Genomic DNA, 137,125 nt, shown 5'->3' with positions numbered 1-137,125 from the left:
GAATTATGGTCTTGAACACTTATTTATAATTTTCTTACAAATTATTCTACTATGAAACCTGGGCATGTCGTTGGTAATATCAGTAATATAAAGGTAATAATTTTACATATTCATAACGATTAAAGGAATTATTTATATTTAACTATGTATGGAAATTATGTTCTATTTTCAAAACCCTGTTGTTTTTAATTAATCCAGCAATATAATGTTATAAATTATTACATACAAGATTTTATTACTAAAGGCCAACAAACCCGTATTACTGATTCGCAGTGTCCCAGTTAGAGTAAGATTATTTGCAATTCTGATGTGTCCCAAAACATTAACATTTCAAACACGACACTTTGATAACGGCTATGTTGTGATGTCGACCGCAATTCAGAAGAAAAATACACATACAAATATAATTTACCTTTTCTCCAAAAAATATGCATATAGTTAACAATCTCAAATTGTAGTTGGAACAATGATAATTCTATTTGTTAATTTATATCTCTGACAGATGTGGTATTAATCGATTGAATTTGCATGGCAACAAATGAAGGGGACGCCGAATTAAGTATAGATGAATTACGTGCAAGAGGATAAGACGACACATAGAGATTATTCGATATACGATTTTTGATATGTATTAAGGGGCTAGACAAAGTAACATTCGATAAGCGAAGTCTCTAATTTAAAAGTCAAAAATGTATAGACATGACAATTACATACTTTCGATATGTCACGTCTTTTTTTATACATTTTTTCGATTTACGAGCGATAGTGATAATCGAATATAACATTTTCTAGACCCGAAGACTATAAAAATTAAACAGGTAAGACATTTTATTGTAGAGAGGGTTTTAAAGGATGGGTTCTAAATAATCTCAACAATATAATGCGACCCGCAGATAATTTTACGGAGATAGGGTTCTATTGTACTGTTCTGTGTGAGCTGACTGTAGTAAGATTTAGTTTGTGAATAATTTAACGCTGCTTGACATTTGCTCTGACTTAAGATTTTATTATTACACAACAATAAAATGGAATTGAAATAAAATTCATAGTACATGTAATAGTACAACATATCTTAACTAAGTAACAAAGTTAATAAAAGGTATCTTAATAGCAGCAAGCTACGATTACTACTTATTTTCTTGTTTATGTAGGACAACAGTTATCTAAGATACTCTATAAAGGCAAGCTATAACTAGAAACGAGATCATACGATCAAATAATGTCATTTCGACCATTCCATTAACTGGTTTTAAGTATCGTTCATAAGGATTAAATCTCAAATACGAATGAGAGATATGTATATATAGTATATATATTATATAATAAGTCTGCATTAACAAAATTTAATTTCAATATAATAAATTATCTTTGCCCTAAAACCAAATTCGATTACAACACATTGAAGATTCTCAAACCTTTTTGATGAATAAATGCAGTCGATCGTAAATCTGAAGGGAAAGGTAATCAAACACTCGGATTACTAATTGGGATAATGGTTCACTAAATGAAAGCGTCGATCCTTTGTACTGTGATTAAGTTGTTACCTGACCGTTTAATCTCATTGTTTTTCTTTTCATCGAATTGCAAATGTTAAATAAAAATACGCATCAATAGTCGTATAGCTAATCGGTTTAAGGTCTGCATAACTAGAGATGTATTTGAATCTACCATTGCAATATCAAAATCATCAAGCACAAACGAAAGCTTGACGGAACATGTATTTTAATTATTTAATAGCAACGTATCAAATAAGTATTAATAAAAAACTAAGTTGTTACTTATTGGATTTGATATTGTATAGTACACGTAAACCCTTTGTTCACATAATATCTTTGGAGAAAAACAAGTCTATTTATTTGGACTATTTTTTTGCCGCGGAGGGAAAAATACGAATGCGACGCTTGTTTTTTTGGTTGCCTCCATAAAAAACATAAATAACAGAACACAGAATTAGACAAATACAATACTTGCTGATTTTTAGAAAGACTATAAATCTATAAAATATACAATATGGTTACCAGAATCATATTAATAAATCAAGTAATGTACAATACAAACCCAATTAAAAATGTATAAAGTAATCATTGAAGGTAAACCTAATCTTGTAGTAGCTTTTGTTGTAAAATGTTACGCGGTTACATGTTCATTGTAGCGCTATTATAGCTACCATTATATAAATACAATTGTTAGAAATACAAAGATTAGTACTATATTTAGTAGCACTTAAAATTAACGTAAAGTATTTGATTATATTAACCGACAAGTAAATTAAATTACTAAATTTTGTTATATAAAAGGATAGGTACATTATAGAGAGCTGAGAAAACAGTGAAAAACACCAGAAAAGCATTAAGGAAGTGGCTGATGAAAATGCGCAACACTACTTAGTTTTTATATTAAAAAAGTGAATAAATTTTAGTTCGTCATTAGTTGAAATTATGTTAGAGAAAGGTATTTTTCCCGAGGAAAACCAAGTGGAAACGCCACACAATGCACGTAGGTGTTTTTTCAGTTCGCTGGGCTCGGTGAAAGAGTTCGCTGCAGCGGCTGTGCACGCCTCAACGCTCGCCCATCCGAATACGCTTCCGACAATTTCCTGCCAAAGTACCAGTTCACGGAACTTCCTAATTTTTACGAGATTTTTACGTAGACATTTTGGTATAGTTAATTGGAAAATGATATTAAGATAAGCATAATCAAATAATATTAGGAAGAAAAATGAAATAATGACCAAAATTTTTAACTGAAAAATACAGATACATTATTATAATATTATGCAATTAGGTATGAATAAATTTAAATAGGTAAAAAAGTTGGAAAAACTAAAAAAAGTTAAACATCAATAAATATTATACATTTTGTAGATAAATAAAGAATTTGTATTCTATTTTAAAAATAGATAATACGTACTTGTAGTCTAAATGTAGCCTTGTAGAAAGCAGATTAGTTCGCCCAAGTAATCCATAATACGATCGTTGTTCCTGCATTACTGCTCTTGGCTGTTTGTTAGCGCGTAAGCTCGGACGTTAATCGAATTTTGCATGTAAATGGGTTCAATTCATCAGACAATGCACAGATGAACCTAAACATGAATTCGGTTTCATATAATAAGACTGAAGAAATCCTCATTGAATTTTTTAACTGATAATAGATAAAAGCATAATACGTAGGAAATGATGACAGGTAATCCTAATAAGGATACATTTTAGTTTTCCCGATGTTTAGCTTTTTAATCCAGAAAGAGCAAAAACAAAAAAGTTGGGTGTGTCGTTAAAAAATAGCCGTCTGCAGGGCAGAAGTAGGTAACTTAGAAAAACGAAAATAGGTTAAGAAAAAGTACACTCTAAGGCGAGAAGAACTAAACAAATCTGAAGATACGCAAATATGTAAAAAAGGTAAGAAGCAACTAAACACCAAAAGCTTTTTATATACAGATATAACACAATATACCTAAAAAGATTTGTATACATAAATAAAATTTAGTACAACACACTCCCGGTAATTAATATGGTAGGGCCTGTCTGCTTCTGACAGAAAATGTAAAGGCTAACAAGACCAAATTAATTATTTCAACGCGAATATATACACAGTTTTATACTACATAATAAAATTAAGTTACATAACGGATAAATTAAATTGTAGTGACGTAGAAAATAATTCTTATTCCATCTATTCCCTTATTAATTAAAAATACTAGCTATTGCTTGCAACTCCTCGCAGCAATAAAATTAACTCTCCTCTACATCTAAGCCGAGATCCGTAGCGCTGTTTTGAAGCTACCTTCTAACAAACATCAATCCAAACCTCCAATGTTTCAAGTTTATAACATTACTAGCTGTCGCCCGCGACTCCGTCCGCGCGGCAAAAAAACAATAGGCATCCTATGTGTTCTACATCTGTGCCAAATTTCATCAAGATCCGATGAGCCGTTCCGAAGATACCTCCAAACAAACATCCGTCCATACATCTAGACATTCGCATTTACAATATAATATTAGCAAGATAGTAAACTAAGATTAAAGTGGAATATAATACAGCAACACTTTTAAATTTATAATTGCATCTGTAAAATTGAAAATTTTACATGTTTGTCAAATTATTTGATAGCAAGCGGTTTTATTTGTCGCTTTTATTAACAATCTTAATCAAACAAAGTCATAAAAAGATCTTACACCTTTATATGTGTATATACGTTGTATTATGAATGAATATTAAATAACTTTTAATATACGAGTGAACGAATGTTAACTATTCGATATTTATGTCTGGTATGTTATATGTATATTAGAATAAAAGATCAAAGGTATTCAATTCCGCGGATCAGCGGAGAGATATGTCAAAGAAAATTGATATTTAATTTCCGAACGTCGTAACGTCGTTACCTATCTTTTATAGCATCTCTGTATTGAGTGTGGTAAAAATAAATGACGTTAGAAATATATTTCAAGACTGGGCTCATACACAATTTTACTTATGACAGCGTAATATTGGACAAAAACTTTCTATGACTATACTATTTATCATACTACCAACTTTAAAAAATAACCTATATTTGTCACCATGAGCTTCAACTACCGAAACACTCATAACATTGCCATATCTTTTATCTTCTTTGGAAAAAAGAGAAAGAGTGAGAGCAATATGATTTTGTACACGTTTTAGTTACATAAATGGTATCGTTAGATGTTTTAAACGTTATTCACAAGCTGTCAAGTGCAGCGAGAAGTTATGAGCATACCTATTCAAATAGAGAAAATTTGCCTCCATGCACATTGCACACGTTTTCACTGACAAAGGCTACGAAATTATTTGTTTAACGGATCAACCAAAGTAATTCACACTAAAATGTCTGAAGCTTAAGCAAAGATTATTTATATTAAAAATATTATAGTTAACTACTTAATTGTTCATTAAATACATGCTTTGAATTAAGATACATTGCTTAGTGGCAATTTAACTACATGTATATGACGGATTAGGTAATGCGGATAAATATATTTGAAACCTTACCTTTCTCAGGCTTCTCCCTCTTTCTATGGTTTAAATCTGGTCTCTTAGTTAATGTTTGAACTGCTGGAACCTCGTATTTACATAACTCATACCCGTCAAAGCGAGTAGAATGCTTAATTATTTAATAAATTCACCGAAAATTTTGCCATGTACGTGACATTTCCGCTACCCGCGCATTACTGCGTCCGTCCAAACTAAGTTGTTTTCACGATAGCCACTTGTGAGAGAAAAAACTTATTAACTAATTTAACTATAGATGTAAAACAATACATCTATACACTAGGTACATTTATGCCATAGAAAATAAATGTACGTAACCTACATAATTAAATGTAATATGAAAAATAACTAAACCTAGGTAATTTTTTGAAAAAAATATTTTACAATAACTTTGATAATTAAATTAAAAAGTTGAAAATTGTAAAACAACGATTAAACGCCTTTACAGAAGGCCAAAGTAATTGTATTAATTAATGTCGATATTAAGATTCTCTTTGAGAACAAGTTTTTTAAATGTTTTTTTTAAATTCTATGTTATTTTAATCTTGCCTTTGACCTCTGCCATGATTGAATGTTGCATATTATAACATGGTTTTTTTATAAAAAAAAAAGGAGAATAAATGAAATTTGTTTTAACATCTTGTATAAATTAGCCGCGACGGAAGGTATTAGAGCGCTTAATTAAAAACGCCACAACCGCTACGAGCGTAGCCCGTAGAGCGTAGTCCGTAGCGAGCGGACCCATTTATTAAATTACAAACGTTCTACGTGTATATTGTATATTTGCGAAGAAATTTATTATAATAATTTTTATCATCCGTAGCATAAGTCTTATTACAACAAACATATAAGATCTGCGTACTCAAACTACACTCCATGTGAATATACTCGTATGTACACAAGTTATTTTAAAATTAGATGTATAAAATAAATGTCAATATTACAATCGAAATTATGTTGCTCATTAAATTTTAAATTATAGTTACTATATCCCCTGTGATCTGGTATGATCACGGGCTGTGTCAATTATGAAACAATATGAAATGTAATAATAAAAATAACAGCCGAGTGGCATCGAATCCCGACTATCCTTAGGATAGCCACTGAATTAATGGCGCACCACTTAAAGTTAGATAACATTAAAATAGATGTTGTTGAATCGCGAGACATATTAGCGCCGTTAGAGATCACTCTACTTAGCTACGTAATTACAGCGCCAAGTAATTGATTTAGCTCACTGATTAGTTTATCGTAAATACTTTACGCGATGCATGCAATTAACGTACCTAGTTTCAGCGGAATTAGGTGCAATATTAGTACTAATATATATTTTTTTTTAAATATGTAAAGGTTACAAATAAGCAAATCATTATAAAGAACAATTTATATGACTTTTAAAAATTATTTGTTACTTATTTATTTAAAAAAAAATCACTATAAAATATTTCGTAATTTGATTATTAGACCTCAGACACATGATTTACTTTTTATAAATCCTGATTAATATAATTGAAACGACTTATTACATATCATCTATAGCTATAGATACTGTGTAGTACTCGTAGATGGTTTTGTAACAAATTGTAAGTTTGTTCGTGAAGTGCTAACAAATAGCAACACTAGATACTCACCGATCACCAATAACTTTTATAGCTCAATATTTCAAAAGATGGTTGTTTGAGCGGCGCGCGTCATTTGTCTCCGTTATATTTAAGTGCTCAATTTATTCCCGTCCCCGGTAAGAACATACAATATAAAAGGATTCTACGATTAGGGTATAAATTACGTCTACCAATAGTAATTAATTAACTTTAATTTGAGGCTCACAAACATAATTGACGAGCCTTATAAAAGTAAGTAAGTACATAAAACTTATAAAAAAACAACTACTGATTACAATTAAATATTCAAATATAAAATATATTTTATTACTTCAAGTAATGTTCAATTCAAATTAAGGTTTATACAAAATTGTTTCGTTTCGATGAAATCATTTTCATTTAATGTAATGAACATTTCGTAAATGTTTTTTAAGAAATGCCAGACTTTAAGCATTGTTCTTTATTTTACAATTACAAATAAGCTCAACAATTTACTTGTGTCAACTTAATAGGCCTAATTTGGCTGCCGCACTTGTGTTGAGTACTTACTCGTGCTCAAATTAAGGTCAACTGCTTAAGGCTACTCTTTTGATTATTTTTTCTAAGACGGAATTCAAATTAAGATCATCACCAACTATGAATAAGATTATTTATATGTAAGCTAAATAGAAAACGGCTACACTTAAGTATAGTTAACTCAGTGTCGAAACTGACTAGGTGAAAATTTACCAGGGTTTCTTTTCACCTTGAAATAAATCGTGTCAGTAACCGGACTACATGAGTGTAGACGTAATTTTTGACGTAGTTAATTGATTCATATTTGTACAGTCAGCTGCATAAATATGTGTACATTTACAGAGCTTCAGAATCTTTTATACGCTTTCGGTTTCAAAAATAAGTGTACACGTATCCGTTTGTATGTTTCGGATCGTAAATACAAGTAATTGACGATATGTACGAAGTAATACGTGCATACGTATTTATTAAACCGAAGGCTTATCAAAGTTTTGTAAATGTATACATATATATGCAGATGACTGTACTTTATTAGTAAGTGTAGATTAAATAATTTGTATAATATACTAGAATAATGCTTCCCTTGATCCGTATGGAAACAAAAGGAATGCCCTTAGGTTGTAAAGCCAACATTGTGCATAGCAGATGCAAGGTAAATGTTGTGTGTCCCGAGGCTTTTTCATATAAATAATTATGAAATGAGCAATGCCATATTAAAAAGAAAAGTTAAAATAAATGAAACGGTAACTAATATTTTATAAATACTACTAAGCTTAAGACAGAAAAAGTTTCCCTTTGTTTTAAAAATACCAGATTTTCATTTTACACAATTAACTTTCAATACTTTCAAAGCTATTTTGACTATTTCTGCGTCTACGTGTATACGTCTAGAAACTGTAGAACTGTCATAAGTAATTTTTTTGCCTGAATGCCTTTTTTATAACTTGAAGATTTGTTTCTAAAATTTGGATAATTTAAATTAAATTCTTTAGAAAAATAAAACGCCCAACAATAACATTAAACCGATAATGGAACATATTTTTTACAAACGTATTTATGTGGTAAATTTACTCCTTCAGCTATTAGATTCACTAAACAAACAAAAAAGGGAGCTTTAACAAATGCCGGGATGCGTGTGAAACATTAAAGAGACCCTGAAATTACTCCGCCCGCATAAAATGATGAGAATACGTCTCTTTTGATCTAACAACGAACCAACTTCATTAAAATCAACTCCACTCTTTACCGAGAACATCTAAGAGTATTTACGGTTCGTAACAATTTAACTTTCATTAAAAGATAAAAAAGAAAAAAAAAACATTTGAAAATCATAAATTGCACTTGTTTCTATAATTTTTGTTAACAGTAGATAACTAAAACTATAAATTAAGGTTTGAGTTGTCGATTTTGATAGAGAATTAATTATTACCATAAAAAAAATCCTTAACAAAGTGTAACTTACACAGCATAAAAAAACACAATAAGAATCCGCATCGCTATAAAAGTGTATGAGGGGAAAAACGGCAAGTTTTCAACAGCGATTCTTGCTATAGAGATGTAGAGTGACAGCGACGCTTTGCATGATCGGAATACCTTCAAAGAATCTACAGCTACACTATGACGCGACACTCGAACACTTTTATGTGATACGGGAAACGTTATATCCCTACATTTTCCTTTTCCATGAATAGCAAATATTTTTCTTGTTTATTTTTTTATGTAACCTAGTTATATTTGTACGAAGTATTAAGTTTTGTAGGTTAACAATGTGCGGAAGCCGTATCCATTTTCGATATTCAATGATATAATCGAAGTTATGAGTCACATTGAAATCGTTGCGTTTATGTGTCCAGAAAGTTGGTCGATTTGTTGATCAATCTATTGGTCAGTCAAGTAACCAGAACGTAGGCCTTGGTACTTGACTAAGAACTTCCTTTCTAATGCGCTTTTATTATTAAGCATTGAAGTTAGAATACTGCTTTCACGCTTACAGCAATCATTCCATGGTAAAGTTTAAAACTAAAACTCAGCGCTGGTAATTCCATATTAATGTTGTTAGTCGTAAGCTGGTAAACTTGAGGGCTTAAGTTCGACAGTTAGAGTAAACTTTGCATATAATCGTAGCACAGTATGCAAACGGTGCATATTGCTAAACCAAAGCGACCCTGTTTGAATCCAAGCTCTACAGCTAAACAGTGTATATACCACATCCTTAATACCTAGTTAAAAATAGTTTCCTATTTTTTCCTTGGACTTCAAAAACAGAGAGCATTCGCACGGGCGCTTTATAGCGCCAAATGCATAGTCTGTTCATAAGGAAACCCTTTAAAAACGCGACCATATTTAATTGTTCAGTATTGCATTTTGAACAATGTGCTAAGGAAACAAGAGTGATTTTAAAACATTCATCGTTCAATGCCTAGTTTTAATGCGGCGTAAAAAAGCGCCCGTTCGTATGTGGGCTTAGTTTTTATATCGCCAATTAAGCTAGTTCGAATTTCTCGCAAAAGTGCACTCGTCTTTTTAGTAAACAAAAATGCTTTAACTAACAGCGTACGGCACATGTTCTTGACTACTTAAACTTTTCTTAGACATTTCTATAAAAGAACTAATGGTATCGCACTTAATTTCTATGATTATTTAATAACAAATTATTAATTTACAAATTGATATTTCGGTCAGATAATCTATTCCCTAGGTTGGCATGACTGACAGGCAAACTCTAATTAAAAAGTTTTCTTCAATACCTTCGTCAATTTGAAGTCGCGCCCGAATAAATACAAAAGATTCACCAATTGAAATAAACTTTACGAGACTTCGTTTCAAATCTCGAAAGTGAAAAAGAGAAATTGTAAAATTTAATTACGTTAATTATTTTCTTATGGTCAGACAAGGAACGTTTTCTGATTTATATATTCATTTATGATTATGTCTAATGTTAAACTTACTATCATCTACTGCCACACATGTACGAATGTATAACACATCGAATTAAAAATAGAAATAACAATTTATTTTTGGACAGGACACAATTTAGTAATTACGCACAATTAATTGAGATAACATTTTTTCAGTCTAAATTAAATAAATTCTACCGCGATACATGGCTCCAAGCGCCATCTTTTTTATAAATGACGTATTTAATATGTGGGCTAGGAAGACTAATGATAATCACCTTGACATTAATATCATTGCGGTCCGCACAATGACAGGGATTTTGGGGTTCTGTGACAAAGCAAAGGAAATTCTGCTGGGTTTAATATTTCTTATAAAGTCCTGAAATTACAGATGTTATTATGAAATAAATCAACACACGTAAAAAGTACGGAATAGAAAATTAAACAGAATATAAATATTTTAGCGTCAAAACTATACAATACATACCAGAACTTGGGTAATAATAATAGAAACATTATCATATCATGTTGACTCTCTTATTTTCATTGAGAAAACTGACATATCAGTTGGTTTTTTGTACGGGTTTTTTGAAAGTAGATACTCACGATACCCCTAAAATAGTTCCACTCCTTTCGTTTATTCATATGTTATTAATGTGAACTCTACTGAAGCAGAGATACTTACGGAACTGTAAAATTAAATGAATGTTTTCAATGAAGTGGAATTTTACGAACCTATTGAGTACAGTGAGGCGAAAAAGAGAGGCTTCGTTGCCTTAACTGACAGAGATATAATACGTATATATGTTGTAATATTAAGAATCAAGGGTGAGCTAAGACATTGCTTTATGTAACTTATATACTTACAAAATTATCTGACTCGGTTGCCATAAGACAAACTAAATTATGGCAGCTCAATAGCGCACCCATGTCAAAAAAGCGTCACATGATCTTTGTCTAGTCATATTTTTATTTTAGGTCTTTTTCTATGTCTACGTAAAATAAGTAAAATATTTTCTGACAGAACTAACGACGGCAGCAGTGTCTCTTCTACCGACCCAGATAAACTTGTCACACTATTTTTATTACATATCGACATAAAGACTTGATTAAACCGTCATGGATATCTATCCCGGTGGGCATAAGTCAAACTAAATTATCAAAGCTCACAAGCGCTCTCATGCTAACGTCAAAACAGTGCCACAAGATATTTTCCATACTGTCATGTCATGTGTTTCGAATTTTCTAATAGAAGTAACTAATAGAGGCAGCACCACTAATAATTAGCTGAAGAATTTGACCAATATTGATTGAGTTTTAAATACAAATTATGCAAATGATTGTCAAAGCTCGGAAATATAACGAGGGTCCGCGTTAATTGCTCTTCACCTAGTTCCATTAACGTTTTAATTCAATTAAATAACTACATCACGTTTAGTAACATCCTGTCCAATAATTATATTATAATTACGTTTTAATTGCGGAAAATTTGTTTATTGGATGGAAAGCATAAACATTACTAAAGGTATGAATGAAATAATATATTTTCTAGCAAATCTTTTCATACCAATGAAGTTTTCAAATCAATGTAATTTAGCTTTTTATACCTATTCTGATAATGGAATTTGACTCAAAGTAGTTTTTAACACTAATTTACTTACTTTTAGTAATTTCAATAAACACAATTTTAATGTAAAAAAGTATGAAGAAATGTACATTGTATTATGAAAAAATCTACTGTCATCAAAATTTATTCCACGGAAAATTTCCAGCTGTTTCTTTTTAAAACGTGCCAAGAGCCTCAAGTCCTCTTCTCTTAACCTTTTAATAAAATCTATTGTGATATTGCAATAAATTTGACTCTTCACAGTCATCCCTTTCATTAAGGGTAATTTAAAAATTGCTTTTAGCGAAAATTCTTTCACGAAATCAGCGTTATCTTAAAATTTCCTTGATCTAATACATGATATTAAAATAATTTTGTACTTTATACTTTTTCAATTTATTTGTAAAGTTATGTGTTCTAAACTATTTTTCATAACTTATTTATTTTTAGTAACGTTTTAAGGTAAAAAAAATCTCTGTATTTTGTCATTGATATAGATCAAAATATTTGAATAAGTCCATTTTCTTCGTCATTCATGTAACAAGCAATCGAAGTCAGTAAAGTACTTTGGGCCTAGCAGGAATATTTGTGACAATTGCCTTCGTATCGTCATCATCAATGATGTCAAAATTAATATGAGATTTTAGGAGTATTTTACACCTGATAGGGGGCGCTGAATACAAATTTTGTCAATAGCGATTATTACAAATATTCGTACTAGGACCACTCAAACTGTCCGTCACGTTCCACAGTAATGAACCACTCTCCGCACGAACAGACCCGCGTATTGACAAACTATAAACTGATTTATGTCGCAGGGAACAGATTGAATGCTTTTTGGATGTCATTAAATTATAAAAGGATAGCTAACCTAACATAACGTGGAACACCATTTACTGAATTAATTTTGGAATGATTTAAATTAATTTATAAAAGCACACTTCCACATTTCTATCTTTCTACGCTAATTGTCATCATAAATCGTTTACGTTTACGTGCTGATTCTTTTCTCAATAAGAAAAGTCCAGGTTTAGACATTTTAATACAACAACAAATTCAAAAAAGTTAAGTTAAGAAAAGTTAATCAAGCTGTTGGTCTTCCAACAAACAAAGAATACAGTACGATCAAGATGTTGTAGAATATTTATGTTATTTAATTTTAGAAGTCACAAATTTTGTAATTGATAAAACACAGAGTTTTATTATTATAGAATTCTAAACAAGTTACAAAGTTAGGTAAAAGGGAACACACCTCTCACGATCAATGTGTATTTTGTAGAAGTTTGTTTAGGTTAAAGTATACTTATCTTAGATTGAACCCGTTCTGAGAAGTTAACTGGTTAATTAGAACACGGGCTATTTACTTTATTAACAACTTTGATCGTCTTATTAGAGAAGATCAATAATGCATTAAAATAATTATTCATCTTATTTCTTTCAATGAAAATAGATTTCAGGATAAATATATTTCTTTTGTTTTTATGGTAAAGAAAATATTGTTAAAATAGTATTTATAAATCGAACTTATTGCTTCCGTCAATTGACAATTTATTTAAAAAAAAACTATATTACTCGTACAAGTCGTCGCCTAAGACTGAAAGGACACGTCGCCGTTGCGTTACTTTCTCGTATGTAATACGAAATGAATGATTTATCAAATTCATTCAATCTCCAGCAATCTCGGTCAGAATGATATAGATCAGTAAAAGAAATGAAAACATCCTCTGTAAAGATGAATGGAATGCTTCTTATTGACCGCACTCAATGTAATGAGGACAGACAGAAAATGGAACGATGAGATTGTTAGAAAAAACTAGGATCATGGTCTGTGTTCGTTGGAACGCGACATTATATGTACATGATGTTTTTATGTGAAGTACAAAGTAAAACTTTGCTTATTTCATAGTTATTTTAAACTAATATTTTGGTTTATCTATTAATTTACCATTAGTTAAAAAATAATGAGGTTATATATAGAAAATGTTAGTGCCTAGACATGCATAGAAGTTAAAAAAATAACCTTGAATAACTTCACCGTACTTTGTCATACAAGTCTGCTTAAAGAAACGTGGCAAGAAAGTAAATGAAAAGGTTTTGAAGTAATAAAATACACAGTGTTGTAAACTTGATTATGTAAACTGAGCGTGGTCTCTACTGTACTCTACAAAGGCCAACTGAAAATGGAGTGCAGGTCAGTGGCGAGCCTCCACGATAGTCAAACACAAAGCACTTGTAAATTTTGTAACAAAGCTTACGGACGCCGCGCCGGCGTAAAACTGTGTCCGCAACGCTTGCATTGCCTTTGCCTTTCTCGCTTTATAAGTTCTTTCACAGGTCAAAATTAATGAAAAAAATGAAACAAAAAAAGATTATTCGATAAAGTATGATACTCTTAGCACTTTATCCTGTAATTTTTTACGATTTTGAAAAGGGAGAAAATTCGATACGTATTTCAAAAGGAGGAGGTTCTCAATTCGTCTGTATATTTTTTTACTACTTTCGTACGAAACTATCGTATTTTTTAAGTAATTGTAGGTTAAATCTTAAATATTCTTCATCCATAAATATTTATTTTAATTACAAATGTATGTTACAATATAAACATAATTTTAATACGGTAATATTCAGGAAGTAACAAGTACTAAGGCAAGCAGAGTGCGGTTGAAGGCATGTAAAGTTCTCATGTCTAGTACGCTCAATGGCGTATGCTTATGTTGCTCTTTGATGGTAACTTAATTGAATCAAGGGCTCTTGTTCTGTGGCTCGCCTTTATAATTTTTGTTAACATATTTCAAAGCCAGTATTTATGAACGTTAAGTATTACTGGAGGAAGTTGTGAATAAGTTAAATATTTTTTTACCCTTTTTTGCCCAATTTTTTGGATTCTGTCGTAAAAAAAATATTTCGAAATTACACCTTTGCTACACTGAGCGAAGGTTCTTTGAGCAATCAACAATGTAAAGTGAATATAGTACCTTTTCTATGTAACCGGTCGAAAGATAATCGAGAAACGATATGTATTTATCAAAAACCTCCACATCAACTCTTCTATAGATGTTACAAAGGTTTTCAATTACGAAGTTCAAGGAAAGGTTCTGTATCATTCTAAAACCCGCATCCTTAGTTATTAATTCACTAAGTTGTCAAATGTAGTTCAAATCCTAGTTTATATCAAAGCGGAATCTGCTTTGAATGTTATTTCAATTTATTTATACTCGTAGATTAATATATATAATATATATATGTATCAAATTACAATTATAAAATACTATTTTTGTAAATTAAATAAATTCAATTTGAAAGGCAAAATCTTTGTAACTTTATTAAGTTATTAACAAACACAATACTTTTTTTACAAATACGTGTGACCTTTGATTTAAAAGCAAGAGTAAGAAAAGTTAAGTTGTAAATTCCACACAAACTCCAAGCAGATCTTTTCAAATCTCTTACAAAACATCTTCGTAGACACGACCCATAAGATTAAAGAATTTATTTTATCAACTAACAGTTGGTTTTGACCGCAACGTCTATTATCTTTGTTTTTTCAAAAATAAATCGAGGTACAACAATGAGTATATGTTTTATATGGGTTTCAATAAAAACTACTATAACTAAAATAAGAATCCATATTATAAGAATTAAAAAAACGTTAATAGTAGCCTATGTGTTCTTCTAGACTATGCTCTACATTAATGCCAAATTTCATCAAGATCTGTTGAGCCGTTCCGGAGATACCTTCAAACAAACATCCATCCATCAATACATCCAAACATTCACAATTATAATATTTAAGTAGTTAACAAATAGTGTCATATCTTTCTTAAATATTGCAACAAGTTTTTCTACGTCATATTATGAAACATATAAACCAACAAACAATTGTCGGAGATTTCGAAGGTTTTCCTTCATAGTCTTATCACTCAACCATTAAAAGCTTTTACGTAGAAAGTAATTACTGATTTATTAAAGCAGACAGACGGCGGATTACGGCAATTCTTTGTCAAAATTATTTTAAATTGCATTTATTAATACGTACTAGCGAAAAGCTCTACTTTGGCAAGACTCTCGGAGCTTTCTACCTTGCCACAATTAAAACCATTATCCACAAAATGACCATCCCTTAGTCTTGTTGACGGCCATAATTTACTAAAATATATTTGAGGTTACTACCGCACTTAAAGCCGTTCAATGATCACTGAGAGAATACTTAGTGTTGAATTAGTATGACAAATCCAACCCTTTACCGAGGAACTCCTCGCATGACCTAAATTCACTACTCAAATTTTATTTTGATATAGTATTTATATAAGAACTTAAATATTTCCTAAATAAATACATGATCAAAATTTGTAAGAAGAGAAATATTACAAACTATATTTATTGTCATTTACGTTTGGTCATAAAATAAAATTGCCCGCCTATTTCTTGATTTACGATCACCATTATCCCAGGAAATAGGCGAGATATCAAACAATAGCCCACAGAGGACAGCATCAATATAATACTCACAACTATCGATTTTCACTAAAATACTTTCGTTTTTATCATTTATTTATTTAATACTATATTATATACTGTGTATATAACTCGAATCTATCGTACACGATTATATATCTTTTTATTTAATGTTTTTTATGCAGCGAAACACTAAGATCAACAACATATGGTAAGTAAACATCCGTTTCTACTTATACTAATATGTTTTGACTTAATAAGATGATCTATTCTAAGTTTAATACATCCATTTTAAGATTAATAGATAAAGTTACAAATACTTAAAAAGTTAATATTACTAAAAGTGTAGTAAGACAAAGACAGGATTTACATTTTATTGTTTCTAAGTCTTGGAAAATAAAAAGCGTAGGGTCGAGGTCAAAGTAAGTGTGGTTTAATTAAGAAACTTCCCTAAGAACATTTATTACGGCGCCCGTACCAAGCTAGATGTCAACGAAACGAGGTTTATTGGCCTATTTCTTTATCAATACGACATTGAACACGATAGTTGTTGAACTCACATCGATTCTTTGATTTCTTGACGCCAAAATATCGCAAACACTTGGCTTTTTAATTTATTAATGTCTATGCTAACAGTAATTTGTAAAGACACATTACAAAACTTTAGTTCTACTTAAATCATAGTTAGGAAAACTAAAGTTAGAATAGTGAATAGTTGATTATAACTTGAAATAATTTCGTTTAATTTAAAAGCTAGAACATATTGAATATTTATTGTAACAATTATTCGTCAGATCTGTAATCAAAAATGAAAATACGTCGTTACCTCTTTATTTGATTTTTAAAGGTGTAATTGTGTCTCCTGGACCTATACAATTTCTTGGAAATCGTTTATGAAAGATTCTTCTTTTGTCAACGCGAAGGATTGAAAGAATCGTTTTATAATGTAACATATTAGACATGTGTATGTTTTTGTACGAAAATTTGGAACATTTGAACCAGTCTAAATCGTTTCAATTTTTTATATATAAATTTCATAGAAAAAAAGAAGACGTGTAAATTTTTCATCAAACCATCCGAAAGTAAAATGGCCGAAATCGTCAGCTCGTATACGTCACCAGGGAGCTCGTGTCTACAGTAACATAGGTGTGACTAGTCCTTACTTACTACGCTGGTCCAATGTGATTTGGAATATTGTATACTTAATATAAATTCTGAACCTAACTATACATGTATTTGATTGGAAACAGACGTCATTTGTTTGGAAATTTTCCGTCGTCGTAATATCGTCGAGATCGCACAGTAAAGCAGTTTATTAGTTTAAGTTACGACTGTTTAATGTCGAGCTTTGCTTCTAATGTGTATACTTAATTTATGTTTGTATTTTATCACAGTAAACAATGAACAGAAAACAGAAGAATAGAATTATAATTAAAATAATATGAATAATGGTTTGCTGGCATCCTACTAAATGTATCCTAATAAAGACGTGTTAAGTTTCAACTTATTTAACCTTACTATATTACTAACTAGCTTTTACCCGCGACTCCGTCCGCGCGGAATAAAAAAATAGAAAACGGGGTAAAATTTATCCTATGTCCGTTTCCTGGTTCTAAGCTACCTGCCCACCAATTTTCAGTCTAATCGATTCAGCCGTTCTTGAGTTATAAATGGTGTAGCTAACACAACTTTCTTTTATATATATAAGATACTAGCTTTTAACCGCGACTCCGTCCGCGCGGAATAAAAATTAGAAAACGGGGTAAAAACTATCCTATGTCCGTTTCCTGGTTCTAAGCTACCTGCCCACCAATTTTCAGTCAAATCGATTCAGCCATTCTTGAGTTATAAATGGTGTAACTAACACGACTTTCTTTTATATATATAGATTATAAATGCAAATGTTTGTATGTATGTATGAATGGATGGATGAATGTTTGTTAGGAAGTATCTCCAGGCTACACACACTCTGGAAAAACATATGGGCTACTAATTAAGTTTTTTTTAACTCCGCGCGGACTTAAACGCGGGCGACAGCTATTAAAATTATAAATGCAAATGTACGGATGTATGAATAGATGTTTCTTAGAAGGTATCTCTAGAACTAATGCATGGATCTTGATGAAATTTGATTTAGATATAGAACACAGTATAGAAGAACACATAGGCTACCTATGATTCCAGAAATGTGCACGATTCCCGTTAGATACGTATGTTTTATATATTTACTCGATTACTCCGGAACGGTTAAATATTGGTTATTGAAATTTAGCAAAGATATAGAACATATGATGAAGTCTCGAGTAATACTTGAGATGTTTTTCTCTTTTTAATTTTGTGCAGACGAAGTCGCGGGCAAAAGGTAGTACAAAATACGTACGAAAATTAATGTTAAAGTAGAAAGTTATACCTGTTTACCCCGTTTCACGGTATTAATTTTAATTTTGTATATACTTGAATATACTGTTTTATAAATCTCACAGCAACTGTGTACTAAGAGTAAGAAGCGCAGGAAGTGTACAGAGTCGTCAGAAACGCGTCGCTAACGAGCCACTCAGTACGCGCGACAGACTCATAAACATAGTCAAAGAAAGTTGTAATCAACAAACTGTAAGACAGACCAAAAAATACATAACCACATATAGTACAAAACTATGCTAAATAATATCTAGTCGTAATTTGTTGTAGTAAAAAAGTCTTGTTTTTCTGTATCATCTGGTCCAAAGTATCACAAGTTATTCTTTTACAAAAAAAAAAAAAAACAAATAATTAAAGTAGAACAAAGTTTAAAAGGGGTCGACAGCTGCCTTCGCAAAGTTCGAAACAACTGGTTCAACGATATGTATACCCTACACCGAATTTTCATGCTTCGAATAATTTTGTTCATTTTAATTTTTTATAGAATTTTTAATCTATAAGTATTTAACGTCAACTTGTAAAACGCGTAGAAAATATTTTTGGATAGCAACAAAAAAGACATTCGTAGAAGTATTTTTTGATATAAAAAGTCAATAAATTTTATTTAATTAGAGAGGAACATATGCGGAGTTGTATGTGCCAGTGTGATACTGACAGCTGTTAGCCGACAGGTAGCCTTTGTGACCCTACAACGACAAAGCCTATTAATATTTTAACAATGCTTCTAGGATGCCGTAAAGTCGACCGCAAAGTTTATTGTACACCCCATGTTTATTTAAACCAGCAGGAACTTTACGATACGCTTGAACCTTTTGAATGTGAAAGTTTTTAAGAATACAAAACACATTATGTATATTATTACTTTAGGTTGATTTCAGCATATATTAAACCACGGAGTATTTACTATCACGAAACAAAAGTATATCGTGATTCACATTTTTGTGACTATACGCACCCTAAAAAATATAATCTCATTAGTTAAATTTCCATCATTGAAACATATATTTTTAAATATATTATTACTATGTAAAATATTATGTAAACGAGCATCCTGACCGCTTCATTTACATATCCTATCCTGAGTCTTTCAAATGTGCTTTTCTTTTAAACTTTGTATTTTCAAACTAAAATATCATATTTGATTGCATTAGGTACCTAAGCTCCAACAAACGACACAGCGTCGTTAACTCAACGTTTGGAAGAAAAACTGTGGTAGTAAATTAAATAAATAGCCGGCGTATATCATTAAATTACTCCGCTTTTTTAACAGCAATTTTTGTATTTAGTTAAATTACTCAAACAATTTTCCTTTATCCATTTTTAACTCCATTTAACTACAAAGAATGGTTGCTAAAAATACAACAGATATTTAAGAAAAACTCGAAATATGCATAAGCTGATATTTAAAAAATCCACTCCACTGTTTAATATAAATTTTAATAAAGTAAAATTTTACATGCTACTAAAAATCTCACTGCGTCCAAAAAGTGCCAGTCTCATTCATTGTTCCTATTATAAAAGAATTTAAAACGTTTTCAAAGCTTTGTATAGATATTTCAATGGCCTAGGAATTGGTTTTATAACTGATCTTGTCACAAAAGACTGATTCAGCTATTCATTTTTTTTTTAAAGAAATGGTTTAATTTGGTAATAGTATGCTAAGATACATGGGTTCTCATTGATTTATTCTAGACTCTAAATAGCATTACTTGTCGGTTTTTATCATTTAATTTTCAACGTAATAAAGGTATAATACATTTAACAAAACTTTTCCACGATAACATATTCGAAAAGAGTTTAGTAAAAAAGTGTCCCTTGATTACTGAACCCATTTTATCCGTACAAGATCAGCATCTTTTTGCTATCGAGATTTAAGAAGGAAATTTATTTTCCGAGTATAATCTAAAGTAAATATTTATGAGCAAAATCTGAAATAATCTGACTGAAATAACCTACATAAATATGACACGCGCGTCTTTCTGTTCTATTTATTTTTGTAAATAATGTTTTTTTTAATTTACACTTCAAAATTACACCCACATAGAAAAAGTTATAAAGAAAATCCTTACATATATTAATTTTATTTATTTATTTATTTAATTTATTTATTTATTTAGATACACCAACAGGTAAATTATAACACATGCACAATAACTTATATAACAAAAGTAAATTAAAACGGAATAATAATTTATCCAAATTATAGGTGTACACATCATACAAGTATAATAAAGCAACAAACGGAAACGCCAAAACTTTATATAAACGAAATTAGTAAGATATATGTGATGAAGTTAATTATGTAATAAAAAAGAGGAACAACTAAAATCAAATCATAACTTCTCGAAGATATTTTTTAAATCTAGACAATTTGTTAGAGAAGATATCAATTTGAGACGCATCATTTATGGATTGTGCGATATTTGGACTACCAGGATCTTGTTTAGGGTCTTCTGTTACACAAGAATTATGCCATACATTGTATGTAGTCATTAGTCTGTTAATTGGTGAATATAAGCCTAAGTTTGTTCGAGCTGCCTTAGTGAGAAACGGCTTATATTTTTTATATCTAGGTAGTCTAGAAGGTACAGAGATGGACAATTTTGATAATAAGTTAGAGGCGTCGTTGTAACCATTAATCAGTTTGTACAGAAACATGGCGTCCAGATATTTTCTTCGCTGGTAAAGCGATTCCATCCCAAAGTGTTTTAAACGGTCGTCATAACTCGAAAGTTTATTACCTAAGTTAGTCCTAAACGATAAATGCGCTAGAAATCTTTTTTGGACTCTCTCTAAGCGCTTGATATATGTATCATAGTGCGGATTCCACACGACGCTGCAATACTCCAGGCGGCTGCGAACTAAAGACGAGTACAGACTTATTTATATTAAAAAAATATATAGTCTGTTCATCAAAATATTAAGTAAATAAACGCATAAATTATAAGAATTAATATTGTAATATTACAATGTACAATAGGACTAAATAGCTTCATGTTCCGTTAAAATACTAAGGTTTCAAATTTTACAATAGCAAAATACAAGCCACGTCCGGACTTAAATAAACAGAAGTCAATGTTGAATAGAAAATGGAAAAGCAGTCGCTTAAGAGCGAGTGAGGCGTGACCCAAGCTTTTGCGAGACCCATTCTCATGAAATACGATGTTTTCGTGCATACAATACTGTTAAACTTTTGCAAAACATGGGGACAATGCATGAATTATTTTTCTTACATACATCAAGAAGTCTGTATATGACAATAAAGAGACTTTATGTCATTGAATGGGTTAAAAAATAGACTTTTCTAAGTTCAGCTAGTTCTTTGTTAGCCATAAAAATAAAAATATATTATGCTTAAAAATATTACTGGAACTTTGGTACAGATGTTTTAATAAAGTTAATATAATTATTTGCAAAATGGACGCTTGTTTCTGAATAAACTTAAATATAAATTTCAAATATAAATTCTAGTTCAAGTTGGCCAATTTTACTTCTATTGTGTAATCTAACATCTGCATAGAAATAATTCTAACAACAAACATGTAACACAAATCGAACGGACACTGCAGCGACGTTTTCTTTTTTAAAATTACAATCGAATATGAACTCTATTACTGTTGAATAAGAATATATTTTGTGTAAATTATAAAGAAATATTCGAGGGACTACAATGCAGTTGAACATTAAACTTCGGTGGAAATCTAAACTTCTAATATATACGTTCAATTTGTTACTGTGTCCAACGTTGTCCAGTAGAACTGCATCTGAATATAAAATGATCAACGGCTTAATGGTTAGAGAATTCATTGAAAATCATAAAGAGTAACGAAGACAGTTTTAAGCAAACTTGCATCAAAATTTCAATAATATCTTAATGATGTCTACTTTAATCGGTCTACACAAAAATGCTCTGCGGGTGCAAAAAAACTTTAGTGCTGAGAGCTTTCTACCCGGATATTATATAATTGTTCAGTTATATATATGTTCATACTCATAAAATCGTATTAATCGACGTCTTTATATTAATCAGTGAAAGATGTTTCGACTCAATTTAGATGAGCAAATATACAATTTTGGATGACTCAACGTGATTAAATGGAAGGCTAATTTCAATTTATTTTAACAGTTAAACGGCGTTTAAAAAATTTGGTTAACGTTATAAAATTGTTAGTTTTTAGGTTAACAATTTCTACGGCGCTTTTAATTAAAAGCGTGCATAGCTGCAGGTTAAGTTTTAATGAACACATCTGTTGCTTTTGACTATTTGCTTTGGGTAGTTAATGTAGTAACATTTACTTTTCGCATTTTCCAAAGAGCGTGCACAGACACAAGATCCAGAAATTAAAAAAACCTAAACCCTTCGATCACATCATCCAATATATCAAACCACAAGAACTTATTGTAAGATGAGACCTGTAAAGAAAGCAAACAGCTGAATTTTTACCTTGAGTCTAAAACAATCCTGGTAGTAATTACCTTTTTAAACATTAATACGAGTATAATATTTTTGATGCCAAATTACGAACTTGTAATGGAATTTTCCCTAATGAAATGTTGGAGATTGATTAAATATTAAACAGTAACAAAGTTTCCAAGTAATCCATTGGCTAACTCTTCAAAACTTTCTCTTGTACACTATTAAAGTAGTCAGACCTTAATTATTAATATGATTTTTTTTGTATAAATACTACTGTTCTGAATTGATAACATTGTGTCGTGGTCAAAAATACAACGAATATGACAGTAATAAGCAGAGCGACAGCGAAAAAAGAAATCCACAAGACATTGAGTCTTTGCAACTTTTTCACGCGTCAAATCGGTTTTTCTTTCATTGACAATCCCCCCAGTACTGCATTCGGTCGTTTGAGATCTTATATTTGGTTTACGATATCTGCTACTTTATTATTTTTGAAGCTGAGCGCAGAAATTAACTACGTCACTTTGAAGTTAATTAAATCGTCTTCAGTTGTGGATTTTGTTGCAAGTTTACACATCGTTGGATATGATACAATGAGTAACTAATAATAGTGTTAACAGAATAAAAATATGTGTAAAAATGGTGTAAATACATTTGCCATTTCTTGTGCATGTTTCGACAAACGTCTTTGTGATATTTTGTAGGGGATTTTTTAACTAATAATCTCTAATTTCGTTAGGGTAGAGCAATCGAGATAATATTTTTTTAACGAATGGACAAAACCAGTAATACTTTATTACTTAATTAAGTATTAATTATATTCTTAGGTTTCGGGAAATTACTGACGATTTGGTACAAAAGAAATGAATTTAGACAATTGGTAAAAGAACTGGCTGACATTTGGCCAATATCCGATGACGACAAAGAAGAAATAAACATAAAACGGAGTCGAACATCCTCCCTGCGTATTGCACAAATTTGTAAGTATTAACTATGTCAAATGTTCGTAGATACTATTTTTTTAAACCAAAGTCTGGGCAATGCTGTATTTCTTGCTCAAAATCAGATGCCTTTTAGTTAAGCAATATTAATTTTCTTCGAAAAATACTAGGCCATTTATTTAGAATTGGAAAAATAAACTTTTCGAACTAAGCTATCAAAATGCCCAATAAAACTAATTTTTTAATTTTAGACTATGCCTTTTGGAACGTTTTAGGAGTTTGGTTATACAATTTAACTCCGATAATTATATTTGTGTATCATAAGTTACAAGGTGAGGCTGCAGATTTGGGATTCATCTGGCACATGGCATATCCATTTGACAAAACCAAACCGATATATCATGAAATAGTGTTTATTTTTGAAGCTTGTGGAGGTAAATGTTTTACTTATGTATTTTAAATTATAGATAGATTGCTAGCTATAATACAAGAAAATGGGAGGATATTAAAAGAGGGAAATACGAGAAGAATCATTATCAACTATGACATATAAGACGACTAGGGGCATGAAATTGTTTTATTTTTTTATTTTTTTTTAGGTGTGATCTCAGTGTGCTCTATGCTTGGATCTGACATATTATTCATGACAATGGCAAATCACATTAGTTTGTTATTACGTTTACTTCAACTGAGGATCCGTAGATTAGGCAGTACAACAATCAGTAGTACAACCAACGCGCAACAAGTCCACGACACTTATCATAAAATTATATCGGCTGTAAAAACTCATCAACGATTGATCACGTAATTTGAATAGAATTCTACTGGTTTTTGTCAAATCTTTAAACAGAATTTTGAATACAAATTTGATTTTGATTACAATTCATAGCTAACTAAATTTCCTTTACCTAAACCCAATATGGCGGACGGCACAAAATGGCGGACGAATTGTTGAAAAAAAAAAAAAATGTTAATAGCGTAAGTTAATACTTACGATATTAACATTTCCCATTAATGGACCGGTTTTAATTTTATAATTATAATTAATTTTATGTAACTTCATAAATAAAACACTTGTGTGTAGTAAATATTTATTGCTTGTTAATAAAATTATGTTATTACTAGTTAAGTTACTATGTTGATATATTTTCAGATACGGGAATGATTTGGAGAGTGCATTTTCACTTGTCAATCTTATCAATGTCTTATTAAGTTCGGTCGATATTTGCTGCGTTGTTTTTAACATTGTAAGTTACATCATAGTTTATTACTTATCACTTACTGAATTTTGTACACCTTATACCGTATACAGATATAGTAACTTTGATATGTTAATTTGTTTGTAATTTGTTATTAGAAGTTACCATTATAAGTATATCATTTACGCAATTAAATTTACATTTTCTCATCGTAGAATAATATAATTATAGAGATAGTGTAAAACTATTTTGTAAAAGCTTTTAGATCCATGGTTGGCAATGAGCAATAAGTTCTTTTTGGGCGCAGCGCTCACCCAAGTCGGTATACTATGTTGGTATGCTAATGAGATTTATACCTCGGTACGTATTCATGTCATATGTTGATACGTTTCTATAATTAAAACTTTGTAAAAGTTAATTAACTTCTAAATTATAAAATATTCAGAGTTCAGGAATAGCTGACGCGGTGTATGAAAGTTCATGGTATATGGAAGATATTCGTTGTCGAAGAGCACTACTTATTATGATGCAAAGGTAGGTTTTATAAATACTATTAAAAACCAATGAAATATCGGGTTTTTATTTCCAAAACATAAAATTGATAATGTATTAAGACTTCAAAATGTGTATATCTCTATATTGCAGGTCTCAAAAGCCGTTGTATTTTACGGCTTTGAAGTTTCACTCCATAACTATGAGTACTTATAGTTCGGTAAGAACATATTTGTAATATATTTATTTTCCTATGAATATCCTATTGTTAAAGATTTATATACATTAAGAAAATATTTATTTATCTAGCTTCCATATAGTCCATACCATGATATTGTATTTACACATTTCTATTGATGTACATAGTATTGGTAAGTGCCAACATTCTAATGGTTAAGTGTACAAACATTCGACCGAGTGGTAGTGGTTTAGAATCTTTCGACTATTGTCATGAACCATATCCTAGCACAAACCTAGAGCTTAAAAAATGGCGCTTTGTTAAATAGAGTTTCGGATAAACATTCAAGTTAATAAATTTTTAAATCATCGTTGAAATATTACTACGGTGTACGCAACAATATTTCGGCTTCTCCCTTGACGCCCATTGCTCAGTATTATGAATAATATTTCAATTATATTTCACACAATATCTTTTTGTAAATAAAATATGTATTATATGTTAAGTTGTTTAGGTACGAAAGCGAACTCTATAATAGTCGTCTGCTCATTTAAGTCCGAGAGGTTTATTATTCTATTTTCATCTAAATATTTAATTCCAAAAGACAGAATCGAGTGGATATTCGAGATACTCGATAAATCCACAAAAATTTTGATGTTATTAATAAAATCACTTTATTTCTTTCAGATTTTAACATCGTCCTATTCGTATTTCACTCTTCTCTACACTACATATCGCAGAGACTAGAAAAAATATCAAGATTAATTCTATGAAACAATATTTACGTGAAATTTATAAGGACGCGCAATCACTGTATCAATAAAACCAAAACAAAACATAAAAATTTAGGAGAATGAATTATAATTAAAACGTATAACGTATGTAATTTACGAACTGTAAAATTATTGTAATTTCCGATTAATTTTACCCTACGCATACGATTTTGTTTTCCATTTAATTTATGCTTAATTCTTACTTATACATTTATAATGTGACAAAAATGTATTCAACAATACCTAATTTCCAGGAGAAATGTCCCCAATAGACACTCCCACAAACTTTGGCATCGTAAATTTTCTCTTCTTTTTGTTTCGACAAAGCTTTTAATATTGCGTAAAATCGGGGCCAATTTGAAAAAAGGCAATTTCGTGAAATGAGGAAGGTTCCTTCTCAAATTCATTATAACGGAACGTGACGGAATGCGCACTCTTCTGCTTTATGTATTAAACCTACTGATCATATTGAATTTAGAAGTTTTGGATTTTATATTTGGCAATTAGTTTACATTTCACTCTACACAACTTTTTATCTTTGCTGTTTTGGAAAAAATGAAAAGATTTTCGCCATTCCATTCCCGCAATTGAAATTTGAACTCAACAAATCAAGTTCTAGAACTTAATATAATTAATGAATCTTTTGTTTACTCAGGCTCTTTACAACATCGGAGCAAAAACTTTTTAATTGGAGTTTGTCTCAGAACTTAATTATCACAGGTAAATTATTGCTCGTATAATAAAATAATTGTCAGAAATAATTTTCAGGATTTCTTTTAATCATAGTAATTCTCTTAAATTTAAGAGAATTACTATGATGGATAACATCGCTTTTATTTTAATTTTATTAATATATTTAATTTTATCGTTTCGTCCTGGAATATTAGGACATATTTTAAAACGGAATCCGCTGTCATCACTGCCCAATGCCAATTTAACAGTGAGTAAAAGAGTGTGCGTGAAACTTTTCACTCGAAATAGAAAGTACACTTATGTTTATTTTTATTACCAGCAAACATATAATTTACTCGCCCATAAATTAAAAAAAGACACTACAACTTAAACTATTTAATACGACCTAGTTTTCTAAGTTTATGTACAAAGACAGAGTGCCATTGGTCCGTTAGAATTAACAGTTTCAGTTTTCAATTGATCTCTCGGACGTTCTTCGGTCCCATTAATTTTAAACGTCATAGCCCTGCTTTGAATACTAATAGCGGATTACTTGTTAGCTCCTCCTTAGGACACGAATACATAATATATTAAATGGTTTAATAGTAAGTACTATAATATTTTCATATAATATATAGTTATTTTTTATAAAATGTATTACATGTTAGAAAATTAATATATAATAGTAATTAATGACATGGACCATACAAACTGCTTACATTTTCCAAAGATTCCATATTGAGCATGAGCATTGAGCATATATAGAAAGCATGATCATATTGTTTGTAAAATAAATGAAAAATAAACTAATTAACAACGACTAACAAAAGGTTTGGGAGCTTAACATAAAAGTTAAGATTAATTAGACTTAATATATAAGATAAATATCTTTTTTGAATATATGCTGTAACATAAATTAGATTAACTACTAAAATTTCTACTAATGCTTTAAACGAAAATTCTTACATGTCATTTTTAATATTTCAGCTCTCTGAGTGAAATTAATTCATCATCTCCCGGGCCTTTTCCCACTCACGTGTTGTCGACACACAAGGTTTTATAAACCTTAAAGTTTTGGCTTAAATTTTTACGGCCGGCCGCCTGCCTACGCCCACCCTACTTTGAAGGAATATCTTAAAATTAAATATAATATAAACTTAATAACTATAGCTAAATTATTCAAAATTACTTCTAAAAATACACCAAAAATAAAAATTAGTAATAAAACATTGTAAATATAACAAAATTCCAAGTTCTTGTCTTGATAATTGTCTGAATGAAATTTATTTGTTCATTTCTTATTATAATTTTATTTTATGTAACATAAAAAATTTATTCATTCTCTCCATGGATATTGTATTATTCTGCTCATAATCCCTGAGGCGTTTTCAATCATAATTAGTTTACCTTCTCTTAATATTATATTAGTCTTCGAGTTGTTATTGATTACACGAACCACTTTGATTTATTGTTTAATCTATACATCTATAAAGAGGTAAATTATATTAAATGTTTAATAGTTTAAATCATAAATGTATCGAATTTAAATCAGCAATTACGACTAATTTATTATTTAAATTTCAAAGTAGATGCAATTAAATAATAGTTTTTATAGGTTAGAACTTCAAGCGTATAAGATTTCAACCCGACCCATAACCACGACAAAGGTTTTCCATTACAGGGATCAACAAAGGGCAAGAAACCCTTTTCGCCCTCCTTTAAAGTTAGGTAAAGCAACTGAATAATTTAATGCCTAATTTTAGTCTTATGAAATGTCAATCCTTATTATAAAAACAATAAAATTCATTACTTAAATAGTACAAATAAAATAAAACGTTGATACTCACTGCCTTAAGATTCATCGAAAACAAAAGATTTATCCATTGTTTTTTGCCTACATTGACCGAAATAGCGAAGTAACCATTGGTCATAGATATCGGCAATTGCAAACGAGTTGTTAACCTTTCATGGAAGGAGCAGGGGACGCACAGAAAGAGAATATTTCCCCTACCTATCCAAATCAGCTTCCTTATAAGAAAAGGGTGTGAAGGGACAGGAGATTAGAACTAAGCCTCCGTCACGCAGACTCATCAGTCGAAACGCGGAATAGGTTCCACTTCTGCCTTGAGTCGAGCCGGCTCATTCGTGAAACAGATGTTTTTCTTGTTAACGTCCACCACTGTTATCATTTATATGCTAGCGTTTTTGATAATTACCAATGAAAACTACGAAGAAACATTCTTTCCAGGGCCCGTTTAATTCCGCAACTTCTTTATCAATTTGAAACTTAATTATAAGGAACAATGAGACACTTTGTGACGACTTCCTTTGCTGCATTCGCTTTCGCAATTCGTCTTTTGTATCGAAAGTTTAATACGTGACAGTATTTGAAAATGCTTAACTTTTAAGCATTTTATGTGAATTAAATTGAACTGTAATACTCTATACACTTTTGATAAAGGCCTCTCTACATTAATAATTATAGTTTTTTAAACATTTATTGATATTACATTATTGACAATGGACGATAATTTGTGAACTCTTTGAGCAATACAATCGTTCTAATCAATAATGCAACTCACCAAAATGCGCTTTGTCAAACAGATTCATATAATTTGAGTCCATAATTTCACATCAATTATTCTATAGTATGATATTGTCCATCATATTAATAATATTCATTAGTTAATTATTTCAAAAATCTTAAGCCCGCTACAGACGTTCAGTTTTAACTCAACTCTTGAGTTCGACTGTTCGATTAAAACTATGCGTGTGAAGGAAAAGATTAACTGTCAGTTGAACTGTACAATTAAAGATTTCACTTCACACGGACAGTTTCAGTTCGACTGTTTAGTTAAAACTGAAGGTGTGTAGCGGGCTTTAGTTAGTTTTTTTTATTTTTAATATATCCGAGCTTCCTTCGCGACTTGCCTTCTATTTTTCTTGTAATAATAGTATTTGTCTGACCGAAAGTAAAAGACAAAGTTTTATTACTCCGTTTTCTCCCCGATCCCCATAAATTTCAAGCCTACTAAGAAAACATTAAAGATTTATCAGTTACAATAAGTTTTACGATGTGATTTCCATTTTAAATTAGATAATAAGTTAACGATATTCTATGACTTTATTGAAATAATTTCGATTCTATAACTATTACATAACCTGCAAACTTAAACCTGCCTATTCTTTCCAGGACTTCAGTTTTTCAAACAGAAAAAGAAACACAATCAGCCGCACTCACAATCATTTTAGATTTTGATAAAAAATATACACCGCATTTAAGCAGACCCTTAGTGCTTAAATGCGGTATGAATTTATGGAATTAATGAATTGATGTTTTAATTCAGCAAACAAAACTTGATTTAATGTTTTGAAATTATGCGTAAGTCTCAAATGTGACGCATGAGATGTTAAAAGCGATTAATGATTTGAAAATCTTCAAAGCTGAGCGTTACTGTAATTTTCCATCAAATCCCCGGCGTTAAATTAATCAAACCATCCCGGAAGGGGAAATATTTCGCTTGAAATTTAATTTATGGACTCGAATGCACAACTCACCGACACACTCGCTGGCAAACGGAATTCACGCCACGATTTACACGAATTTACGTACTGATTTATTGATTTCTAGATTAAAGTTTACATTATGTACATTAAAATAATCACCATGTACTTGTTTAATATTAACATATACTCTCTAATTTCTAATATTATAGCAATGTAAACTTTTATATCTCTTGTTTGTTATTTCTATTTACGGTTTGTTTAAAGGGATCTAGTTCTGAGCGAAACTACTACCAACGTTTCACGTACAGCACCATAAAATCCTAAAAAGGTATTGACGAGTTAAAAAGAGAAGTATTTACTTAGTTATTTCATTTTATTTTGTGGCTTTCAGTATCTTGTTTTAAAATTATTTGATTAATTTCTATTTTATTCTTGTCAAATAAACTGAAAGAAAATAGGTAGAGTAAGAAAATAAAAAATGTCGTGTCGAGGTGAAATTGAGTGCCATTTAATTAAGTAACTTCATCTGGCGCATTTATTAAGAGATTAATCTCGGCGTGACGTCACGGCGCGAGCTTTTGCTAAGCAATTTCTTTATCAAGTTTATATTGAGCGAGATTTGTCCTTCAATCATTTTCAATTGCTTGAAAAAATCATTTTTAATTTAATAGACATGAGTAGAGTTATTACAGGAAATGTATTTTTTTAATTTAACCCAGTCATAAACTTATGTTAATAAAAAACTCGATTATCTCGAAGTTACTCGTAAGCATATTTACTAAAACTATGTTTGCTATATCAACGAGAACGTAACAGTTCAGTATAGGGTCGTGTGGGTATTAATGAATAATCAATAAGCAATTTCCCGAAAGCGATCGAGGATGTGAAAATTATCTTGAGATTAGAAGCGAAGGTTACACCCGCGCTATGAGCATCAATTAACTATTGAGCAATTATCAAGTGTTAATCGAATTATAAACTCAACGTTCTGTGGAGATGTAGGAATGTTTCTATTAAAAACAAACAAGATCTTTGCACCAACCATAACCAACTATACATTGAAGTATAGTTATTACTTAAAGTTTCAACTATTGGAATACATGTTTAAAACAAATGTAAGTTTGCATGCAACAATAAATATTATTTTACCTGTATGAACAAAATAACAACAGTATCTCATTGGAAGATATTCAGTGGTGAAAGTAAATTAACAGAATATATATTTTTTTGTAATAAACATTTCACTAATTAGAAAATATACTATAGAAAATTTTATATCAGATTTTTTTTAATCTATAAAAGAAACTACAAGTATTCTATAAATCAGGCCGAACACACAGGGGGTGAAACGGGTCGTGGATGGAACTTTCTGGAACTTAAGTCCTTGCGCTTTTCCCCTGAGCGCCAATAGACGGCAAACTTTGTATAGTACTAGATCTTACCAGGAGGTGTTTCTGTAACGAAATTAAGTAATGTTCTTAAACAATATGCTTTTTACCTACGAAACACTACCAAGATATTGTTATCTCAGATTTTCAAACGGACTAAGAGAAATGGAAATATGTTTCATAAATGTTTTGGCAGAAACCCACTGTAATGAAAACTTAGAAAACAAATGTATATTTTTTATGACGAATCAATCCTGAAATTAGCTATAAATAAATATATGTTTCCTATAAAATTAATGTCCTCTATTTTTCTCAATACATTGAAAAATTTTTGTTTGATTTATTGACAACATTAAATATTTACTTTCCGATATAAAAGTTTTAAATTAAAAAAAAGAAAAGCGTGCAAGAAGAATTCGCTAAAGTTTAATTTAGACTGCCAAGTCGGTTACGGCCCGCACCTGCGTTTTACGACACAAAAGTTGGCATCGCCGCAAAAAATGCTTTTCTTCCTCTTTTCGTAAATTTTAGATCGATTTTAGTTTGAATATAAAATGTATAACGAAAGCCTACAACAAAAAAATCAAAACAAAGAGTTATAAATAAGTTTAACTTTACATAATTTCATAACGAAAACTTAATTCTACTAAAATCCTTTATTAGCCAATTAATTAGAAGTAAGCTTGCTAAGACATCCACTCTAAAATTAATTAAAATTATTACAGCATGTACTAATAAAAATCTTTTTTTATTTAATTTCAAAATTCTACAGATTATGCGCGCTAATCAAGGTAGTTAAGCTTGAAAATCTATCACGTTTTAAGGTGGTAATCCTCATCCTAATAGAAGCATTTTAGGTTAGGATAGTTAGAAGATGTCAGAGGCGGTTACCTTTGATCAAATTTAATGAGAACATCTGAACGCTCCGCTTCACTGCACTCTAACAGATATTTGCCTTTTAGCTGTTCATTACTTGAGACTCTAAGCACTGCTATTTAATAACACTAAACTATAAGATAAACTTGCTTCGGGTATTAAATAGTGATTTTGTGTACTGAATTTGTCAAATATTTTTTGCAAGTAAAGTTTTGCAACAACAATTATGACGTAATTTAACTTTCAATCAACTATCAGTTCTGTCAACTTGATCGCCATCTCAAAACATTTTTACCTCTTAAATAATTATTGTATATTCATCCCTTAATTTCGCTTAATTTGAGTTATAATTCTGTTACAAGGCAAATGTTAAACAAACCTTTAAAAGAGATTAACAGTAAATTAAATTGACTTACCAATCAGAATTTGAGCGTTAATAACCAAAAAAAAAAGGTTAAATGCTGTCAAAATATAACTCAGTACAGTATATACGTCTTACGTTATTAGCGTTATTTTTCAGGTAAGTTTTTGCACTTGGAGAAATGGAACGCTCCCACTAGAGCAGTCACACAATTTGCACAGTTCTCATAATAAGCTGCTCTTGTGAGGCGCTCGGAGTGCGCGAAACCGTGTCATAGCCGGAGAGGATAATGTACGACAATACAACTGGACCTACATATTACAAATTTACATTTTGTACTGCACAAAGTGTCTTAAAAATATCAAAAATATTTGAATCAAATTAAATACAGCATGTTTTTATAACCCTAAATTCATGCAATATTTATTAGGTAACAATAGTTCCAAGATAATATTGCAGAACTGCTGTATATGACAAAAATGAAACCAGTGGTCAGAATTATCAGACACAAATAATAAGAGCAATTATATCAACAATAGAAGAGAATATTATCTAAATCGCCCCTCTGATCAAAGTGAAAATTGTCATCGTGTTTCAGTACTAAAAATAAACAGATTCTTTTACTTAAAAACATCGTGATAACATCTGCCATTCAATAGCCTCATTTCGTATGTCATGAGCGAATGAAACTTGTTTTGAAGTTGACGGTTATAAATTTCTTAACTTGGAAAAAATCCCAAAGGACCAGAACAGTTTGTGACTGAAATTATTATACAGACGGAATCGATTTTCTCTAGGAAAATGTAAACTTGAGCACATGAAAATTTATTTCGGCAATTAAATAAAAATAAAGCTCTAAATAATATTGACAAAGATTAAACTAATTTAAAAAAAAATCCGTAACTCTTAATTAAAAAGCAAATATTAAGGGTAGCGAAAATTTATTTTACAGTTCAATAGAGTCTGACGAAGACGACATTAATTTTATTATGCCAATTAATAATTCTGAGAATTCGTGTACAACGCGGTAAGAACTAATAATAACGAATTCAGAAATTCAATAAGTAAATTGTTAGTTATAATTTAATTTCGGTAAAATATGAATCGAGGAACATCTTCAAAGTTTTGTTTTATGATAGAAAAGAAACCCACAACAAACACATTTGGTTAAAGGTAGTTATAATAAATTGCAAAAGCTGGTCGAGTTGAAAGTTTTTGGTTCATCATTTATTATAAACCTCTTTTTATTACATATTTCCTTAATACAAAATAAAGAGTAGCAAATAAAAAAACTCCTTTAAATTACTTGATTATTAGCTTAAACATAAACTGATAAATTAAAAAAATGATTAACATGTTTCGTATTTGAATAACTTGACGAAATGAAAGTTAATTGAATTATTATTTAACGGAAAGAATGGAAATGTCTACGAACCCTTTTTTTTGTAACAAAAAAATAAATCGTGCTCTGGTTTTTAAGTCCTCTTCACTAAGCCTTCTGATAAAAACTCATCGCTTCGCTGAAATAAATCAGACTTTTCACAGTCGACCTTTTTATTTACTTTATTTCAAATGAGTATCACTCAAAGTGGCTTTAAATAATCGAATCACAAAATAATAGTCGGAATTTAGTTTCGGAAAAAAATATATTTTTCCATTTTAAAAGATTCTAAACGTATGTTTCAGAATAATTCAGTCGATATAATTTAAAGATTACACGATGCTCCACTGCTATATAGTGATGGTAATTTTACCTAAAGTATAATAATACATACAAAGCCGCTGCTGCAATAAATTACTAAGCACACTAATTTCACCCGGTTGAAATTAAACGAGAAATATACGAACGGTGAGTGAATAGCACAGACATGTATTTTGTAGAATGAGCATTGAAAATTATGAAATTTGTTGAACATTACGTAGAATTACTACGCGTACGTACAAACCCCTTATTTACATCATTCACCCCTAACCCTCAAACCCCTGCGCCATCCAAATTGAATGTTCTGCCTACTTAAACATAATTTCAGAAAATTGAAGGATTATGAGATTTAGACTGATACGTTTAACCTTTTTAGTGAACCTAACCTGAGGGCAAGTTTTACGATAAATTTTTGGACAGCTAAAAGTGGAGACAAATTTGTAAGTTATTGGGTAAAATTGTTACACCTTCGGTAATTTTTTGCTTAACAGCCATTCATAATCTTTGTTTATTTTCCACAAACCAAGAAACAGAATAATCTACGTGATCGGCGAATTTTTTGGTCACAAAATAAAGAACAAATTTGTCTTTGAATAATTGTTATTTCAGTCAACATTTTTATTCATTTTCACAACTTTTTGCACTCACTTACACTCTAAAAATATAGTATATCTATTTTGTTAACTTTTAACCGAATCAATTTTTTTAATTATGTCGCAACTTTCCCAATTTAATAATAATAATATATTATTCTGTTATATTAATGAAATATATAAGTTAACTAAATTTTACATAATAGAAATATATCAGTTTCAATACAGGTTTCACTTCTGTCCTATATCTCATTTAACAGGTTTACAAATTTACACCTAAAGTCAAGCTGAACTTGTCTCCTATATTCATCTTCGGAGATAAAGTTGGCAAGAACCTGACGCGCGTTGGTTTTAATAACTTTCCTCGGAGATTAAAACTTTTAACAAGCTCTTTAACAAACATCTTCACGAGGTATTTGTTAAACAAATGTTTGGGAGACATGTCAAATAATAGACATGTCATGAAAAAATTGAATATACTCGTACTTGCAGATATATTGAAGGTCCTTTGATTTAATGTACTAAGTTTAAATACATCTTTCACTATTATGGATTCACTCTTAAGGGGATACAATACGGCTAAATGTAATAAAAACAGAATACACTACATACAACGCAAGTTGGCTTCGATGTTCATTGAATTAAGAATAAAGTCGAACCTGACAAGGGAAAGTCCAAGGGAATGCAATATTTTTCTCTCTTAGTTTCTGTCTAATCCAAGTTTCTCGCTTAGGGAGTTCGTCCGTCGGAACTATACAATGACTCTCACTTATTGAGGTTTCTCACTCGATGCATATGATTAATTTAACTTATAAAGCAGTTGCCATAATTAAGAAACGCTAGTTAATCGTGATGAAATACTTCTACTCTTTTATTTAATTCGTAACAATTTTCTATGTTTAAAGAACCGTGCATTAGATATGTAGGCGATATTTCACAAACTAAACTGCTTGGTATTACTTTAGACAACGGAAATGGATATTATTTGAGCATTGTCAGCGACTTTTAAAAAAATCTTTAACGTAAGGAATATAAAGGAAAATCTTTCTGTGAAGTAACCAACGCTAACCGAAAACAGGATTCGTATTTTCTTACAATTTCCTTTTTGTCGTATTGTGACGTAATTATTGTAGTTAAATTTTTAAAGTAAGAGAATATCGGAAAAACCTTAATACTATTTAAAATAATCATTGGGACATATTTTACTTGTATATTAGTTCTCATAATAAAAATAAACAATTGTTGGTGAGTTTACATTGCAAAACATGTTGTGATGTCAATTTTTTCGTCAGCCCTTAGTTTGACAATGTTTTACAACACCGCTGCTTACAATCAAACAATCTTACCTTAAAAGAACAAACACAAGTACATTTTGTAGGTTTATACGTATGAAATTCACTTAAAACATCACTTCAGTACTTGTGAAATTTCTCTTCAGTTTTTCTTTGACAAAGGTTTTTAAATCTTTCACAAAGCTAAGCTGAATAAGAAAATCGAAAGCTTTCTGTAAAGAAAAGCATTTGTTTGCTGAAAGTCTTTATGCGGATATTCCCACTTCTGATTGAAAGGGATATAAAATTGAGACGAACTGGAAAAAAATGATTTTTTGTGTAAGTCAAAATAAAAAAAAGCATCCGGTAGATATTTAGCACTAGATTGTCGCATTCTAGGAGTACTTTCTTACATTAGCTTAATTTGTAACAAAAACAAATTCTTCAAATACTTGAAAATTCACAGGAAACTCTCTAGATCATTATCTATCTTACTAATATAATAAATGCGAAAATTTAGATGTATGGATGGATGGATGTTTGTATGTTGGAAGGTATCTAAAGAACAGTTCAAAGGATCTCTCTGACATTTGACACAGATTTAGAACATGATCTGGTAAAACACATAGACTAGTAAGTACTCATTATTAGAAATTCGCGCGGACGGGGTCGCGGGCCACAGCTGATATGCTTATTAACATATTAAATATGAAATCGTAAATAAAATCTTTTTAAAGTTTAGTTTTGGGTATTCCATCTAATGTAAAACCAGTGATATATACATAGGTGGGCACAGTTAATCGAAAAGTTAACTTCGTTAAACGTTAATTCGTTAATTAAAAAATTAACTTCGTTAATCGTTAAAGCGTTAAATTCTCGAAAATTTAACGCAAGTTAAAGTTAATCGTTAACAGTTAACCATACCAAAATTTTACATACTAATTTCACACTTTTGTGGCGACACTTGTTTAATTGATTGACTTTTTAATACTTGAATAGTAATTTGACTATATATTCTATAACACATTAGTATTAGAGACAAGAGACATAGTATTAGAGCATTATAGTATATTTCATTACGAGTGCGGAAAGCCTGTCATTGCAAAGAGTTCCAACAAATGTCTACCCAAGCCGAGGCGCAGCCGAAGGTGAGGGTTGACAGTTGGAACAAGTTCTAATGTCAGTTCCGCACGTTCACTGAACAACTATTTTTAATACAGTTGCGAAAAAATGAAGCAATTTAATAGAATAATAAAAACACAATAAACTCAACTAACTAAAATGTTTGAAAAATGGCGCCAACCGTAAAAGAATACAAACAGAGATTTTTTTTGTTTTATTCACCCATTCTGGGTAGGCAAAGGGAACTATGCCCAAACGGCCAAGTTTTCAGTAGATTATTTTTATTGACTAGCTGTCGCCCGCGACTCCGTCCGCGCGCATTTAATAAGCTTATATGACACGTTCGTAGATTTACCATAGCAGTGCCATCTATTGATTACAACCCAGTCGAAAGGTATCGACATCTGTTAGAATCATTTGGAGTTAACAGATAATTGTGACTGTCAAATAATAACAGACAAATAATTAGCAATAAATTAAAATTGCGACTATAATTTGAGATTTAAACTATCCTATCTCTCAAGTTGGATCGAACTGCACATGGTGTGCGAATTTTATTATAATCGGTTAAGTGGTTTAGGAGTCCATTGAGGACAAACATTGTGACACGAGATTTATAAATATTAAGATATGAAATAAAATGAAACCTAACCTAATTCATTGAATAAAATCATTAAATCTGACATTGTAACAAATTAGGAGCTTCTTTTTAGCAACATTTGCATGAATCATAAAAAAATCAATGATTTATTTTTGTAAAAACTTCGTGGTTGGTTTTTTCTTTTTAATGGACATTATTTTGACAGTTGGGAAAGAGAACGCACGAGTTTGGAAAAGCTAAAGAAAAAGCAGGAGTAAAACCATGTTTTAATACAGTTGCTCAAAAAGGGGTTGGAGGGTATTGTAAGAACGAAGAGCGTTCGGAATGTGGGCTATTACATACTGTTGCTTTTATATACTCGCAATGAAATATACTATTTCGAACCTTCTTTTGATTTTGTCCTGTACGTCACGTCTTTCCCGGACGCTCTGATGCATCACACTTGCACGCGAACTTCACATATATCAATTATCAACTTGTTCGTTCACTATTCGAGTCGCCGACAGTCGCTCAACATAGTTGAACTTACGAGCGTGACGTGGCACGTAATTTAAACAAAATGACAGCACGTCTCCAAGTTTCTAATTTAACGATTAACGGACTTTTATTAACGGAAGTTGAGTTTAACGGAAGTTAACAAAAGCGTTAACACTTTTTGAAGTTAACTTAAAAGTTAATCCGTTAAGCAAAATGTTAACTTCGTTAATTAACGATTAACGGATTAACGAGTTAATGCCCAGCTCTGGATATATATTATATGAATGCACTTTTATAAAATAGATGGATTAAATAAATGAAATTCGTAGTAAAAGTTTCAAAATAACTATAACCGCTAAATTCAATTTATTAACGCTGAGTAGTGTTAACACTGGACCTTTATTAACTTACCGTCATTGATGTACTTTTCGTCTTGAACAACTTGAGTTAAAGGCAGTTGATATTTCATTTTCATAAAATCTTCTTGAATTCCACTTACCATAAAATGTAATAAGAAAATGCCTTATTTAAAAAAAAAGAAATACAAAAATGTTAAAAAATTTTGTCTCTGGAACTCAAATTTTTATTATTATTTTCTATTTATATACTGAAACTAACTATACTTTGTTTATTATTAAATTAAAGAGGATAAATAGTTTCCTTAAATTTCACCGTTCACAGTTTTTTTTTTTCACAACAAAATTGAAGCAAGAATACTTCAACAGATGAAGTTCTCGTAGTTTCGAAATTAAATTACACATCAAAATGTATAATTAACTCAGCCGAGTACTACTTAACTCAACTAAGTTAACGTCAAAGCTTCATAAGATTTAACTCTTAAGAACACTTTACGTAGAAACTTCGTATGCTTTCATAGTAGCTCAATTATGGTCAAAACATTTTCACATTTTTAAACAACTTTTACAGCAGAGAAAGTAGAAAAGGCTTTCGTATACATAAATAAATCTAAGAATCTAACACTACTAAGAGTATTTATGATCTTGTTACATTTTGAATTAGTATTGTGTGATACTATCTATCGTTATCGTCTATTCATGCCGAAATACCTGTGCAAAACACACCATAGTCTATATCTTTGAAAAAACAACATTGTTTTTATTCAGGTGAACAGCCACGTTTAATATTCTTTCACTTCGCTCTACTAACTACAAATCTTCTCTAAAGACCCGAGACCTCGATAACCTTGTGATAAGATAAAATAAACGAAACTTTTATGAATTCTATTTTAAAAATCTCCACTTATTAGATACACCTAAGTAAAGTTTGTACTTTGTAGATTTTCATCTCAATCCGTAGAGAATACACATTTTTTACAAGAGTTCAAGTACTTAAGTCAGCTGGTTAAAACCATTATTACTGGTGAAACTACTTAGTTCTAGTTTCGGACTTTTTTTCAGATCAAAGCCGTGTACTATTCCCAAAAATTTCATAGTAATTAATGTTTACTTAAATTAATATTTAGTATAGACTTAATAAAGGGAGCCCTAAATTACCATTAAACGGTTCAGTATGCCGCACTTAGTATAATAAACCTTAGTTGAAAATTAATTACATCTGTAAAAAAACTTTCATCCAAAGCTTATCTAACTGAAGGGAGAATCCTACTTAAAACTTAGCTCATTTTTAAAATAATGGGGGAACTGTGTTATTTACGACTTTAATTTTAAAACTTAATGGAGACCATTTGTTTGAAAATATCCTGGTTTAAAGGTGCAGAATAATTTTATATCACCGAAATTATCTTGGAATAAAATAAAGTAAATATTAGCCATATTTTCATGTTTTATGAATACTTTATAAATTGTCGTTAACAATTTAAGTCAATGTTTTTTGACGTTTGAACAAACGTTTCATACATTTATAAAAGCTAAGTAGACTCTTTTTTAATCTCATAACGTAATCATTATCAAAGGTTGGACCAGAAGTTTAATTAAACAAAATTAAACTAACGGAAAGACCACTGAGCTTTTTCCATTGAAGTTGGGAATCAAAGGTTAGCTTCCTTTTGAGCGTATTTTTTTACGTGGACTGGCTTAACGAGATTCACTGACACTGTTACTTAAGTTTTTAAAGATAAAAATAATTAGAAAAAGCTGTTATCTTCGTATTTAGCTTGTAAAATTGATGATCTTTTGCATAAAAAAAGGTTTAAAATCTGATAGCCACACAAATGATGACAATAAACGGATTAGATGCACATGTAAGTTTATTTGTCTGCGAGTCTACGTAGTAAGTCTGCATGTATTTTCACTGATTATCACATAAATATTATCATTTTCAATACACAAACCGTACAAAAAAATAAACGCACCAACAATAATGCAGTGTTTATTACTCTTGTGGTTTTTATAATTAAAATAAAGAGTGCATCTCTTTCTAAGGGGTTTAAAAATATTTATACGTTTAACTTTCAAGTAGAGTAAAGTAGGGCGTTGCTACAGTGACTTTTGGACTATTATCCACTCAGGCATTTAATCAGGCCGTATTCTGAATACCTCGTTACTGATGTTTCTTGTTAGCGTTAAGTAAGAAACTAACCAAATTGCAGACGAATATTAATTTGTTATTTGTAACACAAGGTATTCTATGTTATTTAGGACCTGCAAATCTGTACCAAAATTTTTACATAAATCAATACAAGTCACACAAAAGCTATTTAAGATTTAAATATTAAATAATTTTTCATCAATTTATTTATAAAAACTTGATTAAATATTTACATAATTGTCAGGCGTTTTTCAAAAGTTGAAATTTTTTGTTTTAATAAAATATCTTGCTTAGTAAAAAACAGTTTCGTCCGAGTTTATTTCATACGAGGTAAACAGGTAAAGGTAACAGAACAAGTGACTTTATCACATATAGTGCCGTAAGCGACGGGTAGGACCCGTGGCACAACCGCCCTTAAACTACGCGTTGCGAGGGTTGGCGCAATATTGTAAGCATATAAAGCGACACTTACCAACTCAATGCCCCGTTCACCGCCTGCAGGTGACTGGTCACTCAGTCGAGTCAAATAAGTCTCTTTCATACAATCTAAAACTATAAAGAAACGAAAGTTAGAGTATCTTGGGCATATACTGCGAGGACCGAAGTACGATTTACTAAAACTCATTATACAGGGAAAGATACAAGGAAAAAGAAGTCCAGGAAGGAGAAGAACATCTTGGCTGAAAAATCTGCGCCAATGGTACAACAAAAGTACGCGTTCTATATTTCGAGCTGCCGTGTCCAGAGTTCAAGTTGCCATGATGATCGCCAACCTTCGTTAGGAGATGGCACCAAAAGAAGAAGATACAATCTAAAGGAGCCAGCAATGCTGCACTCCTGATGCACCCAATGCACCGCGTCCCGTAAGGGCGCTATAGACGCGTCGTTATCGGACCGAACGCGGAACCGTAAACTTAGCGATCTTGTACGCTAAATAATCAACACGTCCGATGTGCTGTTTTTTTTTACTCACGGCGATTTCCGAGGTTGAAACTCAACTCCTAACGACTGCCGACTCACCGCCTTCCCGCACAAGCCCCCGCGGGCCCCGTGCCTGTCCGTAGCGGAGAGAGATTTCGAAACTACCCACTTGTGCGGAAGAATAAAAATGAGTTGACCTACCTTCTATAAACTTTAAAACCGCCAAATTCAAAAGGCAATTAACATGACGTATTATGTCAAAACTATACCAAACACATATTTTTACAATTGTCAAATATTATTTTAATTAAAATGAATTCACTAATTACCCAATCGAAATCCATTAATTTAAATAGAATTCAGAAATAAATTGGTATGTTGACCTAAACCGAAAGGCGGGGCTAAATCTCCGACTTGATTAATAGTAACGACCATTTATGTTTACATCCTGAGGTTTTCGAACGAATTAACTATCAGAGGTCCGGTTTTAAATTTACATAAAACGTTGGTAGAATTAATTCTTCAGCTACGAGACTAAAAGGAGAATAATATTTTCCATTTTATCTATGCATGATATATACAAAAGGGCATAATGAAATAAGCGCCTGCGAAAAAATTCTGTCTGGCAAAAATACCTGCAGTACAGATAAATTGCTTATAACATTAATTCATAAGTAAGGGACCGAAAAATTCGTATTGTGCAGAAACATCTGGAAAATGTAATGACATCCGCAGTAAATGTGGTGCAGACAGTGTTCCATTGTAACGCCACTTTCAGTCATTTAATTGCATTCGTGAACAACTTTACGCTCGCCCGACATTAATCTCGGCTTGTTTATGCTATTCTAATACAAATCTTTCACAACGTTAGACAGTCTTTTGGTACATCAGAGATTTTTGTGCAAAAACTTAAAATCTTATTAATTACTAAGGTAATTAAGAATTAAGATGCAAATCTGGGTATTTTTCTGCTGATGGAATTTTACACAATAACATATTTTCCATCAAAGATTATTTCAATTTTAAAGCAAAGAATAAGTATTTCATTTGTAACCAAACGTCGTATTATTCTCTCTAAGCCCTCTTCCAAACATTTGCCTTATCGCATTTTCTTATACTTTTACTTCTCATTTACCTGTAAGTACTTACTTCTTTCAAATAATTTTAATTTGCTTTGACTTTATTCGCAAAGAAGTTCTTACTGACTGAAAAATTTTACAAGTATACATTTGCTATTAAAATTGATGAAAGAAAATAATTTCAGAATTTAAGTTATACAATAAATCTTTTCAAAACTTCCAGCAATAAAGCTTAAACGAATTTCCAATTTCGTTTTTAAATTTATATTCAAGACTCTGGTACATTTAAGTGTAAAAAGCCAGTGAGATATGTATCACACGTAGTCATGATTTTTCACGTCCCACTGCGCCACCTAACGTCGCACAAAGAAGTCTGAAACATTCCCTTTTTCGCGATATCGTTGCGGTTTTCGAAACGGACTCTGCTTTACAGGCATACGGGATAGAAAAAAATCCAGCCATTAGCCTCTTTGAACATTCTACTTTATGTAAACGAAGACTGCTTTAATTTGTATTTCACGTTTTCCAACCGGTTCAGATAATGTTGTGGCACTGTAAGAAAAAGCGCTATATGAACTCTTTGCTGCTACAGTCTGACAAGGATCTTGTAGCCTTTTTGGCAAAAGAGGGGCCCATGTGTTATTGTAATTTGGGTTCACTTTTGCACATCGGGCCAGTTAAGTTTGTTGCACTATACATTGTTATAAATCCAGTTTTAGTTTCGAGCAACTCAATTACCTTACCGTGGTACTTTGTAATTAGTTTACTATCTTAGTTGCCCGAGCACATTGCTCTGCTGCAAGCAATTAAAGTTCATAATTCAATAATTTATTTATTAAATTGCAATACCCTTGTTACCCTTATTAATACCTCACTCATAGGAATTTCAATGGACCGATTATTTTACGTATTCTCTTATTATAAAATGTTGGTTTATTTAAATAAGTTACAAATCATAACAGAAAACTTGAAGCACCAAATAAGCTTTGCAAAAACATTATTACATTAGCTTTTATTATATGTCTGAAGAATACTCGTAAAATTATATTTTGAAAAATTATATTGTATTATCCTTAACGATGTGAAACATTTTGTCTATAAATGTAGGATATTGTATAGAATATTGGATATTGATAAATAATTGTTTAAAATATATGGTTCACAAATGTTTTAATTTCTTATGACAACATGTTTTGATGTGACAGACATATTTAATAAAAACATTTTGAAATATAATAATATTAGAGGAGAATTAACACGGAAATTAATAAATCGAAGTTATTTTTCAAATTTATATGTATATATAATATTTTCTAACGTTTATTTTGTATTATTTTTAACGAACGATTAAATGTAAAGGTTTAATCAAAAGCCGAACCCAAGAGGCGAATTCAAAAAAGTAATTGGGTATTCAGAATGATGAGATTTGAGGCCGCCATTTAATTTGTTTTATTGTTCGAATAAGGCACCGTATTTTAAATATATTCTCTTCATTTTATAACAATTACTTGTGAAACTTTATAGATTTTCTCTAATGAAAGACAGAAAACTATTTCTGCCAAGACACATTCAAAGTGACCTCTTACTTACATTTGGACCAATTCTCGGTATTTGCATGCGGGGATAATTTGTGCAAACTTACTTAGACATTGCGGGTACAATGTAAACACGAAACTTTAGACTAGCCATTGCGTAGTTGACTACACCAATTAGGCTAATAAATAAATGACCCAGGACAAACTGAGTACATGCTGATTGATTAGACAAAGTTCTATTTATGTTGTATTTATTACGTTAAAATTTACTTACAAAAACTTCCTCCTGCTTGGAACAAAACAATAGTTTTATTTTTAGTTTAGTAAAATTTGCTAATAATCTTATTGATGTGTTTTAGTACATTCTGAATGTTGAAAGTTTTATTATTTTCATTTCACGACTTTGAATATTTTCTTCAAGTTTATCAGAATCTCATCGTGGCGCATTTCTTTCCGCTGTTTTATTCCGAATGCGGTCAATAAGAGCCTCCATTCATCTTGACGAGTGTTATTTCACATTCGTTCTATTTTCGTCCGCTTTTCGGCATAACCATGACACGATTTTATACACAAAAGGCCGAAATAGAAAAAAAAGATTTGGCTTTAGATTAACTTAGTTGGGGTTTACTTAAAATATTTTGAATGAACAAGTTCATAAAAAAAGAAATATCCTTTTGAAAAATATCTTTTCGGTTGAAAGCTGCAACTGAATGTTGATTTAATTATTAATTTGATTTTTATAGACTTTAATATTACGAGCTTTCAACAAAAATACGTTATGCAAATGTAATATTATACTCGCTTAAAATCACAATCCTGCTATACGATGATAAACTCTCCAACCATTAAAGCTTTTGTGAAATGGATATCCTTTTATAATTGAAAAAGGCATTTCGAATGAAATAAACGAAAGTAATTGATGTATTCACGATTTAAAAAGTTTAAATGTGTTGATACGTTTAAAAAATAGAAGTTAAGGTTAGGTAAAATGAAAGAAGATACGGAGTGCTTATTTGTGTTTATTATTATTAGGTACAATATATTATATATACTCTAATATCAATTGCCTACATAAACTCATAATAGAATAGAATAGAATAGAATAGAATAAGCGTTTATTGCCACACAAAAGAAACTTATGAACTAAAAATTAAACAAAAAGATTAAAAACGTGGCAAAAGGTAGCCAGCTCAGCTGATACAGGGACGACATCGGCCTTCCCTGAGCTGGTTTTCAGCAGGCCCCTTTGCTCTCACAACATATGCACTTAGGTGTAGGGTAACTAAACTAAATAACAAAAAAAGAGAATTATAGTGCAATTTTTTAAACAATGTTTGTGCGAAGTTAATAATAATTTTGACTTTCAATAACAATAACATTATATGGAGAGTAAAAAATTAATAAAGAAATAAACAACAAAAAAGGTTAAGGTGTTTAAAGGATATACATATAAATATAAATACATAAAAAACTGTTTCTCTATAGGTCTTATCTATTTACGTCATTGATTGGTTTGTGACTCCAGTAGAATTTTTTTGTACTTCTTTGCAAAACCTGAATGCGATATTATTTTATTTAGTGGTGGAGGAAGATCGTTCCAAACCTTCGAGGCTGAAAACTTAAAACCACCTCTAAAACCAGTAGTACTGTGCTTTGGAACTATCATTTTTTTTTGTATAGTGCACCTAGTAAGATGGACTGACGTGTCTTTTCTCCATTCTAGCTTCTCGTAGAGGTATTTCGGGCGATTGCAGATGACCACTTTATGGGTAATATTAGCCAGATGCAACAGTCGGCGTCCGGTCATTTTTAATATCTTGTACTTGTTATAGTATGGAGTAATGTGTTCCCGCCTTGGTATGTTAAAACAAAAGCGCATACAAGCATTTTGCACACGTTGTATGGCCCGCTGCGTCTTAATCAACAATCTGGGTCCGTAAACTGCGTCACAGTAGTTGAACCGAGACAGTATCAATGAATCCACCAGCCTTAGCCTGACGCTCTCTGTCAGAAAGCACCTCACACGGTACAGGACTTTTAGCCGATAGAACGCATTTCTAATAGCCGTGTTGACGTGATCCACAAAGCGCAGTTCACTATCCATTTGCAGACCCAGATTTTTTGCTGCATGTACCTTTTCTAAAATTTTGTTACGAAGTTTTATTTGCGGTTTATGACTTTCAATTCTTTCTCGTTGCCTTCTAGTACCTATGATCATATACTTGCACTTTGTTGGATTCAAAGTTAAATTGTTCTTCTTCGCCCATTCTTCGATAGTCTGCAAATCTTCGTTAATGTGGGCCAATGCCATGTCTGTGTCTCTGGGATTAAAAGAGTAATATAATTGTGTATCATCAGCGTACAAATGGAGGTTGCAGTATTTAATTTGCTTCTGTAGGTCTGCTGTATAAATTGCGAATAATATAGGGCTCAATATACACCCCTGAGGGGTTCCTCGTGGCACGTTTTGAGTAGTTGACGCAATCGTCATTCCTTCTTCATTTACACACTCCACAAATTGTTTTCTATTTGAGAGAAAAGAAGAAAACCATTGGCACGTATTTGCGGTAAATCCATAGTACGACAACTTTGCAATTAACAGTTTTTTATTTATACAGTCGAAAGCCCTCGAGAAGTCAAGCAAAATGAGAATACTTCCCTTCCCCTCATCGCTAGCGGATAGGAGATCGTCAGTTACATGACACAGAGCTGTCGCGGTACTGAACCCTTTTCGAAATCCCGACTGTATATCTGGAAGAATATGCTTTTCTTCTATAAATTCCGTTACTTGGCTGCAAACTAACCTTTCTAGGACTTTCGATAAGGTAGGTAGGATGCTAATGGGACGTAAATCTTTATACTCCAGTACTCCGGGTGATTTTGGTAGCGGCTTTACTTTGGCTAATTTCCATAGCTCAGGGAAGGTGAGTGATTCTATTGATTTATTTATTATAATTTTAATTATTTTAAAAGTTACAGGTAAAGTCATACGGATCATTTCCATCGTCAATTTGTCGTGTCCGGCTGCATTGGTCTTGATCATTGATAAAATCTTAAGTATTTGGTTGTCAGTTGGTGCTTTAAGCGTGAAGTTGTTTTCAGGATTAAATTTGTTTGTTTCGAAGTAAGTTAAGGTGTTGATATCACAATCTGCACTTCCCGGTAGGTCAAGGAAAAAACTGTTTATTTTATTTGGGTCATTTAAATTATGAGGGATGTCTGGAAGCACAGTATTGCCCACAATTGATGAGCGTTTCAGATAGCACCACATTCGTTTTGCATCTCTGATATTCTCATTAACGTAATGAGTAAAAAAAGCCTTTTTCTCTCTGTAAATTGCGCTCGACACCAAATTCCTAAGGTTCTTATAGTATGTGCGATGGCATTCTAAGTTGGATTTTTTCGCTCGTCTTAACGCCGTATTTCGAAGTGACATCATCACTTTAATCGTGTCAGTTAGCCAAGGTCGTTGCTTCTCCTTTATTCGTATTTTACGTAGAGGCGCGTGTTTGTCAAAAACATTGATCATTATCGTATTGAATCTATATAACAGTTCATCGATTTCCATTGTGTGTACTTCACCTATGGAACTGATCTCACGTTGGACGTCGGAGCACAATGTATCACAATCAATAGTATGTAACGATCGTCTAATAACACACTTGGTAATTTCTCTATTACGCTTTATTTTCAGTTCTGAGAATATAACCGCATGGTCACTAAGTGAAGGATTATGTATGACTACTGTGTTATCATGTAATGTTGGTGTATCGGTTATGACTAAGTCGATGAGAGTACTAGTAGTTTCGGTTATACGTGTAGGTTCTTGTACTAATTGATGCAGGTTCCGTTGTTTTAAAAAGGTTGAAAATTTGATTGTATTAGCTTTACTAGGTTGTGATATGTCTACATTAAAATCTGTCAGTATAACAATGTGCTCACAATGTGCAAAACTATTCATTGCTTCGCTTAAAGCATCCAAGGAGTTGTCGACTGTAAGTGCCGTTTCTGCTCTGTACACTGTACCTATCGCTACTTTGATTCCGCCTAGTACTGATACCTCGAGCCACATCTGCTCGAGATCCGAACTCGGGTAAGAACAGGTACGCACATTCAAACCAGATCTAACATAGAAACCTACTCCTCCTCCACGACGGCCAGTGCGCCTCGGGGTATGTCTTAAGTGGTAGTTGGGAATGACTGGAATATGTTTTTCTTCACCGTCTTGGATCCAAGTTTCGTTTAAGGCTAGTATATCTGGTTTATGTTCATGCATAAGTATTAATAGTTCGTCAAATCCAGTATTAAGTGATCTAACATTTAGGAGTCCGAGTTTTAAATACTTAAATCTATGGTTAGCCATTTTCGTAACATAGCTCATAAAACACGTTATTAATCAGATTGACATATTGGGTATTAATAAAACAGTTTGATATGCATTGGTACTGAAAAATATTTGACCTAAACCTTATTTTAGAATATAGAAGCGTATATGATACTAAGGAAAAAAATATTAAAAATGCCTCACGTGGCGTCAAAAGGTTACCATTTATAATAAGTTTTATTAAGAATTTTGAGGAAAAACAATAGTAAATTAACACCTTGGCTGCGGCAAGTAAAATCTTAAACCTTCGTCTGGTGCGGCGGCGGGCCAAAGTGTGCCCCCAATGATTTTTCCGCCAGTGCGTGGCAGGCCTTTCTCGACCCACCAGCATAAGGTTAGATTAAATCGCTATAACTTTGCGAAAACATAATATAGGTGTGTACTTTTTGGACCGTTAGAATAACCTTGAACCCACCTTCTTTAGAGTTTATTCGCCCCGGGATCTGCCAAACAGGAAATGAGAAATGAACCAGGGAAAGTGGCGGGTCGATATCGACCAGCACCGCACTAGAAAGTATTTTTAGTAGTGATGGGAAAGACAAAAATAAGGAAATATCGAAAATAAAATAGAATTGTAGAAAAGAAATGAAAAATAGTTTATTTAATTATTTATTTATGCTTGTCTTTAAAACATTTCGCACAAAGATTTTGTGTGCACATCCTATTTTTTTTCTTGAAGGAAAATATCTATTTTTTTCTTGAAGGAAAATATCTATTTTTTTTCTTGAAGAAAAATATTTCCTCACTTTTATCTGCTTCGCGAATTAGTTTATTTTCCAAAATTTGTATTTTTCTTTTGTTTCCTGCCATCATGCGTCGTTAATTTTATCGTCGAAAAGAAAAAACGCGACGCCGACGTACAGTTCAGTTAGATGGCTCAACACTAACTAGCGAAGCGGGGCGCTCCGTGCGGTATCGGGTCGCCAACCGCCTGTTGGGACGGCGGGCCGCGATAGACCCCTGCCGCACCGAGTTGATATTTTTCACCGTCAGTGCGTGGTAGGCCGATAAAGGCCTGCCGTGATTTTTTATGAGATAATCGTGCCGCACCTAGTGAGAGGGACATAGTTTTCTTCGTCCGCACCAGCTGAAATTCCGCGGCAGGTCGATCTGGGCCTGATCCGCAGTGAACGTGTTAATGATTTATCATGACATATTGTACTAGCTATGTATAAACTGTGCAAAAAATAAGGAATATATTTACATAAACACACGTACTTTAGTTTGATACATTCGCCCCTAAAAAAAGTCTAGAAATGTCGCTTTCCCGTCTTATGCGACGCACTGCACCATTGTCTTTCTTCCGTGCAAGAATATGGCCGTTACTTATCCACACAAACTTCCACTTCAACTTCTTTGCTTCTTCCTTTACCCTATATAGGATTTTTCTATTGGTCTTAGTCAGTCTTTCATTTATGTAAATAGGTTTAGGGGGTCCAGAGATATTCATGTCAGTCGTCTTAATAGATCTGCGCGCTCTGGCCGCTCGCAGTAAACGATCCCGAACTGTACGCCGCGTACATTGCACTACGATTGGCCGAATATGGTGCTGGCGGTCATCTTCAGAAGTACCCGAAGGTGCGGTTTGAGTACGGCCAACACGATATGCCGCAACAATGTCTTGCTCGTCCAGCATCTCACCGACTTTTGCTGCTAACATCTTTATAATATGTACAACGTTCTCACCCTTCTGCTCGGGGATTCCGATAATTTCAATATCACTCAATAACGCCTCTTGTTCTTTTTCATTTAATTCTTCCCTTAACTTTATTATCTCCGTGGACATTGCTTGATCATCTTCATGGGCACACTTGGTGTTTTCCAGTGCCAAAACTCGACCTTCGAGTTCTCCCATGCGGTCAGACATTTTTTCCATATTAGCCTTGCAGTATTTAACTTCTTGAAGCAATTCTTTTATATCATGATGGTACTTTGATATTTCATCTTTTATTTCTTTTCGAAGACTCTTCATCTCTATAAACATTAGTTCAACTTTACTAGTTAACTCTAAAATAGTATCGTTCGTACTGGGGGATCCCTCACACTGTTCCGGCGTGGTGCACGAAGATGTGTCGCCCTCAGGCCCGTGGGCGCCCGCGCTATCATCTTGACGGACCGACGTAGGTTTGCAACAGTTACTGCACAACCAGTTTTTAGGCACCGCGCACTTCCCTAATGATACACATTGTTTGTGGTATGCACATTTGCACTTGGCGCACACCGCTCCGCCTCCGCCGGAATGCGACATGAACTTTCCGCACCCGTTGCACTTACTCATTGTCCTTTCTCACAAAAAAAAAAAACCGAATAAGTCTTTTAAACACAGTACCGAATATAGATTATAAACAGTTATTGCGGGTACTTAACATTTTTATGGTAATTTTTGGTGTTTAAAATGTAAATCAGTCACTTTTTGCACTTAAACTTTGATAATTTTACAAGACTTTATTTGTACATGCACAACAACTTTTTTCGAAACTTTTTAACTGTAATTGCTACAAGAATATAACGATTTAATATTTTTTATTCACAAGAAACACGGAGCTGTTGTTATCAGTTAGGGTTACCCTCACTCACTCTCGAATCAATCTAGTCCATACAAACGTTATCTATCCTTTGAAATCCTTCCAATCTAACTTTCTATATTTCTTTTCTAAAATAAATACTGTGGCTGACTGAATATTTTCTCCGTACTTCAATATAAGTCTCCCCTGGGGGAGGGGGGGGGTGAAAGCAAACTGCAGAATTGAGTTAGTGCCGCTGATTGAATAGAAAACATTCTTATAAATAAGTCGCAAGGAAAGAGCAATATTTATTATTATTAAAAAAAAAGTAGCTGTTGCCCGCGACTCTGTCCGCGCCGAATTAAAAAAACGTAATAAGTAGCTAATGTGTTCTTATAGACTATGTTCTAACTCTGTGTTGAGTTTCATCAAGATCCGTTTAGCAGTTCCGAAGTAACCTTTAAACAAACATCCATTTAAATTAAAATATAATTATTCAAGGTTAAAGGGTCCAAAAATGAGTTATATTATCGAAGTTTTACGTAACCAAAATATTAAATAAACTAATTTGGACCCTCTTAAGCAGAAAAGATCCAACCAACAATTTGTCGAAAATCGAGTTATGTATATGTGCGTACATAAAATTCCGCAAATTATAAAATTCACAAAAGACCCAAACAGTCTCATGTCATTCACCAAACAAATATCGCTTCTAAATTTCAAATCATATTTACTCAAAAGTATGATAATGTTAGTTGGATCTTATCTACCATTTAAACTGTTTGAAATCTAAAACACATGTACCGAATGACGATCTCATGCACAAACCTTGTGGCGTTTGGTCAAAATAAATATAATTTCAATGTTTGATGAATAGCAAAGGAAAGTTATAGTAGGATGAAGCTTTCTCCTCCAAAGGGCAAAGGGTCTGGCCTTCAATCATAAAACTTTGAGTTGTTTTTGAATAATTTAACAGAATTTATACGGACTACTTAAATACAATAACTTAAAGTGTAAGCCATGATATTTTTATACTATCATTTCTGAGAGTAATTATATGTAATCAAACCTACTTTAATGGAACAGCTAAATATATAGAGATACAAAAGAAGTATACATGAACGTATTTTAATTTCAATACGAGTATATGTCTTACGGAATAAAGGTTTTAATCCCCTCGCATTTATTTAATATCTCTTTTTTTGTGTTAATCAAAATTTCTGAGAGGCGTGAGTAAAATTACACCAAATAAAATAGGTCGAACATATTCGGGGAAACATATAATTTAGACTGAAGGAAATTGTGTCGTTTTTAAAACTTCTAGGGCGTTAGTATACCAACAAATCTTATACAAAGGACAATGGGCATTTTGGGCCAAGATCTCAACAGTGATGAAAGCCATGCCATTTGAAAGATTATGGGGTGTTATTTAATTCATACTATGGCAGCCATGTCGAAATCGATTGCGAACATGGTGTTTTCGAGCATTCAAAAATATTATAATTACTATGGGAGTTAGTAGCATTAGCGTGTTGTGTTTTATATTTAAGAGAAAAAAAAACAACATGTTTGTTTGTTTATTGCTTTATTATCATTTATTACATAGATTTAAACATTTTTTTCGAACTACAAAAATATTTGTTACATTTAATAAAATCTGTTACATTTTTGTTTTTTTACCGAAACAAAAATGTAACAGATGTTTGTATATTATTAAAATATTATTGTAGTTCGAAAAAAATGTTTAAATCTATGTAATAAATGATAATAGAGCAATAAACAAACAAACATGTTGTTTTTTTTCTCTTAAATATAAAACACAACACGCTAATGCTACTAACTCCCATAGTAATTATTATATTTTTGAATGCTCGAAAACACCATGTTCGCAATCGATTTCGACATGGCTGCCATAGTATGAATTAAATAACACCCCATAATCTTTCAAATGGCATGGGTTTCATCACTGTTGAGCATTTAGCCCAGACTCCATACAAATTTGCCCATTGTCCTTTGCTGGCTAAAATTCGATATGCATTCTCAATACAATGGATTCAACAACTTTATTGAAAATTAATTATAAATATGTTTGAAATATTCATAATTAGCCAGATTAAAATTCAGTTACAACTTTTTTTTATAATGATAACATCAATTTAATCTCAATTAACACGACCCTTGGTTAAATAATAATTGTTAGTGTGAAAACTATAATGTAGTAGTAAAAAGAAAAATTTAAAAGTAGCTTATTTTAACAACGTGTCATTGAACTATTTTTTGATTGAAAAAAATGTTTTATCATATTCTAGTTTTTTTTAATTAATTCTACAAATTGTCATAACTTACCCGTCCGTTATAAGGGATAAAGGTCGGGGTCAAATCTATCGAACTACAACGAATTTTATCCTCAGGGGAATTGGCTGTATGATTATAGTATCCCTTACTCCTGGTATACATATCAAAGCAGAAATACTTATTTTTTCAGAGAAAAACGTATGTCGAATGAATATTCTCAGCTGATACCTATCAGTCAAGGGCTTGAGATTAACATAATGACATACTACTTCGTTCGTACAATTCTCACACATGAATACCTTAAAATAACTCTGTGCCAAATGAAAACCCTAAAGTTATAAAAAGGTACAAACTCGGATTAAAACTTTCCGGGTATACGATCAATTTTACATCGGCCGGGTAAAAACAAAAGACTGACGCAGAGAGACGAATTGTCTATGAGCTTTGATTACACAAATGCAAATCAATAAAATCGAGGCCAATCCACAATCAACTTGTCTTTCATACTGGCGAATTTTTAATTTAAAACTCTCATTTTATTTCATCCAGTATTTTTGGTTTTGTGTGATTTTATTGTTTAAAACTGCTGAAGGTTAAAAACACTTGCACTAAACACGACTTGTATGTGACCTTATGGTTACATACTCCCTTGTTAGGAAAACAAATACATAGTAATAAGAAGCATATACAACAAAACAGAACAATACGTTCACAACAGTTGCAGGTGAAATTTGATTAATATTATCGATCCGAATCCCGAGGGAGCAGGTCGTGGCATTAACAATTCCGACGTGCGTCACTCCGGCGTCACACATCAACATTTCAAATGCACCTCCGTCTGAATCTGGTTAAGATTTGAATGACATGTTTATTATTGAATCTCATCAACATACACAATGAGAAAACAACGGAATTTTCGTCACGAAACAAAGTATAATAAACAGTCAAAGATATAAAGTCGTTGTCGCTTAGAATTGACTATCAAACGACTAAGTGACACTATATGAGCTACAATATATATGTTTTTGAGAAGATGACATTTACTTAAAATGGGCAGGAAATAAATGTCCTCGACTGGACATACTTGTATGATTATGAGAGAACGAATGATATGAGCGAGGTTCGTGTTAAATACAAATTCCCAATTCTTGCTCTGCTTGTCCCTCTGGAATATAAACATGAGATAACAAACCAATTATAAGAAAGTTTATTTTTTTAAAGGAAATAGAGTAGAAAAGAGAAAATAAAACAGAAAATCTTGATAGTAACATTTTCTAACAGATCACTCTGAACATTTTTCTTTCCTTGTTTTCAATTAAAGAAATAAATGTAGCAGTGTGAAAGCTCTCTGTCTTCTTACAACAAGCAATTATCTCAATTAGTAATCCTAGAACCGAATTACACTTTCTATTTAAATTAACAACGTTCTGTGACATTTATTTATTAGGTTTTGTAACGGGAATTAATTATTTCCACTTTGTTTGTTGGTTAAATTATTAAATAACATTTTTGTAATTATTAATTTAATGAAAATGGTTATACTTATTACTAATGATTTGAAATACTTTAAAGCATAATTAAAAATTAATCCTTAGATAAACGAGCAACTTCCAAATTAAACGTCACCTGTTAACCCATATCATTTCAGGTGACAGGCAGTTGCATATATATACACATCCGTATGTATAAATTTCGGTCATGTGAGAACCGCTATATTACGAGTATAATTCATTTATGTTTAATCCCAAGAATCATACCCTGTGTCAAATTTCCCTTTAACTTTATATCACAACACCTTAATTTTCCAAGCCACTAATATTCAAATAATACTCGTAATTGCCATATAAACTAGACTTTAATTAATAGACATCAAAATCAACTTTAAATAAGAAGGAATTGAAAAAATAAGTTCGCAATGTCACTCTTTTGGTCAGTTACTAACTTAGTTATGTTAAGTCAACCTTTTTTCGGATAGTTAGAAGGATGTTCATCGATTAACTTCAAAGATTTCAAAGCCGCAACTTGCGTCATGAACAATAATCCCGATGGATTCTTGTAACATTTGCCCAAAGGCTGTATTGTAACATCTGTAACATAAGAGATTAGCTTGTTTCTTTTCCTCTTTGTTATTTCACGTCCAGAAATTGTATTAAAATACAAAAAAAAATTAACATTGCCTGTGAAAAATAAACAACTATTAAAAGATAAAATTTTTGTAAGATTTTTTTTTCTAAAAATTAATGAACCTAAAAATATTAAACATTATAAACCAATTAAAACGCTTAATTGGGAAAAGATCTTCGATTATCTTGTCGTTACACCATTCTAGAATAATGCCCCATCAAGGGTCTCTTTTACATAATAAGTGCTAATTGGATCGATTGAATAGACCAAATACTTACTGACACCTAAGGCGCAGGAAATTAAATCAATATGACAATGGTTGATCATGGGCCTATAATTATATGACTCCATGTTAGGTTTCCAAATTTGTGCGCATGCAGGTTCATAAGTATCAACACAAAATGTGGGACAAGTATGGTTGCAGGCCTGATGAGCACCAACTATACTAAAATCATTAACCCTTCGCCCGCTGTTATACGAATATTTGACTCTATGCTTAATGTCACAGAATCTGTCAGCAACTTGATGTACATCTGTAATATTATTTTATATTTAAAGTAACCTACATTTTATAAACAAGGTTCTCTTATATAGGTTTCTATTTCTCACTTATAGAAGTTTTAGAGATCAAGACGTCGAAACTTGATTATTACTCATTCACTATGTAACAATTTGTCGCGTTAATATATCAGTCACTGTTTAGTTACCTATGTATGGCTTAAGTTTGCATTTAATCCTTTTCAAATGGCATGCATTATGGAAGAGTCTGACGACGCTGATTCCATTGGTAGTGCGCACCACACCGCAAACCTCGTCAAATACATTGGAACAAGATATTGAAGAACATTCTGGATCACTCATATTTATTCTGATATCTGTAAATCAAGATTTTGCGAGTAAATAATATTGTTTAAATGTGAGTTTCCACTAGTGAAACACTGGATAAAAAACATACTATCATCCCTTTTGTTCTCTTGGAAAAGAACAAAGAACAATATGTTTACGATAGTTGTTTCTTTTTCAAGAATAAACTTCAACTTTCAATGTAAACTTAACCCAATAATTTATCGGGTTTTGTAAAGATATATGCATAAAACATGTTAAAAGATCTTATTTAAACATTTCACCACATAATTGGTTATAACTTACAATGAAAAATAAATAATAACTTTATTGTAACACAAACAAATACATTCATGGTTTTAAAATATGAAATGTCAACGGTTTCACGAATGTAATATCATCATAAATTCAATTAAATTTATCAGATTTACTACGCAGGTGATTGCTTTGATGCAGGTTTCCAGTTTTGTACAATTTATTGATATTAACATAACAGTGATTTATTTTTAAAGTTATGTAAATTTGAAAAAATTGTGGTTTTGTTGTTTAATTTTAACAAACATCACTTAGGAAACGTAAAAAGGAAATAAAATAATGTAACATATTATTTATATAAATCGATACAGCATTTGCATAGATTTGTTCCCCAACAAAATAATTATCATAAGTTTGTCCTTATATTTAGATCGAAAAAATAATAACAACTTTTTATCATTTTTCCAAATTTTGTAACATGTATGTTGCTTATAGTATTAAGCATAAATGTAATTTTAACATGTCATGTGTGAGTAAAAGACAACATTGTGATCCCCTCACCCCGCGAACCTTGCCCCTCCACTCATCTGAGTCGCGCCCCCTCATCCCTCGCCGATCGCCCCCTTGTCGCTAAGCATGTTGCGGATGTGATCACATATCGGAAATTTTTTCCCCTGCAATAAGATTATTGTGAGACGATATTGGTTTCTGTTGCTGAAAAATAAGCTTATTTCATTATCACATTAAACAAGACATATAATATGTATGTAAGTTGAACAAGCATTGGGATAAGGAAGGTGCTGGAAATCACTCGTTTTCATTATTTTACATCCGAATCTTCAAAATAGTTCAACGTTATCTTACTAAATCCTACTACTATTATAAGAAATGCGAATGTTTAGATGGATGGATCGATGAATGGATGTTTGTTAAAAGATACCTCCAGAACTTTTGAAAGAACACATAGGCTACTTATAATATTTTTTAATTCCCCGCGAACGACATCGCGTACGACAGCTAGTATATTATAAATTTTAGATGGATATTTGTTAGAAGCTATCTTCAGAACAGCTGAACAGATCTCGCTGAAAATTTATATTTGTACGTAAATAAATGAAGTTAAATCAGAGTACGAAGGCGTTAACGAAGGAATTGAATTGCACGAAATACACATTTCATTCGTTTACTAAACAAATTCAGGTAACGAAGTATTCATTCTCTCTATACGGCATTTAATTTAGTCAATTTTAGGTTATAAACTAGTTAAAATTTAAAATAAAGAATAATAGTAGTTAATTTAACTTAGTTACTACTGAGAATTGATAAACGGATCGTTCAAAATAAGGAATTCAATCTATTACATGTAATACAATTGTAGTGTCTGTACTCAATATAAAAAAAACATATTTCGTACACATGCTGTATTTGATGTATAACAATAACCAATTTTAAAATTTTTGTCTGTCTGTTAACAAAGTCGGATTCGTAATCTCCAAAACGGCTGAACCGATTTTTAGGCATATTTTAGGCTACTCTTTTGCTGAAATTATCTGTTTATATATTATTATTATTATATCTGAAATTATTTCTCAATTTTAATTAAGTTATCTATACCTTGAGCTTATATCATTCCATGAACTTGTTTGATTTCGTTTGGCTTTCCTTAGCTTATAACGTTTGTTATTTAAAAAACCGCTACACGTTTTCCTGCAAAGAGGCAATAAAACAAAACACTTCCGAGAGCTTACACTAATCCTACATACGCTCGACATGAACTCGTTTTGTGAGAGATTTACCAAAATGTATCTCCGGCCTGTCTTGAATACATAACTTAAAAAATATTTAATACAATTTTGTAGTTTTAATTTAGTTGTTTAAACAATAATCAATAATGCCATGGACAGCACCATGTAACACTTTGATAAAGAATACAAATCGAATATTGATGAATGAGGTTGACTCGTCAATATAGGTTCAATCGCTAGACTTTTTCTGTATTACTCCAAAAAAAAACTGTTACACTGTTTAATTCAATACTTGTTTTAACCCTTTGATAGCCGTTAATTGGTATTTCACATCAATGTGGTTATATATTTCACCATAAATAAGTATCACTACAACGCTTTCGGTATAAGCACTTCATTATTTATTGGTAAAGATCGCATTTCGCAAGCTTGCGCGTAATAATGTTTCAGTAGGTAAACATGATTTGTCAAAAATCCGCGCCGGGCGCTGGATTCACGGTATAATAAGCTTGACGTATATTTAAGTTTAAATGTATTTGAAACACTAAGTTTTTTATGGTAAAGCCCTTGGTGTACAATAGAATAGTGACACGTGAAATGCTTTACACCCAAATAAGTCGAGTAATCAGTCGAGCAAAAAGATCATTTACTCGATATATTGAAAATTCTAATTGTTTTGAGACAATATAGACTTAAATTATACTAAAGTTATTTAATTTATTAATATATTATTTAATTATGGATTAATCCTTTTAAATTATAATTGAATCTTAAATTTGCTTAATTTGTATTATCTTCTTTTCAATCAGCATAGCTAACTCCATCCTATAGTTTATTACATTACCCTCGGGAGAACAATTGCATTATAAATGAGGAAATTATTAAAGTCCGTATTTTAAGGATTTATTTTAATCAAAATTAATATTATAAGAAAAGTTAGAAAAACAATGACACTTGACATAACTAATTAAAATATAATGACATATGACATATCTGTAAATAAAAACTCTATGATGTAGTTAAAAATCTTCAACCAGTGTCTTTAACATCCTCCCTTTTTGACTACATCATTGTGAGTCCAATTTCTTTGGATATCTGAAGAAGCTTTGGTCTGTGGACCGCTTTTGTCAGAATATCCGCCAATTGAAATTCTGTCGGTACATACTCTACAGTAATATCACCATTTTCTACGAGTTCTCTTATGTAGAAATGTCGTATAGCAATATGTTTAATTCTTCTATGCATTTCAGGATTTTTAGCAATCTTTACAGCTGCATCATTATCAACTTTGAGTTTAGGTACCTCTTTGAGAGTTGATATTTCGTTAAATAATCTTTTCAGCCAGATTATCTCTCGAGCTGCTTCGCTAGCAGCAACTAGTTCAGCTTCCGTGCTGGATATGGCAACACAAGTCTGTCTACGACTGCACCATGAAATTGCTGCTCCTGAATATAAACATAAAATTCCAGACGTTGAACGTCCTGTGGTGGCATCACCCGCATGATCTGAATCACTATAGCATTCTAGGATTCCTGTCTTATATTCCTTTTTGTAGACAATACCGTAGTCCAGGGTTCCCTTAATGTATCTTAAGATTCTCTTGACCCTTGAAACATCTGCAGGAGTGGGCTTATCTAATGCTCTAGATACCACACTTATAGCATAAGCTAGGTCTGGTCTACTTCCAACCATAAGATAGGCCAAGGCTCCTACAGCTTCTCTATAAGGAAATGTAATTTCATCTATTGACTCTTTCTCCAAGTCTTCTTTGATAATAGGTGTTGTAACCGCTTTACAATCACTCATTCCAAAACGTATTAAGAGCTTTTCTGTATAATTCTTTTGAGAGAGTTTAATACTAGACTCTGTTTTTTTTATTTCTAGACCAAGGAAGTAAGTTGCTGCTTTGACAGTTATTTTGAAACGTCGTGTCAGCTCCTTCATAACTCTTTTTGATTCAAGTAGGTTGCTTGAAGCAATCAAACCATCATCTACGTATAAAACCAATATGATTTTTGAGTTCCTTGTGTTTCTTATAAATAAACAGTTATCATTATCACATTGCTTGAAGTTAATAGATGTTAGATAATCAACGATGCATTTGTTCCAGCACCGTGGCGCTTGTTTTAAACCATAAAGGCTTCTCATCAGCTTGCATACGTTATTTGAACCATCATTATAACCCTCAGGTTGTTTCATGAAGATTTCCTCAGATAACGATCCATTCAGAAAAGCTGTTGACACGTCGAATTGTGTTAGCGTTAGTCCTTCATTTGCAGCTATGCTTAATACAGAACGTATTGTAGCCATTTTGGCAACTGGGCTAAATGTCTCTTCGTAATCAATGCCTTTTCTTTGTGTATAGCCACGAGCTACTAGCCTTGCTTTAAATTTATCAAGAGATCCATCAGCGTTTGTTTTAGTTTTGTATACCCATTTGCATGAAACTGGCTTTCTGCCTTTAGGTAGTGGCACTAAAATCCAAGTTTTCATCTCTTTAAGTGATTTCATTTCACTATTCATAGCTTGAATCCATTGATTCTTTTCTGGACTTGCAAGGGCTTCTTGATATGTCTTTGGATCTTCACCATTTGATAAAACATTTGCTGCAGACATCAAAACATAATCATCATATCGAACTGGTGGTCGTAGTTGAGATCTATCTCTCAATTGTATTCTCGATTCAACAGGTATCTCATCTTCATGTATATCATGCTCAAAGATTTGTTCGTCATTTGATTCTTCATGTTCATTTTCAGTTTGGTCAGGTAAATCATTAAATGGTTGAGGCACATCACAAGTGGGTTCAATGTGAACTTCGGATTGAGATTCAACTTCAGATATTGGCAGATTAAATTCTGGCTCGCATTGTTTCTCACGTTCTTCCTCCCTTGCTTCATGCATTTTATGATTGTCGTTGTTTGAAGATAGCTCAATTTCAACAGAAGATTCTTCAAAAACTTCAGGTTCCTCGAGACCAATAGATTTAATGACATTTTCATTGAACAAAACATCTCTAGATCTGATCAAAGTGAATTTTCCATTTTGTTCACGTTTTAGAAGACGGTAACCATCATCTCCATCATAGCCAATCAATATACATCTTTCAGCGTTCTTAGACATCTTTTTCCGCTTCTGCTTAGGAACATGTGCATAGCATTCTGAGCCAATTATTCTCAGATGTTTGATTGATGGCTTCTTATTAAACCAGAGTTCATATGGAGATTTATTTGGTACTGGAGTAGGTCCAGTCCTGTTGAGGATGTACGTCGCAGTTGATATTAATTCAGCCCAGGCGGCAACGGGTAATTGTTGAGCGTGCATCATACTTCTGGCGGCCTCGACTAATGTCCGGTTTTCACGCTCGCTGCTTCCATTTTGTTGCGGCGTATATGGCATTGTAAGTCTTTGAGATGTACCTTCCTGTCGAAGTATTTTTCTCACTTTCTCATTGTCAAATTCTCCTCCATTGTCCGAGATGATCTCTTTAACTAAATATCCGGCCACTTTGTATTCTTGTAGTACTTGCTGTAGTTTTAAATGTACTTCAGACTTATGTTTGATACAGAATACGTGACGATATTTGGTAAAATCATCTTTGAATAGTACGAAGTACTTATTTTTGTTGAAGGATTCTGGAAAAGGTCCACAAACGTCAGTATGAATGACCTCTCCTGGTGTCTTGGCTCGTTCTCTAGTCCCAAATTTTCGTCTGTGCATTTTTCCATAAATACAGCCAGTGCATAATTCAGAGTCCAGATTAACTTTGAGTCCAAGCTCGTGTTCAATAACCTTCTTAACATGCCTTTTACTTTGGTGGGCAAACCTTTCATGATAAAGTTGCAGGACGTTATCAGTTGCTTCAACAGTGTTTATGTTAGGAGTGATGTTTGTTAAACATTGAATATTTAACTTGTACAGCCCTCCGTTCTTCACTCGTTTTCCAACTAATTTAACTTTGTCGTTCACTTTCAGATAACAAACTTCTCTCTTTGATATGAATTTGCTTTTATCTAACATGTCTTGTGCAGCAAGAACTGAGAAGAGATTTCTTTTAATTTCAGGAACATACCAGACATCATGAAGTCTAATATTTAACCTTTTGCCGTTTACAGTGGAAATTATATCAACCGCTCCTTTTCCAATAGCTTTAATCGTACCACTTGCTGTTGTCACTGTGTTATCTTGTTTGAAGTATTCAAAAGTGGCAAAAATGTCGTTGCGAAAGGTGACGTGATGAGTGGCACCATTGTCGACATACCAGTTATTTGGATCTTCAACTACAGTATTCATAGCTTGACTAGTAGTGATTTGCATTGCCAAAAGGTTAGTTTGGTTGGTATTTTGAGAGACTGTTGGCTTGGGAGGTCTTCCCGCAGAAATCCATTTTGAGCAGTTCTTTATTTTATGTCCAATTTGCTTACAATATGGGCATTTCAGCTTCTTCCCTTTCCGTTTGACTTCATCTCTATTGCTTGAAGTCACTAAAGCTTCAGCAGCAGTGTCTTCATTTTTGCAAAGTAATGCTTTTTCATGAGCACACAGTTGAGACGTAAGACTTTCTACAGTACGATTCTTCTTCGACAGTAAAATCCAACTCGACTTGAATGAGAAATAGGCTTCCGGTAATGTGTCAAGTATTTTGCATATTAACAATATATCCGGGAGATCAGACTTCTCATCTTTCGCTAGTTCAGTCTTCAATTCAAACCAGAGGTTCTTGATCTTAGACAGATGGGTAGTCATGTCGTGTTCAGGATTCTTTTTGTAACTGAAGAATTGCATACATAAATCATACGATCGGTCTTCGGAAGTTCCATCATAGAGACGGTGAAGCTCGTCCCATACTTCTTGAGCAGTACGAAATCTCATAATTTTCTGTACATTTTCATCAGACATATTTGCTGTGAGTACCAGCTGTGCTACGCAGTCAATTTCATGATACTTCTTAAGAGCTTTTTCATAAGCAGCCCTTGCTTCCTCTGACGCAACATCATTGTCAGATAGCACTGGCTTCTTTAAGGTACCATTTATTGCTCGTTCCAAATCATTTGCCGAACCTCGAAGCAGTAGGGTTACCTTATGTTTCCAGGTTGGCCAGTTTGCAGCACATTCCAACTTTCCAATATTAATTTCAAATTTGTTCATGGTAACGCTAACGCTCTGCTACCATATTAAAGTCCGTATTTTAAGGATTTATTTTAATCAAAATTAATATTATAAGAAAAGTTAGAAAAACAATGACACTTGACATAACTAATTAAAATATAATGACATATGACATATCTGTAAATAAAAACTCTATGATGTAGTTAAAAATCTTCAACCAGTGTCTTTAACAGAAATCAACCAGGGTATTTACTATATGAATCATTACCGATTCCTGACGTCCCAAATTTAAAATCTATGGCATTTAAAACTTATATGTTTGCTTAATTTTATAAGGATATACAAGCACTTAGTATAATTAGAGTGAAAAGATTCTATAGTCTGTTTGTTACGAATAAACTCAAAAAAAAACATTTTTACAAAACCTTTCAGCAATAGAAAGCTTCTTTTTTTAGAAGTGAGTGACTGTTGTTAAAAAAACAAAAAACAAACTTGACTCATGTTCGCAAGAATGAACTAATATTTCGTTTTACTATAATAATTCGTAGAAGAGGTTGTAAGAATATGTAGTACGGTAAGAAAATTTGATGAGATCCCTTTCGGCAAGAAGATAGCATAAAGTTCTCTTAATGTTAACATTATTCAAGATCTGATATCAGAAATGATAACCAAAAAGTCAACATAAAGTTAACATAAAGTTAACATAAAGCTCTCTTATGAGCCATCTAGCGCCATCTTTTAGAGATCATTAAAAAGATATCAGAAAGATAACATTTTCTAGAGATCATAAAGTTAACGTTTTTATGTTAAAATTAAGAGGCTAGTGTAAAATTAAAATTGACATGGAAAATAGGTTTAATTATTGTTTATTTGATAACACAATGAATAATAACGATATGACATACCAATATAAATAATCTTATTATTAAAATTATAAATACTTTTACGGCTCAAGTAATGATATAGGAGTTTTAAATGTTGATGGTGGTTGCTGATCCTTTTGGCTCACGTACGTGGCAGGTGGCATTGGTATATTATTTATTCCGCTATCTGAAAATAAAGTGTTTTATTAATAAGGAACAAAATAATTATGTATAATTGAACAACTTTATTTGTTACATACCCTCATTATCAGAAGAACTTGACGATATTATCCTCTTTCTACTTTTAGTTTCTTACTTTTACATCTTGTGTTGAATCCTAAAAAAAATATCAAATCAAAAAATTGAAAATATTCATTAAATTTTAGCGCATTCTAAATTTTATCAGACACTTTTACAAAGACGATGCTGATAAGTTTTTTTTTAATTATGTATGAATGTATGAAATAAATGAACAAAATTGTATACAAATGTTTAAAGTTAGAAATATTTTAAAAAGTAAAATATTTAAACTGCATTTAATTAAAATAGCGACGAGCATCGTCTTACAACAATTTTAAATAATTTAATTAGTTATAAAATATGAAAAATTGTGTTTATAACCTATATTCATACTTACAAGTTTATATGTTCGGCAATTAAATTCTTGATAACTAACTGAATAATAAGAATCACAAATACTATTAATTATATTTTCAACCAGTATGTTAAGTCAAAAATAATACGTTTATGTTGTAATAATTGAATAAAAACACTTAGCAATGCCGAACGAATTACGATGCAATTCACGCTTGTCAACAATCACTCTTTAATGGATGAGTGAGAGGTCCGTATAGAACAAAATGGCCGCTGTTGTCGCGAAAAGTACTAACAATTTAATTTTTCGTATATTCCAATTTCGAATTATTTTTGAATTGAACACCAAATTTATTTTTGAAAAAGTAACAAATTAGAATTGTTTTTTAAAAATGATTATTAAGGAAATTCAATAAATCTGAAAATAGCAGAAATCTGAAAATTTTTAAAAGTTTTATTAACAAAAAAATATGTTCTCGAAAAGTCATCATTTAGTTATCATTGAGATTGCTTTAAAATGACATCGGCAAAAAGTTATCGAAAAGACAACATTTTGCTGAGCTCTAAAAGTCAACATGTTTCAGACAACATTATGTCATCTTTCTGACTTTTATGCCGAACGGGATACAAAGGAATAGATCAAAAGGAATATGAATATCTTATTGTTCCTTTGATATCAAATAAATCATAATACAAAATTAATTTTCTAAATGTAATAACATTTTGATTCTGGCGATTTTAACAAAAGCTCTTTTGTATGTATTTGAATGGAAGCAAACCAATTGTTAAAAAGCTGCTTTCCATTGATGCAAATTTATTTCTAAAGAAATAACACAATATTTACATAGCTGCCCAATTATTAGTGATTACATGTTTTTATCTTGGAATACCTCAAATGTGTAAACGGTTCACCAGATAATGGCCAACCATTTCTTCTCATCACTAATATTCAATAAAGGAACGGATGTTTAAAGGGGATACAGTTTAACTTGCTTTAAGCGAAGAAGGCGACAAAGTTAACGTGAGGCTACTAGGCAAAAATAAAATGCTATACCCTATATTTTACTTAAGCCGTAACGCAGAAACATAAATACGTCTACATCATCCCAGTATATTGTAAAGACTTTGGTGTCATTAATTCGCTTAATAGGAAGCAAACGTTAAGTGTATTTCAGATTCTAATTTGCACATTACGTCGTCGTTTTATATCAATGGAAACACGGCCTTAACAACGGCTTTTACTTTAAAGTTCTTGAAACAAAAATATAACAGGTTCGGTTGTTAAAATGCATTACCAATTTGAAGGCCTTAATCTTACTACGGGCTATCGTGGTCTATGCGTAGGTATTCTAACGAACATATTTAATTTTTTTGACTCCAGTTCATTGATTATAATTTTTTTATATATCATATGGTGACAAACGAGCAAACGGCCACCTGGATTCGCCACAATAGCGAGACGACCGGTGGCCATAGACATCCGCAAATGCAGATGCGCTGCCTACCTTTAATCAACGGAGAAGAGGACGCACAGAAAGAGGATATTTCTCTTTCCTATGCGTCCTCTCCTCCGCCAAATCCACTTCCCCTTCCCATACTTTCCTAATAAGAAAAGAGTGGGGAGGGAAAGAGGACTAAAATTAGGCCTCCGGTACCACACTCAGACGAAACGCGGAATTGCTTCCACTTCACGCCTGTCTCGACAGTGCAATAACACCGGTCGACCCGGCCAATTCGTGCACCCAACAAATATTGTTGTTGCGGGATCTACCACTGTACATTATAATGAAATGTGATGAATTAAATTACTCTTTTTCATACAATTTTATTTTCCTACGTACTAATATTACTCTTTGATCACATATTTTATTAAACTGTCAAAGAACCATCAAAGTACAGTCATTGTTTGTTTTGATTTATTTAATGTATAATGCTTTTTGAAATTAAATTTATATTTGGTGAAAAATGCCCATTTATATCAACAATATAAATCGATTATGGTATTAGTTTTACAAACAATTGCTAATATATACTTATGGCTAGTCATTGTTCCGAGAATGGTTGCACAAGAAGTGAATCCTAAAGATTGGAGGACAATAGAAATGGTAGCGGAGGAACACCCTTACGTGGTCGCCTTGCTGGACGACGCGCTATTCTACATGTGCACTGGCACTATTATAACTGAACGCACCGTATTAACCTCCGGTAAATGCCTCAAAAACGACTTAAAATACGTAGCGGTAACCATAGCCGCTTTCGACAGAATCTCCGTAAACAATAACGTATTCACAATCGCTTTTAAAAGAAGACACGGCGAATACTCCTTCCAATTAAAACCGAATACCACTAGTGATGCAATCAGAATGCATAACAATATCGGTCTCGTTCTGACCGTGAAACCTCTCCTCGAATCGTTGGTCAGCCGGCCTCGAATCGGTACTTTGAACTATAAGAAGTTAAAGAAAGCCGAATTGGTCGCGGTCGGCTTCGGGAAGATAAATAGACGAGTGATAGCCATACAGAAGCAAGTTTACCAAAAGGTGTCTTGTATAAATTCAAATTGGATTAATTGTGTATGTGGTATAGAGAAGGATTCGAATTTGAGAACTTACGTGGATCAATTCGGTGAGGGAGGGCCGGTACTGTTGGGCTCTGTAGTTATTGGAATAGTATCATTTCCATGTGCCTCGATGTCTGCGTCGTCCGACGCCACGTACAACGTGTTCACTGTTATCGGACCCTATGAATATTGGATTAATAACGCTTACGAGTCGCCCATGAGATTCATATCACAAGAAGCTCAAATATCTAGCTTTCAAGAAAGAATGGAACCGAATTATCTATTTTTATATATACTAATTTTGAATATGTTTCGATGATTTTTTTCTTTTGTCATTTAAAATGTTTAACTTAACGCCTGTTTAACTTAACGTGGTTGTTTAATTATGAAATCAACACTAAATACAATTGGACGCGCCTATATTCGGTCGAAAATTAGCATAAATTACGATGTTGCTTACCATACACTTCCATAAATACGCAACGAATGTGGATTTACAGTTCTATAGTGTGAGAAACGATAAACACAACAAACGGTTTTCCTTTAGACAGCACAACATATGTAAGTTCCAGCAGTTTTTTATTTAATTATTTCTTTAATAGTAAAATAAAATTGATATAAAATATCTTTTTTTATTTAAATATAGTATAGTTTTTTTTCTTTATTATTATCATGTTTTATACAAATTTAAGTTAAAGACCTTGACATTGGTCTTATCAAATGGACAAGGTCATCATGGCGAAAGAATTATCGATTTGTGCGCAAAAGATGCCGATAAAAATTAAAATATTTTTTTAAATCTTAACATATTGACAGATAGGAAAAAGCGATATAAAGAAATTGTTAGATTATGTTTATTTATTTTCATATAATCTAAATTGTGATGTAAATGTTACAAGAATTTAAGTATTTGAGACCCAACCTTTTGACCCAGTAGAAATGATAAAGATAAACTCTACTCCCATTCAGTTTGTTACACATTGTTTAGTAGTAGTTAAGCATTCGTTTAGTACACTATTTGTTTTAAATAAATAATGAATTCCGTAAAATTATTTATCAGAATGATGAGTCAAGCTCAAAAATGGGAGCCTTTGAAGAATGTCGGTATTATCGGAGTGCCATTCGAGAAGGGGCAAAAGAAGTACGGTGTGAGCGTTGCCCCGGCAGCTATGAGATCTGCTGGCTTGATAAACCATCTTCAAACAATAGGTAATTGTATACTATTTTATTCGCCTGTTAAATTTATAAGATTATAGCAAAAAACATCCTCTGGTGTCATCCAAGTTGTGTCTGTATTTTATGTGTTTCGTTCAGATTGCATGTCATGTTTTTAGCTTTACCACCGCTGCTATTATAAGCAACAATCAATCATAAGAGTCGCTTTTACAGAAATATATTGTAGTATTTACATCATTTCGACTCTTGCGATGAATAGTAGTCGCATGGATCAATTTAGAGTATTTTATATTGGCAGTCGCCGACATAAGTCATATAATATTATAAGTTCTTTGTCTTATTAACAAAATTCAAGTTAAAATACAGACGGTCTGGATGTCAAGGATTACGGAGACATTGACACGACGACAACTGAGGCCGAAGTGAAGGTGGACAACATGAGCCATCTCTCTCAGGTATCGGCCTGTAACAAGAAACTGTCGGAGCGCGTGTCACAAGTGCTCAAGGACGGAAGAGTGGCTGTCACCATCGGTGGAGATCATTCTATAGGGGTTGGTGAGTTTTATTACAACTTATATTCGAAGATTTTTTTAATGTTCATCTAAAATTGTATTAGTAAGTAAAACAATATCCTTACGAGTGAAGACATATCGATATCGGAAATAAATAAAGCTTATAACGAAGTCCTCGGCTCCTTTGATCATTTAGAAGTAACCCGACGCGCACTGATTCGCGTCGTTAGCTACGGAACTAGCACAGGAAATAAATCTTTTTTTGACGTACTCAATTATTTGGACACGATTGGCCGGTTCGGGAAATTGCTTAGGGATTAACTTCCACATGTTCACAAGCCCTAATTTTCTCCTCCAATTCGTTGATGACTTTTTCCAGTTAATCGGACATGTAAATCCCAGTAATATCTTTACTTATGTCAAAGCGAACTTGGACTGAATTATCAAATCTCAATTATCGTAATTATATAAAATTCTCTTCATAAAATACCGTCAAATGGATCAGAAAAGTCTGGCTCCGCCCTTTAAAATATTGGATAATTATGTAACTAGGCACAGTAGACGGACACTATAAAGTGAACCAAGACATGATCCTGATCTGGGTGGACGCGCACGCAGACATTAATACCAACAAGACGTCGGGCTCCGGGTCTGTACACGGCATGCCCGTCGCGCTACTCGTAAAAGAGCTGGCAGATTACTGGCCCTACCTACCCACCATGGATTGGCAAGTGCCCAAGTAAGTACATACCAAAATATATACCAACAATTATACCTTTTATAGTAGTTGCGAAAAAGACAAAGTAGCGTCTATTTTGTCAAAAGACTTGTTATCGCGATCTACATTACTAAATTCTCGAGATAGAGACGAAAATCTATTTTACTTCTGTGTTACGTCTAACGAACATGTCTAGCCGACATGAAGACAATCGAGCTGACATGGCTCGAGACCAAACGCAGAGCCCAAGATAGAGCGAGCTGGCGGCGCATTGTGGACGCCCTCTGCCCCACTACGGGGACATAGGACATTAAGTCAAGTTACGTCTAACGAGTGTGGATGCTTTTATTACTTCTTTTTTCCTTTGACTAACTTACATATAGGTTGGAAAAGCATCTACAACGCATCATATCTTTCGCGCTTTCATCATTCTTTGCTTTTTCATCAAAAAATATAAGCTCACTCATTAACATTTTCAGTACTTTCGCCTTTCGTCGAATGAATTAAAAACTTCATTTCAATATAAAGTTTTAAACACATTCTATAGTGGAAGCAAAAAAACGACGGTCAGTACCTCGCGAAAAAAATCCTAGGAGAGTCCGTAGCAACGAATGTGTTAACTCTAGTTTAAATTAGCTTGCAAATTTTATAATCAGGTTTTAAACTTTGGAATCTCTCCATTCTCTATTAAACCCGTAGTATTTCAGATTTGTTTATTGTGATATTTGAAATAAATACTTTAAAACTTTCAGGTTTTCAATTAAGAACCTGGGATACATAGGACTCCGATCCGTAGATGAATATGAAAGATTAGCGATCGAAAAATATAAAGTACCGGCCTTTGCAATGGAAGATATTGAGGAGTAAGTTTATATTAGAAAATATTCTTGTTCTTAGAATATCGTATTACAACTAAAATTTTATGATAGCCAACAATTCTTCTTTATTTAACTTAAGTTAGAAGATCAACCAAAGTTCAAAAATCCCCATTTTAAATATTCAATATAATTTCAGACATGGCATAAGGAAATCTATTCAGCATATATTGAACGTTTTAGATCCTGAAATGAAAAAACCGATTCATGTGAGCTTTGACATCGATTCCTTAGACGCGCTAGAAGCACCCAGCACGGGAACACCAGGTAAAAACCACACAAGAACTAGCGTAACTTATTAATTTTCCCGCCTTGAAAAAGCATGTTATATTGTAATAATAGCTAGACTGGCTGCAGAATAGTGACGTAATGATTCCAAATTATAAAAAAAAAACTACTGAAAATAGCTCATAACCGATCATGCTGGTAAAAAATCGTTATCGATTGACACGGAATATACAAAACAGTACTATTTTAGTTAGTGATAATCTTTGTGTTCCTATTTTTAACAAACACATGTTACTTTATTAGTGAGAGGTGGACTTTCTCTTCGAGAAGCAATTAACTTGATGGAAATAATACATGCGACGGGAAGACTACGAGCTATTGACTTAGTGGAAATAAATCCAGCGCTCGGCAACGATTATGACAGAAAGCGCACAATAGAAGCAGGTCTGTGCGTCCTGAAGGCAGCTTTGGGGTTCTCCAGACGAGGCACTGCGCCTCGAGGCGTCCTAGACTTGCCAGTACAAACGCACCATTAAGTTTTATAGGGACAAATTCAGTTAAACTAAGAAGTGGTGGGAACCAACGACGGCAAAGATTTGTGCAAAAATTTGGGTGCTAGTTTTTTTTTTTATTGTTATAAAAATAACAGCACCAAAACTTTAACATTTAGCATATTAAACATGTATTTAATATTATGTCTTGTTTTATTTTATCTTATAAATAATGAAATGAAAAACTTTAAAGAAGTAAACACTATATATAATAACACAGAGAAAATATATTATTTTATAAAAAAATATATTCGCCTTCATGCAAAGATACTAAAATTTCTAATCTCCTATTACAACAAGACACAAAGTTTGTTTTATAGTCATTCCTAATAACCGTATCGAAATGTGATGGAAGTCTGATTGAATAGTTTCATTGTTTATAATAATTGAATTGAACCTTAACTTCTGAACAATATACTTTAATCAGTTACGTTATGGAATCAAGATGATTTTTAACCTGGTGGTAAGTTTTCTTTTTTGTATCAAAATAATGTTCTGTAGTTCTTATTTTTTTTTTTTATTATGGTAGAGTCAAATCCCTTATTGTTTTTATTTTTATAAAATTTCCAGATGCTAGGACTTATCGCAGTAGGAAGCTGTTTAGAATCAACAACAGAGCATTCAGAAAAAAATCAAACGGAAGAAGAAATGAAAAACATCATACAAAAATATATAGAAAACGTCAAAGATATAGATTCCAAATACGTTATAAACGAAGCTCTTTCGAAATCTATATCACATTATTTAAATGGTAAAGTCAATGTGCTGCCGTTGTACAGAATTAGTTTGAAAATCGACAGAAATCCAATAAAAATACCATGGACTATACTTGAGAAGCCAACAGTAGGTGACAATGGCAGCAAACTGAAATATGAATACGTAAAGGTTGGGACAACTAAAGAAAAATAAAATATTTACGAGCTCTATTTTTGAATCGGTTTTTAATTTCACAACTTAACTCTAACTTATAAAAAACGAATACGTAACGACGGATACGATTTTTTTAATACAAAAACATTTAAGAAAAACACTACAAATGTAGTGTTATTTCTCTCTATCAATTAAGAAAATATGTTTGTTATTTACTCAGTCCTCGATATCCGGAAACTGTATCAGATTTATCCGTTTTTCCGTTCAAGCAAGACCGCTAATATGTTAGCGCCTTTTTGCGTCTGTTTTGACAACTTCCGATTATGTGATTATTGCATTGTACTTATTTTTATAACCTAATTAAATAATTTTAAAAAGGATTAATAAAAGAACAGAAATTATTTAACATTTTTATTTTTGATACCAGCATTGCTTCAACAAATCCCTGTAAGCATTACAAATGGCTATAACAATCGAAAAATATGATTTATTGTTTAGAGGACGCGGACTATTGAATATTTTTTTTACTCAGTTTAAGTCAGTTCTTCAAATAATTTACTGATCGTATATTGATTTCAGGAATCAAATAGCAAAGTTTGGATTAATCCAAAAATAAATGCCACAAATGTCAAATATGAACTTTTTAACTTTAAGATTATCGATCAAATTTAAATTTTAAACCCATAGATTTATTTCATGAAATATTGTAACAAGAAAATGGATCTTTTAATGATTCCTGCCAAAAAAAAATATTTACAATATTATGATTAATATTAATTGCATTACATAAATGGGCAATTAATTAATTAATTTTGCATGAATATATGTGACAATCGTATCGTCATCGACAAAATTTGTATTAAAGTCTGTACAGCGCCTCCTATCGGACTTAAAGTACACACATTTTGACATAATTGACGATACAAAGGTGATTGTCACAAATATTTGTATAGACCCAAAGAAATTCAATGAAACAGATGAGGAAATGTTTTTATTCCTGTGTTTCACTAGTGGAAACTTCAAATAATATTTAGAATGTTAAATGATTGAATAATGTAATTATATTGCTTAACAAAAATTTAGAATATTGTAGAAAGTTCTAGAAGTTAACTTGAGGCCGGTAATGCTTCTGGAACTTGTTGCTTTTCAATGACAGTTTCATCTGCCACTTGGCCTGAACCCTCTTCATGAAATGGATATCACGCGCTTTCCTGTAATAAATGCAACATTTTCAGTACACATATGTTTAGTTGACTTAAAAAACCTGGATTGTAAGTAATCTTACTAATATTATAAATGTGAATGTTTAGATGGATGGTTATTTGTTTGAATGTATCTCCGGAACGGCTCAATGGATCGTGATGAAATTTAGCACAGATGTAGAACATAGTCTGGAAGAATACATAGGATACTTATTATTTTTTTTAATTGCGCGCGGATTATTAGTGTGTTTGCATTGCTTAAGCACTTGTACAAAAATATAGTGTCTTTTTTAATTATGGGAATTACAAAATGTTTTTTTACGGATTTTCTGGTAGTGATAACTCATGTTATTGGTTATTAGTACTTCAGCATATCAACATTAGATCTTACCTAGATCGTTATTATTATTAATTGGCTTTATATAATAAAATTTACAACACTTACTTGGCAGCTAACGCTTGCTCCTTTGGTGCCCATCCTAAGGCTTTATAAACACCTAGCAGCCTGTGTAACTTGCGGTCAGACTTCTTAACTAGGACTTGACTGTTGTGTGTCAAATTCTGCTTGTAATACCTAGAATGTCAACACAATTATGCTTTATACTTTGAAATATCCTTTACAAAATTTGAATACAAGAACTATTAAAAAAATATAACACATTTTAAATGTTCAGTGAACAAAAATACTTGTACTTATGCTTTAAATACCATAAATAAAAAAAAATCTATCCTTCTTTCTACTCTATGTTGAAGTGAAAAAAAAAATGTTAATTTCATCATTTCAATTCTATCAGAAGTTTATGCATGGCATAGACATAATTATTAAAAAAATAAATTACCTCATAAGAGATCTGTGTCCAACAAGAACACCAGAAGGTAGGACAAGTTGGTAATCAGATTCTTCCAAGTTTGCTGGCTCCTCCACTTCATTATCTACATCCATGTTTTCTTCACCCTCTTTGTGGTCAGGATATGAAGAGCTAAAGATTTTTTTTGCATTAATAAAGAGATTTAGGAAAATACATTGAAATATTTGATACATAAAGTAATGATAATAAATTACCGTATTTCTTGTGTTTTATTTTAGCATAATAAAATAAGTAATTTGATAACACTTTTAGTATTTCAAAGAAATTACCTATAGTCATAAAAATCTGCATATTCCGCTAAAGCAAGTCCTTCGTGTAACATTTTACAATGTCCTTTATCAATCATGTGTCCTCGGGCAGCTTCCAATGAATAGAAAGTACGCCCTGTCTCATTGCACCAAAGACACATGTATCCTTGTGAAATCTATATGAAATAAAGTTAATATGAATCTCATTAATTAAACACTAATAATAATAATTTACGTGTCTAATGGTGGGTTTTAAAACTGCAAAAACACCTATACATTTACTATTGACTCATTCATTATCTTTGAAAAAAATAGTGTTTTATTGGATTTTTTCACATTAGGCAAATTGAGTCCAAACACCCAAAAACAGAGCTAACAATGTTTTGTATTGGTATTACAGCAGTTGAAATTCACAGTTACACAATAATAGAACAAGTCAAAAAAAATAAAATCATTAAGTAACTAAATTGATTGTCAAAATTTAAAACACATTTTACCTTTTCACCCAAATATAACAATAGACCTTTGACATCAACACAATACTCCACATCCGGGATAAAGAAAGAATGTACTTCAGACATGTGCTTCAGGTTTTTAACCATATTTTTGCTATGGTGTGAACAAAACAGACAATCCCTCGGCTTGATTAGCGAATCACTTTCTTTTATACGGCATTCATCCCATTCATCTGAATCAAGCTGAAAATTAATATTTTTGTTAAAGATTTTGCATATTTTTTATATAATTCTTAGTTTATTCATATTAAGTTTGTTAATATTTGATTCTATTAGTACCATACGTATAAAATGATATCATAACATTTAATATCATTGCGCAATGTTATTACAATATCTGAATCATTCAAATATTGGATGGCACATATTGACATTTTTATACCTAATACTTAATTCTAATAAAACGTACCTCTTCAATTTCTGAATCAGTTTCAATGTCTTCATCTCCCGAACCAACAGGCTTTACAACAACAAACTTTTCAGGTTCATTCTTGATAGGAAGATTATCTACATTATCAATTTTAACAAAACTTTCAGTATCAGAATGATTACTATGGTCATCGTTTCCCTCTTTTATACTTTTTTCTTCAGCTTGCTTATGCTTTTTACTATTGAGATGATTGTTGTAAGCGTTCTTTGTGTTGAACAATTTTGAACAATATGTGCAATAGGCTGACTCATCTCGTACCGCTTCAGCTGACTCCTTGTGTTCTTTTGCGCGTTTTTCAAATTCTTCTAGTGTAACTGGAAGAATTGATGCAACTTTTCTGTTTAAATTGTATCTATGCCAATCTAATTTATAATGCTCCTTTTGCAAGTCAGCTGTTTTGAACAGAACCTGACAAGTGATGCACGTGTAGAAATCAGGCGTTTTTATCACCACAGTTTTTTTAGTTTCAAAATATTTACACTTCATTATTAATTACTAGATAAAAAACTATTTGTTGAAAAATTTAATGGTTAGATCAAAATATTGTTAGAAAAAGAAACGTCTCCCAACTCGCCAAGACGTATTATTACGCCGCGCTCAAAGAGTAACTGAACGAAAAATGTTCGTTGAGTGTTGCGTCGTACCGTTCGAAAATGTTGTAATCATTCCCCGACCATTGGAATAGAGATGGGTCTAAAATTAATAAGCTGCTAAATTGAAGCTGTTTTTTTAGTGTCTACACCTGTTAAATAAATTCTGAGATAGTTGTTAAATATAGTAGTCACAACAACACAGATAAAAATAATGGCAGCGGAGCAGTGATGAACGGCTATATATTTGTCTCCCTTTATCCCACTACTGCAGGGCGCAGTGCAGGACTACGAAACAAAGGAAAGGAAAGGACGCGATGACAATGATGTTCGTTCCGTCTCTCTCAATTAAATTGTTTTCAACTTAGCAACTGTTAATTTTCTGTTCAGTGTTCACTCTTCAGACAGAGAGATTGTTATATAGTCGAGTTGATTTAACTAACTGTTAACTGTTGAATTTGGAAATGGTATATTTAATTAGTATTAAATAAAGACTGATCTTCATTACTAGATAACTAACACGTAAATATACACAATTTACGTGTGTGTTATACCTATTAGATAACAACAGAAAAGTTGTCCGTCCTAAGCCTGTGAAAAGTATGAAGGAAATGAGAATTAATTATGTAACAATCTGTCCGTGATAAATTTAACAGTAGCTAAAAATAACTGCTAATTTTAAGCGTTAATTATTACTAGCATTTAGCAGTATTATTAATTTTTAACGTTTAAGCCCATCTCTACATTGGAAAAGATTTTTACTCACGTGACCTCCTTTGTAGACAAATAACAATAACCTACCGTTATGCCACCCGCACAGTGTTACCATCTAATACGGCCTCTCCTGACAACGGCTCGTCCTCGCCCGTAAAATTTTGGAAGTACTCAGCTGCGGACGGCGACCCTAGTACTGCTTGATTAGACTCTTCGTAAAGGTCCAGGATTTGGTTGCTTTAAATTTAATTGGATTAACCATATTGATTTTGTATGCAACAGATTTAGGTGTTTTCTAGCAAACATAACTGTTCTAAAAGACCGTATACCATTCAAAGTAAAACTAATGCTCTATCACGCATTGACTGAATCCTATATACAATATGGATTAGGTAGTTAGTAGAAAATGTTCAATCACTGTATTATCTTACCAATCCATACAAAAATAAAATATGTAATATTAAAAGAATATTTTTTTGATGAAAAAATTTTAACTAAAATTGAACATCTTTATGCACGCGGTCGACAACTCTTAAGCAGTTTTGTATTATCGGAGCAAAAAATGTGTACGGCGAGCGCACGGCAAGTTACATCGATTCTAGATTAATGAATGAACTTCCCTCAGGTTTGGTAAAATGCTTAACACAAAAAAACATTAAGCGCAAGCTAAAACATTACTTATGTACGCAAGACGGTCACTTTAGCGCTAGTGACAAACCACTGCGGTTTATATAGCGTTAAAAAAAATAAGAAAATTCCAATATGATGCAGTTTTTGTAACAAAATAATACATATTATAACTACATATATATATATACTGTTGGCAGCAAAGGGAATAACCATGTTCATGTATCTTTTTATGATTCAAAGGCCGTGTTTTCTCAAAGCTTTGTATTAAATGAATCTTGTTCCATTTTTACTGCAGAGGCTTATGCTGTTTATCAGGCCTTACTGCGAATTTCTCTAATTAATAACTGTAAATATTTTTAATAATAACTGATTCTTTAGGCTTGATTCAGAGTCTAAGTAATGTTTCTGTAAATTATAAAACCCAATTACATCTTGTTATAATATAAAAGAACTATTGTATAAATATCATCTTATGAATGTAAATATAGCTTTTATGTGGGTGCCTTCACATAAAGGCATAACCGGCAACGAAAACGCTGACAAAGCTGCGTGTAAAGCTATAAACAATATTGATGCTACGGACTCACTATCCGTTCCTTTTACTGATTAATTTGTAAATATTAAGGAAAACATTTATACTCTGTGGACGGAAATGTGGAAGAAAGACCATGAAAACAAGGGAAAGAGGTATGGAAATATCCAAGATAACCTACCTATTAAACCATGGTATGATTGAAAACTAATGAAAGTCGAGATTTCATTACAACAATAAACAGATGAAGATTTGGCCATAATACTGCGCCGTCACACCTAGCAAGACTAGGTATTGTTACAACAACCAATATATACACTATCAAGCAGAAGAAGGAACGATCCAACACATAATTTTCGGTTGCCAAAGTTTCCTAATTCAAAGACTTGTTACAAACAGTGCACTCGAGGCAGTCTCTTGGGGCTAGGCCAATCTTGTGCGATTCAACGCCGCCAAAAGAGCGAGTTCATCTTATCGTTTTTCCGTCCAAGTACGACGTGGGGGCGTTCAAGAGTGCAGTAAATAGACATTTACAAAGCTAGCGCGTACCATCTTTGGAGTACATCATCACTTCATCGGGTGGGATCGTGGTCAAGCGCTAGCTTTTACAATATAAAAATATATATATTTCATGTTTATGTAAATATGTGCGGTGCTTTATAATTCCTTTTATTAACATTAACAGGTGCAGTTGACGGGAGCGATCCCGGGGGAAAGTCGGTAATCAGTAGGAAGGATTCATGGGATACTGTGGAGAAAACTAGGCAAATCTTGACCACTAACGGGTAGTAATTACCTCTTTTAAAATTGTTATTGTTATTCATAACAGTAGTGTAATAAACAGCAATACGAGGAACAGGATAAAATAGGAAGTTTACTTAATAGGTTTATTATATTTATTTTTCTCAGTTTTAGACAGTTCTTCAAATAATTTTCTGATCATATATTTATTTCAGTGATCAATCAGCGAAGTTTGGATTAATAAAAAAATGACAAATACGGACGTTTTTTAAACTTTAAGATTTTCGGTCAAATTTAAGTTTTAAACCCATATATTTATTTTATGAAATATTGTAACAGAATGGATCTTTTGATGATTACTACCAAAAGAAAATTTTATTTACAATATTATGATTAATATCTATGCAAGTATATTATTTGCATTAGATAAAGTGGGCCTAACATGAATATATGTGACACTTGTATAGTCGTAGACAAAATTTGTATTAAAGTTTGTGCAGCGCCCCCTATCAGACAAAGTACACACATTTTGACATAATTGACGATACAAAGGTGACTATCACAAATATTTGTACTAGACCCCCAGATATTCAATGAAATGTTTTTATTCCTGTGTTTCACTAGTGGAAACTTCAAATAATATTTAGAATGTTAAATGATTGAATAAATGTAATTATATTGCTTAACAAAAATTTAGAATATCGTAGAAAGTTCTAGAAGTTAACTTGAGGCCGGTAATGCTTTTGGAACTTGTTGGTCTTCAATGACAGCTTCATCTGCCACTTGGCCTGAACCCTCTTCATGAAGTGGATATCACGCGCTTTCCTGTAATAAATGCAACATGTTCAGTCCACACATGTTTTACTTGATTTCAATAACCTGGATTGTAGGAAATGGACAAAAAATTCATGGTATGCGTGTATTATCAGTGTGTTTGCATTGCTTAAGTACTTGTACAAGAACATAGTGTATTTTTAACTAGAGGAATTACAAAATGTTTTTTTACGGATGTTCTGGTAGTGACAACTCATGTTATGGTTAGTAGTACTTTAGTATACCAACATTAGATCTCACCTAGATAATGTTAATAACTCTGTATAGCAGTAAAAGTACACTTTTACTAATTATTATTAATTGGCTTTATATAATAAATTTTACAACACTTACTTGGCAGCTATCGCTTGCTCCTTTGGTGCCCATCCTAAGGCTTTATAAACACCAAGCAGCCTGTGTAACTTGCGGTCAGACTTCTTAACTAGGACTTGACTGTTGTGCGTCAAATTCTGCTTGTAATACCTAGAATGTCAACACAATTATGCTTTATACTTTGAAATATCCTTTATATAATAATGATAATGATAATAATAATAATAAATAATATTAAATATTATTAAACTAAACACATAAAATATATATGTATACCTCAGTATAGCTTGGCGACCCGTCGCCATGGCAAGCGTCGCCACGCAAACGATTCGGTTTACAAGTGATCCTATAGATGTTTCACATCAAAATACATTACATTTCAAATGTTCAGTGTCCAAAAATATTTGTACTTATGCCATAAATACCAGATATAGTAAATTTTCCACCCTTCTTTCTTTCTTGAAGAGAAATTTTTTATTGTTAATTTCATCCTTTTGATTCTAGACAATAATAGACATATTATTGAAAAAATAAATTACCTCATAAGAGACCTGTGTCCAACAACAACACCAGAAGGAAGGACCAGTTGGTAATCAGATTCTTCCAAGTTTGCTGGCTCCTCCACTTCATTATCCACATCCATGTTTTCTTCACCCTCTTTGTGGTCAGGATATGAAGAGCTAAAGTTTTTTTTGCATTAATAAAGAGATTTAAGAAAAAACATTGAAATATTTGATACATAAAGTATTGATAATAAATTACTGTATTTTTTGTGTTTTATTTTAGCATAATAAAATAAGTAATTTGATAACACTTTTAGTATTTCAAAGAAATTACCTATAGTCATAAAAATCTGCATATTCTGCTAAAGCAAGTCCTTCATGTAACATTTTACAATGTCCTTTATCAATCATGTGTCCTCGGGCAGCTTCCATTGAATAGAAAGTACGCCCTGTCTCATTGCACCAAAGACACATATATCCTTGTGAAATCTATATCAAATAAAGTTAATATGAATCTCAGTAATTAAACACTCTAATAATAATTTACTTATCTTATGGTGGGTTTTAAAACTGCCAAAACACCTATACATTTACTATTGTCTCATTTATTATCTTTGAAAAAAATAGTGTTTTATTGGATTTTTTCGCATTAGGCCAATTGAGTCCAAACACCTGAAGAAACAGAGCTAACAATGTTTTGTATTGGTATTACAGCAGTTGAAATTCACAGTTAGACACAGTAACAGAACCAACAAAATAAATTTATTAAGTAACTGCTAAAATTGTTGTCGAAATTTAAAACACATTTTACCTTTTCACCCAAATATAACAATAGACCTTTGACATCAACACAATACTCCACATCTGGGATAAAGAAAGAATGTACTTCGGACATGTGCTTCAGGTTTTTAACCATATTTTTGCTATGGTGTGTACAAAACAGACAGTCCCTCGGCTTGATTAGTGAATCACTTTCTTTAATACGGCATTCATCCCATTCATCTGAATCAAGCTGAAAATTAATGTTTTTGTTAACGATTTTGCATATTTTTAACTTAATTCTCGGTTTACTCAAATAAAGTTTGTTTATATTTGATTGTATTAGTACCATACATATAAAATGATATCATAACATTTATTGCCATTGTTATTATGGAATAAATTCAAATATTGGATGGCACATATAGACGTTTTTATACCTAACTAGCTTTTACCCGCGGCTCCGTCCGCGCAGAATAAAAAAAAATAGAAAACGGGGTAAAATTTATCCTATGTCCTTTTCCTGGTTCTAAGCTACCTGCCCACCAGTCAATCACCAATCAGTCAAATCGATTCAGCCGTTCTTGAGTTATAAATGGTGTAACTAACACAACTTTCTTTTATATATATAGATAAGATACTTAATTCTAATTAAACGTACCTCTTCAATTTCTGAATCAGTCTCAATATCTTCATCTCCCGAACCAACAGGCTTTACAACAACAAACTTTTCAGGTTCATTCTTGATCACATTATCAATTTTAACAAAACTATCAGTATCAGAAAGATTACTATGGTCATCATTTCCCTCTTTTATACTTTTTTCTTCAGCTTGCTTATGTTTTTTACTATTGAGATGATTGTTGTAAGCATTCTTTGTATTGAACAATTTTGAACAACATTTGCAATAGGCCGATTCATCTCTTACCGCTTCAGCTGACTCCTTGTGTTCTTTTGCCCGTTGTTCAAATTCTTCTAGTGTAACTGGAGGAATTGATGCAACTTTTCTTTTTAAATTGTATCTATGCCAATCTAATTTATAATGCTCCCTTTGTAAGTCAGCTGTTTTAAACAGAACCTGACAAGTGATGCACGTGTAGGAATCAGGCATTTTATTCAACACAGATTTTTTAGTTTCAAAAATTTTACACTTAATACCGAGTAAATAAAAAACTATTTGTTGAAAAAATCAATGGTTAGGTTAAAACATTTTAATGAAAATCCGTTTTAAAATTGCGTGACACAGTATTGACAATGAATGATAAGAAAATGAAATGACATTTTGAAAAATACAGATTATTAAAGATAGTATAGATGTAAAATATTTAGCTCGACAATTTAAATATCACATTTAGCAATCACAAGTAAGCGGAGTGGAAATAAAGTGAAACAAAAGAAAATAATTTATTATAGTAATGTCGAACAAAGTAACCTCTATTTAAAAAAAAAACTAATTCTAAGAAATAGTATTACATAAAGTATTAAACTGCACGAATGTACAAAGGAAGACAGTAGGGAGGAGTGGCGGCGCCTCGTAAAGCGGATCACCGATACTTGAGCCGATACTTGATGACCACGACCAAGTCTGAAAAGACTGCAGCTACGAAGAAGAAAGTATTTAAATACTTACTTTGTGGACAGTACATTTCAGACGTTACATACTCTTTGAACATTCATAAATGACAGATCGTGAGCTTTTGATATTTTGTTGTCACTTTAATCATCCAAAAAAAATATTTTCGAGTTCAAAAGTCCCTACTATGATTTCTTGTACACTATTTTGCGAGAAAAGCAAACGGTTGTAATTTATAAATAAAAGTAACAAAATGTTGGAAGCTGAGGAAGTTGATGTTGATTTCTTTACACCAGTTTCAAGGTTTGTTAACTTTGCTATTTTGTAACTATTGAATATTTAATTAGATGTTTTCACAATAAATTTTTTTCCAGCACATCTTTATCAAAAATATTTAGTACTGACAAACATATAGAAGACAAAGAAAATGCTTCTTTGGTATATGTACCACAGCCAGTTCAAAATGATGCACTGCAGAAACATGAAGAGTCTAAAGCTTCACATATAATCTACGCTAGCGTTTTTTATGCTTATGAATGGTATATACAATATTTTTTCCTACCAATATCATGCATGCATTTCATACTAGTTTTTTTTGGCGGACCTTGGTCATTTTATTATATTTTATATTTCAGGTCTAATAATGCATATGTTTCTAAAGGGAAAACAGGTGCTGCTATTTTAAAAAATCAAAAAACTGAACGATATAACATTATTTTATATGATTCCAATAAAGTTACTTTGTCATGTACAAACATTTCTCCACAACTGAAGGTAGTTGTTAAGGAAAATGCAAATTTATCATTTTATGATAACACAGGAAAATATTGGAGTTTATATGGCACTGAAGCCGAAATTTCTAAATGTATTGAGAACTTAAAATTGTTTGGTGTTACTATAGATAATTCAAATGAGGATAGTAAAAGTCAGCCTGAAATTATGAAATGTGAAGAAAATAACACATTGACTCAAAATCCTACAGATCATAAGGAGAGCGACACAGATTCATCAATAAATAGGAGAACTAAAGATTCCATTTTAAAAAGAATGGCTACTATGGGACATTCGGTGTTACCAATGCAATCTACAAATTATACTAAGTCTAATTCTTCTGATTCTGATGATAGTGCCGAAAAAGTCATAAGGCATAAGCCTCAAAGAAGTATAGGAAAAACTAAAGCATCTGAAAGAATAGATTGCACCGACAGTTGTACAGAAATTAATTGGAAAAAAACAAGTCCAATTTCACAAAGCCCAGAAAATATCACGGTTACTTCATATGATCATCGGATTGTGCCAATTTCAGGTTCTAATATAATTAATAACCCAATTCTAAACAACTCAAATGAATTGAATTTATTTATGTCTGAACAAAGAATAAGCAATAGTGAAATAAGAATAAATATGAATAGAATGACAGACAAACTGGATAAAATATTGGACAACATCCAAGGGGTGTGCAATAAAGGGAATAATAACATTGGATATGAAAATAATATAATTCAAAAGTTATTAGCTGAATATGAAAATAAAATAAAGTTATATGAAGATTTCATAATGTCAAAAGGATTGGATTGTAGCATTTTAAAATTATCACAAAAGCAAGAAAATGATGACTTAAATATCCACAAAAATAAAATTACCAACCTTCAAAGCATTATTGAAACACAGGAAAAGGAAAATTCTAGATTGTGTAATGAATTAAAGTCTTTGGAAGAAAAGTATAAGATATTATGCAAAGAAAGAGAAGAAGAGTATGATATTAAAATGAAAGAAGTAACATCCTTAAGATATGAACTGAATGTTAAAAATGAGGAATTAAAAACCCAAGCAGTTGAAATGGAAAATAATAAGATGCAGAATAAAGATGATATTAAAAATAAACTTAAATCTATAATGAATAGAACATTTCATGCTCTGTCTGCCAATTTCAATGTCAATGAAAGTTACAGTGGAACTGCCGTTAAATCATTACTCGCGAGTGTTATTAAAAAAGAAACAATAGAAGCATTAAATGATGTGTAAATAATAAATATATCTAATGTATAAAATTCTCGTGTCACAATTTTCGTTGCCATACTCCTCCGAAACGGCTTGTGTCTGAGAATCGGCCAATTTCTATTTTTCATACGAAATACTTAATTATTAATATTTTTCATATGAAAATACTGGTACTAACATTCGAGTCTGCTTACACTACTTTTACTCGAATGTCAATTTGGTATGAACCTAACTTAGATATTTAAAAATAAAAATTAATTAATTAATTTTGATATAAAAATGTAATAAAACTAAATTTTTTAAACTTTCGTGAGACATAATAATAAATTAATTATGAATAGCTTTACTCACGTATGATTGTCCGGTCACGGCACTGACTAGTTTCGAACCCGTCGGGGGTCCATCTTCAGGGCTGGTGTTTATTTTGAGGACTTCGAAGATAGGAAACTAGTCGGTGCCGTCACTGGATTAAGACGTTCTTAATTAATTTAATTTATGTAATAAAACTGATAGAACAATATGCGAAGACGTTAACCATCATAGTCGCGTTGAATCCTAAAGGACACTATGTTTGTTAAGATTCGCGCTTGTCCAGCTATAGTCTGCAATGCCGAATTAAAATAGTCATTTTTTCGCATTAACAAGTTTTAAATATCTAAAGTTAATAAGCTTTTGAAATTACCTATACAAATTTCACAACAACTTCGCTACAGGTTTTTATTAACTTTTATTACAATGTACGTTTTAAAGTGTTTTATTTAATCTACTTTATGATAGCCATAGATTAAGCAAAGATTTTAATTTCAGCTGTCAGTGGATGCGAAGAACTGTCAAATAGCAAAAGCTGGAAAGCCAAATTATGAGCTGAATTTAATTTCTTTACGCTGCTGTTATTATCTTAATATATTACCAATTACGATATATACATAATAATTTTTCATGTACCGACATAATTTGTTGTGATTAATATGATAATAATTAATATTTCTTTTGATCAATATTTTAACACTTATGATGTTAACTTATGATGTTTGCATTCATATTTAATTAATCAAAAAATATTAGTAACAAACAAATATTTTAGCAATAAGAATGGAAGAATTACAAAATTCTTTGGCTCAATACAACGAGCAAGTAAGGCTTAATTTTTTGTCATGAAAATGAATAAATTATGTGCAATCTTAACTATGAAATCTTGCGTGTATAGTTACAGTTTGTTAATGATTCCCTTGCGGAAGCTCAAGGTGATATGCGAGAATCGCTGTTGACTCTAAAGTCACAGATGCAAAAGCTGATCCAAGTTACACAAGAGAGCCTGGATGCACAATCTAAAGAACCTAATAAAGAGCAAAATGTGGAAAGCAATATTTTGGGAACTGAGGGCAGCAAGAATGAGTTGGATGATGAATATGCGTTGTTTATGGTAAATAATTTAAATTTAAAATGTAATGTATATTTTTTTTAAGTTGATCATTTAAATTATTTAATAAAATTGTATCTGTAATGTTATGTCTCATGATCAACTCATTTGTGGCTAAATTAATTTAATTATTTAATTTTACAGCAAGAAATGTCTAAAAGTGGAGCATATAGTACAGAAAACAATCAAGATTCTACAGAAACATCAAAAGAGGATGGTAATAAAAGTGATATAGAGGTAAAAGTATAACATTTATTAAACAGGTTCTTAAATAATAAAAAAGTAATGGAACATAGGCTATATTATTTACGGTTAAAATGTTTTGAAAACTAAATGTCTGCCTACTGAAAATAGGACAAATTGGTGGTAGATACACCTATGCAATGAAAAGAGTTATATCTTTGAAGATATCTCATTAGAAATGTAACTCTTCATCTTAAGGGTCAATGTGTAGCCATACTAAATTAATATTATTTCAAGGATGAGCTAGCAACACTGCTTGGTATGAAATGTGCGGTGTATCATACACACAAGTGGGGTGGACAGCCGAGCCTGCACAATGCCATGGTCAGCAGTGTTGAGCCGCACCAAGATAATGATCAGTTTTCGGATCTGCAGGTGTGTTTTTAAGACTTGTAACAACTCTTTTTCTTTAACTATTACTATCTCTTTGGTAAATTAATTATCTTGTAACCAGAAATTACCTTTCCTTGTTGCATAAATGGTCTGACAAGTAAAATTCACGCAACTAGCTAGTGAAATGTTACTACAATGATACTTTGATTTGTTTAGTTCCAGTTTTAGGATATACCAAGGTGTACTGTCGCCTGCGATTATGTCTGCGAAGTAAAAAAAATAGTAGCCTACAGGTTCTACCAGGCTGTGTTCTACATCTATGCCAAATTTCAGCAAGTTCCATCTAGCCATTCTGGATGTACCATCTAATAAATATCCTTCCATTCAAATATTCGCATTTATAATATTAGTAATATATGTATATTGGATTTTTCTTCAGGTCCGAGTACTGTTTACACATCCAACGCATGCAGAAATGTTACCATGTCCATTTTATCTTGATGGGGAATGCAAGTTCAGTGATGAACAATGTAGGTGAGTTTGTCTGATTATATTGAACATTCTTTTAAAAATGTAATACATTTTGGTAGCTTAAATATTTTTAGGTCTCCAAATTAATATTTATTTTTTATTTTAATAGATATTCTCATGGTGCTTTAGTACAATTGTCCAGTTTAAAGGAAGCTATAGATCCTAATTATGAAACTATAAAACCGGGAAGTAGGATATTGCTAAAATTGAAACCAGCTGATGGTGAGGTATGGAAAAATATTTTTCAACTAATAATTTCCTACACTTTATGTAATTGCCATAAAAAATACTAGCTGTCGCTCGCGACTCCGTCCGCGCGCAGTTAAAAAAAAAACTAAATGGGGGGGGGGGTTATGAAAAATAGATGTTGGCCGATTCTCAAACCTACTGAATATGCTCACAAAATTTTATGAGAATCGGTCAAGCCATTTCGGAGGAGTTCAAGTTCGAACCCCGTGACACGAGAATTTTATATATAAGATAACAACTTCTTTGTTGTCAAGTAAATGTGTGATTTTTTTTTGTATTATAAGATGCAAACTTTATGCATTTATATTTTTACAGGATATCAGTGTAGCAAAGAAATCCACGGAAAAATATCATCTATGGCACATAGCTGTAGTCAAAAGTGTTGACTTTGACACCAAAGAATGTGTAGCAAAATTAGAGAATTGTGTTAAAACTGGCGAGAAGAGGAAAATATCAGCGGACGAATTTCATTTATCATTTGAAGAAATATTTCCATTAAGCAGTAAGTTACTTTTATATAATACTGCGCAATACATACATTTTTCTTTAAGTTGAATTATGTATTTTGTATGGCTATTTTTTAGCTTCAGTAGATATCAAGTTAACAATTCTATTCACATTTTATACCCTTATTTCTATGTAATGAATATAAGACAAAAGTCGGATCAGTGTTTCTGAACATGTTATTTATCTATTTTAAATATGTTTTATAGATGACAATGAAGATGTGGAGTCAGACGACAGTCTCAGTGACACGGAGTACCCGGACAACAAGTCGTGTCGCACGGAGCCCGAGGGTGCAGGACCTGGCCGCCCTGAGCTGCTTGTTGAGAAGAGTCTGCTCACTAATACTCCCGCTATAGGTGAATGGGAGCGATATACAAGAGTGAGTATGTATCTATATCATCATGTAATACATCTTATTTTCATATGCTTGTAGTAAAACAAAATAAGAACTTACAACTAATTTTTGCCGTCTTTGAAGAGGCTTTTAAGTATGTTTATTGTAACATTTTACTAATATTATGTATGTGAATGTTTAGATCAGGGATTCCCAAATTATTTTGGACAAGTGACCCCCCTTTTCAAAAATGAACTGTTACCTCAGACCCCCATGGCCATATTACCTAATTTTAAGATCAATTATTATTATTTTTATTATTCATTCTGACTTAGGTCAATAGAAGAAGACGGAGTGAGAATTAGCAAGGCATTAAGTTCGATATCGACCTCTTTGGGAATCCCTGGTTTAGATGTATGGATGGATATTTGTTTGAAGGTATCTCCAGAACGGCTCAACGGATCTTGATGAAATTTGGCACAGATATAGAACATAGTCTACTTATTATTTTTTAACTACACTCGGACGGAGTCGCGGGCGACAGCTAGTCTGCTATAAAGTTTGAGAATGTATGTGTTTGAGTGTATGTGTCAGGGGATAGGCTCGAAGCTGCTGCTGTCAATGGGGTACGTGCCGGGGTGTGGTCTGGGCGCTGCGGGCGCAGGTCGCCTGCAGCCGGTGGAGGCGCGCGCGCTGCCCGCCGGCCGCACGCTCGACCACTGCATGCAAATATCACAAGCCGCAAACGATCCACTCAAGGTCAAATATTATATTCACATACTATTAGATATTTTTTTGTTAAAAGTATAGACGATTTTGGTTAGTCTACCTATTTATCCTGAAATATCACCCCTAGGTGTCAACTCAATGTTCTCGATGGTACCAATAACCATCAGAAATAATTTGTTTTTTTTTTTATCGAAAAATCTTTTAAACACATAATATTATTTTTTTTTAATTTACAATATTATTATGGTGCTTTGCATTGAAGATTTTTTTCCTCACTTTTTTTAAATCTTATTGAAGTGTTTTATTGATTTGTGCAGGTTGAGCAAAAATTGAAACGATTACAAAAAAGAGAAGAGGAAAGAAATAAGAGAGCGTACGAACGCGAAAAGGAGCGCGAGAGAAGAAATGTCTTCAACTTTCTGAATCGAACACTCGGCGATTCGAGTGACAAGCCTGAAACATCGAAGGATACGTCACTAACTGACATAAAACAATCAACAAACAAAGATCTTAACATTGAACAATTTAAGATCACACAGGACAGCAAGAGAGTTGAATTGGAATTAAATAAATTAAAGAATTCTCTAAATAAATATCCAACCGGTTCTAGTGTATGTCTAAACATTAAAAGTCAGATTGCAGAAAAGAGCAGGGAATTGGACAATCTTAAAAGTAGAGAACAGAATATTGAAAAAGAACAAAGACGACGCAAGGATAAGAAGAATATGACAGTGTTTTAAATATTAAGTACATGATGTATTATTTTATTTAAAAAAACTCTTATCATGAAATTTAATAATAAAAAATTAAGATAACCAATGTGTTTTTTTAATACTTTTTTATCATTGTTCAACTAAGAAGTCACTAATAATTTCCACTGGGAATAACTAATTAAAAAAAAATAAAACAAATTAAGTTAATTATTACAAGTATTTATATTTACATGTGATGTTTTTTTAGTTTTATAATAAGCGTACATGGCATATAATTACAATTAATTATGACATTTTACTATAAATTAGATTTTTGTACTATCAAACAATATTACGAAGTACTAAATGTTAACGCAGAGAGTGACTAGCAAAATGACATTTGCTGCTTTTATTATATTAAAAAAAAATTGTAATAATTTTAGCGACAGTGGGTCAAAATTTATTTAAAACTTACAATTAACTAATATTATCTATGTTATACCTAGTTTAGGTATATACGAGGCTTTTAAGACCTCGGAAATAAAGTTTGAAAGCGTTACCGCATTGTTGTAGCATTTTCTTTTCAGCGACTAAAAAAAAAATTCCGTTACAACTAGAATGAGTATATGAAATAACGATTAAATGTTACATAATTATTATTATTATTCATTGCAATTAATTTTAATCTTAAATTTGCTACGTGAGCAATATATTTGTACTCTTCATGATTTAAAATCAAATTATTCAATTTTTTTTTATTTACCTACATTGCCAATACACTAAAAGATCTTCATTTTCAACATTTAAATACACAAATGAGTCATCATATGTGTCACTTAAATAAGACATTCAGTTATCGAACTATCTTTGTTTTTAATATCAACATAACAAGACGTATACGACATTTACATGGATTTCTACAAATTTTCATCTCTTTTCAACTTACTTTTGCTTTATTTGCCTCATTTATGTTTTTAAATATTTTATATATAAATTGTCTCTGACCCACTAAATGTCTTATTCTCATATACGATAATTTCAATGTATTTATAATATAACGTTCCTTCAACTGATATAAGACAATGGAGTAAAATTTTAATGTACTTTATGCATAGTGTTTTGGACACGTGCATTTGTCATGTTGGATAAACACTAACTGACGCACTCAAAGCGTTCAATAATCACTAAGGGAAGACCCTTATGTGGCGATTAATTATCACTAAGCGAGGACCCTGATGTCACCATTTATTGTTACTAAGAGAGGAAACAAGGAGAGGACTCTTATGTGACCGTTAATCGTCACCAAGAGAAGACCCTTATGAGACCGTTAATTGTCACTAAGCGAGGACTCTTATGTGACCAACAATCTTCTCTAAGGAAGGATTCTTATGTGACTATTAATTGTCTCTGAGTGCGACAGTAATTAACTACATTTGTTACTCTGGTCCACTCAAGTAATACCGTTACACTGTAAATTAAGTATTCAATGATAATTTAAAAGATCTTAGAATTTCGTAATAGAAATTCTTCCGATGTTTATTTACATTTTTAATTTTTTCCCCATCACCATCCACTCTGTCCTCACGCATGCTTAGTTAAAAATTTGTTTAAAATAATTAGTGCCTATATATTATATTTAATATAATACATTAGAGAGTGACGAAATAAAAGAGAGACATTGTATTGTACTAGACTAAAACATTTCATAAAACACGTTAGATATAAGTACATATTATATATGAGACTCCTTGACGCGCGAAATTAACGATGGTTAAAGATTTTAGTTGTCTTTATTGTGTGAATTGTGATTAGATACGAGGAATCTTTACACGCAGGCTGCCTCATCGACATTACACTTCCAAATGAGATTCAATACACAACATTATCACTAGCGATACAAATAAACTAAGCAAATATCATTATAACACTGATGTCTATTAATGGATAGGCTATAAGACCTGGTATTTTGTGCCGATTTGATTTTCTTCATTTTGGCGCTGATTGTAGCGGTGGTGAGAATTTGAACTAGTAATAGAGATAGCATAAACTGTCAGGTTAATTACCTATCGATTTATAGAGTGCATTATAACATTTATTCTATGCTTTCTTTAGTCAATGAGCTATTAATTATTTGGAATGACTGTGAGACTGTCAGTTACATCGCTAGTGATGACGTCACTTCTTGCAACATTTCCCCGGAATGATAACTCACAACTTGTACAGTTTTAAGTTGCGTTTCCATTGAATTGAAGAATTTTACAAAGGTGCGTTTTTACACGGAAACGAAAATTATTTCATGGATGATTAAAAAAGATGAACCAATTGCAAAATTACAATTTGTAATCTAATACGCACGAAATAAATTCGCTTATAAAACCCACAACAAACATTCTTTAACTTTAGACACAACTTTATCTGCTTTTTAAGCAGTACTAAGACTCGACTCTATTTCTCCATTTTTAAATTTTTTACCATTGATGAATTCAACACAACTTTATCGGCGTTTAGCTCGTGTATACATTCAATAGAAAACAACTACATCGCCAGCGGTCTTAGTCTTCCATATTTCACAGTAAACACACCTCTATTGAGTCAGCTTTAAGTGCGACATTCGCGTGCTAGAGTTCGGTGCGCAGACGTCGCACGACGCACATCATGGCGTCGTCCACGTTATCGAAGACAGGTACGGAGGAGCGCCGCGCCAGATCTACGAGATAATGTCTACCGCGATTGTAGTCTTTTACTGCTGCTTCACTGTACTGTTGAAAAAAAAGAAATTATCAGTTATCTTTACGTACTTTTACGTCACTGGAGTGGACTTCTAGGGTTACAATTAGCCGCATATTGTGCGATCTAAAATTGTAAGTGGTTTGACTGTACGTACATTGTGTGCGGCTGCGGGGTCCATTGTCTGTACTATGAGCACAGTGGCGTGAGGGCGCAGGCCCATGTAGTGCGCGGCCAACACCATGGTAGAGAAGCAGGGCGCCTCCGAGCTCAGAGAGAACACCAACATGCGCGACCCCAGCAGCAGCTCCTCGTCGTATGTACCTACAAATGATATAACTAACAATGTGCATCAACATACGCCATATCGGTGACGTCATCGCCTTCCAATAGAATTTTTGACCAGATACTAAAAAAAACAACTTTATTAGTAGCATATGTGTTCTTCCAGACAATGCTCTACATGTATGCCAAATTTCATCTAGATCCATTGAACCGTTCCCAAGATATCTTCAAACAAACATCCATCCAAACCTTTTCATTTACAAATTAGTAAGAATACGGACTCGCAATTACCTTATTGAATTGAATTGCTTCGTTTTTTTTATCTAATTCTAATTTAAGAATTAAGTCATAAAAAATAATGTAACATAACTGACCTTTAAAAGGTTGCGGCGTGACGTCCTCGCTGACAGTGTAGAAGTCGGAGGCGCTGAGCCGGTCTGCTGCCTCCGCACCTCCACCTCCGCCACGCTCCCGAAATTGTACGCCCTCCTCGCTCGGTGATACCGGCTGTGAGGGACAAATGTCATATTAAAAAAAGTTTAAAACATAAACGCATGTCCTTTTTTTTTGAGTGGGGGGAATCTTGATGCCTTCTGGGGGAAAGACAGGGTCATGTCGCCATCCACGGCGGCCATCTTCAAGTACAACTTGTGAGAGTCCGGGGATCTTTAAAGGAACATTCCGGGACAGGGACTCATATCCTAAGGTAGTAATTTTTTATTTAATTAATGTATTTTTGTATGATATAGATACCGAGAGATGTGCGTTGGGGCGTGGTTTCTTGTCGCAGGGGGAGTCAGGCTGCGAGGGGGCGGCGCGGCGCGCGGGCGCGGAGAACATGCGCGTGTAGTCGTTGGCTCGCGGCGACACGTACGTGAACCCCTCACGCCTCAGCACCTCCTCAGGACGACTGCCGCCACACTGTAGAACCATACACTATGACGTCAGCTACACTAATAGTCAATCCAAGGTTACCATGGCAACGCAACATCGTATACGTCGTATACGTATATTACCGGTGTGTGAAATATTGTTTATCTTGTTAATCAAATGTTTACGTTAGTAAACAAACTGTAATTACCGAAAGCGTGTCATTTACAAAGTAACTTGTCGTACTTTATGTCAGCACATGTTTTACAAGTATGTACAAGTTGTTTAACTTGTTCTGAGTAACGTGCGTTACATTTAAAAAAACAAGTTAAAATGCCTAGATATTACCCAACAATGTGACAGAGGAAAGACATGTTTGTTCGGTTTTAAAAAACAACTGGGCTATTTTAAAAATATTCATTCAACAATTTTGAATTTGTCAACAACTATAAAAAAAACTTTAAAAATAATCGAATAGCTTTAAAAATTTATACTGAATGTGTCGACACAAACGTAATACAATATTATATTACGTGAGAACAAAGTAGTAAAGTGTTACTCGTGTGCCGACATACAGTCACGTGATACATAGTGCACTCGCACGCGCCCCTTTATAATAACACTAACTATGAAATACTAACACATTTATCTTAAATTCTGATAATAAATAAAATCTTAATAAAAGATGAATGTCTTATTCTTGGAACATTCTAGATCAGGGATTCCCAAAGGGATCGATATCGCACTTAATGCATTGCTAATTCTCACTCTATCTTCTTCTATTGACATAAGTCAGAATGAAAAATAATAACAATAATTGATCTTAAAATTAGATAATTTGGCTACGGGAGTCTGTAGAAACGGTTCATTTTGGAAAAGGGGTCACTTGTTCAAAATAGTTTGGGGATCCATGTTCTAGATGTAACTATTTGACACGTTGTGATCTTTGTGAATGAAGAAAGAAGAATCCATGGTTAAGTATGTAGTATGACTGACCGGGAATGATCCGCCGAGGTAGACATGATGGTTGTGTGTGGCGAGCATGTCCGGCAGGCGCTCGAGGCGGCGCTCCGTGCGCGGCGTCAGCACGCTGTCCCCGCCCTCCGACACGCCCCCAGCACCCCCCACACCACCCACACCACCCACAACACCCGCACCAGGGCTCATCTCCGACGTACGACTGCCGTTGTTCTGCAATTATTTCATATTTACCAGATTGCTATCTAACTATCTTTATCTCAAAAACTGAATCAATTAAAATAATCAAAATTTGTTTACTATCTATAGATGTTTTGTATGAGCGCCTAAAGTGTATATCCTCATTAACAATCATCAATTACTTCAAAAGGTTGGAAAACAATAATCCAGGAAATTGTCCAAAGAAATTCCCAATGTGAAGCCACATTAAACAATAACACTGAATCAAAATGTACATTGAGTATGATACAACTATTCACAAAAATATTCACTTATTTCCTGCAACAAACACGCAAGTTTCCCTCATACACAATCACGCAATACATACAATGATGAGTGTCCGCCAACACAAAGTACAATAAGAGATGAGTAAACATTACAAAGATGCGGATGAGTAATTTGAAGCCCTAATTACCGTATGGTTTACGACACGGAATGTAAAACATAAAGGTATGGTTCGAATACGCATCTAAAGTACCGTCATTAATTATTTCGTAATTACTAGATTAGTTTGCGAAATGTCGTACTCAGAATTTTTTTTTTCATTAATAAATACCTTAGGAATGAATAATCCAAGCTTCCTCCCGTAGGCCCTGAGCCGTGGATTGTGCACCAGAAGCCCGTTGCCTTCCCGCGGCCTCTCGCCTCCCTCTGCCACGCGACTATCTTCTCCTTCCGTTAGTCTGGGGACCTCTTCCTGGCCATTGCGACTATCTGTATCAATGAAAGTAATCCTCAGTGACATTTGTTGTATTTAAGAGATTGAATATTTGTAACACATAACGAAAAACTTAGTGAAAAAAGTAAAATCAACTCGGCTTATATACAGCTAAAAAAATCATAAAATCTCACACTGAAACCGCTTTTGCTAAATAAAGATATGAAACGACATACTAAACTAAATTGATACAAAACGAAGCATGATCAAGGGCGATGTTTACAAATCTAATAGCTAAGATCTGGAATAACTCGATTAATTCCTATGCACTATTCAATAATGGAATGATAACTGTATCAAGTGCGTAATAAAAACTCGAAGCAATATGAAGTCTAATGAAGACACTTAAAGAACCTATTTATTTCGACATGAATTAGGCAAACATAGAAGCTTCTAAAGTTCTAATCTTAAGTGAATCTTAAGAAGATATTTTTGCATGTAATGATGAATCAATAATGCATATGAAGTATGAAATGTATGACTATGGACGTTAGCGAAATTAGCGTAAGGTCGTGCGTACGTGAACGCACCGGGGTCGGCGAGGCGCGCGCGCAGCGAACGGAACGCGCGCCGCATCTGCGCCACCACCCCGCCACCCCCACCGCCCCCACCACCCCCACCACCCGCGACACCCTCACACCGCGACACTCCTATGCAGACACCTCCTTACATTCCATCACTATATCACTACTACAACTACGGGGCAGGTCTACTACATTCCACTACTGGTATACTAGTGTCAGTCAAGAGATGTTCGCTGCTGAACGTATGTTCCCGTGAATTGCCGCCAACTCATAACAGTAGTAGATGACTAATTTGTATTTCTAGGCTCAGCTTATTTTTATTCTGAATATGTAATGTATTCGTAAGATGCATTTACTAATTCGATAAAACATTCAAGATTGAAGTTAACACTAACCGACGTCAGCGGCGAGTTCGGCGACGGCGGCGCAGAATGTTTCAAAGTCGACGTGGTCGTCCGTCGGCAGCGCGCGGTCGGCGGTCTGCCGGGAGGTCTTGGTGGCTTCCCGCAGCGCGTCGAGTGCCCGGGAGCGGGACAGGGTGCCATTCCTACCACCGGCCGCGTCGAAGGCGCGCTTCAGTCGCAGGATGGTGTGTCCGAGCGAGTGTCGCGGCTGCGTGCGGGCGCCGCGCAGTACCGCGCGCGCGCACCGCAATGCGGCCGGGATGTCCGAGAAGGCGGGCAGTCCGCGCCGCTCTACTGCCTCCTGGAGCGTCGCTCTAGCTCGGGACAGCTCAACGTACTCCCTGCAAACATACGCGTTAACTTCACATTGCTATTCTGGTTAACCTTAATAAATTTAAATAAAACATGCTCATTTATAATTTTAAATATTGGTAAGTTTTGCCTATGTGCTATAAACGAGATCATAATGATCCAGTTTTTGAATCTGCAATAATACAAAGACTAAACCTTGAAAACGTATTGTAATTTCTAAAAATACCACAATATTTTTGCGGAATCACAAGTGTAAATAAATCCCGATTTTAGCACTATCTCGTGTGGTAACCATGTCCATTACGAATCGCTTCTTGGCGACTGACATGATAAAAAGGAAGGATCTATCTTAATTTAAATTGACATAGGCGCGAAATCGAACAAGATAATTCCTAATGGAACATGTGTTCAACAATTAGACGTTATGACAAAGCTTTATCGCAATCTGCCACATCATACTAACGTAAGCTATGTGACCATACTATGCACTAAGTAGAATTCGTAGGTAGTTACTCATTTGTGCTTCTCTATAAGGCTGTATAGAGGAACAATGAGACGTCACCGCTGTCATCAGTGCTCCACATATCGCGACAGGAAAGTATCGTGACGCATACATTAGCCCCCACCCATTTCGCCGCAAGTCATTCTAATATGAACAGGGCGGCGACCTAACAGCCTTGCGGAGTGCCAGTACGAGTGCGGACCAGCACGACTTGTATCGGCCAACGGATATGACGTCGACCTGATGATGCAGAAACACATGTACACGTGACTGTTGCTTTTTGGAACGGAACGACTAATTAAAAGTAGTAACAGTCACTTGTGTTTGTTCTCAATGATTAATACTGACAGTTGTTTTTATTGCCAATATTGAAGCGATTTGAAAACATTGAGTAAATATATTCCTAAGCATTATACTTAAATTACATCTAGTCTTTTATGAGATTTTAGGTTTGTCACATGAGATGTTGAAGTTGTTCCAGGTTACTTGGAGATACTATGCACATAAAGTTGTTACTAACTGGTCAGTGATGGTCTCATTGCCGATGAGCTGGTGTCGCGAGTAAGGGCGCAACACAAGCAGGAGATCGCGTGGCGCAGCGGCAAGGTGTGCGGCCTCCACGCTGGCGGCCACCGCGCGCGTCTCGCTGTCCAACACGAACAGCAGCGCGCGCGCCGCACATTTCGCGCGATGCTCCACCTCCATTAGCTCCGTCGACCAGTCCTCCACTTGCTGGACAATTTCATACATATTAAACTAATATTATAAGTGCGAATGTTTAGATAGATGGATGTTTGTTTGAAAGTATCTCCTAAAAGGCACAACGGATCTCGATGAAATTTGTCATACATGTAAAGCATAGTCTGGAAGAACACATAGGCTACTAATTAAATTATTTTTTTTTATCCGTGCAGACATAGTCGCGGGCGACAGCTAGTTGTACATAAAATTCTTTGCACTGTCAGTACCAAGATAAAAACAACAATAACACATCGTTAGGAGTAATGAATGTACAAACATAATAATGTTGTATTGTTGTTAACTACGTTCTTAGTTGTTATTGACATGTGAAGCGCTGGAATAAAATTTAAAAAACGCGAGCCATTAATTCGATCAATTCATTGATCGTTACAAACGCCTTCGGCAACAAAAACGAATTGCCATTACGACGTTTGTGTATAAGAGAAAACATTGAGGTTTTTAGTACGCAAACCTTTCACTATATCAATAAGGCGTCGATATTTATATCTTGTTACGCGACCTTACTTCCTACTTAAGTATGCAAAAACAACAAGCAGATGCCTGGGTTGAAAATCTTAAATCATTTCTTAATTCTGGCATTTATTATTTTTGACGGTACAAGTGCAGTGCCAAAGAACTATCCTCACCGTCGTAAATTTAAGCTATTCCAAATTAATGAACAGCATACTGGTCATGTTGGTACTATCGGGGAATCTGGCGCTCGTTTGAACCTTTCGTAAGAATTGAGAAGAAGACGCGGAAACAATAAGCAATAGGACGCAGCATTGTGCCTCTACGAAAAAATAAATGTCAGTGGTACACGACTAATAGCTTTTTTTACAATTACGCCGTCGTTTGTGCATCTCACTGTTACCTAATTGATTATTTTATGAGAAGGAGCAGAGTGTCTCGTTGTAAAAAACAAGGCAATTTTAATGTTAGTGGAACACCACGGAGAGCACTGCCTGTACTTAAAATATAAAACAATATTTACAACAATATACGTTACAAGATACAACTATATACGTATACAGCGTATAGATATACAACTGATACACGAGCTAGTATATGTAAACTCTTAAAATAGAGATGACATCAGCGTTTCAAATCGATTTTTCTTATTGAATTGATATTGTTGGTGTTGAATACTATCAAGAGGTACGGATCCCTTATCTTTGATCAATATAAAGACGTGACATATCACACACAACTCAATTGGCAACTCAAATAAATCACGTACTTTACAAAGAAAAGTTTACACAAATTTGTCGATGCCTACATGTCTCGAGAGTTACAATTCACAACACTTTAAACCAGAAGTATCCATAAACTTAGGTTACGCAGTAGATTCTGCATGAGATATCTACACTTAGGCCCGCCTTTAGTGTTGGTTTAAGGCAATCTAAGTGCGGCAATGCCACATTGACTCTACCCGAAATATCCACTAACTGAAAACTACAGAGGCATGTCGTAGCTAGAGTATCTAGTATATAAAATTTAACGCTCGTCACAGCTCCCACATTAAAGAATCAATTTTGGTAATGTAAGTTTTTATAGACCAAAATTATCTATGGAATGTCGTTATTATAATTTATGTGGCGATTATGAATATGAATTACATATAAAAAAATATAAGCACTAAAACCGCCTACTATTCAATCGTACACATTAAAAATTTATGTCTATGTCGCTTCCTTAGCACATTTTGCGTTATCGCAAAACAAACAAACAGCTGCAAACAATATGATATATGATAGACGGCTGACATTGCATACGTTATCAAACAGTTTCCTTGTTGCATTGATAATTTTAGCCTTGTTGTAGAAAGTTCGCTAAACTATCACTAGTATTACTCAGTTTTAAATATACTTACGACAATTCGGAATAAATTTATTTAGCCGTTTAAGGTTGTTAAGTCGTTTATAATGTCTTTAAAAACATATTTAACAAATGATTAAAAATTATAAGGTATATAAAATAGCTGGTTTTCGGTCGACATCCGCCATACATAAACATGACGCATAAATTAAATTAATCGTTACTGTATTACATAGCGCCATGTACGTATAAATGAGGATATAAAATGAGAATGAGAACATATTCTTTTAATTAATTTAAAAAAAAATATTTTTATGAGAGGAAGCTAATTGAGAGTCATAGATATAGAAACACATTGTTTCTGGTTACTGAAAGTAGTGCAGATTTCTCATACTAAATCTACACGCGTAAGTATCTTCGCCTTTATCAAAATTAAAGGTCTCGTGATAGTAAATGAATGCTGAATGAACTCACCGGATTGAAATATGTGATGCCCATCTTCTTGAGCATGGGTATGGCGATGTCCGACCTCCAGGTGGTGGGATTGCACGAGCCTCCCAGGAACACCTCGCACGGTGGCGGCGACGCCTCGCTGCCTGTGCGATATATCAAATTCTATATTCCATTTATATTCACAATCTTGATTACCTTCGCTTTAACAAGAACATATCAAAAGGGATAAAACCTTTCTACTTAAAAATAATTCGTATAACTTTTGTGTAAATTTTCATTTGCCTTGAAACATTTCTTTATCAAATTTGTTTGATCTGACATTTTAAATATTAGGTCCTTACATATGAAATTGGCGTTTTGTATGGGAGGAAAAAAAGTCGAATATTTTTTAATATAATATATTTAATTAATCAATGTATGAACCATTATTTTCTATGCACTTTTGCCATCTCATAGGTAGTTCATTGATCCCTTTACTAAAAAAACCAGTCGGACGGGAATCAATAAAATCTTTGAAGACGATTTGGACTGCCCCATCGGAGTTGAATTTTTTCCCTTGCAAGAAGTTATCCAAATTTCGAAAAAAATGGTAATCTGTTGGAGCAAGGTCCGGGGAGTACGGAGGATGTCTTAGACTTTCCAATTGAAGCTCTTCTAATTTAGTAGCCGTCTGTTACGCAGTGTGTGGTCTAGCGTTGTCGTGAAGCAGCAGTGGCGTGGAGCGATTGACCAGCCTAGGTTGTTTAGCCGATAGCTTTTCCATCATGGTTTGCAATTGCTGACAATAGACATCAGCCGTAATAGTCTGGCCAGATTTGAGAAAACTGTAATGAACAATACCGGCACTAGTCCACCAAACGCTTACAAGTAACTTTTTTGGGGTTAATTTTCGCTTGGGGCAGGATTTGGCTGGCTGGCCAGGATCCAACCATTGCGCTGAGCGCTTCCGATTATCGTAAAGAACCCATTTTTCATCACAGGTAATGATTCGGTTTAAAATACCTTCATTATTGTGCCGGTTTAGTAATGTAACGCAACAGTCGACGCGCGTTTGCCGGTTTGCTTCAGTCAATTCGTGAGGTACCCACCTTTCAAGCTTTTTAATCTTCCCAATTTGCTTCAAGTGAATTAAAACAGTTTTATCACTAACATCGCAGCCTGCAGCTAACTCGGACGTGGTTTGCGATGGATCCGCTTCCAAAATAGCCTTCAACTCTTCATTATCAACTTGAGTCTCAGGCCGTCCACGGGGCTTGTTTTGCAGATCGAAATTTCCAGAACGAAAACGTTGAACCAAAAACGAACTGTGTTTTCTTTTGCAACACGACCGCCATACACATCATTCACCCTTCGAGTCGTTTCCGCAGCACTAGTGCCACCGTGGAACTCGTACTCGTAAATAATGCGATATTTTTAGTTTTCCATTTTGTAAAATGAGTGACGCAAACAGAAAAAAACAGAAGAAAAAAAACAAACGAATGACGGTCATCGAACCACAGATACATGAGTCTATAGCTGTACAAATTTGAATTTGGAATTCCTTACCAAAGAGGAGAAATTCGTGATTAAAGTGGCCAGTACGAAAAACGCCAATTTCATATGTAAGGACCTAATATGTTCAAGATTGTCAAACACAGCAGTAACTATATACGGAAATCATTTATAAAATTGAAAATTTGTAGAAAAATTTATCGTTTACCGAACGAAGACAAATAATTTTTAATGATATACAATCAACACGTTTATTTCTTGCATTTATTTTAATGTTTTTACGATCTTGGATTTTAACTTTAAATTTGATTAAATTTAACCCTTTATGTATTACATATTGAAAGGTGACACATCCGCTTTAATACGAGTTTTTAACATAAACTTAGTTGTTATGTTGAATATTAATTAGTTTAAATTATTTACACATGTGATAGATTACTACAATTTATTTTTAAGCACGACAATCTATTAAATAAATAGTTGACTGCGAAAATTGTAGTTCACAAATGAGTGTTTTAGATATATAAGTTTGTTTTTCAGTGTATATTTTTAAGATTTAAGACAATTAGTTTAAAATACAATGAACAAGAGATCGTTATAAGAGTTAGTGTGGGAACATTTTATTATTAAATCAGAGCCATCCGGTAGTTTAGATATAAAAAGATTTATTTTGTCATTTATATCCCAAAGGTGACATCATTGAGGAGCGAACACATTCGTGGGGTCAGCGACTCTTCCAGTGACATCATCCTTGAATTTCACGACCAAATGTTCAATTTTAATTTGGTATACATCCATCACACGTACACCTCCACTCTTCACAGGCCTGCACATTACGATTCTCGATTTATACTTGTGAATATAAAATCAGATTTGGATCGTGTCAAAACATATCATTATTTAAAAATATACAGCGGTTCATGTAGGAGTGGAATCGACGAATACGTTAAAATCGAATGCTGCTAATCACGTGTTGAACCCACGCATCACTAACATTGAATTTATAATGCGGTCTGCCAGATCTAAAACTATTCTACAGGAATAACAAGATAGATTTTAATTCTGCAAGTATAAACTCAAAACGTCTGCATTGCCCGCCGCCTACGGGCTACGAGTGTAGTTGACCCTATTTCTCAGATGGGATTGAAACACGCAAAAGAAGTACAGTTAATTGTTAACAATTGTAGTGCGCCGCGAGCGCACGCAATAGCGTGAGCTGACCGCAGCCACGACACAACAACGCCGCGGATCGCTTTACCACGCGACAACGTCGTATCTGCCTTACCAATCTACTTTGTTTCTACACTACGGAACTATTTTACATAATATTCGCTTTATTTTGTAATTAATTAGTCTAATGAAGATTGGATGAACCTATTTTAGTTATAAATGGGAAATATCTTCTTGATTAATTAATGATGTTTTTAATACTTTAAGGTGCAAGTAATACCTCAAAAAATTTCTGTATCCTCTATACAGAACAAACATTTTATCTAGACTTATAGAGTTTTTAATATTAATTCTGATTCAATAGGCATAGATTTGATTCCACAGATGACAATAATGTTTTAGGTAAACTTTACTGTGGTTCCCCAAAATAGTTTTTAAGCTGTAACTTAATGTTAATATACAAATTCTATTTTCATATGTAATGCAAGTTGTTCGTTTATCTCTGGTAGCGGAAATATTGGTATCTATAATTACAGAAAATATGATGCGAAATAAAATATAATACAGGTCGAAAGTGTTCCGGTAGGGTGTACATCGGTACAAGTATAGGAGCATGGCCACCGGGTAATGATTGATGAGCATCGGTCGCGTGGGCAGTAAACACGTCGGCGAATTCTTCTACTATATAATACACCCACTTACTCGCTCGTTAATGATTTCCGAACACATCTGGTCGGTTTAAACATCTCGAGTGCTATTATGACTGCGAATTCTAACCACTAACGGGAATAATACAATCTGATTAATAAAACCATATGAGAGCGCACAAATGGTTGTAGAATGCGTACTCAAAACACGAACAGTTTTAAATTGTATTCGAACCATTTGTGCGTAACAGATGTTTGTGTTGACATCTCTGCGGTACTCGCTCCGTGGGCAACGGCGGTCCGATTCGGGAACAACATCCAATGCCACCCGCATAAAAGTAAACACTGAACGCGTGGTCAATAAACGCACTTATTTCGCGCGCAATTAAAATTTATTTTTCACATAGACATACAGGGTCTTGGTGCGATAGGGTGTTGAGTTATCGTGTGATGTAGGTAGGTGAAGGTTTTACGATGTGAGACGCACAGGCACAGGGCACGATCATCGCAGTGGGCGGCATGGCGGCGGCGTCACGCGGCAGTCTCGCGCGCGCTTTCCACCGACGGCGGTCGACGGTCAACTGACGTCGCCTCGCCGTGCCGGTGCCGGGCTTCGGCGACGTCGACTGCTCGCCAATTCCGTGTTATAAAATATTCCGTTACTTGTATACAGTACAGTACAAAGACGTGGTTAACTGCTGATGATGATCCAGTCATGTCATCTGGCCGTATCGCCTTGGTCCGTTAGAGGTCTGCCATACGTCATCGCAAGCCGTCATCTACGCGATGACTGTGAAGCACAAGTTAATTTTATGTTTGATCATGTCCGACAGGTCTATTATTCTTTGCCCTTAAAGCTGAAGTAACTTCCTTGAAACTTGAGTCATCCTTTGATTTCTTGGGACAAAAGAGCGAATTAAGATGAAATTGTTCGTTGAATAAAGAGAACGGGGAGAATGTTTTAAAATTGAGTAAAATACAACTTCAAATAGGTATTATGTGTACAGATACACACAGATTATATTAAAAATACAGTAATTATCATTTTATTCATATGGATAAAAAACTGTATTAATGTATTTATTTACACCTACATACTCATGTATATACGTAGGAAACATAATATAAATAAATTTAAAAAACAAATTAACATACGTTTAAGCCAAAACTTGTTCAATTTGATATTATAAAATCTTAAAGTGTAGTTGTAAATAATTAGGAAATGTCTTGACTTCCAGGTGTGACGAATATACATACATACATATATTACATATTTTTTTATACCAATACATAAGTTTGTTCGGCCTACAGTCCATCTGATATGAATGTTACGTCTTAATCGCAAAGAAGTTGACAGCCTTCAGAAGTGATATTTATATTTTAAATTTATACAAACGACCTATCTTTGCCGTTAGAGTACTATTTTATATTGTGGACTTGAGTTCAATCCACGTAAATTGAGTGGTAAGCAATTACTATCTACACCAGAAAGATGACCAAGTTTACAAATTGGACTCGTTCCAGTGGGTACGGAATACTTAGTATCTATATATTTCGCCTTGGTTGTAAAATTATGCTATTTCTAATCGTAAAAATTATAAATACGCGTGACATTGGTATGGGAACATATTGTTCCCTTCCTCTCGTCCCTTTCATTCTTTTTGATTACTAAACAGGCAATGCTTGCTGACAAACAAAAATGTCAACGCTATGCAACACGAAACTAGTTCTATAAGTTTTCCGTAACAAAGAGTGGTTTTCTATATTCGTGGTCAGGGTATAGAAACTTAATTGAGTTAAAATTTATTGTTTTTGGCATTGGTTTCGTATGTGGAGACGTGACACGTAGTGTGTCTGCGATCGCGACGCTAGCTGGGCTCATCGCCGGTACTTCCGTACTCCGCTTTTAGTTTGTGCGGAAGAGCAAGGAGGCCGCGCCCGCAGTTTATTTACCAATGTTTGTTCATTTACACCTTATACGAGGCTGATGGAATCTCACAACATTTCTTTATTATTCTTTATACGTGGATCTTAAATTTTTATCCCATCTGGGCTAATATGAAACAAATTATAAAACTATCACAAATTTTAATAAGGGCAACATACAGAAAAAATATGTTGTCAACCTATCTGGACAATATGTGGAACACCTTACATTATACATGTATACGTAGAAGGATGTTACAAACTTTCACTATTTTGTGAGGTCGCGTATCATCTATAAAGTTGTTACTAAAGCGTATTACGAGTTTGTTGTCTTTTATTGTTTTCAAAGTCGCTTTTATTTGTATATCACGAACTCTGCGAGTAAATAATGGTTTACGTCATGATACAATTAGGAAGTGTTTCCTGCACGAAGTTTTCTGTTGCGGCGCACATACATTTTCGAAGATTAGATGACGAAACACAAGAACTCCGTTTCGAAATATATAAGATTTATGATAAACCAAGGTATTATAATAACGCGGGCAAGGTTACGCATACATCGGGCAGCTCAACACTCCGCGTAGTTGGGAATAAAACTTTATGTTTATTACCAAACCTATAGCGATACGTAAGGCTCATGCGACAGACGTGTAAATCAATGTGTCATCGACTAAGAGAAAATAGTTGTTTGTACGTAGATAATTTCTAACGATAAACATCTCGCTGATCGTACTATCGGGGAACCTGGCGGTATTCCACTTTAAGACCGAGTCATTTCAACGTTTCGTAAACATTGACGAGACGACGCGGAAACAATAACCAATAGAACGCAGCTTTTAAACTTTACCAAAAAAGGTCCATCAGTAGTATACGACTAATTCATTGTTTTTTACTAGTATGAATTAGTTTGTGTAACTCGCTGCTATCTAATTAATTATTTTGTAAGAATGGGCGGAGTTTGTGTCATCGCAAGGAACAAAGCTTTCTGAAAGTGGGACACCGCAAGGCGCCCTGACTGTACCTATGATAAGTAAGGTTTCCTGTTTACATCGTTGGAAATTTAAAGAATTGACGGGGGCCTCGTCATTTCTAGTTATATACTATTTACACAATGATTAATAACTTCTTAGTCACCATTGATCACAAAATGCCCTTGTTCTGATAGTTTGATTCTTAAAATTATCTACTACTACATCTTTTAGCTCACATATATATAAAGAAAAGCGTGGTAGGAGCTCTATAATTCACAAATAATTTGCAAAATATGAGAGCAACAATCAATCATTTATCAGTCAACGTTGTATTTGCTAAAGCGTGGTCTATGACGCAAATCAGATGCATCGGATTCCATACGGCAGAGTTACCGACAAATATTGCTCGTCTACAATAACATTGTATAAAGTGAATCTATTTAGTGCCAAGAGCTACATTTACACATTATCACATAGACAAGGGATATTTAACAACCTATCAAGAATGATATGATGAGTGAAAATGCTGTAAATAATAAAATTACATTGTCAAGTTTTTTTTGGAAAATAAAAATCATTTCAAAATATACATAAGACATAAGGCTGAAATTTATAGTCGGTACTCGGACTTTGCTTAGACTTATCTTACGAGTTTGAAATTTATAATCACATGCTAAGCTTACCTTAGACGTTTGCTTAGCAAATGCTAAGTCACCAAAATCGTTGACTTAGCGAAATCTGACACGTTTCTCGACTACTTTTAAATTCGTACAATATATGCATCCGTAATTGCAGATATTGCCTACATATAATCGATGGAGGGACAGAAGGGTATATTTCCCCTTCCTAGGCATCCACTCCTCCGTTAAATCCTCTTCCCCTTCCCATCCTTTCCTTATAAGAAAAGGGTGGAATAATGAAGAGGACTAAACATAGGCCTCAGATACGCCCATTCATCAGACGAAACTAGGAATTACTTCCATTTCCGCCTGTCTTCTGTGTGATCGTGGTATTTCACCGGGCAAGCCGATCCATTCGTGCAAAAGATATTGTTGTTGCTGGTGTTTACCACTGTTCTACGATTTCGAAGGAGTTTACTAATACATTTGGCATTATATCAATATGGATTTGTCATTGTTATGGTTGTTTCGGAGTATGTGCGTACTTTGAACCTTTTTTATATATTTTGGATTCACCTGATGACCACTCCGTTTCCAAGGATTTTGTACCTGCCTACTCTTACAAATACTTCTTTCTCTCTTCAAAGGATTTCAATTTTGCTTACGACATGGATTGCTACAATAAAATAAACAAACAAAAACCATATTCTGAATATTTAAGAAGAAATATATTTATTAATATACATATAAATTTATTAAGAATATTGTTCAGGCCATGCAGGTTGTTAGTGCTACCCGATTATTCAAATTTGCGTATGTAGGTGGATAGGGAAACGTATAAATTGCGGTAGAAGTTGACTCAATTTTCTTGAAACTTTATTTATGATGACGTACAGTGTAGGTTGGCTTAAGCCTGGTAAATCACCACAAACAGTCTACAACAGAAAGAAGAAAATTAGTACAAAAAATAATACCAAAGAAAAAGGTTTCTTCTAAAGTATACATGATTATTTTTATTAACAGAAAAATAAATATAGTATTACTTATTGCCGGTACTGATCATATTTACCTGTTGATGCGATGTTCCAAGCTTGTCAATTTTATCTATTCGAGACAATATCCAATTTGTCCGTTCAATAAAATCCATTCGAAAATCTTTGTTAGTTCGTTAGCCAAATCCAAATGAAAGATAAAGTATGGAAAGCCCATAAGAATACGAGTCCAGGGTAAACGTCAAAGGATAGAATCTTTGTATGTCCAGGTAGATAAACCAAAATCCAGAAGAAATGCATAAAATGGATCTCTAGTAACCTCAACAATAACAAAATTAAATAGGTTATGGGTTTGACGTTGTCATTTACTTTGACAAGTCAAATAATCTCGTTCCGTTCTACCGTATACCTAACCATAATTTTACAAAAGTGTTAATTTAAAAATGTTAATTTCGTCGTTTTGCTTATAATTTCGATAGCAAATTATAAATAAATACAACTATTCGATTAAATTAATAAGTTAAATGATATATGGATCATGTATTTTAAATATATTTTTTCTAAATACTGAGAAGTACCAAGAAGATATTGTGCGAATAGAAACTTTTGTAAAACTCCCTTGCTTAGCAAAATTACTGTTGCCACCTCGGCTTCTTCAAAATGTGCTTAAAGACCTGTTATAATATGTCTAAATATACTATCTTCTTAAAAGTCCTCCAAGTATTAAATGTGGCCTATTAAAGTGGATCTGCTATACTCGTTGTTATGAATGCCGAACTAAATTACATATATTAAAAAATATATAATGATTACCTCGTGATTTCTTGAATATTACTAAAATGCATCATGTTCATTTTTAAATTTTATTTATATCTATATAAGTTAATATGGTAATAAAAATAATGATATATGCTAAATGAAGAAAAATGTGCTAAATGTCCTAAAATTCTGCCAAATTTTGCATAAAATATGCTAAATTGGCAACACTGACAAAATCTCAGCCCAGAAAGACTATAAATTCGAATCTGAGATAACTTTAAGCAAATGCTTAGATGAGTTTGCCATAAGATAAACCTAAGTCAAGTCGGAGCTAAGTCCGAGTACCGACTATAAATTTCAGCCTAAGAGTGCCTTAAGGTCATTATATGATGGTAACAATCTTTATTTTGTTTTGTTACTTTAATGCAAATATTGTACACACTTGAAAATAACCACCAATTTCATGGGTATGTCAACTAAACATTTTATCGTATCGTATATCACTTGGGAATTGAAAAAGATTTTTTCCACCTTACAATACGACTATCGTGACAATAAAAAAAAGATAAACATTATTACGTATATTTCGTTTTATCCAATCTTGATATTTATAATCGCTTACAAATATTATGAAGTAATTTACGAATTGGATCGCTGCCATGCAACTCATAGATAAATAATACTGGCATTTATCAAACGAGATGCCGCCGTTTTTCAAAACATCGTATATATATGCACGTATATAATATATATAATGTGACACCATATATTAGACATAATACAAAAGGTCTGAAAATACAACAGACTGCTGAGATAAATAAACAATACACGTGACAACCGAAAAACTAATTGCAACTCAGAAATGCGAACCTAAAAGTTTACGTATACCACAGGCATACAATATTGCGATGGCTCTGTAATCATTAATTTGTTCAGATGGCGAAACACAGCGTTTGAATAGGCAAGACGTGGGTGGATAACGACAATAAACTAACTGACTTAGCTTTTTTTCAATTTATTACAGATTAAAAACCACGATCCACTCTCGCCAATAAAATAAAATTTACTACGTCTTACTTTATTTAGTATTTAAATATGTATTCTTTAAAACAGTAATTAGTTATTCGTGCAATAGACAAAGATTTACTTTTTTACATAGTTGTAAATTATATTAAAGTTAATGTATCAGAGAATACGAACCTAAAAATTAATGATATTAAGTCCAGTATAAGTAATAAAATAAGTCTGACAAAGCAAGGAAAACTTTAAAACATAAATATATTGTTGACATAAAAAGCAACCCTGGTTCCCAACCGGCACCGGCACCGGCGGGGGGCTACGCGGTGTATTTCTGGATTGGTACCGTGCGGAAAGTTTAGTCACGTCTCGAATCACGGGACGCTGTCTCCGATCGACCTTCCGCAATACAAAATAACACAAACAAAGCATAAGGAACAAGCTAAATTGGTTGCGGAAGCGTTACGTCGTACCACTGCCCTGTCCGTATGCACCATGCAGTTGTTTACACTGCGGATATGTATATTATTTGAATTGAAACCAAATTAACTTGTTTTATATTATAAACTTTATGATTGATGATGTAAAATCTAAAATTTGTTAGTTTTACTTATCATAGTAACATTAAATTATTGTATATATAATAAGAGGTACAAACTTACCGTTCATATGCTTGCATAACGTATCCTTATCCCGAAGGTCTTTGTCCACGGTCCACACAGGAGAGTCGGGCTTGTTGGAAACTCTGCGAATAAAGGCTTTGTTTTAAACTCTATCGCATAAAATAAAACTGACACGACATTCAAAGTCCTTGGCGGATCAAATGCAATTTACTGGGATAAATTAGACGTAGATCAGTCACGGGTAGATTAAGAATCGTGAATCATGATTAACCAAGTAACAGACCACGTGCTGGCTACAAACTAGCTATGGCGAATGGTTTCAGATCGGCCACGCCTTTAATCAGCCGTAAATAGTCAGCAAAAAAATTACATTATTAGAATTAGACTAATAGAAATCTATTAGATTTTATAATCATGAGTATTGGATGCATGCTTTCTTTAGAGGAGTTATAATTTTCATTTGGCAAACTTATACGGTGCTAAGCCTGTTGGTTGAAGAGTAACACAGTCCGCATATGGACCTTGAATCAGGTAAAAGGAACAATATTACAATCTGTGGTTGCAACTAGGTCTGGTGTAGTAGATCGCAGGCGTCGCAGATGACGCGAGTCGCATTGTAATATGTCCAATGCACGAGCAGAAGCAATATCTCATTGTGTGAGGCGTGGGTCAACGCTCCGCTGCGGCCGTGTGTCCGCAGTTCAAGATCGAGGGAAACAAGACAGAACGTCATCGACAAAATTAAACTGATTCATGTTGCACCCGAAACGGACGTTGCGGCCACTAATTGCTCAGTTATTATTATTTTTATTCGGCTATCCATGTTATATAAACCGCAAGGCGTTACCCGAAGCGCTACAATTTGATTTAATGCCAAGAATGTACGTGCACTTGGTAGAATTTTGTAAATATACAATAAGTGGGGAATATGTGACATTATTATTACGGTTCTTCGATTTTAGATTCGTAATTAATTGAGAAATATCATACCTGACAAAAGACTAGTATTAGTGGTAGTACGCATAATTATGTAAATGGCCCATAGTACACTGGATTTTTTGTTAGCAATATTAAAGTGGCATAAATAAGAGGCAGTTTCTATTTTGCTTTGTGTTTATGCACAGCGTATGAACTCATATATCATGTAAGCTAACTCATACAATAATACTCATTTAGGAACTTAATGATATAAAAAATTCTAAGCAACGAAAGTGACAAACGATGACAAAAGTATGAATTCATTTTAACCACCATTCGTCACATATTACTTAGTAAAAAGTTTATGTAGGTTATGCCCTTTCTATTCAAAAACCATAAGCCTGGGTATCGATTACTCATACAATTTAACACCCAAAAGATAATGAATTACATGTATAAATACTATCGATAAGATAAATAATAACTGTAGGTGATTTTTTAATAAAACACAAATGTTATTCCCCGTTACGACATGCAGGTGAAATTGTTTTGAAAGTCGAGCGTTGACTAATTATTAATAGTTAGTGAAAACTTTCACTTCACTCGCTAGTTCACAATCGTCAACTTATCTTTAATTGAACACATGATAGTAAGAAGAAATTTAAAAATGCGAAGAAGACACAGACGACGAAAAGAGTTAGGTAAGTATAGGAGATGTAACTATTTTCGTCAGCTGCTTTAGAAAATTATTCTTATCTCTATTCCTACAAAGAGAAAGAGACAGATGGCAAAATTGTTGAAATATAATGGTTACAACAAAAGAGACTCGTCGTTAGAATATGAAAAACTAAAAGTTAAAGCTTAAAGCGTTTCATGTAGGATTATCTGATGGTCGGAAGATAGCATCGATTGTACTGAATACATGACGATTTAACTAACAATTAATGGATGTTTATCTGAAATAAATAAATTATTATTATTATTAACAATTTTTTTTTTAGTCAACTTACTGTCGAGCCTGCCTTGAGCATCGCCGTAGCTCCGCGGCGAACACGCAAAACTCCCCGAAGGTGAGAATGAGCGACTTGCGCCGCGCACACTGACGCGCGCACACCAACATTTCGAACACTACAACAATAAATACAACATTATTGTAATAACTCTCATACAAAGCTAGCAATAAATATAAAATTTATAATAAATATAAAGTCTTTCGGAACAAATAAAACCAGAAATATTAGACAAAATTGGATTTCCTTTCAGAGCAATAAACGCTAATCTGGTACCTACATTTGTAGTTGAAGTAAAAGAGAAATATTCATTCGGCGCAAGTACTAATTATTATTGCAAATTTTTGAATTGAAATTATAAAAAATCTTTTATCCAATAGTTTCTAACTATTTATATAGGTAATTAACAGTAAATATAACACACAAGAACAATATAATGTTTACTTCATAAGCTATATGTCCGCACCGGTCAGAACGTACCATTTAATCAGTCAGAGGTTAAATGATTGCTACTTGAGCCTGCACAACATATTTATGATACCAAAACACCGCATGCGTCATCGCCGTGATTTTATGTCCAGGCCGTGAGGGAGGGCACTCAAATTTATGACCGCGTTTACATTACGTGTTAAATGACATTGATTTCATGCTTACTTTGAAACTAAATAACTGCTTCCGACGAAAGTGATGCAAAATGTTTACTACAGAAATTATACTATTAAACCCGTTTTGAACAGCATTTCAACCATATTTAGCGTTCAGAACAATAAACATAAGTGAATTAAGTCAGCAGTGAGAGTGTTGATTGCTTACAGCTTACAGATAGCAATTACCGACAAGATTAATGTTTACGGCTTAGCCACGAGGATAACACGGCCAATTAGGATCTACGCGCCACGAGACGTACATATTAATTTAAACAGCTTCATAGTAAGCATAGCAGAACAATAGTACGCTTCCTTAATAACGTGCTCATACTTCAAACGAGCTGTGTATTGTCTTCCGTGCAAAAAAACATGTTCCGTGACCAATTCTTATTGCGCAAATCAACTTGACGCTATTAAAATAACAATATAAACTCTTTATATTTTTTCTAAGTCTCTATATATTTGGGCAAACACGAAACATAAAGATTAAAATGGTGTTCTAGCGTCATGATTATGTCTATAATAACAGATCATTATATTAATTTTGTTAACTATTACCTTTACTTTAACCGTATGATGACCGAACTCACCTTCGGGGAATAGCGAGCGCTATTTCTTTTTGGTATACTTTCTTGGCTTTACTTTTGATAAGTAAATTTAGGAACATATATGACATCGTAACTACTAACTTATATTAATAAGTTCGAAGTTTATGGTACGTTACACAAGAAGCTTTACTTCGCTGAATTTATTATTTTTTTTAAATAGACTACTATCGTGGAAACCGTATAGAGGCGGTCGGTGTAAAGTATCGGTACGCCATTTATAGATATTGGTTATATTATCAGGGTGAGCAATAGCGATGAGATCATTCGCGGCGTAACGCAACACCTGTCGCAATCATCGGTATCTAACAGCGAATACGTACTCGGGGAACAATAAAAACAAAATCAACTGCGTATTTACAATTATTAGACCCTGTCATTCACACAATGTCATGTTTTACAAGGACTTAGCACAATTGACTGGACTTTAAAAAATCGATCAAAAGACGAGTGCACAAGTAATAGAAGTTTCCCTTACTAATGACAACTACTGTAGCCACAAGTTAACTACAACATAGATATAACTTTGTAAAATGCTAAATTTTGTAAAAAAAAAAAACATTATTAAATATTGCGGACATTTTGAGAAATTACAAGAATTGTACGTCAAATTTAAGGAATATTTATTGCAATCTCTAATAATCGCTTCATAAGTCATTGAATATCGACGATAAGATTTACTCAAATTATAATTGTATTTTATCTACCGATGTTAATTAGTATTTCACCGACTTGAGGCTATAACTTACAAGGCACTAATTACGCCGACTTTTGCGAGCCTTAATGAGTCTGGAAATCGAACGTATCAGTTCGCAGCGGGGAGGTGGACTTCTGACAAAATGCCGTCGTAAAATCGCCGCCTAGCGGTACAGTCTTTTATCTTTAATTAAGGTAATCAGAACAAATTTTATTGTTATTCTGTAAGAAAACGATCTTGAATAAAAACCGGGAAATTTTGGAAAAAAAATTTGCCATGCCATTTTTTATTTATTCATAATTATTGTTGTGAAAATCAAGAGAAATGTTACAGCAAGCCTCTTGAAGAAAGGGCCGTCGTCGAATATCTTATACATATTATATTTACTTTCAATTAATTTATAAATGGAATAAAAATATGTAAAATATGCCCAGTATTAACTTAAAAGTATTTACTTGAAGACATCAATAATAATTAATGTTTAATTCTAAACACACACACATTCTAATAGGCGGGATCATAAATACTATGAACAATGTCTTTAACTATACAAGAGTAAAATAAAGTGTAATAAATTATCTACTAAATGATCAAATAGAATACCAAATAGGTTACACGTGGCTATAAAAAATAAACACACATCAAAGATGTGCTAAATGACAGTGACAAGTTGTGATTTTGTGGGCTTCACGTATTTTTAATTCAGGGCCAGATCACAGCAAAGGTTTTGATAGGTCGTGATTACAACTAAAATAACGTAACCTGGTAAAACAGTTTGTAAAAATCGACATACTTGTAGCTCGTGCTTATTTCTTTGTTAGCACCGTCTCCAGAACAATAAGTATAAAATTGAAGGGCAGAATGGTCCAGACTTACTTATTACATTGAGGTCGCTCCTAACTTTATTGCTGTGATAAAATCACATTATGTATCAAGGCTCAAATACGACTCCCGTTTGTCTACAAGACAATCTTATCAAAATGAATGTTTGCGTTTTGTACACACACATAAGATGACTGAAAAGTCTAGGTCTTAATAATAAATACACGTTTAAGATTTATGAGATATTTAATGGGAAAGGGCAAAGCACCATCTCTGTTGTACTCATAAATTGTTTGATGTGACACGAAGTGGTAGAAGTGACGCGCGGGTCACGATTGAAATCTCCGCAACAGATCGCCATTAATTTATTGACTTCAATATTCATTGCCCTGAGGTCACGTTACTGTTTGCGGCGACGGGGAAACCCACCTATGACATTTAAACTGTTTTTGTTATGCCTATTGTTAGCTGCAATGCATCAAAGCACATTTATTGTAATATGGAAGTTATTTATCCATCCGCGGTGTAACGTACTATTTTGTATGTATTTTTATCATCTTAAAGCGACTATAGCTTCCTTAACAACGTGGTACGGCAACATATTACCGCCTTGGCTACACTCAACTTTTTTGTTTCTCCTAGCAACAACGGCCTTCAACTGTAACATAGTATCGCAAAATCTTTCGTAAGCAATGTTAATGTCACTGAGAAATTTGTTAAAGCCAATTAAATATGATTATATCACCTTCACAGCATTCACTTTCGGGATATGATATAAAAATTCAGATTCATTGGCATGTAGCCAGTTGGGATAACCTGGTGTGACTCTCACATTATTTACGGCACCAAAGCAAACAAATTTATTTTAAATAAGATAGAAAGGTTGTTTTATAAAAAAAAAAGTCATGTAAAGTAACTAATATAAACATGGATTCGATTCAAAGAGAAATAAAAGCAAATACTTGGCTTGGAAATGTCACGCTGAGAAAGTGGTCTTGAGTGGAACGTGATTATGTGCTTATTTGGTTAAATAAATGCCTTTCCCTACCTGTCGAGCGATTTTGAATCTTTGACAACATTACGTGGAACTGTATCAGGATTTAGGATGTATTATAGTTAAAGTACCTATATTTTCACTTTTATCAAAAACATTTCTATATCATTTCATATTGATCGTACAAATCGCCCCATTTCGCCATCGCATCGTACGAAATCATCCGTATAGATTGTTTAAACTTATTTGACTAGCCTACAATAAAAGGCGCAATGAATGGATGTTATCTCTCCAACAGTAGCAAACGGCATGCGACACTTTAACTGCTAACAATTCGCGGCGTGTGTAATTTCAACGGTTTATCTTGTATCAACTGCTGACGTGTGACGTCATTTATCTTCCGTCAATCTGCGTACACTCATCGAATTGGATCAAATGACGTCGTCGTCTTGGTAATAAATTAGAATCGACATGAGTAAACGTAGCGAGGACATTCACATTACTATTTCCTCATATGTCCGCCTCGCATCACGCGACTCCACTCCTTTACATCAACATTAAAGTTAAATATGCATCCTTACTAAAGACAACTGTAGCAGTAATGATAAACAACTTATAAAAGTTTTTAAATTACATTTTCTATCTTATTCTTGTTTTACATTGTAATTAGTCTAGATGAAATTGATTACAAAATATTCATTTATAAATACAACGAATAATTCTAGATAATATTTACACCTGAATTTAAAAAGACTACTCACCCTGCGTCTTAGTGGGATAGAGTTCGATGTCGTTGAATAGTCCCTGCACTCGATGGGCGGGCGCGGGCCGGTCGGGCGGGCCGACGCGACACTCCCAGGCGCTCGCCACCTCCCTGCAAACAACTCACGATGCATTCGATGCTAACTGATACTGCATGCCTCACCAATGCTCTCTATTACATGAATCTAACGCGATATCGGTACTTAACAATTTAATTACTGTTCTGAATTGTTTAAAGGCCACTAAGGGAACAGTGATAGACTTTAGTAGTCATTAGGTAAAAGACGGATTGTGGTAGTAAACTTCTACTTCAATTTACATTATCAACAAAAATCAAATAGGCTCAAACTTTTCAGAAATGGTAATATGGTGCGTTATAATTGGGTAATTTTTTAATTAAACAATAAATAATCAAATTTCAAATAATCTAGAAATTAAGTAAACCGCAAACTCGCGTAAAATAATGTAATGGCACATTTTTCGTATTTCCGTATTGCCGTGGACAAAACAATGCATGTTTTCGAGTCATGTTACTCAAAAAAGCTTTGTCGACAGATGTCATTCACAAATGAACCAAAACAATGACTATCCTCTTTGATATCATGTAATAAATAATGCTGAATAGACCGGATGGTAACATTATACCTACCATCCGGTCAACATACCAATCGCAATACATTACTAGACACTACAATAATTATAACACAGCCAAGTTTATACAGAAATGGCTGTTACCCGTGACTCCGTCTACGCGAAATTAAAAAAAATAAACTTAATTAGTAGCCTAAGCACTATTCCAAGCTTATATATATACCTATTCAAAATTTCATCCAAATGTTCTGAAATTACCTGATAACAAACATATATCCATTCAAACTTTCACAATTACAATATTATAGTAGGGAATAAGCTTACAAAAAAACTTAGATTCACTTAAAGACAATAATCTAGACTGTATTTCATTTAACACAGACATAAAATGACTTATTCGGCTATGCCTTACAGAGCCTGCTTACAGTTCTATAATAACACTTACAAACTGAATACGATGTGGTTGTTACAGTCGAGGACGTTTATTTCCTACACACTTCGTTGAAATGTAATTCGACGTTTACAATGCTTCTAGGTCGATAACTTTTTAAAGCATCATATATATATACAGGTTTTATTGTGACGTTGCTGTAGAAAATTCGACACTAAAGTGGGAAACGACTTTAATTCATAAACTACCTATATGTTGATGCTATTATTGACCAAGTTCTGTACTATCTTTACATACACGTGTACCTTTACTAGTGTTATTTACGTTATGCGATTTTTATTGACAATTCAACTACGCGTGTCATTGACATAGCAAAATTATCACGTTGCAAAGTCAAGGTTATGTTAACGATGGTTAAATAAAACACGATTGACAAGTTGACTTGACACAACCTTTAACATTTGACATCATTCAAATAGGAATGCATCAGTTCTATTAATATCTCAATGGAATTAGTGTTAAATTCGATTATTAAATTAGCAACTATTTATAGCAACATTAGACTTCCGTTTCCAAACCTGCGATGCGAAAAAACTAACTATAAGAAAGATATGCAGGACACATTGAAAGATCACGTCATATTTTTTAAAACACGAACACTGTAATATAGCTAGAATTAAATTACTACGCTATAAACGTGTTACCTTACAACAAATCACATATATAAAACAAGTTAATAAAACTTCACAAAGGTGTAATATAGTATATTATTATAAACACGACATTACACCTACCTGTCGCTGTGAATAGAGCTTAAAAGTTCACATCGGCATGGGTCAACATCACTATCACACTTCAAGGACAATACCAACACAGAACTCATGACAAAAAATCGTATTAATATAATCATTACTTTGTTTTTATACAAACGAAACATATGTCTGTGAATAGAGACCTAAGTGAGTTGTGATTGAATGTTGAGCGTGAACACTGATCCAAGTGATGTCACGTGATCGCTCTTGACCTGTCTGATAACCTGCGGGGGCACCGCTAGGCTGTCACAGCTGCTTACTTCAAGTGACATTTTATTATCTAGATTCATAATAATAGAGATAGACTAAACACGTAATTATGTTTTTTTCCAATTAAACTAAAAAAATAATTTCCGTAATTAACAAAAAAGACTACAGGAAACCATACATACTTTGGTTTGCAGTTGCATGTCCTGTAGGTTTATATTGACGAAAAATTAATATTCAAATAGGCATCAAAAACTTCATGCGAATGTCTCAAGAACGTAAATAGTTAAAATCTATTTCGGTAATGTTTTTGTTTTTAGTTACACTTAAAACGTAGCAGTCACGAAAAGCGATCAGTTGTATGAACCGCCTCCAAACTTATAGGCAATCGCATCCTGGATGGCGCATACCAACGACTAATCAAGGTCATGAACAATACAATACTTGATCCTACAGCTTTCAAGTGGGTCGAGTTTGAAGCTACTGAAGTAAATAATGCTTATTTCAAATCGCTGAGTCAATGTTATAAAATACAAGCTGTCACCCGCGACTCCGTTCGAGTGGAATTAAAAAAAAACTTTATAAGTGGCTTATGTGTTCTTCCAGACTATGTTCTACATCTGTGCCAAATTTCAGCAAGATCCGTTCAACCGTTCCGGAGATAAATTCAAACAAACATCCATCCATCTAAACTTTCGCATTTATAATATTAGTAGGTACTATGATTTCTCCGTAAATAAATACATCGTCACTTAAATATTTATGTATAGTGTATCTAATGCATGAGCCCCCTTATAATATAAATCTATAAGAAGCTGATTAAGTCTGACATAGTCTGGAAGAACATATAGGCTAGAAGTTTTTTTTTAATTCCGCGGGAACCGAGTCCCGTATGACAGCAAAATAAAAGATATGCACTACGGGCGTTAGGGAGGGCGCAATTGGGCGACCACCCAAGGCGCTGGATAGAACCACAGAATAGGTCTGCGAATTACACAGTCCCACGTAAACCTGTTACTCCCCCACCGCAAAGATACGGTAAAAAAGGGGTCGCTGTAATATCCCTACCCAGGGCGATGGTAACGCTAAAGCCGGCACTGGAGATGTCCTTTTTAATTGATTGTATGATCTAGTCGTCGTGGTCCTTACGTCTACGAATACCCTTCTACTCATTATGTTGTCATTTTCATTTTATGATCATCACAATAAACGTTATTTTAATAACGTATAAAAGCTTTTCTTATAGACTTAATGAGCATTATGTCAATCATTACGTAATCGTTTCTCATACTGCATTGCATCATTCCTAATAATGTTCTATTAATTGACGGCTTCCATATATAATTTTTAAATTAAATAGATATCAGAGCACGACGTGAGACATAAGTCCGTATCATTAAATTCCACAAGATATCGCATCTAAATTTACTATGTGATTGACAAATGATACATTAAGATAAACATTAACTTGTACTATAATACTACTAATAGTGTATATTCGACTATACTAGGGAAGATACCTAACTAGTATTCTATTTTAGTAATCCATTTTAAACCAGTTCTTTTTTTGTTGTGGTCTTTCTTACTTGAATCGTTGGAAATAGAGCTATCTCTTATCTGCCTTCATAAAAATTAAACATTAATTATAATCAAAAAATATATTTCACACAAATGTATGGACATATCCGCTCTTGTTGGAACAAAGAAAACAAACCGTTCATTGTTCTCGTTGATGCTTATAACGACGTAAAAATGACTGATGAGGTCAGTGTGGCAGTATTTCAATCATAGCGGCATTCCGTTTTTTTTTTTTGACATGCAAGGCGATGTCGCAGTAGATTAGGCATTTCAGCCTCGACTCAATTATAGTCACATCAAATAAACGGATAACAACGACTTATTTGTGTTCACCAATTAAACCGTATGTATCAGAGATTAATTGAAACCAATAGCTATCTCAGTAAATGTCACCGATGATTCATTGTATGGAAAACCGACAATATATTCTATATATATATATATATATATATATATATATATATATATATATATATATTTCTAGTTTGTCAGTTTTAACGTGGAAAACCACTGCCGAAGAATCTTTAAAAACCACTGTTCGTTTCTTTTTAGAGAATAGGAGACATGACGCAGTACACAGACATGATGACAATAAAACTGTTGAATGAATGGTTTGGCGGAGAAAACCCAGGCGAGAGATCGAGCCTATAGTCTTATAAAAATGAATAATAGGTATATGGTATGATTTGTATACGGGAAAAGTTTTATGCGTGTAACGGAAAAATTATGAACAAAAGTGTCGTAGACTTCGGTGAACAATATTTTTGTTGTAGCTACTATACTACTTGCTTACTACTGCTACTAGCTACTTGAGGAACGTTACTATGTATTATTTTTTAAAATCATGTAAGAAGTATTCCAGCACCATCTAGTAATTTCTTTGTCTAACTAGATGTCAATAAAAAGAAGACAAAATAGGAAGTAGAACAGGTACATGTGAACATTTATTTACGCAGCCATTGGCAATTGTTCTAATCGTCAGCAGTTTGTCCTTTGGCGATGCCGATCAATAAAACATCGGAATATAATTGTGAGCGTTAGAAGCAAAGCGTTGTCATAAAAGCGATACAGGCGAGGAGAGAAAAGATTACGAACGCGTGCGACCCAGCCACTCGATCGTTTACAAAAATATGCCATGACATCATGGTGCGCGAGCGAGACCTTTTATTGCCTGCTCGCTCATTATACTCTAGCGGGCATATTTACTCCATTCGCGTTCCATTAGCCACGTTCGATTAGCAGATTTGGACGACTATGTTAAATTGATGATTTTAAATTCGATTGTTTTATATCCATTTTAAGAATAAATTCTCTATTTTTATATCTTAGGGGTTTTTAGGATAGATAGGTTAGGGTGATACAGCACTTCATTACCATAACATTGATTCCGAACAGCTGTCATATAATGATTAATGACTCATAAAAAATAATTCGTCCGGCCAACCCTGCAATCGAATCTGGCCCCGATCAATAATGACAATGCCCCACTTCCGGACCGATAACAGTGACGGCTATTTTATTTTAATGAGATCACAATTTGTTAAATTTAATTAATTGGCTTATAAACTATCTTATTACTTGTTAACACCAGGTTAACAAAGTAATATTCACGATACGGATCGATTTTTAAGGGAATTCTGAGAGCACGAGGAATTATATCGATGGGTAGTTGGAATAATGTCGCAATGGATATTGCGACAGTCTTCGGGTTAAGTCAGATTCGGTATCTACGGACCTAAATACACCTTATATATTTTTTTTACTTAATTCTGATGAAAAATGACAAAAATAGAAAAATCACTTTGTACATTAATTGTTTGTTCCTGGTAAACGTTTAGAAAAATATTACTGGAACAATACGGTTATGTTGGAAGTGAAATTTTTGTTTCAATTTTAGACCAGCAATTGTAATTACGGCTTTCTTCCAGGGAATAAATCATGTAAACATTAAACGCACTATACATTACTGTACCTACTTTGATGTTAACAGATTCGCACTAAACATTGCTGTACCTACTAAACTATCGTTGAGTCGTTACTCAATGGCAGCAAATATTAAATCACGCACAAGACTACCAAACTATAGTTATTTTATTTGTATTACTGAAGATAATAATCTACAATAATTATTTTACAATTTTATAGTCATCTGTTCATGATTCGAATTAATGTACCTGTGTCAAAATTTTTGTTTTCTGATAGTTTACAAATGACATGTACTTAAATCATCATCATCATCAACCTGCCCTTATCCCTATGGAGGGTCGGCACAGTATGTACTACTCCTCCATACATCTCTATCAGCCGTCATATCTGAATTTACCCCCTTCTTACGCATATCCTCTTTCACACAATCCATCCATACTTTCTTTGGTCTTCCTCTACCTTTATAGCCATCCACATTCAATCTCATTACTTTTTTGTTTATATGATTATCATCCCTCCGCATAACATGTCCAAACCACGCTAACCTTCTGCTCCTCAATTTCTCGATAACTGGCGCTACTTTCAAACTTCCTCTGATATGCACATTCTTAACTTTATCTTTTCTTGTCACACCACACATCCATCTTAGCATACGCATCTCAGCTACATGCAATCTTCTTTCATCCGAAACCTTGGTGGCCCAACATTCAGATCCGTACAATAAGACAGGTCTTACGATTGACTTGTAGATCTGTCCCTTAAGCTTGGGTGGCATTCTTGGATCACAAGTCACACCGGTGACCTGTCGCCATTTCATCCAATCTGCATTTATTCGGCTTTTCACATCCCGGTCAACACCACCATCGTATTGGACGAGTGAACCGAGGTACTTAAAATCGGAGCAGGTTGGTAGGTCAACACCATTTAAAGCGATTGGAGAAAAGCTGGTCGGACCACCAAAATCGCAGAACAAATGTTCAGTTTTGGTTCTGCTGATTTTAAGACCAGCTCTCTCCAATTTATCTCGCCATTTTTCCAACCTGCTCTGCACCTCGCATTCATCCTCCCCGACAAGCACGATGTCATCAGCATAAAGCATACACCAGGGTGCTTCCTCCTGTATGTCTGATGTTAGCGCATCCATTACCAGGAGGAAGAGATACGGACTTAAAGCCGAACCCTGGTGTAGGCCTACCGAGACACCAAACCTGTCACTATCGCCAACAGCGGACTGGATGTGTGTATTGGCTCGACAATACATAGCACGAATAAGCTGCAGGTATTTCCCAGGCACTCCTTTCACTTTCAAAGCCCACCACAAAACCTTCCTCGGAACCCTATCGTATGCTTTTTCGAGGTCTACAAACACCATGTGCAGGTTTTTATGCACACGCCTATATTTCTCGCAAAGTTGGCGAATAGCAAAAATGGCATCCGTAGTCCCCCGTCCTGGTGTAAACCAAAATTGGTTCCGAGTTACCTCACTCTCCTCTCTTATTCTTCCGTCCACCACTCTCTCCCAAGCTTTCATACTGTGTGACATGAGCTTTATTCCTCTATAGTTGTTACAGATTTGTATATCACCCTTGTTTTTAAAAATTGGCACCAGCGAACTCCTACACCACTCATCTGGAATCACCTCTTCCTGTAACAACTTGTTGAAGAATAGAGTCAGCCACACCAATCCGTCCGCCTTTAGGAGCTTCCATACTTCCACTGGTATTCCATCCGGCCCAACTGCTTTTCCGTTCTTCATACCTTGCACCGCTTTCTTTACTTCATCCACGCTAATCTCTTTCACCATACCAATATTAACCGGCACTTTTTCCAACACTCCACTCCAAATATTCTCTTCGTTCATCAATTTTTCAAAATAATCCTTCCAACGCTGTTTAATATCATTATCATCCGCCAATACATTTCCTTCATCGTCTTTAATACACTTGATGTGGTTTACATCTCTTGCATTCCTTTCTCTCTCTCTTGCTATACGGAACAGGCGTTTTTGTCCCGGCGGGCTGTTCAGGGATTCATATAATTTATCTTGTGCCTGTGCCTTAGCAGTTGCGATGGCTTTCTTAGTAAATGACATATACTTAAATGTCGCTGATAATATATATTTATTAACACCGAAATACGAGTAAAACATAATGGTGACATTTTAGAGAAATTTACACGTTTAGACGTTGTTACTACGTATTCTACAGCTGAATCTGCAACTCTTCCTGAATTACAAGGAGCTTACAACGAACCGGTTCCTGTGTCGAAAGCTCTGTACTCTGATCTACTGAGTCTTTGTAACAGTCATGATATTCCACAATATTATCACGATTTCTATAAATCTTTGGCATGTGGAACCCACGAAGCTGCTGAGGTACAGGATCCGCTACAGGAGTCAAGTCTTTAGACGTGATTTTGCTTTAAATATTTTGGTACCCAATTTTTTTATTATGTTAAGATAATACGAATGTTGGTTTAGATGAGTTTATTTCCTACAGTTCCTAATAAACTAGTCTTAGTTTATTATAATTAGAGTAGGTACATTTTATAAAATAATTTAATTTAAATAGCACAAGTTTTAAAGTTAAGCATAAGTACCTTTTTTATTAGGAATTCTTAATTTTCATGGATAATATAAGTAAAAAAGTCTTATAAAGTCACGAATTTGTCATTTTAATTATGCTACTTTGATTCAATAAAAGATTGTTTAATAATAACATAATGCTCTTTTTTCTACCACTTTAAATGATCCATTCTTATATTTCTAGTAAAAAAATAATAATAATAAAAGCACTGTCAATAAAAATAAGATATTCACGCAAAGATAAAAGATTAAAAAAAAACATACAACGATGAATATACAGTAAAATATGAATACCGTCCACAAAACGCTCATCAAGTTCAAGGAATAAGAACACAAACTATGGTTACTGTATCCATCGTGTATCCTATAATACACTGAAAAAAGCTGTAACATATTATTACTGTATCAACATTAATTTTTTTTTTCGTGGAACAAAGCTGTAAGTGACTATTATGGGAACAACCTTTCGACATAAATAGTAGCAATATGATCTTTATCGATTTTTTCCTATTTGGATAAAATATACAATCTTGTAACTGCAACAGTACTTTAGGCAAAAAATAACGAACAAGGTGACATATAATTTATTTTAAGATATTCAGTGGTTTTATAGTTATTCCATAATTTCATTAAATATTTTTTCCTGAACATTTTCATTTTTACGATTGCGGCTTTATTCCCGGTACCCATCGATATGGAATTTAGTAAGTAGTTTTTGATCAATAACATTTTTTTGTACAAAATTTACAAAAAACAGGGATGGTCAGCAGAAACGTTTAACAGTTCGTTGCAATCGTTTACACATATAATATTAATCAACGTTATTAAACAACTCTATATTTCCGCTAGGCAGTTAATTTGCAGATTGCATCTGTTCTGCGTTTGATGATGTAATATAAATATAATAGAAATACATGTTAACATCTTTTATTATCGTACATTTTTTTTTATTTGATATCTTTTGAAGCTATAATTTAAATATTTGAAGTTGAATAATAAATTATAAATAGAATTAAATATTATTCTTATATCAGTTTACCTGAGAATAATTTAATGTCTACTAATTCATAAATGTAATATATGTCTACATAACTTTTCATAAAACATGCTCAGTATGGATGACAACTATTAAAATTTTTTATCTTGAAATCTATTTTGAATAACTTCTATATTCTCAGCGAAGTGTAGCTTGGCATATTAACATAACCCGTACCTACAATGGCTGCCAAGAGGTCGTGACTAAGTGATGAGCTTTTGGATGTGACGTCATGTGAAGTTATTGACCCAAGTTAGCAATCGTTCGTGTGCCGCTCATCACACACGTTTCCTCGACGTGTTTCATCACCTGCGCGTGATGCGAGTCTACTATTTAGTTTAATTTGTCATATCATTAAGATGCAGGAAAAAAACAAGTATGACTTCATGTCTTTGTTCCCTTTAATTGTAAACATTAGTGGCACAAACGTCATCAGCTCACATAAAAAATATCTAAAGGTAGGGTTGAAATAAGCACATTGGTGAATTTATAACTTGCTGTCATTGAATTAAAAAAAACTTAATGGACACTTCACGTAATTCAAGTAATACTTCCGGGTTATTCTGCTTTAGGAAATACGTTTGTAATTTTAGATGTTGAATTTATTACAACTCTACAAGTCAAAAATTAAAATTTTCAAGTTTTCACGTACTTTCATAAAATCTATGTTTAACAACAAACACGTAAAGCACTTTATTACATAAATGTTATGCAACAGTCACACATTGTGTTGGTAAATTGTTTAGTTTCCTCCATCGCCGGCCAGCATTGACGAAAGAACCTTTTCAAAGCTATATAAGAATGAATAAACTCTCATTTCAGTAGTTTTCATAATAAAATTACGTAATTTTGATATGGACATGGACTTTAAGACTAGCATTTAGTTGTAGCTATTAAATTACGTCTTCCTTCGTCAAGCCAAGTTCATAACTACGAGCTAAAGATGACAGGTCCTTGCTTGCTTAGTCGTCACGATTTGAGTTGTTTGAGCTTTAAGATATAATCTATCTCAAATTTAAATGTGCGTGGGACAACAAAAGTGGGTTACGATAAATTTATTACTTATTATTACTCTTATTTATAAACAAGGAGCAAGAGATTTCGCAATTTTTTTTGTTACATATAAATAATGCGCACAAAGCAACGGCGCTGCGCGGCAGTGGGGTACGTAATTAACCAAATCACCTCTAGCCCGCGACCTGAGTAAACAAGCGACATGATGTCATGTCGATGTTGTTGACCCACAGCCCAGATAGGCGGTCGCTTCTCATTTTTGGCCAGCCATACGCCACCAAACTATAAATTCACCGCCCAAGGTCAGATAATAAAATCGTTTATTGTTGTTTTATACCATATCGTTTTAGTGATTACATCGTTTCTTAGCGCTTTTAGTATAATGATTTAAAGCCTGCTAAACTCAAGTTGTACTAACTATTCTACTATGTAAATATTGACATGGATATTAATTTCACACTCTTGGCATCGATTCTTATGGAATTGCAGAATTATTTAATGAACAAGCATGTTTCTTACCTAGCTAATGCTCCTTTTAACTTGACCATGCCATTGGGCGTGGTGGGTTTGCAGTCGAGCGGTTTGCTGACCACCACGTCAGGCGGGTAGTGCGCAGGGGAAGCGGGAGCGGTCAGGTCACCGAGTAGGGGCTCCATGCGACAGGAGATGGGCGCACGTTTGGGCGGCGCCGAGCGAGGATAGGTGTGGTGGCGGGACGAGCTCGCCGCCGCTTCGCTGCATCTTTGCTTAGGCAGCGTCCTCGCGCACAGAGCACTCGCGGCGTTTTTCAGGTGCGTACGGAATCTGTTATTGCTCTGGGCGCTCAACACGGCACCCTCCATCGTCACACACAATTATATTTATTGCATTTTCAAATTTATTCTCTTCTCACTTCATTCTTTATCTATGCACGGCATTATACTATTGGCACCTTGGTTTTGTTAGCACTACAACTTGCAACGTTCACTGTATGCTGTTCTATTATCCACTTCATTTCTTTTTTCGTCACAATGTCCTAACATTTTACTAACTAATACTATAAAAGAAACATTTAAGATTTAGATATGCAGGTGATGTTAATTAAAAATTTCAATTCGATACTTTAAAACGATCCTTATAATTAATGGAAACAAGCTAAAGCTCTAAAAGTACTAAAAGTTAGTCCGTCTTTATCCAATGTATTCGACAAATATGAGACAAGTAACATGGTGAGTAACTTAGCGGGCGACCGGCTCAAAAGTAAATAGAAAAAGCTTGTACAATATCAGTCGCGGTCTAGTTAACTGGCGGCCCGCTCGACTGCATTGCGGCAATAGCACTGTACAGACATAGCCCGCCGAGTTACCTACTTGTCGAGTCGTCCGAATTCACCAACAACGAGTTGCATAAAACACAATAATTATCTTTTACGCTTACCTTTTCAAGAGCGAATTAAACTTAAACTTCCATCATAATAACGAGAGGTAAGTTTTTTTATACGCATGTACAGACAGACTTGCGGAAGGTTCGGCGCGCGGTCAGTACGGGGGTGAGAGTGAGGGGCGCGGGGGCTGTGGGGGTCGGCGTGGGCGCGCTGACATCACCGTCGAAGCCAGCCGCTCTTACATCACCGGCGGCGACTGCTTCTTGCCCGCCGAGCGGAGCCGAGTTCTCCGTTATTGCTATCGACAATACATCGTTCACGTTCGCCGATTTTGTCGGTCATGCGAATAATGACCGACGACTGACATTATCGAAATTGTTCATCGGATATGCAAAATTATCCTTTTCTTCATAATTGGCTGTTGAAGCTATATTTTTAAAAAAGTTGCTAAAATTAAACAGAATAAAGGATTTAATTGAGCAAACAAAATGGATTCTTTTATTTTACAGTCATCACAATTATTTAGAAATACTATCGCAAGTATCTATATAATACTAGCTGTCGCCAGCGACTCCGTCCGCGCGCAGTTAAAAAAAACTTAATAGGGGTATGAAAAATAGATGTTGGCCGATTCTCAGACCTACTCAATATGCTCACAAAATTTCATGAGAATCGGTCAAGCCGTTTCGGAGGAGTACGGGAACGAACATTGTGACACGAGAATTTTATATATAAGATTTAGCGAGTCGCAATGGTTGCATAGTTAATCATTATGCGGAGAATTGTCATTTTTAATAATTAATTTCCTTTCATAAGTCAACTTGAGGACAGCAATGGCGTGCGTAATCCTTGCGGTGCATTCGGGTTATTGCGTGATTAAGTGAGTTATTTTGATTTATATTGAGTTGATATTTGCTTGCAAAGTTTGCGATTTATTACCACCTGCATACTCGGTTGTTAATGATGCCGATAATTGTCGGCAACGACCTAACACGTTTTCAAAGTTCGAACAAGTGCCGGCCGTTCGTTGCGGGGGCAAGTAATACGCGGGATCAAGGCCATGTCGCCCACTGTACTGACATAATTAGAAGTGGATTCTAGTTACGCGATTTCATGCCAGTTGGATGATAATTGTTTAATTAGGCTTGAAGTAGTGTAATGGCTTTTGTTCCAGAACGATTAAATTGCTGACCAGTAGTAGAACTTATACCCAACTATTGCTGTTTTTCAAGAGCAAACTTAAAACTTCTCATTACATCTGGAGGATTAAAATAATAAGTATTGTAAAAAAGGAATAGTGAAGACTAAAATGAAAAAATCCAATTCCTTCGTAAAAATTCTTCCCAGGCCAACAAACAATGAAGGACGCTACGAAACGCAACCGATTGAATCTAATTTCCAATTCGATGAGGTTAAATATGAAAACAGTTTACATATAGAGCCGGATATCGCCGCATCGCTCAACAATAATGGTTAAAGCTCCTCGGGCCCGTGTGAACAATTTCGTATCAATTTAATTTACATAAATACACGCACGCGAGCTGACGATTATCAAATTGTTAACTTCGAATTAAAACTAGCATTTATTTGATCAAATTATTTTCTTTTAATTTAATTTTTTGCTGCCTCGTATTAATAGTAGTCTCGTGGTTGACAGCAATAGACTTATTTTTTTTTTCTCACATAGCTATGCCGTTACACCAGAACGTTAGTGAAAAATAGAAATATAGAAAATAACTACTAAAGTAATAGTAACTACTATTATATGTAGTAGAATATTTTTAATCTGATGAATCTTGCTTTTATATTTGTTATTATGATTTAAAACGCAATACCAACAACACAGCGTGGAGTTGATCAATGTAAAATCACCGTGCGCAGAAAATATGTGAACGTGTTTATATAAATTTTACTCGAACGAAGGTGACAGGCGCTTCTATACAGTGATATTAATATAATTGTAAATAAACTCAAAGATTAAATTCATTGCATGATGAGCCTCCTAAACCGCTAAACCACTTTTGATTGTCACGTTACAATTCACCGTCCTAAACGAGTCTATCCGGAACGTGTTTAAGCGAAAAGAGTGGTGTTGCCCCACATTTCTCACGACAATGATATTAAATTGGTTTATCAATCAGTGCGGGACGGATACGGCGCGGTGTCGGCGGCCGCACATGGACGTGGGCGTCGCCACCAAACACAGAGCAACGCTCCGCCGTAGGAATGTTCCATTGAGCATAGACAAATTTATATGGAAATTCGTGAGCCGATTTCAAAATCCCACCTATTATGTTCAAAATCAAGATATCATTGAGGATGAGAGTCAGCCGTTCGAACGTGCTCGTGTCTTATTCAGCGCGGGAAGATCGTAACTCGCGATAGTAAATCCAATATGTTAATCTAATTCGTGCCACTATGCCAATTGTTGCTGCCATTTATGCGAAAATACTCTTTTTACCTACATTAATACATTGTGAGACATATAAATTAAGGTAAACAAATGAATAGGAAACTCGGCGGTAAGAACTTGTTAATTAAAATAAAACTGTTGTAAATGAAACAAAATAAATCGCTTTAATGTTTCTTGTGTTTTTGATTGAACAAAGTTTATGTCAGAATTTTATTTCGTAAACATTACTGTTTATTTATAGTTATACAACGATATGATTTAAAGATTTATAACAATTGTATTAAAATGTGCATTCTTTAAACATATCAAAATAGCTTTGACATTATATTGTATGTACATACCATTAGTGGAAATAAATTAAATAAATGTAGTAATATATTGTTTCAATGTTAACAAAAGCAACATTGCTTAGGATTATTTTAGGAAGATGTATAAAAATAATATTACGTAATTCTTAAAAGATGTTTATAGACACACCTTCGAATGCCTTATACGAGTTTATAAAGTAATAAAAGAGCAATGTCGCCATCGTAGCCTACTTCCGTCTTAGTTAATGTCACGCTATACTAGTCTGCTAATTAAATTAATTTATTGTTATTTTTGATGACACTCATGATTTTGTTTGTTTTCTTGATAGTCTTCTCACTTATTTGGACCTAAAAGATTAAAATTGGCTTGTTCGTGCTACATTTTTAATTGTTTTTTTTAATCAATACATAGTATAAAACAAAGTCGCTTTCGCTGTATGTCCGTATGTATGCTTAGATCTTTAAAACTACGCAACGGATTTTGACGCGGTTTTTTTTAATAGATAGAGTGATTCTTAAGGAAGGTTTGTATGTATAATAAATGCATAATATAGTAGAGAAACACTGATAAATTTAAAGGTTTCTAATGTGAACGCTGTGAACGTTGTGTATAAGGACATTCTGTAGTAGGTATATTTTGCATTGCACCCGTGCGAAGCCGGGGCGGGTCGCTAGTAATCAATAAATAAGAAATATGACTACATAAAGGGGACAGAGGCGGTTTTAATGAAACAATACATTTGTTAAATTTCATGACAAAGTTACGAGACGAATAAATTTCCTCAAAATACGACCAGTAATAGAACCGTTGCCTGTCTCTGGAGTCATGCCATACTCACGTAGGTACAATAGGTCGGAGGTCAGAGCTCGTATCGATTGTGCTCTCATCTAAAGAACGGCTTCAAGACATCCTAGTCGTAAAATACAATAACCTTTACATAGCATCGCCTATGTCAGTGCGTGATATATGGTCGATTATTTAATAAGAAAAATATATATCTTAGTACCTAAATACAGCTTTACTTGAAAAAAGTTATAAACATCGATTTAAACAAAATTTATAATTAATCTTATTTTAAAATAGAAGTAGTAGCCTATTTAAGGTTACTTTTATACTACGTGGACTCAACTCAGACAACTTAATAACGGTGTGATCAAAATAAATTTAATTTTTATATTTAACGAAATGAGTAAGCTCTATACTTACTTTATTTCTCGCTACTCCCCTAAACAACAACACCTACAAACAGGTCCACGTTCAATTCCAGACTTGGAAGTTGACCTTGTGCGTTGAAAGCGGACTTATCCCACTGCCATTGCCTTATACAGAGACGATGTTTTTTAACCAAAGATTCTAATAACTCGTGACAAGCTTTGTTTGGTATATGCTCGTATATATCAAGTCGACATCTCTGTTGACTGACATATTCTTACTATTTAGGTCCACTTTTAGCAAACCCGTAGATATGTGGTTCCATATATCGATATTTTACCAAATATAAAGTTTCTAAACTAAAGTTTTGGCAAATTTGGATAATAATTTCCTAATTTCATAGAGTACTTGAGACATTTGAATAAGTTTAGGTATAATAAAGTAGGATTTTATCGAACATTTATGAATATTCCACCCTGTATCTAATATGTATTACGTCAACGTCACAGGTCGACATAGTCCTTACAAAGTGACTTTAATCAATTCCAACCAACAACGATTACGTTGAATTTAATTGTATTTTGTTATTATTGCAACATCAAGGTCGTACAGTCGTACTATTTTTTTCACAATTATTTATACGGCATTGTTTAACCTTCTAAACGACATTTGTATCTAACCACAAGCATTTAATACTATGCATATTTTCCGGAAATGCCTGTTTAACAACTGATAGACGACAAAAAATATAAAACTCCTATACAAGAAATATGTGGTATAACTTAGTGTAGTTTATCTCTTAATAAAGGCTATTTAGTGCCACATGTTATAACAAAAACTTAAGTCTTATGAATGAAACATAATTTATTTAAAGTTGTTAGCGTTTCAAAAATGGCGCCATGTTGAATGAAAGTAGTGTTTAACGAGACAAATTCATGTTATAAAAGTGAGTGGGTTGACAGACTTATGGCATGTGTAATTATATTTTAAATTAAATTACATCAAAACTACTACACAGAATCCCAACGCAACAAACAAATGAACTTTTAATCGCACAACTTTCAATATTGAACCCGACAGTAATAACGTCTTTCTTATATCTTTCTTCGAAATAAATTTATCAAGATGCAGCCAAATTATTTCTGCTACACGTCTTATGAGATACTGATTACTTTTGACAAAAAATAGATTAACAACACATGAGCCAAAGTACGGGGAATTTTATATGTTATAATTTATCATCTGAATCTGGATTGAAAGTCGAGAGTCTACCGTTACTCGGACACATGCCGAGACTCCACTCTCCAACACTTCAACGTTGATTATTTGAAAGCCGTTAGGTTTAGGTAATCGCGAAAGTTTTTTTCAAGTACGTATTGTATTCTTGCCAACAAAATAATAACCCCGACCTACATTATACAATTCTCCATTTTGGTACCTATTCAGAAATATAAAGTTAACTTAAATAATATAAAACCATTCAAATACGCATAAGTTATCTACCTGCCTAATGTAAATATGTACATGATATGTTGTACATATTCTAAACTTAAAAAAGAACAATCGCTGCTATCCTTTTTATTAATCCATCCATATTCTTGAAATGTATTATTCAAGAAATGTACATCTAAAACTCATATATTTACCAAACTTAAAGTAAATATATTCGGACCAAAACTCTGTGGTCATTGTATATAAATGAATAATCATCTAAACTGGTTTAGCACAACTTAAGATACTTAATGCAAACACGAAACAAAACTTATTAGAATTAAGATTATCCTCATTAAAGTCACATAAAAACCAACATGGGAACATATTTAATCAAAATTAAAAACATTATTACATCAATATACTTTGATACAAAACATAAAGAATTAGAGCGAATCAAAATTTATTATCGCATGATATATGCGTTAATCGTTCCGCGGACAAATAGTACATTTTAGTGAGACAAACATTGGTCATTGAACCCGTTAGTTGTGGACAACGTCAGCATGCGAGTACTGGAACTGGACCGTACGCAACAATATTCCGATATATCACACACACAATGGTTTTATCTTACACACACATTTATCTTATGGTTTAAGCCCAAATCAAATAAATATAATTATGTTTTTAACTGTAAACTGTTAATATTTGATACGTTTATTTAATAAAACATTTTCAGATCCGGTCATACCGAGGGAGTCAAAAGAAAAAATTAATTCACATGATTCAATTTTTGTACAATATAATTTCCTTTAACTTCTCAAATTGTTTATTAATATTCTAATTTTACTGTGGCAAATATGGTGGATAACTTGACCATCTTATTAATAATATATAGTCGTAAGTACATTATTAACTCCTGTATAAATATTTAAGCATATAATGAATTATGTCAGACGTCAATATTGGCAAAATACCTAATCAGTTATAAACATGTCACCATTATATAATGAGAGCGATATCGTGCTAATTGAATACTAAAGATTATGATATGAATAAATACCTATATGTAATAATAATTATTTTTTGAAACATAATTATAATTTTCAAGATAAAGTTAACGTAAATTGCAATTAACTTGATGGAATGTATTAAATAATTGAATTCTTATATAAATTTTATATGTAATAATAACGTCATATAGGCATTAATGACATCTGAAGATAAACGCGCGCAAAAACTGTCAATTTGGTCAGCAATCACAATCCTCTGTAAGTGAGACCTTGGAGCTATGCAAATGTTAAGTCGCCGCTAAAGTAACGGTTCAAAACTAAAATACCAATAAAACACATTCGTTATAAAACGTACTCGTACCCGTTAAATGGCGAATACAAAGATCAAAGAGGATATACATGTGTCCCGTCAACTTCGAACTAACGTTGCAAATACAAGGATCGCGTATCGAGAGGATGAGCGGTCGGAGTTGTATTCACCTGCGTATCAGAATAATGGCAATCTCCCAATAACGAGCACAAATATAAATTAGTTTCACATAACGTCACTGAACAAATCGCAGTGGTTTAGTTGGCGCGAGTTGCGGTCCGGCAGCAGTACACCACGCGGCTGAGCTGATCGCGCAGCACTGATCACTTGCGAACGATAGCGCGTGCCCGACCCTACCTTCCTCCTACCATGGCAGCGGAGACGAGTCGCAATTAGCGATGGCACGTCGCACGTTACAGCACATCCGTCGTCATCGACGAACTAAGAATCTACTACACGCGAACATGGTAGCGGGCGCGATGTTGCCTCAGCGCTGATAACAGATATACTTGTGCGTTAGTACACAGAGTACACCTACATGAGCAGTAAGTAAACAAACGGTTACGAATAACGTGTCAATCGATGGAGGGTGGCGTCTTATACGGAAAAATTACTCCCATAACCAAATATGAATAAGACTTGTTAAGAAAACAACCTCAAAACTCATTACTTGTATAATATAAGATAATTGAAATGAGACAGCAATAACATTTACAATTAAAATAAAGCCTCAACCTCCTTCGTATGATGGTAGTTAAAAATCAAAAACCAATCCTTATACCAAATTATACCAAATTACATGATCCACTATACCTGATTTTGAAAACTTTACTTATGTAGTAAATAGTAAATAAAGAACTTCTCTTTGTTCTTATTTTTCTCAGGTAAATATGTATATCTTTATGAAACTAGGACATCGTTATTTCATATTCGTAACGACTCGCGAGCAAGGCTGAC

At 33.3% G+C, this 137,125-nt stretch overlaps 9 protein-coding genes across 10 annotated transcripts; 4 read left to right on the top strand and 5 right to left on the bottom strand.

The window, feature by feature from the left end:
* Positions 1–23,240: 23,240 nt before the first annotated feature.
* LOC123723553 (odorant receptor 4-like) lies at positions 23,241–26,477 on the top strand. Its single transcript, XM_045686617.1, has 9 exons — positions 23,241–23,517; positions 23,748–23,900; positions 24,113–24,295; positions 24,461–24,665; positions 25,015–25,108; positions 25,319–25,420; positions 25,506–25,594; positions 25,706–25,772; positions 26,418–26,477. The coding sequence occupies exons 1-9, from the start codon at positions 23,241–23,243 to the stop codon at positions 26,475–26,477; spliced, it is 1,230 nt and encodes a 409-aa protein (XP_045542573.1).
* Positions 26,478–46,617: 20,140 nt separating this feature from the next.
* On the bottom strand, positions 46,618–49,479 carry LOC123723550. Its single transcript, XM_045686612.1, has 2 exons — positions 47,921–49,479; positions 46,618–47,437 (listed from the first exon to the last, which is right to left on the bottom strand). Exons 1-2 carry the CDS (start codon positions 49,477–49,479, stop codon positions 46,618–46,620), a joined length of 2,379 nt encoding a protein of 792 aa, XP_045542568.1.
* A 6,748-nt stretch (positions 49,480–56,227) lies between these two features.
* LOC106720422 lies at positions 56,228–57,284 on the bottom strand. Its single transcript, XM_014515120.2, has 3 exons — positions 57,131–57,284; positions 56,702–56,956; positions 56,228–56,386 (listed from the first exon to the last, which is right to left on the bottom strand). Exons 1-3 carry the CDS (start codon positions 57,282–57,284, stop codon positions 56,256–56,258), a joined length of 540 nt encoding a protein of 179 aa, XP_014370606.2. The 3' UTR covers positions 56,228–56,255.
* Positions 57,285–69,375: 12,091 nt separating this feature from the next.
* LOC106720430 (arginase, hepatic) lies at positions 69,376–72,532 on the top strand. Its single transcript, XM_014515131.2, has 6 exons — positions 69,376–69,601; positions 69,935–70,123; positions 70,633–70,819; positions 71,551–71,661; positions 71,813–71,940; positions 72,205–72,532. Exons 1-6 carry the CDS (start codon positions 69,427–69,429, stop codon positions 72,435–72,437), a joined length of 1,023 nt encoding a protein of 340 aa, XP_014370617.2. The 5' UTR covers positions 69,376–69,426; the 3' UTR covers positions 72,438–72,532.
* Positions 72,533–74,173: 1,641 nt separating this feature from the next.
* On the bottom strand, positions 74,174–77,183 carry LOC106720458 (zinc finger protein 622). Of its 2 annotated transcripts, XM_045686702.1 has the most exons (6): positions 76,566–77,183; positions 76,139–76,339; positions 75,663–75,817; positions 75,364–75,504; positions 74,970–75,098; positions 74,175–74,533 (listed from the first exon to the last, which is right to left on the bottom strand). In XM_045686702.1, exons 1-6 carry the CDS (start codon positions 77,070–77,072, stop codon positions 74,422–74,424), a joined length of 1,245 nt encoding a protein of 414 aa, XP_045542658.1. In that variant the 5' UTR covers positions 77,073–77,183; the 3' UTR covers positions 74,175–74,421. The 2 variants fall into 2 exon arrangements, with proteins under 2 accessions (XP_045542659.1, XP_045542658.1); XM_045686703.1 differs by lacking the exon at positions 76,139–76,339 and having other exon boundaries at positions 74,174–74,533.
* A 3,210-nt stretch (positions 77,184–80,393) lies between these two features.
* LOC106720460 (zinc finger protein 622) lies at positions 80,394–83,456 on the bottom strand. The gene is made up of 6 exons (XM_045686704.1): positions 82,863–83,456; positions 82,254–82,454; positions 81,777–81,931; positions 81,479–81,619; positions 80,961–81,089; positions 80,394–80,618 (listed from the first exon to the last, which is right to left on the bottom strand). The coding sequence occupies exons 1-6, from the start codon at positions 83,310–83,312 to the stop codon at positions 80,507–80,509; spliced, it is 1,188 nt and encodes a 395-aa protein (XP_045542660.1). The 5' UTR covers positions 83,313–83,456; the 3' UTR covers positions 80,394–80,506.
* Positions 83,457–83,893: 437 nt separating this feature from the next.
* On the top strand, positions 83,894–85,799 carry LOC106720425. The gene is made up of 3 exons (XM_014515123.2): positions 83,894–84,077; positions 84,149–84,313; positions 84,410–85,799. Exons 1-3 carry the CDS (start codon positions 84,028–84,030, stop codon positions 85,797–85,799), a joined length of 1,605 nt encoding a protein of 534 aa, XP_014370609.2. The 5' UTR covers positions 83,894–84,027.
* A 988-nt stretch (positions 85,800–86,787) lies between these two features.
* Positions 86,788–90,861, top strand: LOC106720436 (zinc finger CCCH-type with G patch domain-containing protein). Its single transcript, XM_014515138.2, has 10 exons — positions 86,788–86,909; positions 86,983–87,198; positions 87,340–87,432; positions 87,676–87,813; positions 88,211–88,305; positions 88,412–88,529; positions 88,867–89,053; positions 89,265–89,437; positions 89,987–90,151; positions 90,439–90,861. Exons 1-10 carry the CDS (start codon positions 86,868–86,870, stop codon positions 90,859–90,861), a joined length of 1,650 nt encoding a protein of 549 aa, XP_014370624.2. The 5' UTR covers positions 86,788–86,867.
* An 842-nt stretch (positions 90,862–91,703) lies between these two features.
* On the bottom strand, positions 91,704–136,550 carry LOC106720450. Its single transcript, XM_045686611.1, has 15 exons — positions 136,339–136,550; positions 128,694–129,210; positions 118,035–118,147; positions 113,509–113,626; positions 111,620–111,702; positions 101,386–101,507; positions 98,873–99,084; positions 97,530–97,879; positions 97,131–97,260; positions 96,449–96,632; positions 95,692–95,886; positions 94,579–94,746; positions 94,200–94,332; positions 93,698–93,864; positions 91,704–93,572 (listed from the first exon to the last, which is right to left on the bottom strand). Exons 2-15 carry the CDS (start codon positions 129,014–129,016, stop codon positions 93,432–93,434), a joined length of 2,439 nt encoding a protein of 812 aa, XP_045542567.1. The 5' UTR covers positions 129,017–129,210; positions 136,339–136,550; the 3' UTR covers positions 91,704–93,431.
* Between the last annotated feature and the right edge of the window lie 575 nt (positions 136,551–137,125).

The sequence above is a fragment of the Papilio machaon genome, chromosome 3, assembly GCF_912999745.1.
Source record: "Papilio machaon chromosome 3, ilPapMach1.1, whole genome shotgun sequence".
Lineage (NCBI taxonomy): Eukaryota > Metazoa > Arthropoda > Insecta > Lepidoptera > Papilionidae > Papilio > Papilio machaon.
The sequence above is the reverse complement of the archived record's forward strand: the minus strand, read 5'-3'. Positions and strand labels throughout refer to the sequence as shown.

Coding starts and splice junctions, on each gene's coding strand:
- LOC106720460 (XM_045686704.1), bottom strand. CDS start 83,312: ATGCCTGATTCCTACACGTGCATCACTTGTCAGGTTCTGTTTAAAACA. Junction 81,932..82,253: donor TGTTATATTTGGGTGAAAAG/GTAAAATGTGTT, acceptor TATTTGATATAG/ATTTCACAAGGATATATGTG. Junction 80,619..80,960: donor GAGCAAGCGATAGCTGCCAA/GTAAGTGTTGTA, acceptor CATTTATTACAG/GAAAGCGCGTGATATCCACT.
- LOC106720450 (XM_045686611.1), bottom strand. CDS start 129,016: ATGGAGGGTGCCGTGTTGAGCGCCCAGAGCAATAACAGATTCCGTACG. Junction 101,508..111,619: donor GTTATGCAAGCATATGAACG/GTAAGTTTGTAC, acceptor TATATCGCACAG/GCAGCGAGGCGTCGCCGCCA. Junction 97,261..97,529: donor CGAACTCGCCGCTGACGTCG/GTTAGTGTTAAC, acceptor GTGTCTGCATAG/GAGTGTCGCGGTGTGAGGGT.
- LOC123723553 (XM_045686617.1), top strand. CDS start 23,241: ATGACAGTAATAAGCAGAGCGACAGCGAAAAAAGAAATCCACAAGACA. Junction 24,296..24,460: donor TATTTTTGAAGCTTGTGGAG/GTAAATGTTTTA, acceptor ATTTTTTTTTAG/GTGTGATCTCAGTGTGCTCT. Junction 25,421..25,505: donor CTAATGAGATTTATACCTCG/GTACGTATTCAT, acceptor TAAAATATTCAG/AGTTCAGGAATAGCTGACGC.
- LOC106720430 (XM_014515131.2), top strand. CDS start 69,427: ATGAATTCCGTAAAATTATTTATCAGAATGATGAGTCAAGCTCAAAAA. Junction 69,602..69,934: donor AAACCATCTTCAAACAATAG/GTAATTGTATAC, acceptor GTTAAAATACAG/ACGGTCTGGATGTCAAGGAT. Junction 70,820..71,550: donor ATGGATTGGCAAGTGCCCAA/GTAAGTACATAC, acceptor TAAAACTTTCAG/GTTTTCAATTAAGAACCTGG.
- LOC106720422 (XM_014515120.2), bottom strand. CDS start 57,284: ATGAGTGATCCAGAATGTTCTTCAATATCTTGTTCCAATGTATTTGAC. Junction 56,957..57,130: donor CAAACTTAAGCCATACATAG/GTAACTAAACAG, acceptor ATAATATTACAG/ATGTACATCAAGTTGCTGAC. Junction 56,387..56,701: donor TTCCTGCGCCTTAGGTGTCA/GTAAGTATTTGG, acceptor CTTATGTTACAG/ATGTTACAATACAGCCTTTG.
- LOC123723550 (XM_045686612.1), bottom strand. CDS start 49,479: ATGGCTAACCATAGATTTAAGTATTTAAAACTCGGACTCCTAAATGTT. Junction 47,438..47,920: donor TTATCGAAAGTCCTAGAAAG/GTTAGTTTGCAG, acceptor TTTTAATCCCAG/AGACACAGACATGGCATTGG.
- LOC106720458 (XM_045686702.1), bottom strand. CDS start 77,072: ATGAAGTGTAAATATTTTGAAACTAAAAAAACTGTGGTGATAAAAACG. Junction 75,818..76,138: donor TGTTATATTTGGGTGAAAAG/GTAAAATGTGTT, acceptor TATTTCATATAG/ATTTCACAAGGATACATGTG. Junction 75,505..75,662: donor GCAGATTTTTATGACTATAG/GTAATTTCTTTG, acceptor AAAAATCTTTAG/CTCTTCATATCCTGACCACA.
- LOC106720425 (XM_014515123.2), top strand. CDS start 84,028: ATGTTGGAAGCTGAGGAAGTTGATGTTGATTTCTTTACACCAGTTTCA. Junction 84,078..84,148: donor TTCTTTACACCAGTTTCAAG/GTTTGTTAACTT, acceptor ATTTTTTTCCAG/CACATCTTTATCAAAAATAT. Junction 84,314..84,409: donor GTTTTTTATGCTTATGAATG/GTATATACAATA, acceptor TTTATATTTCAG/GTCTAATAATGCATATGTTT.
- LOC106720436 (XM_014515138.2), top strand. CDS start 86,868: ATGGAAGAATTACAAAATTCTTTGGCTCAATACAACGAGCAA. Junction 87,814..88,210: donor ATCAGTTTTCGGATCTGCAG/GTGTGTTTTTAA, acceptor ATTTTTCTTCAG/GTCCGAGTACTGTTTACACA. Junction 88,530..88,866: donor TGAAACCAGCTGATGGTGAG/GTATGGAAAAAT, acceptor ATATTTTTACAG/GATATCAGTGTAGCAAAGAA.